At 42.9% G+C, this 134,000-nt stretch overlaps 1 protein-coding gene and 1 pseudogene across 2 annotated transcripts; one reads left to right on the top strand and one right to left on the bottom strand.

Moving 5' to 3' along the window:
- Nucleotides 1-22,743: 22,743 nt before the first annotated feature.
- LOC311136051 (glycerophosphodiester phosphodiesterase domain-containing protein 5-like) lies at nt 22,744-33,942 on the top strand (annotated as a pseudogene). Its single transcript has 15 exons — nt 22,744-22,926; nt 24,698-24,801; nt 25,382-25,475; nt 25,587-25,646; nt 25,985-26,083; nt 26,186-26,279; nt 26,700-26,845; nt 28,689-28,771; nt 29,136-29,286; nt 29,685-29,909; nt 30,551-30,708; nt 30,801-30,948; nt 31,304-31,386; nt 31,600-31,679; nt 33,870-33,942. The product of its transcript is annotated as a glycerophosphodiester phosphodiesterase domain-containing protein 5-like (transcript).
- Nucleotides 33,943-45,712: 11,770 nt separating this feature from the next.
- On the bottom strand, nt 45,713-108,654 carry LOC311135578 (unconventional myosin-VIIa-like; the record flags this gene model as incomplete). Its single annotated transcript, XM_084169588.1, has 47 exons — nt 45,713-45,805; nt 47,858-47,977; nt 48,056-48,139; nt 48,592-48,708; nt 51,803-51,988; nt 53,708-53,814; nt 54,343-54,430; nt 55,283-55,396; nt 55,602-55,707; nt 56,090-56,245; nt 56,375-56,528; nt 56,916-57,100; nt 57,171-57,295; nt 57,649-57,842; nt 58,121-58,290; nt 58,603-58,729; nt 58,884-59,001; nt 59,374-59,544; nt 61,480-61,707; nt 61,920-62,093; nt 64,680-64,799; nt 65,005-65,131; nt 67,776-67,903; nt 69,858-69,956; nt 79,546-79,716; nt 84,518-84,724; nt 87,627-87,746; nt 88,043-88,240; nt 88,592-88,810; nt 89,064-89,148; nt 89,488-89,582; nt 91,331-91,423; nt 91,674-91,832; nt 92,045-92,182; nt 93,764-93,805; nt 94,290-94,396; nt 94,762-94,897; nt 95,456-95,666; nt 96,087-96,229; nt 96,408-96,527; nt 96,659-96,735; nt 100,109-100,262; nt 104,422-104,535; nt 104,686-104,828; nt 106,856-106,977; nt 107,156-107,340; nt 108,544-108,654. The coding sequence occupies 47 exons, from the start codon at nt 108,652-108,654 to the stop codon at nt 45,713-45,715; spliced, it is 6,441 nt and encodes a 2,146-aa protein (XP_084025714.1).
- Between the last annotated feature and the right edge of the window lie 25,346 nt (nt 108,655-134,000).

Below are 134,000 nucleotides of genomic sequence, written 5' to 3'. Positions count from 1 at the left end.
GCATGATCATTACACAGGTGCCCCTTGTGCTGGGGACAATAAAAGGCCACTCTACTGCAGTTTTGTCACACAACACAATGCCACAGATGTCTCAAGTTTTGAGGGCGCGTGCAATTGGCATGCTGACTGCAGGAATGTCCACCAGAGCTGTTGCCAGAGAATAGAATGTTAATTTGTCTACCATAAGCCACCTCCAACGTCGTTTTAGAGAATTTGGCAGTATGTCCAACTGGTTTCACAACCGCAGACCACGTGTTACCCACCAGCCCAGGACCTCCTCTTCCGGCTTCTTCACCTGTGGGATCATCTGAGACCAGCCACCCGGACAGTTGATGAAACTGAGGAATATATCTGTCTGTAATAAAGCCCTTTTGTGGGGAAAAACTCATTCTGATTGGCTGGGTCTGGCTCCCCAGTGGGTGGGCCTATGCCCTCCCAGGTCCATCCATGGCTGCACCCCTTCCCACTCATGTGAAATTCATATATTAGGGCTAATTAATTTATTTCAATTGGCTGATTTCCTTATATGAATTGTAACTCAGTAAAATCGTTGAAATTGTTGCATGTTGCATTCATATTTTTGTTCAGTATAAATAATGGCTACTTCTCAGAAAGTATTAAACTGTCCAGAGGAGTAAAACAAGGTTGTCCACTGTCGGCATATCTAGTTATCATGGCCATCGAAATGTTAGCTATTACAATCAGATCCAACAATAATATAGAGGGGGAGAAATCCAGGGCTTAAAAACAAAGGTGTCATTGTACGCTGACGATTCAAATGTCCTCTTAAATCCACAATCTGGATCCCTGCACAGCCTCATAGAGGCTTTAGATAATTTTTCTAACTTCTCTGGATTACAACCAAACTATGATAAGTGTACCATATTACGTAATGGATCGCTAAAAAACTTTTACATTACCATGAAGTTTACCAATAAAATGGTCTGAAGGTGAAGTGGACATACTCGCTATTCATATCCCTAAATAAATAAATTAACTTACTACAACAAATTTTAACAGAAAGTTAGCAAATATAGATAAGATCTTGCTAGCATGGAAAGGTAAATACCTGTCTATTTGTGAAAAATCACCCTGAGTATTATTTTATCATGTCCCAGTTTACCTATTTACTTATGGCCCTGCCTACGCCGAACGATTTGTCTTTTAAATGATCTGAGCAAAAAATATTTAACTTTATTTGGAACGGTAGGCCAGACAAAATAAAACGTGCTTATTTATATAATGAATATGAGTTGGGGGGTTAAAATGGTTCAATACTAAAGCGTTAAACCTTGCACTAAAAGCATCAGTCATACAAAAGTTATACTTAAACCCGAACTGGTTCTCCAGTAAATTCGTAAGAATGGCTCACCCCTTGATGTAATTCATAAAAACAGACTTCAACTTACTCAATTTAAGTAAGTTTAGAATGACAAACAGTAGGCACAATCAATACTGATGCCCCTTCCCTTGGAATCATTGGTAACCCAGTACCGGCAACTCAATTACAGTACTTTTGAGTGCCCATTCATAGACCTGCATACAATATAAGTGTGTGAATCTATTTAATAAACCATATGGAAGTTGATCTAAATTGTCCAGATTACAACCTTTCACTTTCAGTTAATTGAAAAAATATATATATTACAACAAATAATATGGTTAAATTTAAATATACTAATTGATTTTAAAAAAAACACATTAAAAAAAAGAATTATCTTTGTTAATGATATTATACATAGGAAAGTTGGAGTTATGTCATATGTGCAGTTAACAAACATATATGGAAATGTTTGCGCTATCCAAAATTACAACCAATTGATTGCAGCATTACCGCAAAAATGGCAAGTGGAAGGGGAGAAGGTAGGGAACTTGTATGTCTGCCCTTTAATAAAGACCAAAATTGCCCCCCCCCCCTCCCAAAATGTTCATAAATAAAACAATATACAGTGGGGAGAACAAGTATTTGATACACTGCCGATTTTGCAGGTTTTCCTACTTACAAAGCATGTAGAGGTCTGTAATTTTTATCAAAGGTACACTTCAACTGTGAGAGACGGAATCTAAAACAAAAATCCAGAAAATCACATTGTATGATTTTTAAGTAATTAATTTGCATTTTATTGCATGACATAAGTATTTGATACATCAGAAAAGCAGAACTTAATATTTGGTACAGAAACCTTTGTTTGCAATTACAGAGATCATACGTTTCCTGTAGTTCTTGACCAGGTTTGCACACACTGCAGCAGGGATTTTGGCCCACTCCTCCATACAGACCTTCTCCAGATCCTTCAGGTTTCGGGGCTGTTGCTGGGCAATACGGACTTTCAGCTCCCTCCAAAGATTTTCTATTGGGTTCAGGTCTGGAGACTGGCTAGGCCACTCCAGGACCTTGAGATGCTTCTTACGGAGCCACTCCTTAGTTGCCCTGGCTGTGTGTTTCGGGTCGTTGTCATGCTGGAAGACCCAGCCACGACCCATCTTCAATGCTCTTACTGAGGGAAGGAGGTTGTTGGCCAAGATCTCGCGATACATGGCCCCATCCATCCTCCCCTCAATATGGTGCAGTCGTCCTGTCCCCTTTGCAGAAAAGCATCCCCAAAGAATGATGTTTCCACCTCCATTCTTCACGGTTGGGATGGTGTTCTTGGGGTTGTACTCATCCTTCTTCTTCCTCCAAACACGGCGAGTGGAGTTTAGACCAAAAAGCTCTATTTTTGTCTCATCAGACCACATGACCTTCTCCCATTCCTCCTCTGGATCATCCAGATGGTCATTGGCAAACTTCAAACGGGCCTGGACATGCGCTGGCTTGAGCAGGGGGACCTTGCGTGCGCTGCAGGATTTTAAAACATGACGGCGTAGTGTGTTACTAATGATTTTCTTTGAGACTGTGGTCCCAGCTCTCTTCAGGTCATTGACCAGGTCCTGCCGTGTAGTTCTGGGCTGATCCCTCACCTTCCTCATGATCATTGATGCCCCACGAGGTGAGATCTTGCATGGAGTTCCAGACCGAGGGTGATTGACCGTCATCTTGAACTTCTTCCATTTTCTAATAATTGCGCCAACAGTTGTTGCCTTCTCATCAAGCTGCTTGCCTATTGTCCTTTAGCCCATCCCAGCCTTGTGTAGGTCTACAATTTCATCCCTGATGTCCTTACACAGCTCTCTGGTCTTGGCCATTGTGGAGAGGTTGGAGTCTGTTTGATTGAGTGTGTGGACAGGTGTCTTTTATACAGGTAACGAGTTCAAACAGGTGCAGTTAACACAGGTAATGAGTGGAGACCAGGAGGGCTTCTTAAAGAAAAACTAACAGGTCTGTGAGAGCCGGAATTCTTACTGGTTGGTAGGTGATCAAATACTTATGTCATGCAATAAAATGCAAATTAATTATTTAAAAATCATACAATGTGATTTTCTTGATTTTTGTTTTAGATTCCGTCTCTCACAGTTGAAGTGTACCTATGATAAAAATTACAGACCACTACATGCTTTGTAAGTAGGAAAACCTGCAAAATCGGCAGTGTATCAAATACTTGTTCTCCCCACTGTATATCAGTTTTACTTGAGGACCAAAATGTTGTCCACGGCGCCATACAGGTTGCAAAATAGTTGGGAAGAGATTTTTCGATTTGCCGATTCTGTGGCACATGGTTTATGAACTGATACGAAAACTTGATTCAAAACTTAAAGTTTTTCAATTTAAATTATTATACAAAATTCTTGCCACAAACAGAATGTTATGTATATGGGGCATACAACCATCTCAGCTCTGCAGATTTTGCTACGAAGAGACAGAATCATTAGATCACTTATTTTGGTATTGCCCCTATGTAGCTTGTTTCTAGTCACAGGTTCAGGAATGGCTGAAAAATCCCAACATTTATCTAAAATTAACCCTACAAATAACACTGTTCGGAGATCTGGAAAACCATAGTCAATCAATCAACAATATAATAATACTTTTAGTAAAAATATTTATCTTTAACGTACAATCTGTAGATACTATGTGATTAGACAGGTTCAGGCGGTTTACGGAGATAGGTGGGATGGACTGAGCGTAGCTGAGGAGTGGGTTTAAAAGCTTATGTTCTATAATAGTTATGACTGGAAACACGATATATAATGTATAAGTACTATCTATCTAGATGTAATGTATATCAAAATATCAAATTACTTTATTCTTGCTATGTAACTACTGTAAAACAAAAAGTACAAAAAAGAAGAAAGGTGCCATGTAAAATGTGTGTAGAATGCACAGTACATGTAACAACAAAAGAAAAAGCTGTAAAAACAAAGTTTATTTTTGTCCTCCAAATACATAAATATATAAAACTATAAAATAACAAAAAATAAAGCACTTGTTTTCATTGCAAAACATTTTGCTACGGTGTGCACTAATGAATACGACCCTGGACTATCATCCTATTCTGCAGGCTCTCAGTGATAGGAATCTCTGCTGTTGTGAGGCATGGCTAAATTGATCAGCTCTCTGTTCGGAAGCACTGTTGTACTTTATCCGGACTGGATGTAATCATAAAATGAATAATGAACAGATAAGGTCATCTTGTCAGTGTCTCTTCCAATGCTTTGTCCTTAGATACCATTTGATTGCAAACTCAGTACCTCATCATGACTTATTTGACTTGCAGATGGCATACCTCTCTATTTGTATAGTATCTTGCTGAGGGGCACAATAGCTCAATTTACAACTGAATTTACAACAGGAAAACTTGGATGCGCACAAACTCACACAGAGGGTTACATTTTGCACGAGCAAATGCCAGTGAGCAGTGAGCTAAATAATCGTAACATTTCAAAAAGACAGGAAGGGATATTATCCAATGGGAGTTCCAAATACTGCAACTCACAATTGCTGTTTAATAAACTCTTGTTAAATAAGTGCCTCCAAATAACACACATTGTTGAAGAAAAGTTTCAAATTAGATCACGCTGCAGATTATATCGGAGTTGTATAGTATTTTTTGCACATATCTGTGCTCGTTTTGCGTGACGAAAACGTTGCCCCTAATCTACTGTGTGCATTAACACAAACACACTAATCAATATCTCCCCTCACTGTTTTCTCGTTAACATCGCTGAATTGAAAACACAGGATGCTTTCCAAACAGCACCCTATGCCCTATATATTGCACTACTATTGACTAGGCCTTATAGTGCTCTGGGTATGGGCCCTGGTCAAAAGTAGTTAACTATATAGTGAATAGGGTACCATTTGGGACGTAACAAAGATTTGGTTGCACAACTGTTTCTGCCTAGCAGCATTAGTCAAAAGGGTATTATGATCCAATGTTTGTTAATGAGCTTGTGGTTACAATAAAGATAGCTCATTATCCTAAAGGTACTGTGACCTTTAACCTATACTGCACATATGGACCCCCATGACACATACACAAGCAACAAACTCTAAACAAACAACACATTTGCAAAAGTCTAGGATGAAAATAGTATCAATATCTTAATGTAATTCATAAAAACAGAGTTCAACTTACTCAATTGAAATAAGTTTAGTATGACAAACAGTAGGCACAATCAATACTGATGCCCCTTCCCTTGGAATCATTGGTAACCCAGTACCGGCAACTCAATGACAGTACTTTTGAGTGCCCATACATAGACCTGCATACAATATAAGTGTGTGAATCTATTTAATAAACCATATGGAAGTTCATTACATCTAAACTGACCATATGGCTCTTCAGAGAGCATGGGTGGGCACTGGGCAGTACATTGTTGTTATTGTGTTAGGCCATGGCAACTCATTAAGGCAAATAGGGACAATCACAGCTTTGAGTTGCTGTGTTTCAGCGGATTACTTTGTGTTTATTTTAAGTTTTTCAATCAGGTGACCACAGCCTGTGAGTCTGTGCTAAGATGCTTTCTCTTGAGTGTACGACACAAGTGCAGGTGAGGTGACATAGCCTCTGTTATGAAACTAGCATTGTGCTCAATTATTGACTGAAACACAATGACCAGTCAGCTTCTGCAATTGGACATGATATTGCCTATTATCCCATGTCCAAGAACAAAGGCAGCATTTCATTATAACCTGTATTATATCACACTTTGGATTTGCTGTGATTTGTACATTGATTATGACTTGTGGTCCTCTGTAGCTCAGCTGGTAGAGCACGGCGCTTGTAACGCCAAGGTAGTGGGTTCGATCCCCGGGACCACCCATACACAAAAATGTATGCACGCATGACTGTAAGTCACTTTGGATAAAAGTGTCTGCTAAATGGCTTATTATTACTTGTATTATGGAACTTCTATCAGGTATACTATTCTTAATTATACTGTTTCTCTGCATCCAGGTGTTGGTATAGTGTGCTGTTGTGGATCAAATGGAGTAGGGAGAAGTTGCCCCTAGACGCTGATCTTGGGTCAGTGTCAAGATGGCGCCGACAGACATGGCAGCTCTGCTTCCAGCTCCTAAGCAACTTTGCTGTATTTTTTTTTTGTGTGTGTTATTTCTTACATTATTAGCATTTTCCCCACTAACGGAGCGGATAAAATGGGCCATGTAAATGGGACAAGTGCCTGCTGGTGTCACACAGGTCTTACTGGGTTACCTCTGGAGCAGCTTCAAACAACTTCAAACGCACTTCATATACTTCAAACACTAGCAGAGAACAGACAGATTTCCAACAGGGTTTTCCCTGAGACATGGCAGTAGACTCCTATGGCACTGTCTAAAATGACATATTTCATGGTTAGAGTCTTAATAAACCACTGTTGGCTACATAACTATGTAGCCTTCTAATGGATCCAGGTCAGCTAGATAGGACACCGTAAATAACAATGATTGGCTAACCAACAATAAGCCATATACATTGGGCGTACAAAACATTAGGAACACCTGCTCTTACCATGAATAGACTGACCAGGTGAATCCAGGTGAAAGCTATGATCGCTTATTGATGTCACTTGTTAAATCCACTTCAATCAGTGTAGAAGGAGAGGAGACAGGTTAAAGAAGGATTTTAAGCCTAGAGACAATAGAGCCCCACAGTGGAGGTGTCATAATACCCATAAAACCGAGCGGTCAAACAGGGAAATGGTTCCAATTGTTTTTCCACCATACATTTTTCCCATAGGGCCGTGCTTTGTGTAGGCTTACCCTGGCATGACATTTTGATAACCATGTAAATCTCTCTCGGACAAGGTGACTTTTATCAACATATTTGGCTTTATTTACTCTCAGATTCGAAAATACTTATTAGCATTAAAGTAGACATCATGCAAGACTACAAATCCCTGCAAGCTCTTGCACTTAATCTCTAGCTGACACCTTTGCTAAAAGGTATTGTGTCAATTTAAAACTTGCACAAGACAGTTCACAGAATTGTCAATTTAAAGACATTTTATTCTTTACTAAATTTAAATAATTAATCCAGAGATTTACATTTTAGCAGACACTTGATATTACGTATTTTATACAGGATTAGTTAATATTTGATATTGTGAGCTGCATAGGATTTGGAGGATGAGGACATTCCATGTATTTATTTCTGTCACTGGTGGGTGCCAGAAGGTATGCGTGCCAAGATAGCTGGGGGCCACTGGTGCTAATCTTAGAGGGAGTACGTGATGGAATATCCTGACTAGGGTGCTACACGATACCATAAAGGGTGATACTATTGTGGTGAGGAGTAACACTCAATAATGGTTGGCAACTGTTGGATAGAATTAGCTTGCAAAGCAGTATATAAACTGAGATATTTTGTATGCCTTTCATTCAGATAACAAGGGGCAACTAACATGCCCTTCGTTATGCTGAATCCGGTACCGTAATATTAAATACTTTGCATCAACTCTCCATGTAAGTGTTTAAGTATCTTCTTGCATACTGAATTACTTGATGCCAGAGAAACTCATCATAACAACACTCTTATCCAGAGCAACTTACAGTAGTGAGTCCATACTTCTTTGTACTGGTTCCCTATGGGAATCAAACCCACAACCCTGGCATTGCAAGTGCTATGGTCTACCAACTTAGCCCCGGAGCGGATCAAATGGGCCATGCACATGGAACAGGGGACTGATTCTTACCTTTGCCTCGATTTGGCAGTCTCGTCCAGATCATCATGGCATTTGTAGTTCTTGATGATAGCCACATTAGCAGATAATTAGCATTTTATTTGTTGGGGGTAAATACAAGCGAATATATTGAGAAAAGTCACATTGTCTTAGAGAGATTTGCACGGTTATCAAAACGTCACGCCAGGGTAAGCCTACACGAAACACAGCCCTTATTTTAAGTGTTTCTAAAATCCCCTATGGGAAAAATGAATGGTGGAAAAATGATTGGAACCATTTCCCTGTTTGACCACTAGGTTTTTGGGGTATTATGACTCATACTGTAGTACTCTACTGTGACATGGATTGTGTATGTGTGCCATTCAGAGGATGAATGGGCAAGACACAAGATTTAAGTGCCTAGAGTCCATTCCCCGACGAATTGAGGCTGTTCCGAGGGCAGAATGGGGTGCAACTCAATATTAGGAAGGTGTTCCTAATGTTTTGTACACTCAGTGTATGTTAAATTTGCAATTGTATTTTGCTGAACTTCTAACAGAGTGTGCATGTTTGTCAGCAAGTCAGCATGTGTTTGCATGCTTTATTCATGCCCAAATCCATTTAACTGATTGATTTTACATGTACATCCAGGCTCTGTCGCAGCCGGCCCCGACCGGGAGACTCATGGGCAGCGCACAATTGGCCTAGCGTTGTCCAGGGTAGGGGAGGGAATGGCCGGCAGGGATGTAGCTCAGTTGATAGAGCATGGCGTTTGCAACGCCAGGGTTGTGGGTTCGATTCCCACGGGGGACCAGTATGAAAAAATAAAAATAAAAATGTATTCACTAACTGTAAGTCGCTCTGGATAAGAGCGTCTGCTAAATGACTAAAATGTAAATACACACACACACACACACACATACACACACACAAACACACACCATCTAAATCTTTGTTTGGTGGAGAGGTTAATTAATTGATGGCCTTGTCGGGTCCTTACTTCAGGCCTGTCCCTCACTCCCATGGATGGAGCTCTCTTCATTATTCTGTTGGGGTAATATAATGGAATAGAATATAACTTTACTTGCCTTTGAAATGGAAGGAGCTTTACTCATGTCACTACTCTTGAGGTGAGCATAGAATATAACTTTTCCTCTTGTCACTAGCCTCTTGGTATGATAGAATATACACTGCTCAAAAAAATAAAGGGAACACTTAAACAACACATCCTAGATCTGAATGAATGAAATAATCTTATTAAATAATTTTTTCTTTACATAGTTGAATGTGCTGACAACAAAATCACACAAAAATTATCAATGGAAATCAAATGTATCAACCCATGGAGGTCTGGATTTGGAGTCACCCTCAAATTAAAGTGGAAAACCACACTACAGGCTGATCCAACTTTGATGTAATGTCCTTAAAACAAGTCAAAATGAGGCTCAGTAGTGTGTGTGGCCTCCACGTGCCTGTATGACCTCCCTACAACACCTGGCCATGCTCCTGATGAGGTGGCGGATGGTCTCCTGAGGGATCTCCTCCCAGACCTGGACTAAAGCATCCGCCAACTCCTGGACAGTCTGTGGTGCAACGTGGCGTTGGTGGATGGAGCGAGACATGATGTCCCAGATGTGCTCAATTGGATTCAGGTCTGGGGAACGGGCGGGCCAGTCCATAGCATCAATGCCTTCTTCTTGCAGGAACTGCTGACACACTCCAGCCACATGAGGTCTAGCATTGTCTTGCATTAGGAGGAACCCAGGGCCAACCGCACCAGCATATGGTCTCACAAGGGGTCTGAGGATCTCATCTCGGTACCTAATGGCAGTCAGGCTACCTCTGGCGAGCACATGGAGGGCTGTGCGGCCCCCCAAAGAAATGCCACCCCACACCATGACTGACCCACCGCCAAACCGGTCATGCTGGAGGATGTTGCAGGCAGCAGAACGTTCTCCACGGCATCTCCAGACTCTGTCACGTCTGTCACATGTGCTCAGTGTGAACCTGCTTTCATCTGTGAAGAGCACAGGGCGCCAGTGGCGAATTTGCCAATCTTGGTGTTCTCTGGCAAATGCCAAACGTCCTGCACGGTGTTGGGCTGTAAGCACAACCCCCACCTGTGGACGTCGGGCCCTCATACCACCCTCATGGCGTCTGTTTCTGACCGTTTGAGCAGACACATGCACATTTGTGGCCTGCTGGTGGTCATTTTGCAGGGCTCTGGCAGTGCTCCTCCTGCTCCTCCTTGCACAAAGGCGGAGGTAGCGGTCCTGCTGCTGGGTTGTTGCCCTCCTACGGCCTCCTCCACGTCTCCTGATGTACTGGCCTGTCTCCTGGTAGCGCCTCCATGCTCTGGACACTACGCTGACAGACACAGCAAACCTTCTAGCCACAGCTCGCATTGATGTGCCATCCTGGATGAGCTGCACTACCTGAGCCACTTGTGTGGGTTGTAGACTCCGTCTCATGCTACCACTAGAGTGAAAGCTAATTGCCTATAATTTCCACCTGTTGTCTAATCCATTTGCACAACAGCATGTGAAATTTATTGTCAATCAGTGTTGCTTCCTAAGTGGACAGTTTGATTTCACAGAAGTGTGATTGACTTGGAGTTACATTGTGTTGTTTAAGTGTTCCCTTTATTTTTTTGAGCAGTGTAATATAACTTTATTTGCCCTCATAATGTGGGCCTGAAGCAACAACAAAAAAATGCAATTGCTCTCAGCCTGGCAGTGGTCTTATAGGTTTTTATTGATGTGTTCATATCAACTCATCAAATCATGGGATGATGGCTACTCAAACTGTCTTGTAAGAGTTGATCAAACACATTGTTACTATTTCAGTGCGGTCACGACTTGGCCTCTGTGCAGCACACAACCGTTGAGAGTTGAGACACAAATATTTCTCAATAGTCTTCCCAATGTCTGTGACCTTTGTCATGGTACATACAGTACAGTGGGAGAGGTTCCGTTCCTTGTTCTTGGCCCATATTCATCAAGCGTCTCAAAGTAGGAGTGCTGATCTCTAATCAGTTTTGCCTTAATAGATCATAATGAATCAGATTATTATGGACAGGGAGGGCCTGATCCTAGATCAGCACTCCTACTCTTAGACGCTTGAAAAATATGGGCCCTGTACTGTAATCAGGGTTGTCGTCATGCCCATTATCCACTTGTTTGATAAAAATATAGATAATGTTATTTTTATTTTTTTACACATTATTAAAATACACTGAGTGTACAAAACATTAAGGACACCTTAACATGCCCTCAGAACAGCTTCAATTTTTGGGGCATGGACTCTACAAGGTGTCAACAGCGTTCCACAGGGATGCTGGCCCATGTTGACTCCAATGCTTCCCACAGTTGTGGCAAGTTGGCTGGATGTCCTTTAGATGGTGGACCATTCTTGATACAGTGTGAAAAACCCAGCCGCGTTGCAGTTCTTGACACAAACCGGTGCACCTGGCACCTACTACCATACCCCATTCAAAGGCACTTAAATATTTTGTCTTGCCCATTCACCCTCTGAATGGCAGATATACACAATCCATGTCTCAATTGTCTCAAGGCTTAAAATAACTGTCTCCTCCCCTTCATCTACACTGATTGAAGTGGATTTAACAAGTGACATCAATAAGGGATCATACATTTCATCTGGATTCACCTGGTCAGTCTATGTCATGAAAAGAGCAGGTGTCATTAATGTTTTGTAAACTCAGCGTATATCCACTTTAACTATGTATCCACCAGGGTTTGGCTCAATTCAGTATTTTTGTCCATTAAAATAACATCAAATTGATCAGAAATACAGTGTAGACATTGTTAATGTTGTAAATGACTATTGTAGCTGGAAACGGCTGATTTTTTATGGAATATCTACATAGGCGTACAGAGGCCCATTATCAGCAACCATCAGTCCTGTGTTCCAATGGCACGTTGTGTTTGCTAATCCAAGTTTATCATTTTTAAAGGCTAATTGATCATTAGAAATCCCTTTTGCAATTATGTTAGCACAGCTGAAAACTGTTGTGCTGATTAAAGAAGCAATAAAACTGGCCTTCTTGAGACTAGCGCCTCACAGGTCCTCAACTGGCAGCTTCATTAAATAGTACCTGCAAAACAACAGTCTCAACGTCAACAGTGAAGAAGCGACTCCGGGATGCTGACCTTCTAGGCAGAGTTGCAAAGAAAAAGCCATATCTCAGACAGGCCAATAAAAAGAAAAGAGTAAGATGGGCAGTCTGCGATATGGCTTTTTCTTTGCAACTCTGCCTAGAAGGTCAGAATTCCGGAGTCGCCTCTTCACTGTTGACGTTGAGACTGGTGTTTTGTGGGTACTATTTAATGAAGCTGCCAGTTGAGGACCTGTGAGGCGCCTGTTTCTCAAACTAGACACTCTAATGTATTTGTCCTCTTGCTCAGTTGTGCACCGGGGCCTCCCACTCCTCTTTCTATTCTGGTTACAGCCAGTTTGCGCTGTTCTGTGAAGGGAGTAGTACACAGCGTTGTACGAGATCTTCAGTTACTGGGCAATTTCTCTCATGGATTTGCCTTCATTTTTCAGAACAATAATAGACTGATGAGTTTCAGAAGAAAGTTTTTGTTTCTGGCCACTTTGAGCCTGTAATCGAACCCACAATTGCTGATGCTCCAGATACTCAACTAGTCTCAAGAAGGCCAGTTTTATTGCTTCTTTAATCAGCACAACCGTTTTCAGCTGTGCTAACATCATTGCAAAAGGGTTTTCTAATGATAAATTAGCCTTTTAAAATGATAAACTTGGATTAGCAAACACAAAGTGCCACTGGAACACAGGACTGATGGTTGCTGATAATGGGCCTCTGTACGCCTATGTAGATATTCCATTAAAATAGCCATTTACAACATTAACAATGTCTACACTGTATTTCTGATCAATTTGATGTTAATTTAATGGACAAAATTTTTATTTTATTTAAAAAACAAGGACATTTCTAAGTGACCCCAAACTTTTGAACGGTAGTGGATATTCGTATAGACTACCCCTAATATAGAATATAAGAGGCATTTGAATTTCACTGAATTCAATTGTATTTCCTTTCATTCAAATTCAAATTGTAATTCTGTATCCTGTTTACTACCTCAATTCAAATTAAATTCAAATTCAAGAATTTGAATTCATGAGGCGTTCTCAATTTAATTCTGAATTGAGCCCAACCCTGGTGTCCACTGAACGAACTAGGTCCATGACACCTCTGACTCTAATCTTCAACTCATATCTCACTATTGGCATAGCTGCCATCACCATTATTGCCAATCTTTATTAAACATGCCCAGCATATGCTTTTCAATGGAGAAATCGGTTTTTATATTAGGGACTATAATCTCGGATTATCTGGGTAATCCGCCCAGTAAATGGCATCTTTCAAAGCATGGATCTCTTTATATTTTCATGTATCTTTCATTTGATTTAAAATATGTACCTCAAATGTATACTGAACAAAAATATAAACGCAACATGTAAAGTGTTGGTCCCATGTTTCATGAGTTGAAATAAAAGATCCCAGAAATGTTTCATACGCACAAATATCGTATTTCTCTCAAATTTTGTGCACAAATTTGTTTACATCCCTGTTAGTGAGCATTCCTCCTTTGCCAAGATAATACATCCACCTGACAGGTGTGGCATATCAAGAAGCGGATTAAACAGCATGATATTTACACAGGTGCACCTTGTACTGGGGACAATAAAAGGCCACTCTAAAATGAGCAGTTTTGTCACACAACACATTGCCACAGATGTCTCAAGTTTTGAGGGAGCGTGCAATTGGCATGCTGACTGCAGGACTGTCCACCAGAGCTGTTGCAATATAATTTAATGTTAATTTCTCTACCATAAGCCACCTCCAACTTTGTTTTAGAGAATTTGGCAGTACAGTGGGGAGAACAAGTATTTGATACACTGCCAATTTTGCAGATTTTCCTACTTACAAAGCATGTAGAGGTCTGTCATTTTTATCATAGGTACACTTCAACTGTGAGAGACGGAATCTAAAACAAAAATCCAGAAAATCACATTGTATGATTTTTAAGTAATTAATTTGCATTTTATTGCATGACATAAGTATTTGATACATCAGAAAAGCAGAACTTAATATTTGGTACAGAAACCTTTGTTTGCAATTACAGAGATCATACGTTTCCTGTAGGTCTTGACCAGGTTTGCACACACTGCAGCAGGGATTTTGGCCCACTCCTCCATACATAACTTCTCCAGCTCCTTCAGGTTTCGGGGCTGTCGCTGGGCAATACGGACTTTCAGCTCCCTCCAAAGATTTTCTATTGGGTTCAGGTCTGGAGACTGGCTAGACCACTCCAGGACCTTGAGATGCTTCTTACGGAGCCACTCCTTAGTTGCCCTGGCTGTGTGTTTCGGGTCGTTGTCATGCTGGAAGACCCAGCCACGACCCATCTTCAATGCTCTTACTGAGGGAAGGAGGTTGTTGGCCAAGATCTCGCGATACATGGCCCCATCCATCCTCCCCTCAATACGGTGCAGTTGTCCTGTCCCCTTTGCAGAAAAGCATCCCCAAAGAATGATGTTTCCACCTCCATGCTTCATGGTTGGGATGGTGTTCTTGGGGTTGTACTCATCCTTCTTCTTCCTCCAAACACGGCGAGTGGGAGTTTAAACCAAAAAGCTCTATTTTTGTCTCATCAGACCACATGACCTTCTCCCATTCCTCCTCTGGATCATCCAGATGGTCATTGGCAAACTTCTGACGGGCCTGGACATGCGCTGGCTTGAGCAGGGGGACCTTGCGTGCGCTGCAGGATTTTAATCCATGACGGCATAGTGTGTTACTAATGGTTTTCTTTGAGACTGTGGTCCCAGCTCTCTTCAGGTCATTGACCAGGTCCTGCCGTGTAGTTCTGGGCTGATCCCTCACCTTCCTCATGATCATTGATGCCCCACGAGGTGAGATCTTGCATGGAGCCCCAGACCGAGGGTGATTGACCTCCATCTTGAACTTCTTCAATTTTCTAATAATTGCGCCAACAGTTGTTGCCTTCTCACCAAGCTGCTTGCCTATTGTCCTGTAGCCCATCCCAGCCTTGTGCAGGTCTACAATTTTATCCCTGATGTCCTTACGCAGCTCTCTGGTCTTGGCCATTGTGGAGAGGTTGGAGTCTGTTTGATTGAGTGTGTGGACAGGTGTCTTTTATACAGGTAACGAGTTCAAACAGGTGCAGTTAATACAGGTAATGAGTGGAGAACAGGAGGGCTTCTTAAAGAAAAACTAACAGGTCTGTGAGAGCCGGAATTCTTCCTGGTTGGTAGGTGATCAAATACTTATGTCATGCAATAAAATGCAAATTAATTACTTAAAAATCATACAATGTGATTTTCTGGATTTTTGTTTTAGATTCCGTCTCTCACAGTTGAAGTGTACCTATGATAAGAATTACAGACCTCTACATGCTTTGTCAGTAGGAAAACCTGCAAAATCGGCAGTGTATCAAATACTTGTTCTCCCCACTGTATGTCCAACTGGCCTCACAACCGCAGACCACGTGTATGGCGTCGTATAGGCGAGCGGTTTGCTGATGTCAACATTGTGAACAGAGTGCCCCATGGTGGTGGTGGGGTTATGGCATGGGCAGGCTTAAGCTACGGACAACAAACACAATTGCATTTTATCAATGACAATTTCAATGCACAGAAATACCGTGACAAGATCCCGAGGCCCATTTCTTTTAAGGTATCTGTGACCAACAGATGCATATCTGTATTCCCAGTCATGTGAAATCCATCGATTAGTGTCTAATTTATTTATTTCAATTGACTGATTTCCACATATGAACTGTAGCTCAGTAAAATCGTCAAAATTGTTGCATGTTGCGTTTATATTATTGTTCAGTATATAAGGGGTTAGTGAGAATATACAGGACTTTTTGTTCAAGAGGTGTCCTGTCAATAAAATAGAAATTGAAAGCAGCGGGCCTATATAAATAAATACTGTATAATAATTGGATCATACACCTGTAGGCCTAAGGGCTGGATTCAATCTGTATTGCTGAAACGTTACAGATTGCGGATCGAAATGTAAAGGTAATTTCTGATTGAGCCGACATATTTAGCATTTACCATGAATGCAGTATCAGCTAACGCAGCAACATTGCCTTTAAATTTCAATCACGCTTTAACGCTGAACTTCAGCCATACATATTGAATCCAGCCCTAAAACGTAGGTGTAATAATGTTAGTTTGTTTCAGTAGACATGCTTTGTCTATAGTATAACGAACCTTGCCTAGGTAGGCCAGCTTTGATTCAAATGATCAAAGTTTGATGATTAGTTGATTATTTGAATCAGCTGTGTAGTGCTAGGGCAAAAACCAAAACGTGCACCCCTTGGGGTCCCGAGGACCGAGTTTGGGAAACTCTGGGTTAACCCTTGTAACAGGCCTGCTAGGCAAGGTTAGTTACACTATCCACTCCCTGTTTGAGCAGTGGGGTCTGCCTATGGGGGAGACCTGCAAGGGGGGTTATACTGTCATTAGCAGAAATTGCTACAATTTCATGGTTTAGTTTATTTTGTAAATTAGCCTATTGTTCTGAATTCATAGTGGCCAAGAAACAAAGAGACCCAGGGAAAGCTGCTTTTGGAATGGTGTGTGTCCACCTTTTCCCCTAATGTTACAGAGTTTGTAATACTCCTTAGGGCCCCTTATTTTGAAAGTTGATTATGCCACACAGAAAAGCTGTAACTTTGCAGCTGTAACCCTTATGTAAGACAAGACTGAAAAGCTCGATTACAATTTCATTCCCTAACTCCACCTCCCCAATACACGCTTGAATGCACTCACACACTCCACCTGCATAACACACGATTTTTCATACGAAATATATTCAACTGATATTGAGACTCGCATTATTGTCCGTAATTAAGAGTCTATAATACTCCACACACTGTCAAGTGATAGGAGTACAGATTCGGGAAATTGCAACATTGTATCCAACATCCGTCATTGTATCCATCATTATTCATCATCGAAGGACAGTGAGCGGGAAGGTCCAGAAGAAAGGAATAGCCTACGACTGTACACGAAAGAATATCTCCAATGGCAACAGTTGGCAGTCGATGTCTATGAGACATAACAGGGTATCCTTTACGTGGTCGCGGTGTGCGTTCATTAACCGGGAAGAGGAACTGCAGCTTCCCCGGGAGTGACAATCAAGCCAAGGACTTCAAACGAATCCTTTGCTGAGGTAGGCTATTTAAACGAATAAAATATCGGATAAAGGATTTAGATAGGGAATAATATGCATGTGTGTCATTTATGAGCATTGAATATAACCTATAGACATTCATAACATATGAACTTCAGTCTAATAGGATACACGCTGTTATCTCTGGCTCGTTCCCTGAACAGTCAGTGTCCAATTCGTCAATATGTTAGAGGATTTCCGATTTCCTGCAAGACTTAGCGTATTATACGTTCTTTTTACAGGGATTTGAACAGCTGTCCATGTAGACTATCTTACTGTATCAAGTAAACATTATTGTTCACCGAGGAAAAATCCGCGCCATAGGGCAGGCTATACATTGGCTATACATAGGGGTTGTTGTGTTACATACAGCCTGAATTTAAAATGGATTAAATGTAGATGTTTTTGTCACTGGCCCACACATAATACCCCATTCGAAATGTTTGCAAATTAATAAAGAAATGAAAAGCTGAAATGTAGCCTATTCAACCCCTTTGTTATGGCAAGCCTAAATAAGTTCAGAAGTAAAAATGTGCTTAACAAGTCACACGGTGTGCAATAATAGTGTTTAACATTATTTTTGAATGACTAACTTATCTACTAGAAAATCTATGGCAAGACCCAAAAATGGTTGACTAGCAATGATCAACAACCAATTTGACAGAGATTGAAGATTTTTTTTATTTTGTACTTTTTACCCAATGTTCACCCCAATTGATAGTTACAGTCTTGTCCCATCACTGCAACTCCCATATGGATTCGGGAGAGGCAAAGGTCGAGAGCCATGCATCCTCCGAAACACAACCCTACCAAGCCGCACTGCTTGCTTAACATGGAAGCCAGCCACACCAATGTGTCTGAGGAAACACCGTACAGCTGGCGACCAAAGTCAGCATGCACATGCCCGGCCTGCCACAAGGAGTCGCTAGAGCGCGATGGGACAAGGACATCCCGGCCGGCCAAACCCTCCCCTAACCCCTGGGCCAATTGTGCACCACCTCATGGGTCTCCCGGTCGCAACACAGCCTGGGATCGAACCCGGGTCTGTAGTGACACCTCAAGCACTGCGATGAAGTGACTTAAACCGCTGCGCCACAATAATAGTTTGCAAATGTTGCACAATTTAGTTGTGGAGAGCTCTTGGAGACTTACCCAGAAAGACTCACAGTTGTAACGCCTGCCAAAGGTGATTCTACAAAGTATTGACTCAGGGGTGTGAATACTTATGTAAATGAGATATTCCTGTATATAACTTTCAATACATTTTCAATAAAAATCCATTGAATCCATTTTGCATTCAGGCTGTACCACAACAAAATGTGGAATAAGTCAAGGGGTATGAATACTTTCTGAAGGCACTGTACATCAAGGCGGCTGCAGCCTACAGGCTAAGAGCATAGAAAATGTTCTGTAATTTTCATCGTAGTGTATAATGTCATTGGTTGTCAGATAATGATCACCTTAAGTAGTCGCTTACCAGCTGCAGAGGCAATCCGAAGCGTGCAAACATTGTTCTGAGACACTCTATAGTCTGAGCTGAGGTGGAGGAGTCAGTGCAAAACACCTCTGGCTATTTGGAATGGGCATCAACTATAACCAGAAACATGTGCTTTTCAAAGGGGCCGGCGTAGTCCACATTAATTCTCTGCCATGGCTCTGTGGGCCATTCCCATGGGTGGACTGGGGCAGGAGCAGGCATGTGAAGGGTTTCCAAACATCCGCTACAGTTCTTCGCCATGTTTTCTATCTGATCCAGACCGGGCCACCAGAAGTGGCTCCTTGCGAGCAGCTTCATTTTGACAATTCCAACATGCCCTTCATGTAGTTGCTGCAAAACCTGATGTTGGCATTTCTGGGGTATCATGACTCTCATTCCCCACATCAAACATCCTTGGTACGGTGTAATTTCATTTCTCTGCTGGAAATACGGTGTCAGCTCCTTTCTACCTGTAGCTGGCCATCCTGACATGGTGTAGGTGTATACTTTTGACAATGTCACATCTTTCCTTGTCTCCTGTTTGATAACTGTGCTTGTGACAGGTAGTGCCTCGAGCTGAGAGGTATGGAAAATATCCACTGCATCCACACTCCTTTGTCTTTCTCTTGTACAGGGCAGTCTGGATAATCCATCTGCATTTGTGTGGAGGGACGACGGCTTAAACTCAATGTCATACATATGACCGGCAAGGAACAAGGCGTATCGCTGTAACCTTGCCGCTGTCATTGCCGGAATGCCTTTCTTTGGACTGAAAATGGAAAGCCACGGCTGGTGATCCGTAACCAGTGTGAAACGCTTGCCATATAGGTATGCATGGAATTTCTTGACGCCCCACACTAGCGCCAGTGCTTCTTTGTCGATTTGTGAAATAATTCTTCACTGCGTCATTAAAGTTTGTGACGCAAAGGCCACTGGCCTCTCTGACCCATCTTTCAGTGTGTGTGAAAGGACGGTGCCTAAGCCATATGGGGACTCATCACAAGCCAACTTCACTGGCAGTTCGGGGTCGTAATGCATCAGGACCTGATCAGATGTGATGAGCCGTTTTACCTCAAGAAACGCATTTTCACACTGTGCTGCCAACTGCCATGTCATATTCTTTTCCAGGAGCAGATTGAGAGACTGGAGTACTGCTGAAAGGTTTGGGGGGAATCTTCTGTAGTAATTGATCAGTCCAGTGAAAGATCTCACTTCTGTCACATTTTGCGGTCGTGGTGCCTTTACCACTGCATCGATTTTGTCCTGTGTTTTGTGTAATCCATTGCGGTCGATTTCATGTCCACAGAAGACAATATTGTCTTTGAAGAACGCACACTTCTGTAAGTTTGCCTGTAGTCCATACTCTTTCAGTCTTCTCATGACCTCTTCCAGGTTAGCCAGGTGCTCTTTGTCTGTGCATCATGTTATGATCATGTCATCCAGGATACACTGGGTTCCTGGGATTCCTTGCAAAACCTGGTCAATAGTTTGTTGCCAAATGGCTGGGGCCGACGCAATGCCAAAAACCAGGCAGTTATACCTGTATAGACCTTTGTGTGTGTTTATTGTCAGGTACTGTTTGGAGCTCTCTTCAACCGGTAGCTGCAGGTAAGCCTGTTTCAGGTCGATTTTACTGAAGTGTTTCCCACCAGCTAGTGCAGCAAAGATGTCATCCAGACGTGGCAGGGGGTATTGGTCCACATGCAACATTGAATTCACAGTTACCTTGAAGTCCCCACACATTCTAACAGACCCATCTTTCTTTACAATAGGAACAATGGGTGTGGCCCATTCGCTTCTGTCCACTTTCGTCAGGATCCCTGTATCCTGCAAGTGATCGATTTCCACTTCCACCTTTGGTCTCAGGGAGTATGGAAAAAATCTGGCTTTACCCCTTTTTCGTGATATCCAATTGGTAGTTACAGTCTTGTCCCAACACTGCAACTCCTGTACGAACTCAGGAAAGGCGAAGGTCGAGAGCCATGCGTCCTCCGAAAAACACGATCCTGCCAAGCCGCACTGCTTCTTGACACACTGCCCGCTTAACCCAGCCGCACCAATGTGTCGGAGAAAACACCGTACAACTGGCGACCGAAGTCAGCATGCATGCATGCCGGCCGGCCAAACCCTCCCCTAACCCGGATGACATTGGGCCAATTGTTCATCTGCCTCATGGGTCTCTCGGTCGGCTGCGGTCACAGCCTGGGATCGAACCCGGGTCTGTAGTGAAGCCTCAAGCACTGCGATGCAGTGCCTTAGACCGCTGCGCCACTCGGGAGGCCCCATCCAGCTCCATTTTGAGGGGTTTGCCTTCGATTTCTGGTGTCACCCATATTATGCTACTGCTGGGAGAAGTCACTGTGTTTAACTCCATTGTACCAATGAATTATTCATCTGAATCACTGCCACTGTTCTCTGCTAGTGCATTCACAGACCCTTTCATTTTCCAATTTTTCCTGCTGTGACTGTATTTTGGTCTGCATTCTCTTTGAATGTGCCCCCTTCTATTGCATTTGTGACAAATTTCGTCTTTGAAATGGCAGTCCTCTGCTCTGTGACAATCTCTGTCACGCCTGTTGCATTTCTTGGTCGGCTGCGTGAACTAGTGCAGGGATGTTTGTGTTAGAAGGTCGGTATTTATTTTACTTTGCAACTCAATTGCATCTTTGGTTGCGATTTCCATAGCTACAGCAATTTCAACAGCCTTTGCAAAAGTGATATCTGATTCTGTGAGCAAACGTTTCTGAATGTGTTCATGTTTCAGTCCACAAACAAATCTATCCCTTAACGTGTCATTAAGGTTCTCTCCAAACTGGCAATGCTCAGACAGTTTCTTCAACTCTGCTACATATGTACTAACACCCTCCCCCTCATTCTGGTCTCTCTTGTGGAAACGAAAACATTCCGCGATGAGGAGTGGTTTAGGTGATAGGTGATTTTGCAATATCTCCACAATCTCTGTGAATGTTTTATTGGAGGGCTTCAGAGGGGCAGTCAGATCTCTTAGCAAACTGTACGTTTTTGGGCCAATCAATCTCAACAACGCTGGTACTCTCTTGTTATCAGTAATGTTGTTTGCAATGAAGTACTGTTCCAGTCCTTCAATGTAAGTTGCCCAGTTTTCTTGCGTGTCATCAAACACATCTATTTTCCCAATGCTAGCCATTCTCTTTACCTCCGGCTCCGCGGGTCTTTGATCTGCCGCCTCGTTCTCGTCAGCACTCCCCTCGTCGTCACTGCTTGCTAGCTGCGCTACAGGGTCAAAATCGTCCCCTTTTTCTACAAGCTCCATCTGCATTCGTGATGCACACTGTAGGTAATCTTCCTCGTCACCATTGTAGTGTCTTAGCTCTTATTACTAATTGATATAATCAGAAAGACTCCGAATACAAGGAAGTGAACTGGAGCTTCACATTTACTAAGCTAGTTAGTACAAGAATAACATAGGGCAAAACTGTGCATGATCAAGGGCGCTCCGTTCTTAAAGGGGACATCAGTAATTAACAGAACATAGCAGTCACCATCCCAAACTGAAGCATTGTGAAAATGAAGATGTGTGTCAGAATGGGACTTGTCCTTTACCTAGCCTGTTTATCACCTACCTAGTATGGTTTTATGATTCATTATCTAGGCCTACAGCAATTGTGAAGTGTTTGGGGGCCAGGGTTAAGTTTAGACTTAACTTCCTTTTACATATTGTCCTTCTCCACTATCTCTACCTTTGTGATGAAGTTAGGCAATAGTTCCAACCGGGACTTGAACCTGGGACCTAGTGAAATCCGAACCCCTTGACAAGACCTCTATGTGGGCTTGGGTTAAGGTCGCTACAATATTAACACTATTTCTCCCATTACTCTCTCCCTTCCCATTCCAAGCTCCTTACGCTCCTCTCATCATTCACTTCTTCCACCTCTTCCTCCTCTCTCTCTCTGGTGTGTGATCAGTGATGGTGCTGTGTGTGTGAGCCATGGGCCCCTCTCCGACCACCCTGTCCAAGCTCAAGCTGGGGAAGCTGCGTGTGGTGCGCCGGCGGCTGCTACAGCGCTACGAGCACCAGCCCTATGTCTCATGCCTGGCCGGCCTCTACGGCTGTCAATGGAGACGCTACCAGAGGACCCGCGCCACACCGGGAGACTGCTGCTGCAGCAAGGTTAGAGAAGTCAGGGACTGTGATTTTACAGGATGTTTTTACAACCCTGATGGAGCAGAGGCTATACTCACACACACACACTACTACAATGTACTCTCTCTGTGCACACTCTCTGTGCACACCCAATCTCACAACGTGAGTCAAACACACACTCTCTTTCTCTCCCTCACTCTGTCAATATCCCTCTCTAGCATTGCTTACATAATTTGTACTGCCACGGTTTTACAATCATTGTTAAGCCAATAAGGAGCTTTTTCCTCGCATTCCTCCCTCTCTTCAGAGTTCAAAGGGCACGCCGTCAACTGTATGGAAAGCATTCTAGGGTATAAATGCATACAGAGAATTCGGAAAGTATTCAGACCCCTTTCCTTTTTCCACATTTTGTTACGTTACAGCCTTATTCTAAAATGGATTAAAAAAATAAAAATCCTCATCAATCTACACACAATACCCCATAATGACAAAGCGAAATGTTGGCTGATTTATAAAAAATACAAAACAGAAATACCTTATTTACATAAGTATTCAGACCCTTTGCTATGAAACTCGAAATTGAGCTCCCATTGATCATCCTTGAGATGTTTCTACAACTTGATTGAAGTCCACCTGTGGTAAATTCAATTGATTGGACATGATTTGGCAAGGTACACTCCTGTCTATATACGGTCCCACAGTTGACAGTGCATGTCAGAGTAAAAGCCATGAGGTCAAAGGAATTGTCCGTAGAGCTCCGAGACAGGATTGTGTCGAGGCTCAGATCTGGGGAAGGGTACCAAAAAATGTCTGCAGCATTGAAGGTCCCCAAAAACACAGTGGCCTCCACGAGTCTTCCTAGAGCTGGCCGCCCGGCCAAACTGAGCAATCGGGGGAGAAGGGCCTTGGTCAGGGACGTGACCAAGAACCCAATGGTCACTCTGACAGAACTCCAGAGTTCCATCTCTGCAGCACTCCACCAATCAGGCCTTTATGGTAGAGTGGCCAGAAGGAAGCCACTCCTCTGTAAAATGACAGCCCGCTTGGAGTTTGACAAAAGGCACCTAAAGACTCTCAGACCATGAAAAACAAGATTCTCTGGTGTGATGAAACTAGGATTGAACTCTTTGGCCTGAATGCCAAGCATCACGTCTTGAGGAAACCTGTGGGGGTGTTTTTCAGTGGCAGGGACTGGGAGACTAGTCAGGATTGAAGCAAAGATGAACGGAGCAAAGTACAGAGAGATCCTTGATGAAAACCTGCTCCAGAGCGCTCAGGACCTCAGACTGGGGCGAAGGTTCACCTTCCAACAGGACAACGACCCCAAGCACACAGCCAAGACAACGCAGTAGTGGCTTCGGGACAAGTCTCTGAATGTCCTTGAGTGGCCCAGCCAGAGCCCGGACTTGAGCCCGATCGAACATCTCTGGAAGGACCTGAAAATAGCTGTGCAGCAACGCTCCCCATCCAACCTGACAGCGCCTGAGAGGATGTGCAGAGAAGAATTGGAGAATCTCCCCAAATACAGGTGTGCCAAGCTTGTAGTGTCATACACAAGAAGACCCGAGGCTGTAATTGCTGCCAAAGGTGCTTCAACAAAGTACTGAGTAAAGGGTCTGAATACTTATGTAAATGTAATATTTCTGTTTTTGCTTTGTCATTATGGAGTATTGTATGTAGGTTGATGAGGAAAAAAAACAATTTAAGTCAAGGGGTCTGAATACTTTCCGAAGGCTGTATATGGGCTATGAATTTGATATGAAGTCTGTGGGACTTATTGTGTTTCTCTATCCTGCAGTTGGAGTGTGTCAGCTTTGCTCTCCTCATCTTGACGTTCTGTCTCACGCTGGTCTTCCTCTACTTCTGGAGTGAAGCTCAGAATGACTACAATGATTTTGACTGGTAGGTCTGCTAGTATATCAAATCAAATCACATTTTATTTGTCACATGCGCCGAATACAACAGGTGTAGACCTTACCGTGAAATTCTTACTTACAAGCCCTTAACCAACAATGCAGTTCAAGAAAGAGTTAAGAAAATATTTACTAAATAAACTAAAGTAAAACAACATTTTAAGAAATACAAAATAACACAATAAAATAACAATAACGAGGCTATATACAGGGGGTACCGGTACCGAGTCAATGTTATGGGGTACAGGTTAGTCAAGTATATATTCGTAATGTAATGTATACACACATCAAAGTACTTTATGAACAAGCATGCAATTATATAATGACTCAAGCGCACACACATACATTATACACACACACACAAACAACATTACCTCATACTGTATAGTCACAAATAGTGTCTCTGGTGCTGACTGTTCACTGTCTAACTGCTGCACTCTCTGCTTTCTTTCTGTGTCTCCTGCTCTCTCACTCACTCTCTCCCTCTTGTGTGACACACACACACATCCTCTCTCTCAACTCTCGACATCCTCTCACTCTTGCTTTCTTCCCCTTTTCTCTCTTTCCAGGTTTAACTTTGGGATCCTGGGTTTCTGGTTCCCCTGGTCTGTTGTGTTGCTGGTCATCGCTGCCGCCTTTTTCAGCTACGTCACTCTGCTGCTGGTGAGGGGTGTATTTGTGTGTTTTTTTGTTTGTTTGAGGGGTAGGGGGCATGGGGCTTCACTGGGGGGGAGTGATCTGTCTGAAATGAGGTGTGTGTGTTTTGAGTTGTAGCTGTTGGCTGTGTGTCTGCTGTCAGAGGGACAGAAGCTGTACCTACACTGGGGCCACAAGGTAACGTCCGCACTCCTTTCAACTTCCTCTCTGCCTACTTCTCTACCTCCTCATGTGACCTATACATCTCTTTGTCTCTCCCAGACATTATCTTTGTCCTTATGGCCCATAAGCTGGACAATCATCCATCCATTCTTCTGTGACTAGATGAAATTAATGATTTGACCTAGAAGAAATTGCTGACTGCCTGGTAGAAGAAAAGACTCAAGTTAAAATAAATGCTGAAGATTTATGGATAGATCCTGAAAAAATAAGTTAGGTGAATGAAGTGCTCAGTAGTGTGAATAGAGTATGGTGCTAATGGTTGTCTGTTGTCCTAACTCTGGGTGTGTTGCCAGATTGGTATCCTGGTGACTCTAGCCTTCTCCATTGTGGCCACAGCAGTGCTGTCTGACCTATGGAGCAAAGAGTGGACCACTCTCCTCCTCTCTTTCCAGGTGGGGCCTCCCTTTTTTCCTTCTTTCGTCTATATAGTCATCCCTATCTCTTTATTCTCTGTCTTTCCCTCACCTTCTGCAATTTGTTTATGTTTTGAATAGGTGACGGCGCCATATTTACACATGGGAGGAGTCTTGCTGATGAGTCTGCTGTCCTGGCCAATAGCCTTGCATTTCTTCTGCATCAATAAGAAAGGTGAGACTTTGAGTAGCTGGGGCTTGTTTGAGCAGCTGTATAAATAATATGCAAATTACAGAGTAGAATTAGGCAAATACTGACGTCATACCCATGGCAAGGACGGAAACTTCAGGGAGGTTTTCTATCTCAATCAGAGGAGGCTGGTGGGAGGAGCTATAGGAGGACGGGCTCATTGTAATGGCTGGAATGGATTCAATGGCATGGTACCTGTAGCTCCTCCCACCAGCCTCCGCTGATCTCAAACGTATAATATGTCTGCATATAGTCAATACAGCGGTAGATATTCATGTTTTGTTTAATTTGAATTATTTGTTTTACAAAATGTGTATTATGGTGTAATGTCTTTGGTCTTAAGGAAATGAATCAACCAGAAATGGATATCTGTATCCCTTAATGAACAGTGTGTGTGTGTTCCAGTTGGGCGGACGCTCATCATAGGGCTGTACCTGGCGGTGCTGTGTGCCCTCTACCTGGTTCCCCTGGGCTTGTACTCACCCTGCCTCAAAAAAGAGTGTGCTCTGGGCCCCGCTCCAGCCCTCATCGGGCACAGAGGGGCACCCATGGTGGGTAGGCCTGACTAGCATAGTATACAACATGTACAGGGGGAGCTAGCATGCTAGCAGGCCAAGGGCTAGTAGGCCTAAGGCTCTAGGTAATACCACACAGTAGTATGGACAGTAAGGGCAAGTTAGCATCCGTGTTAAAACTACAAAGGCTAACATACTAACAAGCGGCCATGTTGAATGTGGATATGACCATATCAGGAAGTGACCGGGGCATGATGACGTCAAATGGACGGCCATTTTAGGTGAAGATATTCAATGACATCTTGGCCCATAGAAAGCAATGAGGAGAGATTTTACCTCATTGCCTTAACATAAAACTACACTGAACTATGCCAAAGGGCAGACTGTGTGAATTATGTAACATGGGATTACAGAAGGAGGCAATCCTGACAAAGACACTTCTTAAGGAAGCATACTGTCCTACCAAGCAAAAGAGCAGTAACTGCACATTTGGTCAATAAATGAGTTATTTACATTTTATAGACATTAAATACATGCTTTATTTACATTTACATTTTAGTCATTTAGCAGACGCTCTTATCCAGAGCGACTTACAATTAGTGAGTGCATACATTTTCATACTGGCCCCCCGTGGGAAACGAACCCACAACCCTGGCGTTGCAAGCGCCATGCTCTACCAACTGAGCTACAGGGGACAAATATCCTGCCTCCATTGTGTTGTATTATGGAGAAAATGGGGGGTCATGTTTGCAGTAACTGCAAAAAGTTAAAGTGAAACCAAGGAAAAAGGCAGTAACTGGCATCCCTCACGTCAGTTACTGTCTTTTACCTTGGTTTCACTGAGCTTTGGGCTGCAGTGTCTACGGTAAACCTTGGTATTATTTATTGTTCTTTGCTGATATAAGTATCAAACTATATGACACTGACAGCCACAGACAAATAAATATACTAACACAAGTTTGTATGAGAAAAAAAATCGTAATGGAAATGGGTGTACCAAGCAAGAAGGCAGTAACTGCCATCTAGGGTCAAAGGTCATGTCAGAGGTCAGGGTCAATATGAATAAAAAATAACCTCATAGTAAGACAACAGATAACCACAGCTCCAATGATCTGCCTACAATTCATTTGGCTGGACAATAGAAAAACGTTGAAGTCATTTCTCTCAGTTTCACTCTGAGCAGTTACTGCTCTTTTGCTTAGTAGGTCAGAATAGCAGCCTATAACATGTATACAGATCAAATACACACATGGACCCTAACAAAGTCCACTTACATGTTCAGTGACACACTAACACAGGGTTGGGGAAGTCCAGGGAATGCTTGTCCATTCAGGAAAGGTCCAGTAATGAGATGTAGTGGAGGACAGGAGTTTACAGAGCACCTTCTCAACCTGCCCTCCTAGAAACAACTCAAGCACAAGCAGGAATGGGGGTCTGTTACCCAGCAGGTGGAGCCTGTGATTGGCTGGCCTTGGTCAGCTGACTGAGTTCCCTTGCAAACTGGTCCCTAACACATAGGTGTGAAGTGCCCTATGCCACTGAACAATAGTCAGGCTGAGGCGGGGGATGGTAGCCTACCTCATCAGTAAAAAGCTACAAAGTTTGTGTCTCTCCCAGGGCCCCAGGGTTAAGGAGGGAGGGTTTTAAACAGTAGTAGTAGTAGCAGTAGTAGTAGTAGTAGTAGAAGAAGTGTGGTGGTTAGATTAAAAAAAAGCGTTGCCAGTATAAGTAAAAACGTTTGGGCTGTGTTATTAGCCATCGTGAGACGCGCTAGTTTGCTGAACTGATCTTTATGCCTGCTATTTATCACCCGTGCTGGTAGCACCTCTCTGTTTAGGGTAACTGTATGTTAAAATTATTTGTATGTGTGAAATCCCAGCTTGCTCCAGAGAACACACTCATGTCCTTTAAGAAGGCAGTGGAGGCTGGAGGGGAAGGTCTGGAGACTGACGTCACCATCAGGTCAGTGGTGGTTGTCCACCCTCCTCACACCCTGTCCATCTTGTGTACCTAAGCATGTACCAACATTAGTCTATCTCACCAGTCGTGGGTATTATGAAACAAGCTTGCTATGCAAGGTTAGCCCAACATAGCTGGTGAGCTCATATCATCAACAAGCCATTGGCATCAGGTTCTTTCCCATGCTAGTCCTGGGCATTTTTATTGGAGTAAAACATTTACTGAAGGAGACTTTGACATACCTGAATAAATTATAGATGGATTGATAAAGTACCTGGCTCTCTTTGACTGGGTTATCGTGCTGCACTTCAGTCAACTCCATAATCATCAACTCAGTAACTACCATGTCCTCCTCTCGTTGCTGTAGCTACGACGGGGTGCCCTTCCTGATGCACGACCACACCCTGAGGAGGACTACCAACGTGCATAAGGTGTTCCCCAACCGGACGGACGCCCCTGCGGCCATGTTCACCTGGGGGGAGCTGGAGACCCTCAACGCCGGGGCCTGGTTCCTCTATGTGAGTCACCAACCGCCGCTGCGGTAGTACCTCTGGAAGACTTAGGGTCACGTAAAATAAGCCTAGTCTTGAACTGCTTTTTAATAAAGATCATGATCATTTTGCTTCATGGACATGGTATGATGGGAAACCAGGGCATGTTTGTCTCCAATGGAAGTAGTTACGACAACATAATAAGATGATGGATAGAGAAGATAGACATTTTGTCACTACACCAAAGTACTATCGATGGGGGTTGGGAGGTTATCAATTGCTCAACTCCAATTGCACAACTACCGACTTTATAGAATACAATGTGATATTACATTGTCCCCTGCATTGCGCCATGCAATATGATTTGCCATTATGCCAAAGCATTCCGTATACTGACTGTCCCTCTCCCCCTGGTGGTTCTGCAGCGCGACCCGTTCGGCACGGCCTGGTCTCTGGGTGCCGAGGACAGGGTGCAGGCACAGAACCAGTCCGTGTGCTCCCTCAGGGACTTCCTGGAGCTGGCGGCCCAGAGGGGCAAACAGGTGATCTTTGACCTCTACCGGCCCCCTCGGGGCCACCCCTACAGGGACACCTGGATCACACACACCCTTGAGTTCATCCAGAACGAGTCCTCCATCCACTCACACCAGGTGAGGGCACTGAGGGACGATGTTATAAAGAGGAGTAGGGTGAAATTGCCCCTAGACGCTGATCTCAGTTTTGCATTTTCCTCACTAATGGTTAAGGTTAGGATTGGGGGATGGGAAGCAGATCCTAGATCTGCAACTAGGGGAAACTTCTTCACTTTGTGTCTGTGTTAGGGCCCCTCACGGGTCCAAAAAGTTGGACCCGTTCCGAAATGGACCTGGGGCTTTCCCATCTGGACCCGAAATGCATAAATAAATGTTGACAATATAGAGACCCGTTCCATACGGCCCCGAGGACAACTAGAACCATTCCGTATAGACTTTTATATAACTTTTGCCCCACACGGAGGCTCTATGACTGTAGCCTATTGCCTCTTTGATGACTTATGATTGGCCAATAACAACAACAAGCTACAAGCTCCACTCTCGTGAAAAGCAAAGAGCAGTAGCATAAATTATACAATTTCTCTCTCTCTCGCTCTACTGCAGCAGTCGCGTTTGGACAAGTCAGTTAAAATTACACCTACCCGAGACCTGTGACAATCGGGTCCCGGATCGGGTCTCAGGTATTCGGGTACAGGTGGATCCGTAAAGACCTCTAGTCTGTGTGTGTGTGTCTCTGTGTGAATGCGTGTGTGTGTCAGGTGCTGTGGCTGCCGCCAGACCTGCGGAGCCTGGTCCAGGAGATGGACCCTGACCTCCAGCAGACCTCAGGGTCACGGGGTCCAGTGGAGGAGCTGCAGCAGAACCACATCGTCCAACTCAACCTGCACTACAGCTCCATGTCTACAGAGATGATCAGGTGTGTCTGTGTTTGTTTGTGTGTGTGTCTGTGCGTTAAGTGGGTATGTGTTTGTTCATTATCTGTCTGTGTGTTTGTGATGCTTCCCCCAGTGAGTATGCAGCGGCTAACATCAGCACCAACCTGTATGTGATCAGCCAGCCGTGGCTCTACTCTCTGGCCTGGTGCGCCGGGGCTCAGTCTGTCACCACCAATGCCCCACAGCTCCTCAACAAACTCACCAGACCCCTCTTCCTCATGGTGAGAACAACAACAACCCGGGACAAATACTTCTGCATCCCAATAATCTCTCTTTTCACAGGAAGTGTGCACTTGTTCACTACTCTCCACAAATGTAAAAACATTGTATTTGGTGTAGGCATGAGCTAGAGAGAGTTTCCATCATACAGGTATTTATTTTTTCCAGTCATTTTCTTTCAAATCCATGAAGGGAAGTGAACAAGTGCACACTTTGGGAGAAAGGACCGATTATTAGGATACAGGGCCCAAATGCAGCCTATATCCTATCTTCCTTGAAGTATCACAGATCTAAAATTGGTTGGATTGGTGAAGGTAATACACCTAGAGACAATGGTTGTCTGTCTTTCTCTCTCAGACTCCAGATGAGTACAATCTAATGTGGGTCCTCACCGACGTGGTGTCCTTCATCCTAATCCTCATCATCTTCATCTTCCACTGGTGAGTGAGCCCACTAGAATACAGAGAACGAGGGTCGTCGTAAGTTGCCTTTTAATATGCCTACATAAAAAACGTAGATTGGTTATGTGAGTGAAATTGAAGCTTCGGATGAAGGTCAGTCTGTTTTGGATTTAACGGTGATGTCACTTCCTGTAGTGTCCCTTCCTGTCGTGTCACTGCTTGTAGCGATGACTGTAACTGTGTTGGTGACAGGTGGCGAGAACGAGGCTTGGCTTTCTGTTCGGGCAGCAAACCCACACTAGAACACGCCACCTACAGCAAGTTCAGGACAGGTGAGTTAGAGGGTGTTGGTAGGAGTTACCCAGTCTCTGCTCCATGGCTAGCTTTGGTAACATATGAGATACATGTACAGTGGGGAAAAAAAGTATTTAGTCAGCCACCAATTGTGCAAGTTCTCCCACTTAAAAAGATGAGAGAGGCCTGTAATTTTCATCATAGGTACACGTCAACTATGACAGACAAAATGAGAAAAAAAAATCCAGAAAATCACATTGTAGGATTTTTAATGAATTTATTTGCAAATTATGGTGGAAAATAAGTATTTGGTCAATAACAAAAGTTTCTCAATACTTTGTTATATACCCTTTGTTGGCAATGACACAGGTCAAACGTTTTCTGTAAGTCTTCACAAGGTTTTCACACACTGTTGCTGGTATTTTGGCCCATTCCTCCATGCAGATCTTCTCTAGAGCAGTGATGTTTTGGGGTTGTCGCTGGGTAACACGGACTTTCAACTCCCTCCAAAGATTTTCTATGGGGTTGAGATCTGGAGACTGGCTAGGCCACTCCAGGACCTTGAAATGGTTCTTACGAAGCCACTCCTTCGTTGCCCGGGCGGTGTGTTTGGGATCATTGTCATGCTGAAAGACCCAGCCACGTTTCATCTTCAATGCCCTTGCTGATGGAAGGAGGTTTTCACTCAAAATCTCATGATACATGGCCCCATTCATTCTTTCCTTTACACGGATCAGTCGTCCTGGTCCCTTTGCAAAAAAACAGCCCCAAAGCATGATGTTTCCACCCACATGCTTCACAGTAGGTATGGTGTTCTTTGGATGCAACTCAGCATTCTTTGTCCTCCAAACACGACAAGTTGAGTTTTTACCAAAAAGTTCTATTTTGGTTTCATCTGACCATATGACATTCTCCCAATCCTCTTCTGGATCATCCAAATGCACTCTAGCAAACTTCAGACGGGCCTGGACATGTACTGGCTTAAGCAGGGGGACACGTCTGGCACTGCAGGATTTGAGTCCCTGGCGGCGTAGTGTGTTACTGATGGTAGGCTTTGTTACTTTGGTCCGAGCTCTCTGCAGGTCATTCACTAGGTCCCCCCGTGTGGTTCTGGGATTTTTGCTCACCGTTCTTGTGATCATTTTGACCCCACAGGGTGAGATCTTGCGTGGAGCCCCAGATCGAGGGAGATTATCAGTGGTCTTGTATGTCTTCCATTTCCCAATAATTGCTCCCACAGTTGATTTCTTCAAACCAAGCTGCTTACCTATCGCAGATTCAGTCTTCCCAGCCTGGTGCAGGTCTACAATTTTGTTTCTGGTGTCCTTTGACAGCTCTTTGGTCTTGGCCATAGTGGAGTTTGGAGTGTGACTGTTTGAGGTTGTGGACAGGTGTCTTTTATACTGATAACAAGTTCAAACAGGTGCCATTAATACAGGTAACAAGTGGAGGACAGAGGAGCCTCTTAAAGAAGAAGTTACAGGTCTGTGAGAGCCAGAAATACTTATTTTCCACCATAATTTGCAAATAAATTAATTAAAAATCCTACAATGTGATTTTCGGGATTTTTATTCTCATTTTGTCTGTCATAGTTGACGTGTACCTATGATGAAAATTACAGGCCTCTCTCATCTTTTTAAGTGGGAGAGCTTGCACAATTGGTGGCTGACTAAATACTTTTTTCCCCCACTGTACACATGCACGCACTAACCTATATAGCAGGGATCATCAATTAGATTCAGCGGCTGGCTGATTTTTTCTTGAATGGATGGTCAGGGTGCCGGAACATAATTACAAATAATATGTAGACTGGGCTTCTTGCGGTCAATTTGCAAACAGATATCATATTTGACTAACTAAAATAATTTCAAACCTTGCTTACGTTTGTATACAATCACATAGCATATATCTCTCTATTATGCATTGGAATACCTTGGAACAGATTTCCAAAATTCAAATCACTTGGAGTCTTTTATGTCCATCAATAAAAATAAATAAATTACTATTATTATTTTTGCTCAGAAAACTTGGGGGGACAAATAAAAATCACTTGCGGGTCAAATTCCGCTCGTGGGCCGCCAGTTGGGGAACCCTGCTATATAGGCTTAGAAAAGAGATTGGTTGAAATTAAAAAGACAATGTATTAAATATATTACTTAATTAATCATTATTACATATGTATGAATGATAAGGACCTTTGTCAACCCCTAACCTCATCCCCCTGACAGAGATGAGTGATGTGTGGTCCGTCTCCAGTGTCAACATCCTGGGAGAGCCTGCTGGAAGCCCACTAGCCACTGAGCTTAACCTGGCAGCCGTCTCAGAGCACTGAGAACCAACCAACCAATCTCCTCTGTGAGACTCAGTTCAAACAAACCATTCCTTCCCTCACTCTCACCCTCAACCTGGCAACTCACCAGGACCCAACCTGGTAACCCGGAGCTCAACCTGGCAACCCCCTGTAACTTTTAGTGAGAATGAGAAATAGTTCATTGAGCTGAAAGTGGCGCTGATGTTGATGTGTCACTTGCAGAAATGATTTAATTGGATAGAAATGAATCCGTAAATCCCAGATTAAAGCCCAGACCATAACCAACTCTTCACAGACACCCTCTGATGCTGGGAAGCGATTACTACACTATTGAACCAGATATTCTCAATTTATTTTGAGTTCAGTTCCTTTCCATTTCAGCAGCCACTGCAGTGTTGAGTTATGTGAATCACAAACGCTTTACCTTTTCCTTAGTATGTGAGAGTAGTGGCCGATAAGATGTGTGTATATGACCAGACTGAAGTTCAATTAGTATGGGTTTGTTTTCTTTCTAATACTTATGCTTTGCTTGATTGAGCTTTCCTGGCGTAAGGGGACTAATGAAGTAGTCACAAAAGTACAAACAAAGTATCGCAAAGAAAAATGAAACTATTAGAACCCAGGTTTGAATAAAACTCTATCCCAGGTTGGGTTGCAAAGCTACAGGTAATTTCCAAAGTTACTGGTCGATAAGATGTGTGTATATGACCAGACTGAAGTTCAATTAGAATCTTCAGTAATTTTGGTAATTAACAGAAAATATATTGCAATCTATCGTAACTTTGGTAATTTATTCTTGAATAACTTTAAAAATATATAATATTGTCCATGAGTTTCTAGTAGATATACCCTATGTTCAAGAACAAATTGCCTAATTAATGAAAAAAGCATCTAATCAACAAATGCATTATTTTCAATGAACTCTGCAACTCTTCCAACTATTGACTTTTCTTGACAACTGCCACCAGTTTGACGCCAAAACATTGGCAACAAATACATATTGACATAGTACAATAAATAAAAGGATATTATGCTTACCCCCACATATTAACCAACTCAGTGGCCTTGTTGTTAGAGTGTCCGCCCTGAGATTGAAAGGTTGTGAGTTCAATCCCTGGCTGAGTCATACCAAAGACTGTGAAAATGGGATCTGATGAATCTCTGCACTCAGCATTAAGGAAATATAATCGGGGTTAAGGCCCTGCGATAAACTTGCATCCTGTCTAGGGGATTTACAGTGCCTTGCAAAAGTATTCATCCCCCATGGTGTTTTTCCTATTTTGTTGCATTACAACCTGTAATTTAAAATGATTTTTATTTGGATTTCATGTAATGGGCATACACAAAATAGTCCAAATTGGTGAAGTGAAAAAAATTAAAAATAAAGTCCATCTGTGTGCAATCTAAGTGTCACATGATCTCAGTATATATACACCTGTTCTGAAAGGCCCCAGAGTCTGCAACACCACTAAGCAAGGGGCACCACCAAGCAAGTGGCACCATGAAGACCAAAGAGCTCTCCAAACAGGGCAGGGACAAAGTCGTGGAGAAGTACAGATCAGGGTTGGGTTATAAAAAAATATCTGAAACTTCCCACGGAGCACCATTAAAACCATTATAATTTTTTTTTAAAGAATATGGCACCACAACAAACCTGCCAAGAGAGGGCCGCCCACCAAAACTAACGGACCAGGTAAGGAGGGCATTAATCAGAGCGGCAACAAAAAGACCTAAGATAACCCTGAAGGAGCTGCAAAGCTCCACAGCGGAGACTGGAGTATCTGTCCATAGGACCACATTAAGCCGTACACTCCACAGAGCTGGGCTTTACGGAAGAGTGGCCAGAAAAAAGACATTGCTTTAAGAAAAGAATAAGCAAACATGTTTGGTGTTCACCAAAAGGCATGTGGGAGACTCCCCAAACATATGGAAGAAGGTACTCTGGTCAGATGAGACTAAAATTGAGCTTTTTGGCCATCAAGGAAAACGCTATGTCTTGCGCAAACCCAACACCTCTCATCACCCTGAGAACACCATCCCCACAGTGAAGCATGGTGGTTGCAGCATCATGCTGTGGGGATGTTTTTCATCGGCAGGGACTGGGAAACTGGTCAGAATTGAAGGAATGATGGATGGCTCTAAATACAGGGAAATGCTTGAGGGAAACCTGTTTCAGTCTTCCAGAGATTTGAGACTGGGAAGGAGATTCATCTTCCAGCAGGACAATGACCCTAAGCATACTGCTAAAGCAACACTCAATTGGTTTAAGGGGAAACATTTAAATGTCTTGGAATAGGGGGGGTGAATAGTTTCGCACCAAAAAATATTTTGCATCTTCAAAGTGGTAGGCATGTTGTGTAAATCAAATTATACAAAAAAACAATTTTAATTCCAGGTTGTAAGGCAACACAATAGGAAAAATGACAAGGAGGGTGAATACTTTCGCTAGCCACTGTACTTGTACATCAAGCTGCCTCACGCTACAGGACATAGGCTCCTGCCCTATGAGCTGTTCTGGCTTGCCAAGGCTCCTTACCACATATTCACTAAATTAAATGGTTTATATTTAGGATTATAATCTTATTTAATCTTGTCATATATTTTACATGTGATAAGGCCACACAGAGGGCCAGAGATAATTTCAGACACCTGAAGTACCCAAAAGGGCCACTTAATGTATTGTGATCGATTACATACAATCCTTGAATGATACCAATTCTGGTAGTTTACTGGTAAACTTAAAAAGTTTCCAGTAATATACCCTCCCTTTGCAACTCTAATCCTAGGGTTAGGTAATAGAAGACTGAGGCAGGTTTTACTTTAATTTTTTTCATATTTATTTTGATCCTGAAAAACTCCCCAGTCTCAGCTGCTGCCACCTCTGTGATGTGTTGTATTGGATTTGACCCAAACCTGATGTTTTATTGAATGTGTTTGATTGATTGTAGTCAACGTTTATAGGCACATCACTTTTTTGAGCATAAGGCAGCGTAATGAGGTGACACCCATAGAACATATTTATTTATTTATTTTAGTTTTCTTTTTTTTAGGGAGTAGATCAGCTTTAATATTGCAGATAGATTGTAACTTCCATCAATGTAATTGTCTGCATCACTTCCAATCCCCCATATGTTTTTTTTTCTCGCAAATATATATACATACATACATACATACATACACACATCCTTAAAAAAAATATATTTCCCTTTATTACTTTCCAACCCCACCACCCCTTCCCTAATTGGAGTAAACTAGTGAACAACAATGCTTAGGGCTCTACTTCCAGCTTATACATGCTATATACATTTTATGGACAGTCAATTTTACAATAATTATATTTTGTTTTTACTCCTGAACTTCCTCTACCCTCAACCTCTCCGATCATTTTCATGATGTCCATCCGGTTTGCTTCTATATGCCATATCTTTCTAACTGTGCTCTTTCACAAAAGCTCTCAATCTATAACTGATAGATTAATTATTAATGACTAATTATTACACCCTGAAACTGTGTATAATGTGTTAGAAATGTGTGAGTGTAGGACCAGTAAAGGCTATGGCATTGAGCCACTATTTAGCAATGTGAGTAAGAGTTAGGCCAGACAACAAAGACAACTGAGAAACTAAGATAAAGAGGCCTCCCAATTTAGGGAGGGGAGAAACTGTTATGAAAACATGGTGCAGAATATTGTGAGAATGGCAATAACTGAGTAAAGCAGGGAGTAGGATATGTGTGTGTGTGTGTGTGTATGTATGTGTGTATGCATGTGTGTATATGTGTGTGAACTGAAAGTCAGTAGAGCAGTTTTAGAGTGGAAAACTACAGCCCGCCTACAGAGGAAAGGGATTTATTTTTGTATGACGTATGAGTATAAAAGATGGACTCTGAAATTGTGATGGCAGAATTCTCAATGAATAAATATCTCTGACTATGCAGACCGGGACTCTGGCCGTTACTTAAATCCCAAAAGACTTACAACCTTTTGGGAGACGCACAGAGACACTAAAATAGTTTGTTAAATAATTCACATAACAATAACCTAAATACTTATTATGGACACAGTATGCTTTACATTATTAGTTATCTTGTTGTTATTAGTTGTTGTTAGTTGTTATTAGTCCCATCCTTCAACTTCATTTAACACCATCCATATTGGATTTCTATTTGCCATATATTATTCAACTGTACTGTTATGTTTTACAAAAGTTCTGAACCTTTCTATTCTCATTGTTTCTACAGATTGTAAATTGAAAATATATTTTTTTGCTAAAAGTATTATTATATTATTGATTGATTGACTATGACTTTTCAGATCACCCAGTAATGCTATCTGCAAGGTTAGTTCCAGGTAAATATTGCAATCCTTTAGCCATTCCTGGACCTGTGTCCAAAAACAAGCTACAAATGGACAGAACCAAAACAAATGATCTAATGATTCTGTCTCTTCACAGCAAAATCTGCAGAGCTGGGAGGATTGTATCCCCCATATAAATAACATTCTATTGGTAGCAAGAATTTTATATAATAATTTAAATTGTAAGATTCTAATTTTTTAATCCGGTGTCGTTTTGCGTGTCAGTTCATAAACACTATGCCATGGGATCGGTACGTCAAAGATCTCTTCCCAACTATTTTGCAATCTATATGGGACGGCTGTCAATCCTTTGGTCCTTAAGTGAAACTGATATACTTTTTTATTTATCACAGTTTTCCTTAATCAATTATGTTCTTTAATGCAAGGCCGACAGACAAGTTCCTTACTTTCTCCCCCTTCCACTTTCCTCTTCCACTTTTGTGGTAAGGCTGCAATTATTTGGTTGTAATTTTGGGTAGAGCAGACATTTCCATATGTTTTTGTTAGCTGCATGTGCGACATAACTCCACCAGTCCTACCGATGATATCATTTACGAAGATTATACCTTTTTTAAACATTCTGTCAAAAAATAAAGGTTTTTTGTCAATTAGTATATTTGAATTTAACCACAATATTTGTTGCATTATTTGTTCTGTCGTTTCTGGAGGATTACATTGAAATTGCAACCAACTTTCTATGGCTTGTTTTAGAAAAAGTGACATTTGGGAGATTATTTCCTTTTCAAATAACTGAAAGTGAGAGGTTGTAATCTGAATAAAGGGAAAAAGGCCTTTCTTGAACATTGGGTGAGACAATCTTACTAATTTGCTTGAGAACCAGTTCGGATTTAAGTATAACTTTTGTATGACTGAAGCTTTTAGTGATAGGTCTAATGCTTTAATCATTTCTGTCCTCCGAATTCATATTCATTATATAAATATGCTCTTTTAATTTTGTCTGGCTTGCCGTTCCAAATAAAATTGAATATTTTTTTCTCATATAATTAAAAAAACTGTTCGCTAGGCGTAGGCAAGACCATAAGCAAATAGGTAAACTGGGATAATACTAAAGAGTTAATCAGGGTGATTTTTCCACAAATTGACAGGTATTTTCCTTTCCATGGTAGTAAGATCTTATCTATTTTTGCTAACTTTCTATTAAAATTTATTGAAGTGAGATCATTTATTTCCTTTGGGATATGTATTCCGAGTATATCCACATCACCATCAGACCATTTTATTGGTAAACTACATGGTAATGTAAATTTTTTATTTTTTAGTGATCCAATACGTGATATAGTACATTTGTCATAATTTGGTTGTAATCCAGAGAGGTTAGAAAATGTATCTAGATCCTCTATGAGGCTGTGGAGGGATTCTAGTTGTGGATTTAAAAGAAAACATGAGTCATCAGCGTACAATGACACATTTGTTTTTAAGCCCTGTATTTCTAATCCTCTGATATTATTATTGGATCTGATTTTAATAGCTAACATCTCGATGGCCACAATAAATAGATATGCCGATAGTGGACAACCTTGTTTCACTCCTCTTGACAGTTTAAAACTTTCAGAGAAATAGCCATTATTTACTATTTTACACCTAGGGTTACTATACATGATTTTGACCCATTTTATAAGAGATTCTCCAAAATTGAAATGCTCCAGGCATTTATATATAAACCCCAGTCGAACTTTATCAAATGCCTTTTCGAAGTCTGCTATGAATAGCAGGCCTGGTTTCCCATATTTTCCATAGTGTTCTATTGTTTCCAATACTTGCCTTATATTATCTCCAATGTATCTTCCATGTAAAAAACCTGTCTGATTAGAATGAATAATATCCGACAATACCTTTTTAATTCTATGCGCTATACATTTTGCTAGGATTTTTGCATCACAACACTGAAGTGTAAGGGGCCTCCAATTTTGTAAATGGACTGGATCTTTATATTTTCCACTTGTATCCTGTTTCAGTAATAATGAGATCAGACCTTCTTCTTGAGTGTCAGATAATCTACCATTTACATAGGAGTGGTTAAAACATACTAATAACGGTCCTCTTAGTATATCAAAAAAGGTTTGGTATACCTCGACTGGTATGCCATCCAACCTTGGAGTTTTCCCGGACTTAAAGTCTTTAATTGCATCCAGAAGTTCCTCCTCTGTAATTTCACCTTCACATGAGTCTTTCTGTGTGGCTGTTAATTTGACATTATCAATAGAAAAAAAATCTCTACAATTAGCTTCAGTTAGAGGAGATGGAGGCGACTGAAAAGAAAACATATGCTTAAAGTACTTTGTTTCTTCCTTCAAAATATCATTTGGTGAATTATGGGTGACTCCGTCAATTGTAACCAGTTTCATTAACTTCTTTTTGGTAGCATTCCTATGTTGAAGATTAAAAAAGAATTGTGTGCACTTTTCCCCATATTCCATCCAGTTTGCTTTATTTTTATAATATATTACACTTGATCTTTCTTGAATAAGTTTCTCCATTTCTTTTTGTTTTTCCTCTAATTTATTCTGAGCCTCTATGTTACAGTTTTTATTGCCATCTATCTGTTCTGTTAGACTTTCTATTTCCTTTCTTAGTATAAACTCTTTTGACCTAAATTGCTTTTGTTTTCGAGATGAGTACTGAATTGCATGGCCTCTAAAGGCACATTTAAAGGTGTCCAATACAATAAGGGGATTCACTGTACCTATGTTATGTTGGAAAAAGTCAGTTATAAATTCCTTTGTTCTAATTATAAATAAATTATCATCCAATAGGCTTTGATTAAATTTCCAATATCCTAGCCCACGTGGAAATTCAGTAAGAGTAATGTATATGCCTATTATATGATGGTCCGACCGCATTCTGTCCCCTATCAACACTTTTTTTTACTTTTGGTGCCAACGAGAATGAGATAAGAAAGAAGTCAAGACGACTAGCTTGATTCAATCTCCGCCATGTATATCTCACTAGATCAGTATATTTAAGCCTCCATATATCTACTAGTTTACATTTTACATTTACATTTTAGTCATTTAGCAGACGCTCTTATCCAGAGCGACTTACAGGAGCAATTAGGGTTAAGTGCCTTGCTCAAGGGCACATTTACGTCATTTAGCAGACGCTCTTATCCAGAGCGACTACAAATTGGTGCATTCACCCTATAGCCAGTGGGATAACCACTTTACAATTATACTTTTTTTTTTTTTTTGGGGGGGGGTTCTAATGTATCCATGACATTCACAATTTCCTTAAGAGCATGTGGGTGATTGTTTGTGGTGTGATATCCTTTACAGTCCATTGAGCTATTTAAAACAGTATTATAATCCCCCACCATAATAATATTGTCTTGAGTTGCTTGCAGGCTTGATAATTTATTCTATATATTGTCAAAGAATTGTGGATCATCATTATTTGGTCCGTAAAGGTTAATGAGCCATATCTGTTTATGGTCCAATAACATATTTAAAATAATCCATCTACCTTGCGTATCTATTTGGACAATTTGCACATTCGGATCGAAATGACTATTAATTAATATCATCACCCCTTTTGAATTTCTTTGCCCATGGGAGAAGTATATCCCCCCCCCCCCCCCCATTCTTTTTCCCACGCTACTTCATCTCGAATTGTTGAATGAGTTTCCTGTATACAATAGATATTATATTCCTTCTCTTTGAGCCATGTAAATATTGTTCTTCTTTTGTTATTATCAGCTAAGCCATTACAATTATAACTGGCTATACTTATTTCACCATACACCATAATGAGATACAAGTTTCAAGTCTATTTATCATTATATATGTTTGTAAATTTACCAATAAAAAATAGCGTAATGATTGAGTGTCCATATAGCTGTACCGTGATATTTGCATTGCTACGGAGTAACTCTTCAATTGTTCTCCACTAATTCCCCCGCTAAAGCCCCTCCCCATCCCAAGTTGAGCCGTCATCCCAGTGATCAGCATCCTATCCACGTCCCTCCGTATCCCTCCCACGTCCCTCCGTATCCCTAAGGCCCCAAGAGGCCAGGACCCATCCATCGGAAACAGCACACAGTGCCACCCACAAAACAGAAGCAGATTAACCGCCAAAAGCATTTCCAATGCTTTCACCTCTCTCTCTATATATATCTATATAACAATTTTTTTAAAATTATGCATATCCTATTTTCCATCATTATCAATTAATATGCGTAATAATGTCGGCAGTTCACGCGTAGGATTCTAACATATAACCCGGATTGCCATTGTATTACATTTAATTCATTGACAAGCAATTATTATCCTGGCAAATAATTCCCGTGGTCCATTCCATACCCTCCCCCCCAACATCCCCACCCCCCCACAACAGATGCCAGACAAGCACACACGCACATACTCACATACTCCAACACACTCAACCCCCCTCCTCCACAATCCACCATAAAATCAGATACTCAACGGCTGTTATATCCCAGAGCCCAACTCGAGAAATAACTTGATTTACGAGTGCACATACAGTTAAAGCTGATTGAGAAAGCATGCAGATTGAGCAGAAATTGATAACAATGTGAGATTTGATTAATCTACTTAATCTATGTCAAGTCCTAGGTGATGGAGATCAGATCCACCCTCTTCACCTGAGACACAAACACTCTGATCCCCTGTTGTAACCATTTTCCCAAGCATCTCCATGCGGTCAGACCTTTGATTATTTTGTGCCACCTGGGCCACAATGATAAACCCCCTCTCTGATTGTCCGAGTGTGACCCCCTCCCCATGGGTTACTGCAGCCAGTGTTGCCAGCACTGCCACTACCTGGGTGGGCGTACCCCACCGGAATCCCCACCGGCTAGGTAAAAGGTCGTCAAGGTTCTCATTAGCAGCTTTGAGAATTTCCTTGTATATTATGCTCTCCCATCAGGGGGCTCTGGCTTTGTAGGACCAACCCTGCCAGGCAGGCTCAGAATCTTGAGGGGGCGGTGCTGCTCAAGTAGGTCTCTGACTGCATTTATTTCTCTGTTTAGGCTGCTTATTCACAGCAGGTCCATAAAAGAGATGGGAACTTCTCTTTGGTGTATGGGTCGCTCAGGTGGGTGTCCAGGTTATAGGGTTAGGGATCTTTCCATCATGATAGGACAATGAAAAATTAGATTAGATGTATACTATATTTAAAAATGTATATCCCTCATCTACACAAAATTGAAAGCTCTCTCTCACTACCCCTGCTCATAGACCCCCGGTCGGCTCTGGGATATGCAACCATTTCCCCTCTCACTCACTTAACGCCGCACCTTTTCAAACACAAAAATGCACACCACATAGTTGACTATTGCAGAGGACTATTGCAATAAACTACATAAGATCATTATCCATTATTGCCTGTTTTTAGAATTTTAAATACTTTTTGGGAGTGTTTGAAATTGGGATCCTTTGCGCCGGACAAGGGCATTTCCAGGCATAGAGCCGACATGGAAATGAATAGTATTGAAAGTATTTAGAAAATTCCAAAACAAATATTTTCCTGAGAAAATCCCCCTAAATGTCAATTTTTGGCTAAAATAATGCAACAAAATCAATTTTTTCAACTATAAAAATAAAGTTTCCCTGCCGGACAAGGATTGTCCCAACTGTCAAGAATCCCTGAGCTAATTTCCTGCTATTTTACACATTTTGCCATGAGGCTGAGAAAGATATTTGCAATTTTAAAGCTACATTGAACAAAAATATCAATGCAACATAAAAAGTGTTGGTCCCATGTTTCATGAGTTGAAATAAAAAAAAATCCCAGATATATTCCACTCACACAAAAAGCTTATTTCTCTCAGATTTTAAGGAGTATTTCTGTCTGTAATAAAGCCTTTTTGTGGGAAAAACTCATTCTGATTGGCTGAGCGTGGCTCCCCAGTGGGTGGGCCTGGCTGCCAAGTGGGTGTGCCTAGCCCTCCCAGGCCCACCTATGGATGCACCCCTGCCCAGTCATGTGAAATCCATAGATTAGGGCCTAATTTATTTATTTCAATTCACTTATTTCCTTTTTCAGTATGAACTGTAACTCAGCAAAATCTTTTAAATTGTTGCATGTTGCATTTATATCTTTGTTCAGTATAATTTCCTGTAATTCAAAAAAAGATTTTCATGGCTTATACAATAATATTCTTATTTTTTAGCTCGTGGGGATGTGTGCGATGCCTGTGGGGGTGATATCCTGCTTACAGACATCAACAATAACTTAACTTTAATATGCCAAAACAGGCACCTTTAAGAGCCAATAATGGCAGTCTTGACACATTTGTTGTTGATTTCTGTACGTAGATGATACTGTATTTTGTAATTTAACGGAGTTCACCTTTAAACTTAAAATTCATTGATTGATCCACAATTTTAAAAAGCCAAGTCATATGAAACAATTTATTTACAGAATACATTTGATTCAATTATTAATTCATTAGGCAAATAGCTAAATATGTGCTCGTTAGAAATATCACATTATTAAATATTGTCAACTTTCCACTAAAGGTTTTTACAGTGATGTGGTATACACACTGTAAGCAAAGTCCTAGAGCCAGCTAATGTCTAGAGGTAAATCTGACTGTACTCATAAAATGTACTAATAACACTGATTGGGTATGAATTGATATTGAAATAAACTATTTAGCCTGCATGTGATAATGATAAGGAATAATGTTGAATTAAACTCTAAACCAAAATATAATAGTGATTACACATGAGATATACAGTATGGACAAGCCTTAGTTGTATAGGTTTAGGCCCAATATTTATAAATCACAAAATTGGACCAAAAACATTTTTGCGTAAAAACATTTTATAAACAAAGCTCCTGATTAGTTGCCATGTAACAAGTTGTACTTGTTGGTTGTGCATTTGGGTATAGGTCAAATAAAGGCAATCGGTGATTGTTAAGACAGGATCCAAGCTATAAACCAACATCTGACAATCAGTCAAATTATGGTCATGGCCAAAACATCAATCAAAAATGTAAATCGTCACATTTCCTACTGACAATAAAAAAAGAGAATTCTAGTCGCAATGCCGCTATCGTCCCTCCATCCCCTTAACCAATGATCTATGTACATTTCTTTAACACAATAGTGGTGGAGATGCATTATATTCATCGAATGTCTCAGACATTGCAGTCAGACGTTGTAGCAACGTTGTACCTGTAGTTCTGAGATGAGAAGTATCTGTAGAATAGACTCAAAGACCAGAGATTCTCCTGCATTTCCCACTCTCTTTGATCCACATTTTTGGGAGAAAATCAGTCAAGTGCATCTGTGTGTGTGTGCATGTTTTTGATTTGGCATGTTATGGAGGAAGGGTTGTATGTATCCTTCTATGTTTTAATGAGACAGTGTAATAGCCCTCGAGGCCTACTACACTCAACAGCGGGATCAATTACTTTCCAGATCACTTGATGTTGCCACGGGAACCGCTCTGTTTAGTCATGGTGGTCAGCATCTGGCTGATGTAAGAGGTCAGGAGGTCGTCCATCTTGTAGCCCTGTGGTCACAAAGACAAACCAGTTCAAAGGTACATTAATGTTTTGCCATATTTCATGGTAGCCTATGAATCAGACCTGTGTTCAAATAGTAGTATCTGTCAAATACTTTTACATGCACTTGATTGAGCTTGCCTGGCGCAATGGAGCCAACAGAATAGTCCCAAAAGTGAAAACCTGCTCAACTGTCACTCCAAGCCGGCTCTCAAAACAAGACACTGTATCAAGAACAAAATCAAACGAGCTAAAACGAGCCACCAGATGGCAGTTTCTTGTCATTGTTGTTAGCTATCTGGCCATCCAGAACCCCAACAACACAGAGCCTTCTAACCCTTTGAGGTGTGCGTATCGTTTCACGACGTTGTCAGCTAACCTGTCTATACAGTGCATTCGGAAAGTATTCAGACTCCTTGACTTTTTCCACATTTTGTTATGTTACAGCCTTATTCAATTTTTTTTATGCTCATCAATCTGCACACAATACCCCATAATGACAAAGCAAAAACAGGTTTTTAGAAATTGCTGCTAATGTTTTACAAATGGAAATATTACATTTACATAAGTATTCAGACCCTTTACTCAGTACTTTGTTGAAGCACCTTTGGCAGCGTTTACAGCTTAGAGTCTTTTTGGTTATGACGATACAAGCTTGGCACACCTGTATTTGGGGAGTTTCTCTCATTCTTCTCTGCAGATCCTGTCAAGCTCTGTCAGGTTGGATGGGGAGCGTCGCTGCACAGCTATTTTCAGGTCTCTCCAGAGATGTTCGATTGGGTTCAAGTCCGGGCTCTGGCTGGGCCACTCAAGGACATTCAGAGACTTGTCCCGAAGCCACTCCTGCGTTGTCTTGGCTGTGTGCTTAGATTCGTTGTCCTGTTGGAAGGTGAAACTTCGCCCCAGTCTGAGGTCCTGAGTGCTCTGGAGCATGTTTTCATCAAGGATCTCTCTGTACTTTGCTCCGTTCATCTTTCCCTTGATCATGACCTTGATCTAGTCTCCCAGTCCCTGCCGATGAAAAACATCCACACAGCATGACGCTGACACCATGCTTCACTGTAGGGATGGTGCCAGATTTTCTCCAGACGTGCCGCTTGGCATTCAGGCCAAAGAGTTCAATCTTGGTTTCATCAGACCAGAGAATCTTGTTTCTCATGGTCAGAGTCCTTTAGGTGCCTTTTGGCAATCTCCAAGCAGGCTGTTATGTGCCTTTTACTGAGGAGTTGCTTCCATCTGGCCACTCTACGATAAATGCTATGAGTGCTGCAGAGATGGTTGTCCTTCTGGAAGGTTCTCCCATTTCAACAGAGGAACTCTGGAGCTCTGTCAGAGTGACCATCGGGTTCTTGGTCACCTCCCTGACCAAGGCCCTTCTCCCCAATTGCTCAGTTTGGCTGGGCGGCCAGCTCTAGGAAGAGTCTTGGTGGTTCCAAACTTCTTCCATTTAAGAATGATGGAGGCCACTGTGTTCTTGGGGACCTTCAATGCTGCAGATATTTTTTGGTATCCTTCCCCAGATCTGTGCCACAACACAATCATGTCTCGGAGCTCTACTGAGAATTCCTTCGACCTCATGGCTTGGTTTTTGCTCTGACATGCACTGTCAACTGTGGGACCTTATATAGACAGGAGTGTGCCTTTCCAAATCATGTCCAATCAATAGAATTTACCACAGGTGGACTCCAATCAAGTTGTAGAAACATCTCAAGGATGATCAATAGAAACAGGATGCACCTGAGCTCAATTTCGAGTGTCACAGCAAAGGGTCTGAATACTGTTTTCTGTTTTGATTTTTAATAAATTTGCAAAAAATTCTAAAAACCTTTTTCACTTTTTCACTTTGTCATTATGATTATTGATGCGATTTTTTATTTATTTTTAGACTAAGGGTGTAACATAACATGTTCTGAATACTTTCCAAATGCACTGTATGTGTAGAGTGTGAGGAATCTTTCTAAAATAGGCTACCCCTAAATACTGTATACCAACACTGCCTGAGAGCCATTGACATCTCATGTGATGTCATATTGTGAGTGTTGAAATGTCCAGTAGCTCACCAGTGAGGTCTCACACAGCAGCTTGGTGCCTCGGACCAGGTTGCCGATGGTGATGTGGAAGTAGGTGTTTCCACTGCTCCAGTTGGAGATCTTAGTGAACGGGTGTGTCGTTAAGATGTCCTGTTCAGGTGGGAATTGGAGAAATACTTGTTTAGCACACACACACATACACAACTTCCATGACACACACACACTCACCTTTGACTTGGGGTCGATCAGGCTGACACCATGTTTGTTTATTGCTATCAAGAGGGTCTCTGGGAAGTTTGGATCAGTGGTTTGCTGTTGAATAGGAGAACATCCATTAAGTTGTAATTGGTATCTTATAAACCTATAACGAACAAATTGAGTTTGTGAACTATTTTTTATTAATCATATAGATAAATACTGTGATTGAGGCAGACATTAGGCAGATGTATAGACTGACAGAGATAATAAATAAATAAAACAACAATACATCAAAAGAAAGTAGCAAGGAATTCACAGCAACTCTCTAACCAGGTCAATGATAATAGTCCATGACCTGAGATTGAGTTGAGTGTTCTGAACATTGATCAAGAAAAGTTATTTGAACATTGGAACAAAAACCTCCTAAAGTACCAAACAGCACTCAAATGGCCACGGTAACTCTAATGCACTAATAACCCAACAAACAATTATCATTCTGCCCCAGTTCTGCACAATAACATGAATTCATACAGAAATCCATACAGCATTCCTATAGAAATCTTTACCTTGACTTCAAAGAAGGCCGAGCCAAATGTAGGCCACTTGAAGATGACTTTGAGGAATGAGAGCTTGGCCTCCTCTCGAGTCTTCCCCGACTGCTTGTTGAACAACGCCACTATAGACTGTGAGACAGAAAATCAAGCAGCAGAGAGTGTGACCAAATATGATTTAAACCCTGGTTTCTTATGCACTACAAGCCTGTGAACTGACCTAAAGCTTAGACACTCATTTGAGGAGCTAGCGCAAGTCTTCAGGTCTCAGGCAAGGTTACTCATCACGCAAGCGTAGTACACTGAACTACTGTACCTCTGCTAAATTAGCACAAAATCCTTGCTCAGCCAATGTAATTAGCATGTCGTTATACATTTGTGATGACACAATAACTAGGATCCATGGACCCCTTACAAAAATGAATTTGTTGCGGCAAACTTCCCGTAAGTTTGCGGCAAATTTGCTGCAAACTAAATAGTGTGCCACAAAATCAAGTTTAAATTTTATTAGTCATATGTACAGGATAGAAATGATATACACTGTTGAACCAAATGCAGGTTCCTTCTCAACAATAAGAAATAATACAAGATAAGAATATGAACATAAAGTAAATGGCTCAGTAGAATAGAATAAACATTTTAGCATAAGTATGATACAGGAAGGCACAATTATAGTCCAATATTTACATGTGTTTTGGGGAAGGGAGAATTGGGGGGCAAGTGTTTAAATTGTGCAGTATTTAGCTATCATAATACGAGTCTGGTAGCAGAAGTTGTGATGTGTGTGTACCATGAATGTATATATGGGTGGGTGTGTGCATGAGTGAGTGCATGTGTGCTAAGGTGCGGAGAATCAGAGCAGGTGGTCAATCCAGTTCAGTGTTCAGCAGTCTGATGGCTTGAAGATAGAAACTATCTCTGAGCCTGTTGGTATCAGACCTCATGCTCTGATACTGGTGTGTGGGCTCCTTGATGATGCTGCGGGCCTTTCTCAGGCACTGTTTTGAGTAGATGTCCTGGATGGGTGGGAGCACTATTCCAGTGATGTACTGGGCCGTCTTCACCACCCACTGGAGGGCCTTGCGGTACTGGCACCAGAATGCAAGTTCACCTACCTCCTCCGTACAGGCTGACACGTCATTATTGGTTATCAGGCCTACAACCATGGTGTCGTCAGCAAACTTGATGATGCAGTTGTGGGTGAACAGGAAGTACAGCAGAGGGCTGAGGACACACCCCTGGTGGGTCCCTGTGTTAAGAGTCAGTGTGGAGCAGGTGTTGTTGCCAATCCTCACAGCCTGTGGTCTGCCCGTCAGGAAGTCCAGGATCCAGTTGCAGAGGGTGTTGTCCAGACCCAGGGCTCTGAGCTTGGTGTCGAGCTTGGAGGGAACAATATTGTTTAATGCTGAACTGTAGTCAATGAACAGAATTCTCACATAGGTGTTCCTCTTGTCCAGATGTGTTATTGGCCGTGTGAATAGCAATGGAAAAGGCATATTTTGTTGATTTGTTGGAGCGGTAGGCAAATTGGAGTGCGTCCAGTGTGCCTGGCATGCTGGCCTTGATGTGGGCCAAGGCCAGCCTATCGAAGTACTTCATGATGACTGGGGTGAGTGAGACGGGGCAATATTCATTTTGGTATGTCACCTTGTTTTTCTTGGGCACTGGGACGATGGTGGTCTCCTTGAAGCAGGTGGGGACTACAGCCTGGAACAGGGACAGGTTGAAGATGACCGAGAAGACGCCCACCAGCTGCTCAGCAGACACTCTGAGGACGCGGCCAGGGATGCCATCTAGGCCGGCGGCTTTGTGTCTATTCACCCTTTTGAGAGTCAGCCTTGGCGAGCGAAAGCACCTGGACGTCCGGAGCAGCGAGAGTCTTCCTGGATGGCTCGGTATTGTATGCCTCGAAACGAGCATAAAATGTGTTAAGCTCGTCTGGGAGCTATAAATGTTGCCAGAAATGTTGCAAATGTTTGTCACTAGTGGTGAATCTGCCATAATAATAATACTTATTGCCACTAGTGGCAAACAGTTCACCAGACCCCAGCAAAAATCTGATTTTCTTTTCACTACTTTCATTTATCTGCATGTCCAGTCCTTATATTTAGCCTCACAATTAAGTGTTTTAACATTTTATTTTCAGGACAACCAGGGCTACAAGTAGAACACAAAAACATAAGGTCCGCCAAGCAAAAACCTGATAAAAATGAATTTATAAGAATTCAGTAAGTACAGAAATTGTTTGCTCAGCGGGAAATTAATATCCAACTAGTTAGTGACAACTGTGTAGAGTTTGGAGTTTGTGACAGCAACTATGTGAGGTTATTACAGTATTATAGGCACTATGATCGTCTATGTAGAAGAACTCCTTACATTCTAACTACTCGTGTGACTTATGAGCATCATAGAGACAGCATTACATGTTCGTGAGAGTCTCAGCTTTTCATAAATGAGCTCAAACCATTCAGACTTTAAAGACGTTTTTGTGAGAAGAACCGTCCCCAGGCACCTTCCGGATCCACCCTCACAAACACCACTCTAGCTCAAACACACAATGTTTAAATGGGGTTAGAAGTCCAAAACGCACTTGCGAGTTAAACATCCTAAGGTCAACATCCCCATAGTGTTCACATTTCTCTCATGTAAATGTTGTAACTACATAAAAATATTAAATAAACAATTTATTTAGCATGCTGATGATTTCAAGTTGTATTGGATTTATTTTTATCTGATAAGAAATGGAATACATGTTGTTTAGTGTATTTTGAACATTTAGTATGTTTAGTTTAGTTCTCTGTTTGAAGCACGTTCATTTAAAATTATGTGATGTTGATACAACATTTCAATGTTGTTAATACATAAAGTAACCAAAAACCTGATCTAATTTCCATATTCATAATCAGTAGAATGTTCACCACAAGTTTCCTAGAATTGTTTGCCAGAAGTTCACAAGTTTGCCACAAAAGCAATTTGCATGTGAAAATATGAGCTTGCTGCAGATTTGCGGCAAATTGGCCAAATATTTGCCAGAACTGTTTGCCAGAAGACTGTTTCTTCGGTAAGGGTTTCACAAAGAATGGGATCTACATTCAGGTTCCCCCTCTTATTCTTTATAACCTAAAATACAAAACTGATCCTAGATCAGCACTCCTATAGTTTTTCTCGGTCAGGTCACGCGGTCCAGATAAACTAGTCCTATAGGAATTCTGATTTTACGACTCACCCGTTTCCAGTCGTCAGGCGAGAGGTGTCTGATCTGGTCCTGAGGGATCAGCTCCTTCAGCATCTTGGGAATGTTGGGAAACTGGGATTTGTCCTCCTCGAACTTCACCCTGTAGATCAGCGCTCCCAGCTTGAAAACCTCTTCCCGGGAACACTTGTGGTAACCACGGAGATACTTGGGAAGCTCCTGAAGAGAGAGCAGTGAGGAGGGTCAATACACTTAAGACAAATATGCAGACAGTCAAGCACACACAAGCATGTAATTTACTATTTATATTTTTGACTTTACTATTTATATTTTTAACTACTTTTACTTCACTACATTCCTAAAGAAAATAATGTACTTTTTACTCCATACATTTTCCATGACATCCAAAATTACCCGTTACATTTTGAATGCTTAGCAGGACAGGAAAATGGTCCAATTCACACACTTATCAAGAGAACATCCCTGGTCATCCCTACTGCCTCTGATCTGGCAGACTCACTAAACACACATGCTTCGTTTGTAAATGATGTCTGAGTGTTGGAGTGTGACCCTGACAATCAGTAAATAAAATAAAAACAAGAAAATGGTGCTGTCTGGTTTGCTTAATATAAGGAATTTGAAATAATTAATACTTTTGATACTTAAGTATACACTACCAGTCAAAAGTTTGGACACACCTACTCATTCAAGGATTTTTCTTTATTTTTACAACCTTTTACATTGTAGAATAATAGTGAAGACATCAAAACTATTAAATAACACATATTGAATCATGTAGTAACCAAAAAAGGCAAGAACAGCTCAAATAAGCAAAGAGGAATGACAGTCCATCATTACTTTAAGACATGAAGGTCAGTCAATATGGAAAATGTCAAGAACTTTGAAAGTTTCTTCAAGTGCAATCGCAAAAACCATCAAGCACTATGATGAAACTGGCTCTCATGAGGACCGCCACAGGAATGGAAGACCCAGAGTTACCTCTGCTGCAGAGGATAAGTTCATTAGAGTTGCCTGCCTCAGAAATTGCAGCCCAAATAAATGCTTCACAGAGTTCAAGTAACAGACACATCTCAACATCAACTGCTCAGAGGGGACTGTGTGAATCAGGCCTTCATGGTCGAATTGCTGCAAAGAAACCACTACTAAAGGGACACTAATAATAAGAAGAGACCTGCTTGGACCAAGAAACACGAGCAATGGACATTAGACCGGTGGAAATTTGTCCTTTGGTCTGGAGTCCAAATTTGAGATTTTTGGTTCCAACCGCCGTGTCTTTGTGAGACGCGGTGTGGGTGAACGGATGATCTCCGCATGTGTAGTTCCCACCATAAAGCATGGAGGAGGAGGTGTTATGGTGTGGGGGTGCTTTGCTGGTGACACTGTCTGTGATTTATTTAGAATTCAAGGCACACTTAACCAGCATGGCTACCACAGCATTCTGCAGCGATACGCCATCCCATCTGGTTTGGGCTTAGTGGGACTATCATTTGTTTTTCAACAGGACAATGACCCAACACACCTCCAGGCTGTGTAAGGGCTATTTTACCAAGAAGGAGAGTGATGGAGTGCTGCATCAGATGACCTGGCCTCCACAATCCCCGACCTCAACCCAATTGAGATGGTTTGGGATGAGTCGGACGGCAGAGAGAAGGAAAAGCAGCCAACAAGTGCTCAGCATATGTGGGAACTCCATTCAAGACTGTTGGAAAAGCATTCCAGGTGAAGCTGGTTGAGAGAATGCCAAGCGTGTGCAAAGCTGTCATCAAGGCAAAGGGTGGCTATTTGAAGAATCTCAAATATATAATTCATTTATTTTTATCATTTTAATGACGTCTTTATTATAAGGTCAATAAAAATACAGACCTGAATGTCATGGCGTAATTCGCACTCTGCACACACACACGCACGCACACACACCTGGTTGTAGTGAAAGATGGAGTCGGCCATGGAGTCTTTCCCTGGCATGGTATTGGTCCATAGTTTCTTCATGAAGAACACCTGATAGCTCAGTGAAGGCACTACACCTGCAGATTGACGATAGAGAGAGATTCAGGACATACTTCTCATATTAATACATCTACATAGATGGCAAGTTCCCCAACCCAAGCTTAACCTTCACCTATCATTAACCCTTGCCACAACCACAACGTGTTGACATGACACACCATGTTTGATGAAATGTTTATGTGGCCCAACCCTGAAGGCCGCACTGGGTGCTGAAAGTTGGATCATCAATGAATCCTTAGGATTAATAGGGTGGTTGACTTTCTTTCTTGTGGACCTAGCAAATGTCAGATGCCTATGGAAAAGTTGAAAGGAGACTTCTTTAAGAGACTTTAGAGAACTCATATTTTGATCAGAATGACAAAGATCTAAGATTAGATATGGTTGTTTCTCTTAGAAAAGCCCCCCCAAAAAAAATGTTTTGTTGAATAAAGCTAATTTTTGTCTTGGAGAATTAAAGGTGATAAAGAACAGATCTAATCTTGGATAATCTTCATATGGGTAACCTTTCTACTGAATCTAGGGTCCTTTACAGTTAACGTCTTTACCGTCCTTTGCGGGTCTAGCTTTTTTGATCCAGTCGGTCAGATGCCTTACAAAGTCAAAGAAGAAATCCCCCTCAGGCACACTGATGACCTGGAAACAACCAGCAAAGGTCAAAGGTCAAACACAAATATTGATACAGTTTATCTAGAATCATTTGAATCACCCTCACATTCCGACAGTAGTGAAATCTTACAAAAATAACATAAATTGGTGTAAACTCCTAGTGGAGGTATAGAGAAGTATATCATCTTTCAAAACAGCCCAGTTTTGAATTATTAAGATCTGCGACTCATACTGTAATATTTTGTATATAATTTGGATAAATATTATGAAATTATATATATTATTTGGGTGTATTTTTGTATGTTATTAGAACACAATCTTGTACTGATCCAGAGGGCAAACTTTTGCATGGGTCATAATGACGTAATTTCTGGTTGTAAATGGTTCTTGTTTACAACCAGCTTACAAACAGGATTCATCAAGAAGTCAGGGAAAGATGTCATATTTTGGTTGTTATCTGGTCATATAAGCAGATTACAACCAGGTAAATACGTAATGTTTAAAAAAACATAATTTTACAACCAGTATACACCCTGACCGCAAAGTAAAAAAACATGTCCTAATGATGTCATTGCAACCAGTTTTTCTCGCTGGGGAGGCTTAGCAGTAAAAGGGGAAACAGCCGCACTGTTCACCCCAGCGCCTTGGCTATTGTTTTTGTTTTGTTGATGAAATGGAGGAGAGGAGCATCCAGCATCATGGTAAAAAAAAGTCGCAGTGCATATTCTGCTGTTCTATCACACCTTCAATGATGTCCGAGGGAAAGAAACTGTTCTTTGTTTGAAGTAATTTCTTTGTTGTTGTAATATCGCAAACGGACGTGGCAGTTTCACCACTGTGGATTTCAGATTTAATATCGGTCATATCCTAGTATTGTACCTTGTCAGTGATCTTGACAAACAGGCTGAAGCCCTCAGAGGACTTGAGGAGCAGTCTGCCTGAGATGTTCAGAGAGAACTCTTTGGATTTAGTGCTCGACTCCACCTCGAAAGCCTGAAAAAAAGAAAAACACAATTTACACAATTTGCAATGAAAGTGACCACACAATACGTTCCAGGTTAGAATAAGTCAGCATGTGTGTTGTATTTGTCTCTGTTACCCAGCAAACACACAACATTGTCTCAATGTTGACTTCACGTTTTGGGCCTCATTGTGCCATTGCAACTTTGTAACAACATTGATGAGGTTGACCTCTCACCTCGTCTGTGTCATCGGGGAAGAACACTTTGTGAAAGATCTGCGTGGTCTTGTGCTGGATGGCTTCCACCTCCACCAGGTGAGGCGGGTACTTCCTGGATCCATTACTGTATTAGTAAGGAGAGAGCATTATGTGTACAGAGCATTATGGGTACTGTAGTACATCATGCTACAATTACTGTTCACCCAGAGGAAGACAAGAGAAAGACAAAGGAAGGAATATGAGTAAGAAGGCATGGATCTTGAGTGGCTCTCGAGTTAGGAGACAAATCCTTACTTGAGATCCACACACAACTCAAATGTTTTTCGTAAATCTTGCATGGATCTCAAATTAGGATTTGTCCCTTATTGCCTAAATACGTCAACATTTTTCTCCTCTATTTACTCAATAAATAAATAAAAAACTTTTGCCTAAATGGTTGAACCTGTAATGTGTGTACATGTCGAAACACTTAAAGTAAATATACTTTACAAGCGGGTAAGATATACCGTAAGGCCTTCTGGAGTCTCTGCATGCAGTCAGGGGCGAGGGGGTGGTGCTTCTTAGCCTGGAGGAACTTCTGGACGTGGGGTAGCAGAATGTTACTGGGGGGGAACAGACCTGTACAGAGCCACAGCAGCTCCCAGCCCTTCTCTTCACTGTACCTGCACAGCCACACACACAGGCACGCAGGCAGGCAGGCAGACACACCACAGCCACACACATACATACACACCATGGTCAATCCCCATATGACCACAACTTGTGTGTGTAGATTGCAGAGTCAGACATACTTGATGTGGTTCTCGGTGAGCTGTTTGAGGATCTGACAGTAGATCTCGTCTTTGAGTGGCTCTGCCTTCAGCGCTCCCTCAAAGATCTGGTCGGTCAGCTCGTTGACCGAACGCGCTCGCTTGGATGGGTAGTCACCCATATACTTCATCAGGGGTGCAGGGGAGCGATCAAGGACCATGACCAAACATTGACCACAATACCACACACGCTAAACACAGACATAAAACTATGATGCATTACTACATAATGTACATTATACCATGACCTGTTGAGGTTTGCGTCACATTTAAAGGGATAGTTCACCCAAATTACACATTGGTTTCCTTACCCAGTAAGCAGTCTATGGACAAGGTTAGACAGCAATCCAGCTTTGGTTTTGTTTACCTGGCCACTGTCTCCAAATGCTAACTGTTTAGCATTTTTGTCCAAAAAACAATGCACGTCAATTATGTCAAATCATCCCAGTGTTTAAAATTGATTGTGTAGCTCAATAAAGTTACTTTAAGATGATTTGGACATGAAGCATAAAGTATTCGATACACAATGGCTGCAGGGCAGTAAGGATATCAATGAAGGCCAGTTGGGCCTCCTGGGAGAGCTCCTCATGGGCCAGCACCTTCTTCAGCAGAGGCTGTTTGAGGGGCTCCCTGGTGCAACACCACAGACGCTCCTTCCCCCGGCCCTTAGGGATCATTACCCTGATCAGAGTGCTCTTAGGAGGGGGTCTAGAGGGGGGAGGAGAATAGTGAGTGTGTAATAGGAAGTGAGTGAGAGTGTGAGTGTGCATGTGACTACCTGAAGTAGTCGTAGGAGAACTCCTCTAGGGTGTAAGGCTTGACCTTGTCCTCACTCTCAGCCAGGGCCATCTGGGACAGGTTGATGGACTCTCTTCTCTGGTCTGGAGTCATAGTCACCAGAGCCTAGCAGAGAGAGAGAGGAGGGAGAGAGAGAGGATGGAAGGGTGCAAAAAAGAGAGGAAGAGTGAGATGGAGAAAAAAGGGACGAGAGATGGAGAGGGGAGGGAGCAGAAGAAAGAGAGAGGTGGAGAGGGAAAGAAAGATGCAGACAGACAAAAAAAAACTTTAGTAAAAGAGAAACTACAGAATAAGAACTGTAAAGACCGTATGGAGCTTGGCAATGCCTGAGGTCATAATCACTACAATGTCATATTGTGGTATAAATTCCCCAAGTTTCCATAGATTTTCAAAATGACCCATGAGCATAGTTTCTAAAAGTTCCTGGAACTTGCAACCCTAGTCATGAGGTCACTCACCACGATGTCATACTGCGGCCGGGTGACGGTGGGCAGGACGTAGACGCAGTCGGCCGGGAAGTCCCCCTGCTGCTTGGTCTTGTCGTTGACCCCATGGGCCCACCCCGAGGTCATGACCTGCTCGCCGCAGTGCTCGTCCAATAGGATCAGGTCGCCCTTGGAGAAACTGAGGAAGGTGGAGTCCTCGCCGCCCGCTACGGGAACACAACATTCAATTCAATGGAAATTCCATTCAATTAACTTTATTGTCCCCTGTGAGGGAAAGTCATGTGTGGTGGTGTTGAAAAACATGCCACTGTACAAGAAAACACCAACAAGACCACAGTCATTCACCATACTTTCCCTTGCTGGCTTTGAAAAACATTACCTGTTCTTAAAAAGTGATTCCAATGTTGCTCAATGTGCATTGCCCCCGTGTAATAAACCAAATAAGATAAAGTAAATAACGTACAGGCGCTAGTAGGTTACTTACAGGGGTTGGGGCAGTCCAGCAGCGCCACCACAAACTTTGACCTCTTCCTGAGGCCTTCCAGGAAGGTCACAATAAGGTCACGGATGTCCTCTGCATTGTTTGAGGTGAACGTATACTCGTCTCCTTTGATGGTGGCCAGCGAGAAGCTCTGGCCCTGGAGCTTACCCCCTCTGTAACGGGAAATGATTCATACAATATCAAAACAATGTTACAGATTATAATATTATTTTATATATTTTTTTTTCATCTTTCCATATTTCCATATTTCATTTTGTTGTATAAAAGCACATGCTTATTCTAATTCAGTTGCTTTGTATATTACAACTGAAGAATACATATTTTTGTATCATTTCAATGACATCATTATAATAACATGATATCAATGAAAAGTAGTAACAACCAAGTGAATGAAAACATATCTAATTATCATTGACGAATAATGACTACAGACTATTGGGAGACAGGAATAGTAGCAGCATTACCTGCTACTGGACACAGCAGTAATCTCTGGGAAAGAGAGTTCCAAAAGGACCTGCTCCTGCTCATCCACAAAGTAGACCCCGGTCCAGTTCACTGCCACAATGACGTCATTCTTAGGCAGGCTAGGTCCTGAGGGGTTCAAAGGTTACTTAGAGGTCATTTCAACCTACAATTAGTCATATCATCATGGATACGATACAGGTCTTTCTCAGAAATATAATTAGTGTTACATCCCTTGTATTACATTGGCCAAAACTCCCATAAATATCAACAGTGGACTTACCTGAAAATTTGAAGGCCTCGTAGAAGCGGGAGAAGAGTAAAGGCCACCTGAAACGAGAAAAGTCAACCACGTCCTCTTTCACCTTCTGAGGGTCCAACCTCTTCTGGGTGTAGACTCCCTGAGGCAGAGGAGGGGTTAGAGAGACTGTTTGAGAACTGGGTGTGTGAGCGTATGTACTGTTCATAGGACAATATAGTCAAGTTGTAGTGGTAAAAACAAAGGTGGGTAAACACTGAACGCCGATTGAGATGACGGGCGGCGATTAACAAATGTTCATTCAGAAAACAGTAATTTGGCGTAGTAGATGCTTAAACGCTATTCATTAAAGAATAAGCAGTGGAAACAGTGCTTACGTGTGTTTACCCTACCGCTACATCCCTGAATATAGTGACAAATAGTTCAAAGGACAAATCCTGTTGTAAGAGCACGAGAAACAGATTTTGGGTCCGAAAGTGAAGGGCTCTGAAACCGATCCTTGGGGGACACCTACCTTTCTGTGGGCAGAGACAACTAGCTGGGCCCACTTGTCAGTTGTCTTGGCGGAGCTGATTTCACGGTCAGGGATGTAGGAGGGGATGAGTTTGAGGAGGCGCTCTTGGAGGATCTCGGAGCCATATTCTACGTAGTACTGCTGAGATGCCAGCTCCGCCAGATCCTCGTCCTGAGCGAGAGAGAGCGGGATGGGAGAGAGATGGAGAGAGAGGGAGATTGAGAGAGGGTGAGTGGATAGATGGAGTGAGAGATAAGGGGAAGCTTTAACACTTTCATATTTTACAAAAAAACATCAGGCATGAATGTGCATTCACATATACGCTGAACAAAAATATTTAAAGATAACATGGAACAATTTCTAAGATTTTACTGAGTTACAGTTCATATAAGGAAATGAGTCAATTGAAATAAATTCATTAGGCCCTAATCTATGGATTTCACATGACTGGGAATATAGAAATGCGTCTGCTGGTCACAGATACATAAATAAAAAGGAAGGGGTGTAGATCAGAAAACCAGTCAGTATCTGGTGTGACCACAATTTGCAGCACAACACATGTCCTTCGTAGAGTTGATCAGGCTGCTGATTGTGGCCTGTGGAATGTTGTCTCACTCCTCTTCAATGGCTGTGCGAAGTTGCTGGATATTGGTGGGACTGGAACACGCTGTCCTACACGTCGATCCAGAGCATCCCAAACGTGCTCAATGGTTGACATGTCTGGTGAGTATGCAGGCCAGTATGGAAGAACTGGGACATTTTCAGCTTCCAGGAGTTGTGTACAGACCCTTGCGACATGGGGCTGTGCATTATCATGCTGAAATATGAGGTGATGGCGGCGGATGAATGGCACGACAATGGGCCTCAGGATCTTTTGCATTCAAATTGCCATCAATAAAATGCAATTGTGTTTGTTGTCCGTAGCTTTATGCCTGCCCATACCATAACCCCACTGCAACCATGGGGCACTCTGTTCACAATGTTGACATCAGCAAACCGCTCGCCTACACGACACCATGCACGCGATCTGCCATCTGCCCAGTACAGTTGAAACTGGAATTAATCCGTGAAGAGCACACTTCTCCAGCGTACCAGTAGCCATCGAAGGTGAGCATTTGCCCACTAAAGTCAGTTACGACGCCGAACTGCCGTCAGGTCAAGACCCTGGTGAGGACGACGAGCATGCAGATGAGCTTCCCTGAGACGGTTTCTGACAGTCTGTGCAGACATTCTTTGGTTGTGCAAGCCCACAGTTTCATCAGCCGTCCAGATGGCTGGTCTCGGATGATCCCGCAGGTGAAGAAGCCAGATGTGGAGGTCCTGGGCTGGCGTGGTTACATGTGGTCTGTGGTGGTGAGGCCGGTTGGACGTACTGCCAAATTCTCTAAAACGTTGGAGGTGGCTTATGGTAGAGAAATGAATATTCAATTATCCTGCAGTCAGCATGCCAATTGCACACTCCCTCAAAACTTGAGACATCTGTGGCATTGTGTTGTGTTACAAAACGGAACATTTTAGAGTGGCCTTTTATTGTCCCCAGCACAATAATAATAATAATAATAATAATAGTAATAATAATAATATGCCATTTAGCAGACGCTTTTATCCAAAGCGACTTACAGTCATGTGCGCATACATTTTTACGTGTGGGTGGTCCTGGGGATCGAACCCACTACCCTGGCGTTACAAGCGCCATGCTCTACCAATTGAGCTACAGAGGACCACACCTCAAGGTGCACCTGTGTAATGATCATGCTGTTTAATCAGCTTTTTGATATGCCACACCTGTCAGGTGGATGGATTATCTTGGCAAAGGAGAAATGCTCACATACAAATGTGTGCACAAAATTAAGGGAAATAAGCTTTTTGTGCCTGTGGAACATTTCTAGGATCTTTTATTTCAGCTCATAAAACATGGGACCAACCCTTTACATGTTGCGTTTATACTTTTGTTCAATGTACATCAGTATTAAATAAATATCACATAAAAACGCCATCTCACATCATTCATCAACCTAGAAGAGAGAGAGGGAGAGTGGAAATTCCCCAAATGTGCTCTCTCACCTCCCTCCTCATACAGGCCTTCATCCCTCTGCCTCCACTCACCCTCTCGCAGCGGTACTCGCCAAACTTCACTCCCCGGACGGTCTGCTGGTAGATGAGGTTGGTGGCCACGCTGTCATCGCCAGGATTGTGCCAGGGTGTGAAGATCTCCTTCCTGAAGAAAAGGCGCCAGGGAGCATTCCTCTCCTGGGCGCCCTGCTCCTTGGCATACTGCTCGCACTGCGACACGGCGTCCATCACATGGTCGCTGCCGCTGCCCAATGAGGATACCTGGGGGGAGAGAGGGGGAAGAATGGACATTCAACATTGTTAATAGTTGTGGGTTCGATAGCTTCTCAAACAAGTTTGTGAGACTGTATGTGTGAGTGACTTAGTGAGTAAGTGAGAGTGAGTGAGTGTGTCCCTGCTTGCATACATGCGTGTGTGTACACATCTACACATTTCTCTCGCTCAGATGAAGCGAGTGAGGTCCAGTCCAGTACCTTGTCAAACAGGGCGATATAGAGGGAGAAACCGAAGCGGTCTTGGAGGCTGATCTTGTCCGCCAGGGAATTACACAGCTCGCTGGCTGTGGTGGCTGAGTCGGTCAGCAGGGTCTTAGTGGTGCCATCCATGAAGGTCACCGGCAACATGATGGGCTTCTTCGACTTAGTGGCCTGAGAGGGGGAGGGGATAATTTTTTATTTAAAAAAAAGGCTACACTTGAATGTCTAAAACCAGATAGTAAGTATGTAATAATTACCTACAGTGAGGGAAAAAAGTATTTGATCCCCTGCTGATTTGGTACGTTTGCCCACTGACAAAGAAATTATCAGTCTATAATTTTAATGGTAGGTTTATTTGAACAGTGAGAGACAGAATAACAACAAAAAAATCCAGAAAAACGCATGTCAAAAATGTTATAAATTGATTTGCATTTTAATGAGGGAAAATAAGTATTTGACCCCTCTGCAAAACATGACTTAGTACTTGGTGGCAAAACCCTTGTTGGCAATCACAGAGGTCAGACTTTTCTTGTAGTTGGCCACCAGGTTTGCAAACATCTCAGGAGGGATTTTGTCCCACTCCTCTTTGCAGATCTTCTCCAAGTCATTAAGGTTTTGAGGCTGACGTTTGGCAACTCGAACCTTCAGCTCCCTCCACAGATTTTCTATGGGATTAAGGTCTGGAGACTGGCTAGGCCACTCCAGGACCTTAATGAGCTTCTTCTTGAGCCACTCCTTTGTTGCCTTGGCCGTGTGTTTTGGGTCATTGTCATGCTGGAATACCCATCCACGACCCATTTTAAATGCCCTGGCTGAGGGAAGGAGGATCTCACCCAAGATTTGACGGTACATGGCCCCGTCCATCGTCCCTTTGATGCGGTGAAGTTGTCCTGTCCCCTTAGCAGAAAAACACCCCCAAAGCATAATGTTTCCACCTCCATGTTTGACGGTGGGGATGGTGTTCTTGGGGTCATAGGCAGCATTCCTCCTCCTCCAAACACGGCGAGTTGAGTTGATGCCAAAGAGCTCCATTTTGGTCTCATCTGACCACAACACTTTCACAGGGTTCTCCTCTGAATCATTCAGATGTTCAGACGGGCATGTATATGTGCTTTCTTGAGCAGGGGGACCTTGCGGGCGCTGCAGGATTTCAGTCCTTCACGGTGTAGTGTGTTACTAATTGTTTTCTTGGTGACTATGGTCCCAGCTGCCTTGAGATCATTGACAAGATCCTCCCGTATAGTTCTGGGCTGATTCCTCACCGTTCTCATGATCATTGCAACTCCACGACGTGAGATCTTGCATGGAGCCCCAGGCCGAGGGAGATTGACAGTTATTTTGTGTTTCTTCCATTTGCGAATAATCGCACCAACTGTTGTCACCTTCTCACCAAGCTGCTTGGCGATGGTCTTGTAGCCCATTCCAGCCTTGTGTAGGTCTGCAATCTTGTCCCTGATATCCTTGGAGAGCTCTTTGGTCTTGGCCATGGTGGAGAGTTTGGAATCTGATTGATTGATTGCTTCTGTGGACAGTTGTCTTTTATACAGGTAACAAACTGAGATTAGGAGCACTCCCTTTAAGAGTGTGCTCCTAATCTCAGCTCGTTACCTGTATAAAAGACACCTGGGAGCCAGAAATCTTTCTGATTGAGAGGGGGTCAAATACTTATTTCCCTCATTAAAATGCAAATCAATTTATAACATTTTTGACAAGCGTTTTTCTGGATTTTTTTGTTGTTATTCTGTCTCTCACTGTTAAAATAAACCTACCATTAAAATTATAGACTGATCATTTCTTTGTCAGTGGGCAAACGTACAAAATCAGCAGGGGATCAAATACTTTTTTCCCTCACTGTATATACAGTTGCGGCAAGAAATATGGGCGCCTTTGCACTTTTCTTAAATAATTCTCTATTTCTTCTAAATTAGGTTTAAATTGATATTAGATTTTCAACATTGCAGAACCAATGTTTTTTTTTTTTTTTTTAGGTTGTGGGTCTTCCAGCAGCACATCAAAAAGCACCCAGGAATGGTTCAAGAAGCAATGCCGGACTGTTCTGGAGTGACCAGCGAAGAGTCCAGATCTGAATCACATCCAAAACCAATGGAGATATCTGAAAACAGCAGTTGGTGGAGGGCACCCCTCAAAAATTGAAGAATTAGAGCAGTTTGCTGCTGAAAAGTCGCCGTTTGTCAGCAGTTATCTTGGCCAAAGGCTGTGCAACCAGGTCCTACCTCCGGGGTGCCAATAATTTTGTCCATGCCATTTGTCTTTATTTTCTAAATTAAAATGGTAAACTTAAGCTACACATTTTTTATTGCTTCTGCAATGTAGAAAATCCAATAACAAGGTGTGGTGACCAAGAGTTGAATTTAAATTTCAACACATTTTTGAAGAAATAGCGAATCATTTAAGTGCAAGGGTGCCAATGTATTTGGCAGCAACTGTATCTTGTAATAACTGCATTTTTTCTGGCCTGCAAATACATTTTGATGAACAAATCAGTCCAAACCCAAAAAAACTTGCGCCCTCCACCCTAAGCCATTATCATGGGCTGCTAATGCAAGTCTTTAGGTCTCAGACAAATTTACTCATCATCATAGCAGTAGAAAGCAGAGTATGATGGTAGAGGAATAATGGCAGACACGCAAGTGGGAAGAAGTTGCCCCTAGACACTGATTTCAGTTTAGCATTTTCCACCTAATAATACGGTTTAGAACTGCCACCATGGTTCACTGATACTAGATCTGTGCATACCTGCAGCTCGAGCCAAGATGGTGGCTGGGTCCTGGTGCAGTTCACAAAGGTCCTCCTCAACCTCTCCTCGCAGTATGGAGCGTAGCCCGGCGGACCACTGATCATGAACGTACGCAAATACTGAAGGAGAGAGAGGAAGTGTGTGTGTGTGTGGGGGGGTGTTAACACCAATGAGACATTCTGGGGCACATTCAGTGGATCCACTTCGAATTCAACAGGACTAGGCCCAGACAAATGAGGGGTGTCTGTGTGTGTGTTCGCATACATGTATGCACTCATGTGTGTATATGCTGTGTGTGTGTTATCAAAAATACGAGGGTCTTACTTTGACAAACTTCTCAGAGGGAGCGAAGCAGCCAGCGCAGAGGGAGAGCAGGATCCAGCCACGTGCATGGCTACTCTTATATGGGTTCTGGGTCAGCTGCTTGCAGATCTGACAGTAGATCTCATCCCTGGTAATGGACACAACAGCCAGCCAATCACAGCCACCGTCAGATCACGAGCAGCGAAAACAAGCCAATCTCAAGTCAGAACCAGGAAAAAAATGTATGATGGTTAGATGTCCCCATATTCAAACTAGCATACCACTTAGAATACATGTTCAAATTATTTTTTGTGACAGGTGAAAACAATTACATTTACGTAATTTAGCAGATGCTCTTATCCAGAGCGACTTACAATTAGTGCATTCATCTTAAAATACTGTAGCTAGGTGAGACAATAACATATGACAAATGTAGTAGTCTGAGATACTAGCAAAAAACTCAGTGGGAGTTATTTAAGATACTGTACTCTTCAAAGAGGTAGGGTTTCAGACATTTTCGGAAGATGGGCAGGGACTCCGCTGTCCTGACGCTGTCCTGACTATTGGGGTAGCTGCCTTCCTGTAGGGGTGGGAGGGCCAAGATACCAGAGGTGGCAGAACGGAGTGCTCGGGCTGGGGTGTAGGGTTTGAGCATAGCCTGAAGGTAGGGAGGGGCAGTTCCCTTGTTGCTCCGTAGGCAAGCACCAGGGTCTTGAAGATGATGTGAGCTTCGACTCAAAGCCAGTGGAGTGTGCGGAGGAGCCGGGTGACACGGGAGAACTTTGGAAGGTTGAACAACAGGTGGGCTGCAGCGTTCTGGATAAATTGCAGCGGTTTGATGGCACAAGCGGGGAGCCAACAGAGAGTTGTAGTAGTCTAGACAGGAGATGACAAGTGCATGGATTAGGACCTGCGCCGCTTCCTGTGTGAGGAAAGGTCGTACTCTACGGATGTTGTAGAGCATGAACCTGCAGGAGCGAGTAAAAAATCTAATCACATTTTATTGGCCACATGCGCCGAATACAACAGGTGCAGACATTACAGTGAAATGCTTACTTACAGCCCTTAACCAACAGATGAAATTAATTTTTTATAAAAAAGTAAAATAAAACAACAAAAAAGTGTTGAGAAAAAAAGAGCAGAAGTAAAATATAATAACAGTAGGGAGGCTATATATACAGGGGGGTACTGGTGCAGAGTCAATGTGCGGGGGCACCGGCTAGTTGAGGTAGTTGAAGTAATATGTACATGTGGGTAGAGTTAAAGTCACTATGCATAAATAATTAACAGAGTAGCAGCAGCGTAAAAAGATGGGGTGGGGGGGCAGTGCAAATAGTCCGGGTAGCCATGATTAGCTGTTCAGGAGTCTTATGGCTTGGGGGTAGAAGCTGTTGAGAAGTCTTTTGGACCTAGACTTGGCACTCCGGTACCGCTTGCCATGCGGTAGCAGAGAGAACAGTCTATGACTAGGGTGGCTGGAGTCTTTGACAATTTTGAGGGCCTTCCTCTGACACCGCCTGGTATAGAGGTCCTGGATGGCAGGAAGCTTGGCCCCAGTGATGTACTGGGCCGTACGCACTACCCTCTGTAGTGCCTTGCGGTCGGAGGCCGAACAGTTGCCATACCAGGCGGTGATGCAACCAGTCAGGATGCTCTTGATGGTGCAGCTGTATAATTTTTGGAGGATCTGAGGACCCATGCCAAATCTTTTCAGTCTCCTGAGGGGGAATAGGCTTTGTCGTGCCCTCTTCACGACTGTCTTGGTGTGTTTGGACCATGATAGTTCGTTGGTGATGTGGACACCAAGGAACTTGAAGCTCTCAACCTGTTCCACTACAGCCCTGTTGATGAGAATGGGGGCGTGCTCAGTCCTCTTTTTTTTCAAGTAGTCCACAATCATCTCCTTTGTCTTGGTCACGTTGAGGGAGAGGTTGTTGTCCTGGCACCACACGGCCAGGTCTCTGACCTCCTCCCTATAGGCTGTCTCATCGTTGTCAGTGATCAGGCCTACCACTGTTGTGTCGTCGGCAAACTTAATGATGGTGTTGGAGTCGTGCCTGGCCATGCAGTCATGGGTGAACAGGGAGTACAGGAGGGGACTAAGCACGCACCCCTGAGGGGCCCCCGTGTTGAGGATCAGTGTGGCAGATGTGTTGATACCTACCCTTACACACCTGGGGGCAGCCTGTCAGGAAGTCCAGGATCCAGTTGCAGAGGGAGGTGTTTAGTCCCAGGATCCTTAGCTTAGTGATGAGCTTTGAGGGCACTATGGTGTTGAATGCTGAGCTGTAGTCAATTAATAGCATTCTCACGTAGGTGTTCCTCTTGTCCAGGTGGGAAAGGGCAGTGTGGAGTGCAATAGAGATTGCATCATCTGTGGATATGTTGGGGCGGTATGCAAATTGGAGTGGGTCTAGGGTTTCTGGGAAAACGGTGTTGATGTGAGCCATGACCAGCTATTCAAAGCACTTCATGGCTACAGACGTCAGTGCTACGGGTATCTGCTTTGATGTTTGCAGAGAATGACATGGTGTTGTCCAGGGTCACGGCAAGAGGCACTGTGGAGTTGTCAACTGTGATGGAGAGGTCTCGGAGCGGACAGGCCTTCCCCGGGAGGAAGAGCAGCTCCGTTTTGTTGAGGTTGCGCTTAAGGTGGTGGGCCAACATCCAAGCAATATGGTGGAAGCTTAGATCATCAATGAAGGAGGGGAGGCATGGAGAGAACAGATTAAGAAAGTCAAGAAAAATACTTCAGAGTAATTGGTAGAATAAGTCAAAGGGTCGTAGGTCACCTGAGGGCGGGCCTTAGGATGCCGTTGCCGATGATGAAGTGCAGCTTCTCCAGGTTGGAGGTGGGCCGGTCCTCCAGCATGCTGTTTCCCCGTAGGCTGTAATCGCCGTCCGTCAAATGCCGGGTCACCTATAGGGGAGAAGAGGAGGCGGGGCCAACAGGGAACAGACATGTCATTAGTGATTACTTCCATTCAGTCAGTTGGATATTGGTATTGGTAAATGCTGAGTTGGCAACGGGGGGTTCCCACAGATGCTGAACAATCCCATAACCAATCAGAGTACCCATATAATCTGTCAAATATTAACATGGGCATATCCATAAGCAGTAACAAGAATGTTGGTCCAACCCACTATTTTGGGGATTGTGTGGCTCAGTTGGTAAGAGCATGGTGCTGCTAACTGGCATATACAGTTGAAGTCGGAAGTTTACATACACCTTAGCCAAATACATTTAAACTCAGTTTTTCACAATTCCTGACATTTAATCCAAGTAGGATCACCACTTTATTTTAAGAATGTGAAATGTCAGAAAAATAGTAGAGAGAATGATTTATTTCAGCTTTTATTTCTTTCATCACATTCCCAGTGGGTCAGAAGTTTACGTACACTCAATTAGTATTTGGTGGCATTGCCTTTAAATTGTTTAACTTGGGTCAAATGTTTTGGGTAGCCTTCCACAAGCTTCCCACAATAAGTTGGGTGAATTTTGGCCCATTCCTACTGACAGAGCTGGTGTAACTGAGTCAGGTTTGTAGGCCTCCTTGCTCGCACACGCCTTTTCAGTTCTGCCCACAAATGTTCTATAGGATTGAGGTCAGGGCTTTGTGATGGCCACTCCAATACCTTGACTTTGTTGTCCTTAAGCCATTTTGCCACAACTTTGGAAGTATGCTTGGGGTCATTGTCCATTTGGAAGACCCATTTGCGACCAAGCTTTAACTTCCTGACTGATGTCTTGAGATGTTGCTTCAATATATCCACATCATTTTCCTTCCACATGATGCCATCTATTTTGTGAAATGCACCAGTCCCTCCTGCAGCAAAGCACCCCCACAGCATGATGCTGCCACCTCCGTACTTCACGGTTGGGATGGTGTTCTTCGGCTTGAAAGCATCCCCCCTTTTCTTCCAAACATAACAATGGTCATTATGGCCAAACAGTTCTATTTTTGTTGCATCAGACCAGAGGACATTTCTCCAAAAAGTATGATCTTTGTCCCCATGTGCTGTTGCAAACCGTAGTCTGGCTTTTTTATGGCGGTTTTGGAGCAGTGGCTTCTTCCTTGCCGAGTGGCCTTTCAGGTTATGTCGATATAGGACTCGTTTTACTGGGGATATATATACTTTTGTACCTTTTTCCTCCAGCATCTTCACAAGGTCCTTTGCTGTTGTTCTGGGATTGATTTGCACTTTTCGCACCAAAGTACGTTCATCTCTAGGAGACAGAACGAGTCTCCATCCTGAGCGGTATGACGGCTGCGTGGTCCCATGGTGTTCATACTTGCGTACTATTGTTTGTACAGAAGAACGTGGTACCTTCAGGCGTTTGGAAATTGCTCCCAAGGATGAACCAGACTTGTGGAGGTGTACAATGTTTTTTCTGAGGTCTTGGCTGATTTCTTTTGATTTTCCCATGATGTCAAGCAAAGAGGCACTGAGTTTGAAGGTAGGTCTTGAGATACATCCACAGGTACACCTCCAATTGACTCAAATGATGTCAATTAGCCTATCAGAAGCTTCTAAAGCCATGACATCATTTTCTGTAATATTCCAAGCTGTTTAAAGGCACAGTCAACTTAGTGTATGTAAACTTCTGACCCACTGGAATTGTGATACAGTGAATTATAAGTGAAATAATCTGTCTGTAAATAATTGTTGGAAAAATTACTTGTGTCATACACAAAGTAGATGTCCTAACCAACTTGCCAAAACTATAGTTGGTTAACAAGAATTTTGTGGAGTGGTTGATAAACGAGTTTTAATGACTCCAACCTAAGTGTATGTAAACTTCCGACTTCAACTGTATTATCATTATTATTTTTATACTATTATTATTATGAAAGCTATAATGAGACACAAACCTCCTCAGTGATCTTGGACTTCCTCTTCAGGGTGAGAGAGACCAGCTTGTGTCTCACACTGTTCTTCTTTTGCCCACCACCACCTTCAATTGAGCTGTTCTGTAAGAGGGAGGGAGAGAGGGTAGTTGAGCTTTATGTTGTCTGTCTGTCTGTCTGTCTGTCTGTCTGTGTGTGTGTGTGTGTGTGTGTGTGTGTGTGTGTGTGTGTGTGTGTGTGTGTGTGTGTGTGTGTGTGTGTGTGTCTGTGTGTGTGTGTGTGTGTGTGTGTGTGTGTGTGTGTGTGTGTGTGTGTGTGTGTGTGTGTGTGTGTGTGTGTGTGTGTGTGTGTGTGTGTGTGTGTGTGTGTGTGTGTGTGTGTGTGTGTGTGTGTGTGTGTGTGTGTGTGTGTGTGTGTGTGTGTCCTGGATAGCATACACAAAAAATCTACCCATTCTACCAACACCCACCTTCTCATCTCCTTAAAGTGCGACTGCACTTCCTGATTTTGCCTCGTTTTTCATCAATGCTCATTAAGAAATGCTAGCGGCCATGACTGAAGGCAAACAAGAGTTGTCTTGGGGGTGTGGTTTAATGTGGGTGCTTCTTGGGTGTGTATTTGCCATTACAATTACAACAAAGAAGTGCAGTAGTGAGTACAGCGAGGTAATCTAAGCTAGTTTTGCTATGGAGAGAACAAAGTTTTGAAGTTGAGGGCTTCTCCCCTCCTGACTGACACGCCATCTCAAGATGGTCAGCTAATTCAGTTCTATGTGTAGGCTAAAGCCTGACCTTGTGTTTAGCCAAACTGACAGCAGCTAGCTAGCATAGCTTGTTGATAGCTGCAGCTGGCTATCATATTTAGCTGATATTTCTCTGCCAAATCTGTTATGGCAAGATAGCAAGAGCCAGTGTCTGGATCCCACATAGTCTGTTTTCAAAAGGAGAAGTTGGTTTTCAAGGGCAGTTGACCTTTAACTGCTCCCTTAGGCCAGGGTTTCTCAATCCTGGTCCTGGGGACCCAAAGGGGTGCACAGTTTTATTTTTGCCCTAGCACTAACACATTCCAATAATGATTCCAGTAATCAAAGGCTTGATAAGTTGATTAGTTGAATTAGATGTCTGAGTGCTAGGGCAAAACAAAAATTTACACCCCTTTGGATCCCTAGGACCAGGGTTGCACAAGAGTTGGGAAAGGACTTGTGCATGACTGCACAAGAGAAAGGGTTTCTGAAGTTGAGTATTATTTTCAGGTGCTCCGTGTGGCAGTGAGCTCAAGTCATTTCAGTGACACGTGACTTCCGTCTCGCTTCCGCATTGTCTCCGTGCTGCTCTGCTGTTTGTTGCTACTTGGCTACCTGCCAAACTATTTCACGTTTTACTTTTAATAAACGTTTAATCAATCTCTGTGTTCAACAAATTTACCAACTTTTTAGTTCTGTCCTCACTCATCTTTTTTCGTTAAACTTTTTCACCCCGGACGTTTATCCCGAGACAGAAGAGTCATTTTCCTGTGCGTTTTAGCTGCCAACTTTACGTTATTTTCCGTTTTTCCATCGCAACTTTTTTCCCTTATTCAACTTTTTCACTCCGGACGCTTTATCTGGACATGGCTCATCAACATCTTCAACAGCCGAAGCTAAGTAGTAACATTAACATGATGTCTTTTAATTGCAGTCGCTGTACTCATAATATACAGGAGAATTCTCGCCTTACGGCGAGAATAGCTGTGCTACAAGCCCAGCTTCAGACGCAATCGTTAGGCAAGAGTATTATCAGTGTAGGAAAGGAAGAAACAGCGTCTGTGCCACCAGTAAGTACAGACAGTAACGTTAGTATAACTCCCCCCGCACAGTCCCTGCAGCCGGACAACTTTCTCATGGCTTCTGGAGGGAAATACTGTTGGAATGCTCAACCGGTGTCGCTCATTCAGCCGACAGAAACCTTCAACCGGTTTTCCCCATTATGTAGCGAGTCGGAGTCTGAGTCTGAGTCTTCTCTAGTCTCTACTCCTCCCGTTACGGGGTCTGAGACGCCGAAGGCTCCCACCATTAGCTCTGACAAATTGAAAACCCTAGTCATTGGCGACTCCATTACCCGCAGTATTAGACTTAAAACGAATCACCCAGCGATCATACACTGTTTACCAGGGGGCAGGGCTACCGACGTTAAGGCTAATCTAAAGATGGTGCTGGCTAAAGCTAAAACTGGCGAGTGTAGAGAGTATAGAGATATTGTTATCCACGTCGGCACCAACGATGTTAGGATGAAACAGTCAGAGGTCACCAAGTGCAACATAGCTTCAGCGTGTAAATCAGCTAGAAAGATGTGTCGGCATCGAGTAATTGTCTCTGGCCCCCTCCCAGTTAGGGGAAGTGACGAGCTCTACAGCAGAGTCTCAGCACTTAATCGCTGGTTGAAAACTGTTTTCTGCCCCTCCCAAAAGATAACATTTGTGGATAATTGGCCCTCTTTCTGGGACTCACCCACAAACAGGATCAAGCCTGACCTGCTGAGGAGTGACGGACTCCATCCTAGCTGGAGGGGTGCTCTCCTCTTATCTACCAACATAGATAGGGCTCTAACTCCTTTAGCCCCACAGTGAAATAGGGTGCAGGCCAGGCAGCAGGCTGTTAGCCAACCTGCCAGCTTAGTGGAGTCTGCCAATAGCATAGTCAGTGTAGTCAGCTCAGCCATACCCATTGAGACTGTGTCTGTGCCTCGACCTAGGTTGGGCAAAACTAAACATGGTGGTGTTCACCCTAGCAATCTTATTAGGATAAAGACCTCCTCCATTCCTGCCATTATTGAAAGAGATCGTGATACCTCACATCTCAAAATAGGGTTACTTAATGTTAGATCCCTCACTTCAAAGGCAGTCATAGTCAATGAACTAATCACTGATCATAATCTTGATGTGATTGGCCTGACTGAAACATGGCTTAAGCCTGATGAATTTGCTGTGTTAAATGAGGCCTCACCTCCTGGTTACACTAGTGACCATATTCCCCGTGCATCCCGCAAAGGCGGAGGTGTTGCTAACATTTACGATAGCAAATTTCAATTTACAAAAAAAAAAATGACGTTTTCATCTTTCGAGCTTCTAGTCATGAAATCTATGCAGCCTACTCAATCACTTTTTATAGCTACTGTTTACAGGCCTCCTGGGCCATATACAGCGTTCCTCTCTGAGTTTCCTGAATTCCTATCAGACCTTGTAGTCATAGCAGATCATATTCTAATTTTTGGTGATTTTAATATTCACATGGAGAAGTCCACAGACCCACTCCAAAAGTCCTTCGGAGCCATTATCGACTCAGTGGGTTTTGTCCAACATGTCTCTGGACCTACTCACTGCCACAGTCATACTCTGGACCTAGTTTTGTCCCATGGAATAAATGTTGTAGATCTTAATGTTTTTCCACAAAATCCTGGACTATCGGACCACCATTTTATTACGTTTGCAATCGCAACAAATAATCTGCTCAGACCCCAACCAAGGAGCATCAAAAGTCGTGCTATAAATTCTCAGACAACACAAAAATTCATTGATGCCCTTCCAGACTCCTTCTGCCTACCCAAGGACGTCAGAGGACAAAAATCAGTTAACCACTTAACTGAGGAACTAAATTTAACCTTGCGCAATACCCTAGATGCAGTTGCACCCCTAAAAACGAAAAACATTTGTCATAAGAAACTAGCTCCCTGGTATACAGAAAATACCCGAGCTTTGAAGCAAGCTTCCAGGAAATTGGAACGGAAATGGCGCCACACCAAACTGGAAGTCTTCCGACTAGCTTGGAAAGACAGTACCGTGCAGTACCGAAGAGCCCTCACTGCTGCTCGATCATCCTACTTTTCCAAATTAATCGAGGAAAATAAGAACAATCCAAAATTTCTTTTTGATACTGTTGCAAAGCTAACTAAAAAGCAGCATTCCCCAAGAGAGGATGGTTTTCACTTCAGCAGTGATAAATTCATGAACTTCTTTGAGGAAAAGATCATGACCATTAGAAAGCAAATTACGGACTCCTCTTTGAATCTGCGTATTCCTCCAGGGCTTAGCTGTCCTGGATCTGCACAGCTCTGCGAGGGCCTGGGATCGGGAGAGACACTTAAGTGTTTTAATACTATATCTCTTGACACAATGATGAAAATAATCATGGCCTCTAAACCTTCAAGCTGCATACTGGATCCTATTCCTACTAAACTGCTGAAGGAGCTGCTTCCTGTGCTTGGCCCTCCTATGTTGAACATAATAAACAGCTCTCTATCCACCGGATGTGTACCAAACTCACTAAAAGTGGCAGTGATAAAGCCTCTCTTGAAAAAGCCAAACCTTGACCCGGAAAATATAAAAAACTATCGGCCTATATCGAATCTTCCATTCCTCTCAAAAATTTTAGAAAAAGCTGTTGCGCAGCAACTCACTGCCTTTCTGAAGACAAACAATGTATACGAAATGCTTCAGTCTGGTTTTAGACCCCATCATAGCACTGAGACTGCACTTGTGAAGGTGGTAAATGACCTTTTAATGGCGTCAGACCGAGGCTCTGCATCTGTCCTCGTGCTACTAGACCTTAGTGCTGCCTTTGACACCATCGATCACCACATTCTTTTGGAGAGACTGGAAACCCAAATTGGTCTACACGGACAAGTTCTGGCCTGGTTTAGATCCTACCTGTCGGAAAGATATCAGTTTGTCTCTGTGAATGGTCTGTCCTCCGACAAATCAACTGTACATTTCGGTGTTCCTCAAGGTTCCGTTTTAGGACCACTATTGTTTTCACTATATATTTTACCTCTTGGGGATGTTATTCGAAAACATAATGTTAACTTTCACTGCTATGCGGATGACACACAGCTGTACATTTCAATGAAGCATGGTGAAGCCCCAAAATTGCCCTCGCTAGAAGCCTGTGTTTCAGACATAAGGAAGTGGATGGCTGAAAACTTTTTACTTTTAAACTCGGACAAAACAGAGATGCTTGTTCTAGGTCCCAAGAAACAAAGAGATCTTCTGTTAAATCTGACAATTCATCTTGATGGTTGTAAAGTCGTCTCAAATAAAACTGTGAAGGACCTAGGCGTTACTCTTGACCCTGATCTCTCTTTTGACGAACATATCAAGACTGTTTCAAGGACAGCTTTTTTCCATCTACGTAACATTGCAAAAATCAGAAATTTTCTGTCCAAAAATGATGCAGAAAAATTAATCCATGCATTTGTTACTTCTAGATTAGACTACTGCAATGCTCTATTTTCCGGCTACCCGGATAAAGCACTAAATAAACTTCAGTTAGTGCTAAATACGGCTGCTAGAATCCTGACTAGAACCAAGAAATTTGATCATATTACTCCAGTGCTAGCTTCCCTACACTGGCTTCCTGTTAAGGCAAGGGCTGATTTCAAGGTTTTACTGTTAACCTATAAAGCGTTACATGGGCTTGCTCCTACCTATCTTTCCGAGTTGGTCCTGCCGTACATACCAATACGTACGCTACGGTCACAAGACGCAGGCCTCCTAATTGTCCCTAGAATTTCTAAGCAAACAGCGGGAGGCAGGGCTTTCTCCTATAGATCTCCATTTCTATGGAACAGTCTGCCTACCCATGTGAGAGACGCAGACTCGGTCTCAACCTTTAAGTCTTTACTGAAGACTTATCTCTTCAGTAGGTCATATGATTGAGTGTAGTCTGGCCCAGGAGTGTGAAGGTGAACGGAAAGGCTGGAGCAACGAACAGCCCTTGCTGTCTCTGCCGGGCCGGTTCCCCTCTCCACTGGGGTTCTCTGCCTCTAACCCTGTTGCAGGGGCTGAGTCACTGGCCTGCTGGTGCTCTTTCATGCCGTCCCTGGGAGGGGTGCGTCACTTGAGTGGGTTGAGTTACTGACGTGATCTTCCTGTCTGGGTTGGCGCCCCCCCCCCCTTGGTTTGTGCTGTGGTGGAGACCTCTGTGGGCTATACTCGGCCTTGTCTCAGGATTGTAAGTTGGTGGTTGGGGATATCCCTCTAGTGGTGCGGGGGCTGTGCTTTGGCGGAGTGGGTGGGGTTATATCCTTCCTGTTTGGCCCTGTCCGGGGGTTTCTTCGGATGGGGCCACAGTGTCTCCGGACCGCTCCTGTCTCAGCCTCCAGTATTTATGCTGCAGTAGTTTATGTGTCGGGGGGCTGGGGTTAGTTGGTTATACCTGGAGTACTTCTCCTGTCTTATCCAGTGTCCTGTGTGAATTTAAGTATGCTCTCTCTAATTCTCTCGTTCTCTCTTTCTCTCTGAGAACCTGAGCCCTAGGACCATACGTCAGGACTACCGGGCATGATGACACCCTGCTGCCCCCAGTCCGCCTGGCCTTGCTGCTATTCCAGTTTCAACTGTTCTGCCTGCGGCTACGAAACCCCTACCTGTCCCAGACCTGCTGTTTTCAACTCTAAATGATCGGCTATGAAAAGCCAACTGAGAGACCTGAGCCCTAGGACCATACGTCGGGACTACCGGCCGTGGTGACTCCTTGCTATCCCCAGTCCGCCTGGCCTTGCTGCTATTCCAGTTTAAACTGTTCTGCCTGCGGTTATGGAACCCCTACCTGTCCCAGACCTGCTGTTTTAAACTCTAATGATCGGCTATGAAAAGCCAACTGAGATTTATTCCTGATTATTATTTGACCATGCTTGTCACTTATGAACATTTTTGAACATCTTGGCATGGTTCTGTTATAATCTCCACCCGGCACAGCCAGAAGAGGACTGGCCACCCCTCATAGCCTGGTTCCTCTCTAGGTTTCTTCCTAGGTTTTGCCTTTCTAGGGAGTTTTTCCTAGCCACCGTGCTTCTACACCTGCATTACTAGCTGTTTGGGGTTTTAGGCTGGGTTTCTGTACAGCACTTCGAGATATTAGCTGATGTAAGAAGGGCTATATAAAATAAAATTGATTGATTGATTGAGGGTTGAAAAACACTGCCTTAAGCCTTATTTATACCTTGGGCAAGTACACAAAACAAGAACGCAATTAGCAACTCAACTACACTATTTTACTTGGCTAATTGCATTCTTATGTTGTGTATTTGTGTTAGGTATAACTTAGGCTTTAAACCCTTCCTATTATGTTCTCCCTCCAAACCACATCCCTTCCGGTCCCATTTTACATTGAATACCTCACAAGCAATGTTCCCTCTAAGCTGCCCTGAGACTGCTGCACAGCTCCCGGGACTGCCGGGCAGAAATATCAGCCCACAGAGAGAAGCACCAGATTGAACTTCACTCAACTTTCTAGAGCAGTGGTCACCAACCGGTCGATCTCCAAGGCATTCCTAGTCCATCGGCAAACATTTCTGTTAAAAAACAACGATAAAGCCTTGTGTTCCTATTTTTTTTATTCATCTCTGGCTGTTGACAGTAGATGCACCCGATTCAGCTGCCCTGCACGCCGGGTAGGCGAACGGTTTGAACCCTTTCATGTGTCTGAAGGTACAAACTCTGCCTTCCCGGCAGGCCCAGAGAGCAAATCAAGTGCACTATATGCTGCTGGCCAATCAGATTGCTCAAATTACCGTGTCTGCAGTAAGGACGCAGGCATAAAAAAAAGCTACAGAAAAGTTGATACTGTGAGATTTCAAAACGTTTAAAACAATAAATAGAGACTGTCAACGAATACAGCAAAGAGCTGCTGTTTTTATGAGGGAGTTCATGTTGAAGTTCTTACTCAGCACTGTCACTTACTCAGCACTGTCAACACTTTGTATTCAACACTTTTATAAGCCATAAAATGAGTGTTCTTCCTATTTCCACACAGCGCTACAACAAGCACTGCAGCACTAATGAATGAGTAGGAAAGTGTATCTATAGGCTTGCATTGTTGTTATTATTAGCGGCTTGGGTCTTTTTTAATATAGAGGAATATTTCACTCTGTTCATAGGAGTAACAACATGAATTTGTGCATGAGGCCGAAATAACGCGGTCCGACTTGGGTTTCGCCATCAGCTGGAAGGCGGTGTCCCTTTTTGGTCAGTGTCAGTGGAGGAAAGGGAGAGCGGAGGGATGATAAGAGGCGGACCCTCAGTCTGCTGCTCTCTCTCTCCGCTGAGACTGACCATCAGATGCAGGCACCATCAGCCCAGTAAAATACAAATAAAAAGCAAATTACTTAAATGTATGCTCACTCAGCTATGCTTCACAAGTAATACAACAACTAATCTATTACCGGTGTGATCATATAGCCTACCTCAAATTTTGAAATATATATATTTTTTAATGGCCTGAACAACAATGCATTGGCGGGGCAATTCAAGCAAAGCCAATATGCGGTGATAATGTATTGGGCCTATAGTTTACTGCACAAACGTCATTGCTACAGTACTGTTTTTAATTGGTTAATGTTGCCTAGGCATGTAAAAAAAAAAATCTGAGTGGTAGATCTAGGCTTGCATTTTGACTCAAGGTGATCTTGACTCAGAAAAGGTTGGTGACCACTGTTCTAGAGTTTTCCCTGTTAACACTATCAACTTTTCCCTTTGCTGTGGCAATTGTGATCGAATCAACGCAATACTTTCAATGCAACATACCGAAACAAAATGAACTATGCAAGAGACTTTGTTGTAGGCAGAACGCATCAGAGTAGGATTCTATTACATTGACACGCACTACTCAGCCCGTACTCTACAGAGACCGGTGCGGCATAAACAATCAGAGCTGCAGTAGGCCAATATACACATTTTGTTCATATACTTTGCTAGTTAGTGAGTTATTAGCCCAGTTATAGATCATTTGTAGTCAGTAATAGGGGAGTGATTGCTTCCTACAAGAACACAAAACATGTAAATTTGTAGACAAGGTAAAGAGCTTTTTTTTTGTCTTAAAGGGGCAGTGTTGTATTTTGAGACAGGCTTGAATAAGCTAAGTAGCCAATAGGCAGAGGGTAGCATAATTTGTCTGATTCTCTGTAATAATGGTATGGGAATAATAATGCATTTTATTTTGTAAAGTGGTTTCTTGCATCAAACAACACAAAAACATTTTCAGTCACCTCCTTGTCTGAAGGACAAGTGGATAAACAGGTTAATGTCAAGCCCTGCATGTTTTTTTCTCAAAAGTATCATGGAATGTAGGCCTATACTGAACACCACACATTGGCTGCTACTGTAGGCTGAATGATAGAACAGCTATTTCCATGTTAAAATGTTATGGGATGCATTTTCTCCATTGTTTTTGATGGTAGGCCACTCTGGTAGGCCTACATTATGATCGAATAGCCACAGTAGCCTACTTGACAACTCCTCAAACTGTATCTTAAAGCATATACAACCTCAGTGTTCACAGTAAATGCGCTGGAAGTTTGCGCTCAGCAGACCTAAAATTAGCTCAGTGACGGAAAGAAAATCACAAGCACCCTTTCACACTCCTCCCCCAACTCCTCAACACCATATTTTCTCATGTCCTCCCTTTCATCTCTTCTCTACCCACCCCACTCTCTCTCTCCTTTTCTCACTCATTTATCCTCCCTTAACCCCCACCCATACTCTCCCCACCAATATTCTATCCCCTCTCTCAACTATGTTTGGGGGAGTGGAAACTGATCCTGAATCTGTACCTAGGGGAGGCTTCACTTCGGAGTGCCCCCTCACCTCTCCCCCCACAGTCTGGAGCTCCTTCAGCTCTCTCTTGTAGGTCCTCATCTCTCCCCCCTTCTCCACCCACCCCCTCTTCACCCACCTCCCTCACCTCTCCTTCCACGGTCTGTAGCTCTCTCTTGTAGGTCATCTTGCTCAGTGTCTCGTAGATCTTGGTCATGACGGGGATCTTCTCCGAGCCATCACTGATGGCGATGTGGTACTTGGGTTCGGGCAGGTCCCCCATGAACCTCAGCACTGTGATCCACACCGCCAGCGCTGCCTGGGGGATGGGGGGATTGGGAGTGGTTTTAAAGGGATTGTTCGCCCAAATTGCGAAATTACAGTGCATTCGGAAAGTATTCAGACCACTTCCCTTTTTCCACATTTTGTTACGTTACAGCCTTATTCTAAAATGTAGTAAATTGATTTTTTCCTCATCAATCTACACACAATACCCCATAATAACAAAGTGAAAACTGTTTTTTAGAAATGTTAGCTAATTTATGAAAAATAAAAAACAGAAATACCTTATTTACATAAGTATTCAGACCCTTTGCTATGAGACTCGAAATTGATCTCAGGTGCATCCTGTTTCCATTGATCATCCCTGAGATGTTTCTACAACTTGATTGGAGTCCACCTGTGGTAAATTCAATAGATTGGATATGATTTGGAAAGGCACACACCTGTCTATATAAGGTCTCACAGTTGACAGTGCATGTCAGAGCAAAAACCAAGCCATGAGGTCGAAGGAATTGTCCGTAGAGCTCCGAGACAGGATTGTGTCGAGGCACAGATCTGGGGAAGGGTACCAAAACATTTCTGCAGCATTGAAGGTCCCCAAGAGCACAGTGGCCTCCATCATTCTTAAATGGAAGAAGTTTGGACCCACCAAGACTCTTCCTAGAGCTGGCCGCCCAGCCAAACTGAGCAATCGGGGGAGAAGGGCCTTGGTCAGGGAGGTGACCAAGAACCCGATGGTTACTCTGACATAGCTCCAGAGTTCCTCTGTGGAGATGGGAGAACCTTCCAGAAGGACAACCAGTCTGCAGCACTTCACCAATCAGGCCTTTATGGTAGAGTGGCCAGACTGAAGCCACTCCTCCGAAAAAGGCACATGACAGCCCGCTTGGAGTTTGCCAAAAGGCAACTAAAGGACTCTCAGACCATGAGATACAAGATTCTCTGGTCTGATGAAACCAAGATTGAACTCTTTGGCCTGAATGCCAAGAGTCACATCTGGAGGAAACCTGGCACAATCCCTACGGTGAAGCATGGTGGTGGCAGCATCATGCTGTGGGGATGTTTTTCAGCGGCAGGGACTGGGAGATTAGTCAGGATCGAGGGAAAGATGAACGGAGCAAAGTACATTTGACATTTTAGTAATTTAGCAGACGCTCTTATCCAGAGCGACTTACAGTTTAGTGAGTGCATACATTTCTTTTTTCTTATACTGGCCCCCCGTGGGAATCGAACCCACAACCCTGGCGTTGCAAACGCCATGCTCTACCAACTGAGCTACACGGGACTAGTACAGAGAGATCCTTGATGAAAACCTGCTCCAGAGCGCTCAGGACCTCAGACTGGAGCGAAGGTTCACCTTAAGCACACAGCCAAGACAACGCAGGAGTGGCTTCGGGACAAGTCTCTGAATGTCCTTGAGTGGCCCAGCCAGAGCCCGGACTTGAACCCAATCGAACATCTCTGGAGGGACCTGAAAATAGCTGTGCAGCGACGCTCCCCATCCAACCTGACAGAGCTTGACAGGATCTGCAGAGAAGAATGAGAGAAACTCCCCAAATACAGGTTTGCCATGCTTGTAGCGTCATACCCAAGAAGACTCAAGGCTGTAATCGCTGCCAAAGGTGCTTCAACAAAGTACTGAGTAAAGGGTCTGAATACTTATGAAAATGTGATATTTCAGTTTTTTTTATTTTTTTAATACATTTGCAGAAATGTCTAAAAACCTGTTTTTGCTTTGTCATTTTTGGGTATTGTGTGTAGATTGATGAGGACCTGTGAGGCGTCAGTTTCTCAAACTAGACACTAATGTATTTGTCCTTTTGCTCAGTTGTGCACCGGGGCCTCCCACTCCTCTTTCTATTCTGGTTAGAGACAGTTTGTGCTGTTCTGTGAAGGGAGTAGTACACAGCGTTGTACGAGATCTTCAGTTCTTTGGCAATTTCTCACATAGAATAGCCTTCATTTCTCAGAACAAGAATAGACAGACGAGTTTCAGAAGAAAGTTATTTGTTTCTGGCCATTTTGAGCCTGTAATAGAACCCACAATTGCTGATGCTCCAGATACTCAACTAGTCTCAACAAGGCCAGTTTTATTGCTTCTTTAATCAGCACAACAGTTTTCAGCTGTGCTAACATAATTGCAAAAGTATTTTCTAATGATCAATTAGCCTTTTAAAATGATCAACTTGGATTAGCAAACACAACGTGCCATTGGAACACAGGACTGGTTGCTGATAATGGGCCTCTGTACGCCTACGTAGATATTCCATTAATAATCAGCCGTTTCCAGCTACAATAGCCATTTACAACATGAACAATGTCTACACTGTATTTCTGATCAATTTGATGTTATTTTAATGGACAAAAAAAAAGATTTTCTTTCGAAAACAAGGACATTTCTAAGTGACCCCAAACTTTTGAACGGTCGTGTATATATACAGTACCAGTCAAAAGTTTGGACACACCTACTCATTCAAGGGTTGTCTTTATTCTTACTATTTTCTACATTGTAGAATATTAGTGAAGACATAAAAACTATGAAATAACACATATGGACATTCTACATGATTCCATATGTGTTATTTCGTAGTTTTGATGTCTTCACTATTATTCTACAATTTAGAAATTAGTAAAAGTAAAGAAAAACCCTGGAATGAGTAGGTGTGTCCAAACGTTTGACTGGTACTGTGTGTATATATATATATATATATATATATATATATATATATATAAAGATTAATACAAATTAAATAACTAAAATATAGTCGTTGCATAAGTATTCAGCTCCCTGAGTCAATACATGTTAGTAACACCTTAGGCATCGATAACATCTGTGAGTCTTCTTGGGTAAGTCTATAAGAGCTTTGCACACCTGGATGGTGCAATATTTGCCCATTATTCTTTTCAAAATTCTTCAAGCTCTGTCAAGATGTTGCTGATCATGGTTAGACACCAATTTTCAAGTCTTGCCATAGATTTTCTAGCAGATTTAAGTCAAAACTGTAAATTGGCCACATGGGAACATTCAACATGTTCTTGGTAAGCAACTCCAGTGTAGGTTTGGCCTTGTGTTGTAGGTTATTGTCCTGCTGAAAGGTGAATCTCTCTCCCACTCTCTGGTGTAAAGCAGACTGAATAATCACTTTAATAATGTTTACATATCTTGCATTACTCATCTCATATGTATATACTGTATTCTATAATATTATACTGTATCTTAGTCCATGCCGCTCTGTCATTGCTTGTCCATATATGTATATATTCTTAATTGCATTCCTTACTTAGATTTGTGTGTATTGGGTATATGTTGTGAAATTGTTAGATATTACTTGTTAGATATTACTCTACTGTCGGAGATAGAAGTACAAGCATTTCGCTACACCCGCAATAACATCTGCTAAACACGTGTATGTGACAAATACAATTTGATTTGAAGCAGGTTTTCCTCTACGATTTTGCCTGTGCTTAGCTCCATCCCTTTTCTTTTTATCCGTAAAAACTCCCCAGTATTTGCCGATGTCAAGCATAGCCATACCATGATGCAGCCACCACCAAGCTTGAAAATAAGGAGGCAGTTACTTAGTGATGTGTTCTGTTGGATTTGCCCCAAACATAAGGCTTTGCATTTAGGCCAAAAGTGTATTCCTTTGCTGTGTTTTTTTTGCAGCCTTACTTTAGACTTATTTTGTATTCTGTATATTTGTATTTTTGTTTTCACTCTGTCATTTAGGTAATTATTGTGGAGACACTACTGTAGGAGCCATTTTGGCCTGTTTATGTGTTGTGTATATGTTGTCTGTCAAGGGTTATTTTTACTTGTTTTGTACACTAGAGGGCACTATGTTGGGGTCATGGGTCACTGGTGACGTGTGTATATAGGTTGCACAGGTGACCAGGACGGGTTAGCACATGTGAGAGGAGAGCACATACAGTTCTTACCATTTCACAGATACAGCTTATAGAATGCATCTCTCTGCACCTTTTCTATAGGAATATGTGTTTTGGAGCTATTTATATTTTATATGCGCAATAAATGGGAACTTCATCCAAAAAGAGTAACGTTTGGAAAGCTGATTTTTGTGGACGTGTTAAGGACCTATGGACAGCTCTCTCCTGTGCCAGTGGTTTTTCATAGGGAATCGCCACTACAACTACAATGTTGTTGATCCATCCTCAGTTTTCTCCCATCACAGCCACTGAACTCTGTAGCCGTTTTAAAATGACCAATGGCCTCATGGTAACATCCAAGCATTTTCATTCCTGTCCTGTAGCTCAGTTCAGAATGACGACTGTCTCTTTGATGTGTCTGGGTGGTTTAATACAGGGGTTCCCAAACTTTTTCACTCGGGGCCCTCCTTCCAGCATTGAAGAACATACCACGTTAAATCTGTGTTTGAAATTCAATACTTGACTGAGTTGTTGTATGTATGAGGGACAGAGGAAGGTTTAGTCATTTAAAAAATCATGTCAACAGCTATTATTTCACACAGAGTGAGTCCATGTAACTTATTATTTGATTTGTTAAATTACATTTTACTCCTTGCCTCAACAAATGGGCTGAATACTTATGCAACGACTATATTTTAGTTATACATTTGTATTTATCTAAAAATGACATTACAGAGTACTTTGTGTAGATTGTTGACAAAAAAATGACAATTTAATCTATTTTAATCCCTCTTTGTATCACAAAGGGGAGGGGGGGGGGTAGCCTGAATGGGGTTAAGGTAATGTTGAGTGAGACACTCATGACTCAGGGCTCATGTGCAAAGCTGTAGGACCACAATGGTGAATATACACACAATGGGTCAAAGGTCAAAAGTCAGAGGTCAACTCACCAGCTGGTCACCCTCGTCCTCATGGAAGAGCAGAGGCTGCTTGAGCGTGCGCCGCACGTACGTGTGTGTGGTGGTGCCCTGGAAGTACGTGGTGGCGAACTTGGAGAACTTGTACTCCGACAGGTCCTCTTCCTCGTCGTCAGGCAGAGGGAGAGCCTCGTCTAAGTCGTCCTCCTCCCCCTCGGCCCGCAGAGCCACCTCCAGGTCCTACAACACACCCATGTAAACAGGCACAGAGACACAGAGGCATGGAGGCCTGCACAGAGGGAGGGATGCAGGCACGCAGAGAGGCACATGTGCACACACATACGTAGGTACACCAGTGGCATAGCGCAGTTTCACGGCTAATCAATAGCTAATCTCATGCTATTTTACACATTGTGCCATGAGGCGGACAGAAAATGTTGCTGTTTTAGAGGTCAGGGATACTTGAAAGATGGGACAATCTCAACATTTTCCACAAATATATGAACAAAATGTGAAATATATATTTTGATAGACCAAAGTATCAGCTATCATACCATGTAAAGGATCACCCTCCTAATTATTATTTAGTTAATCAAAAAGTGCAACTAACTCATTTCTGTCAACTCTCAGACACCATAAAAGGCATTTCATTTTTACAATTATTGTCCAACAATGTTTAAAGGCCAGTTCAGCTGGTAGAGCACGGCGCTTGTAACGCCAAGGTAGTGGGTTCGATCCCCGGGACCACCCATACACAAAAAAAAAATGTATGCACGCATGACTGTAAGTCGCTTTGGATAAAAGCGTCTGCTAAATGGCATATTATATTATATTATTATTAACGTATTTTTGTTTATAGCACTATTACGTGCTCTAGCATTTTGGCATGTTTTTCTAGATATTTTCTAGAAATACTTCAATTGTTTAAGCATATGTTGCAGAACAAAATATTTTTTCAGAATATTGACAACAAATGAATCAGTGACGGAGTTCACAAGCCACTGATGGAGTTGACTGATACTCTAGAAATAAAAGTTCAATACAAACTATAGAAAATGATTAATTTGAAAATCCCCAATAAAAACAAACTTTACAAACCATGAGTGATCTTGTTGCACTACATGTAATGAAGACATGAATTAGGGGACCTTGCTCATTCCTGATTAATTTAGGATTTGAGAGAAATCTAGTGGGGCCTTGTGGAGGCTGCGGGTGTGTGTGCTACGCCAGTGAGTGGAGGCAGGCAGACAGGCAGGTGCACCCACCCACACACACAGACATACAGTGGGGGAAAAAAGCATTTAGTCAGCCACCAATTGTGCAAGTTCTCCCACTTAAAAAGACGAGAGAGGCCTGTAATTTTCATCATATGTACACGTCAACTATGACAGACAAAATGAGAAAAAAAAATACTGAAAATCACATTGTAGGATTTTTAATGAATTTATTTGCAAATTATGGTGGAAAATAAGTATTTGGTCAATAACAAAAGTTTCTCAATACTTTGTTATATACCCTTTGTTGGCAATGACACAGGTCAAACATTTTCTGTAAGTCTTCACAAGGTTTTCACACACTGTTGCTGGTATTTTGGCCCATTCCTCCATGCAGATCTCCTCTAGAGCAGTGATGTTTTGGGGCTGTCGCTGGGCAACACGGACTTTCAACTCCCTCCAAAGATTTTATATGGGGTTGAGATCTGGAGACTGGCTAGGCCACTCCAGGACCTTGAAATGCTTCTTACGAAGCCACTCCTTCGTTGCCCGGGCGGTGTGTTTGGGATCATTGTCATGCTGAAAGACCCAGCCACGTTTCATCTTCAATGCCCTTGCTGATGGAAGGAGGTTTTCACTCAAAATCTCACAATACATGGCCCCATTCATTCTTTCCTTTACACGGATCAGTCGTCCTGGTCCCTTTGCAGAAAAACAGCCCCAAAGCATGATGTTTCCACCCCCATGCTTCACAGTAGGTATGGTGTTCTTTGGATGCAACTCAGCATTCTTTGTCCTCCAAACCCAACGAGTTGAGTTTTTACCAAAAAGTTATATTTTGGTTTCATCTGACCATATGACATTCTCCTAATCCTCTTCTGGATCATCCAAATGCACTCTAGCAAACTTCAGATGGGCCTGGACATGTACTGGCTTAAGCAGGATTTGAGTCCCTGGCGGCGTAGTGTGTTACTGATGGTAGGCTTTGTTACTTTGGTCCCAGCTCTCTGCAGGTCATTCACTAGGTCCCCCCGTGTGGTTCTGGGATTTTTGCTCACCGTTCTTGTGATCATTTTGACCCCACGGGGTGAGATCTTGTATGTCTTCCATTTCCTAATAATTGCTCCCACAGTTGATTTCTTCAAACCAAGCTGCTTACCTATTGCAGATTCAGTCTTCCCAGCCTGGTGCAGGTCTACAATTTTGTTTCTGGTGTCCTTTGACAGCTCTTTGGTCTTGGCCATAGTGGAGTTTGGAGTGTGACTGTTTGAGGTTGTGGACAGGTGTCTTTTATACTGATAACAAGTTCAAACAGGTGCCATTAATACAGGTAACGGGTGGAGGACAGAGGAGCCTCTTAAAGAAGAAGTTACTGGTCTGTGAGAGCCAGAAATCTTGCTTGTTTGTAGGTGACCAAATACTTATTTTCCACCATAATTTGCAAATAAATTCATTAAAAATCCTACAATGTGATTTTCTGGATTTTTTTCCCTCAATTTGTCTGTCATAGTTGACGTGTACCTATGATGAAAATTACAGGCCTCTCTCATATTTTTAAGTGGGAGAACTTGCACAATTGGTGGCTGACTAAATACTTTTTTCCCCCACTGTACATGAAGGCACACAGACACACACATCCTACATCTAAACCCATACCCCTTACATCTAAACCCATACCCCTTACATCTAAACTCATACCCCTTACATCTACACCCATACCCCTTACAGCTACACCCATACCCCTTACATCTACACCCATACCCCTTACATCTAAACCCATACCCCTTACATCTAAACCCATACCCCTTACATCTAAACCCATACCCCTTACATCTAAACCCATACCCCTTACATCTACACCCATACCCCTTGCACATACACCACTGTACCTAGACAGACAGTATCTACTGTCCTACCCCCAATCTCACCTCGAAGCCGGCCGGCCCCTGTCCCTCCAGGTTAGGCAGTGCCCCTGTGTTCCCCAGGAAGCCAAACATCTGGTCCACCATGTCTGAGTGGTCCACCGGCTGCTGCCTCTCCCGCTCCACCTGTTGGGTTGAGGTTTAGTTATAGACACAGAGTAAAAACAAAGGACAACATCAAACATATAACACAGGGTACTCTATGTGTAGCTTGGACAGCATAAACCGATCTGGGATCAGGCTATTGTATATGCAGGTGAGGAAGAGAAACCCAAAATGGGTAATACATTGATCATGTGAATAATAAAAACATAAGTCAACAGAGTATGATATGAATGTTTACCAGATAAACTAAAGACAAGATATTGGGTAGTAGTAAGTTAAGATTTGCCCCTAAGTAAACAATTATGTGCTTTAGGAACCTGTTCCACCATCTCCTTCTTTCGTCGCGCCTCCTCCCGTGCCTCCATCTCCCTCTGCTCCTGCTGACGGGTCAGCTCAGCCAGGCGCTCCCGGTGACTCCTCTCAGCCTCGGCCCGTGCCCGCCGCACCGTCATCTGGTTCCTCAGACGTTCCTCCTCGACCAGACGCTGGCCCTCCGCCTCTTGACGCCGCCGGTGCTGAGAGAGGGGGGAGAGAGTTGTTTAATTACTTACACATTTTCATAAATGTTCTTAGATGTCAAAGTACAGTAGCAGGAAGTAAACACAGGTTACAAAACATTCAATAAATGGAAAAAGAAGCAGAAGCAAAAGGAGTATAGATAAAATAGCCTTCTTGAGTCGAAGTAGGCCACAAAGACCTAAATAAATGTGTGCGTTTTCAGTCACTGAGTTTCTGCTCAGTTATACTGTGGTTTATGCAGTATAAGATTTTCATTTTTCCCCTCCTGCCTTACTTTAGCCCTGTTGCCTTGCTGTGTGTCTATCTCTGTGTGTATGCATATGCGTATGAGTAGTGTAGCATCTTACCTCTGCCCTGAGTCTCTGGGTAACCCTCCGTGCGATCATGCCCCGGGCGTATGCCTGGATGGTGATCACTGCATGCAGCTGCCGCCAAAAGGACCGCCTCACCATGAAACCACGGCAACGGGCCTGTATTTGAGTGATGCACGTCCTGGCCAATTGGTAGGTGACAAAGAGTTTTCTTGACCTATAGAGGGCTTGGAGGCGCAGGAAGCCGATCCTCATCTGGAGAGGAGACACCAACAAGACTCTCAAACACCAATATAAAATTCTAACAACATAACTACACCAATATAACACAACTATAACGTTATAGCAACATAACTACAACCCAAAGTTCAGTAACTGTGGGACGTTATTTTAAGGAACGTCCAATGAGGGACTAAATGTCATTCCTGCCCAGGGATACGTCCAAGTGAACCATCCAGAAAATGGACGGTTGTGAAATGTCAGTAATCATGGACATAGAGGAACTCACCGCACTGTAGTCCTTCCTGCACCGATAGCCGCGCCACGTCTTCTGAATGAGTGTCACTGACCTCCTCACCTTCAGGAAGTTAGTCCTGGAAAACACACAGGGGGAAGGAAGGAGGGGGGAGACAGGGGTGGGGAGAGGTGCATATGAAAACCTATTATATAATTCTGTAGCTCTCAAACACAATATTTGTGCATTGAAATGTCCAGACAATTCAACGGTAGTATCTGAATTAGATCTATTAGGAAGAAAGTGAAAAAATTTCCCTAAGTACAATATGGATAAACGAATCTTAACTTGAAGAAGATCCTTCACCGAATCCCCTCTCCACAACCACCGCATGTCTCCTCTCCCCCTTCTCACCCTCCCTCCTCCCTCTTGCCCCTCCTCTTTCCTCTCCCCCTGTCTCTATCCCCTCCTTCCTCACCTCTCCTTCATTCCTCTTACAGCCTTTTGGATGAGGATGACCTTGTCAGTGATGGCCTTGTCCCTGTCTATCTCCAGCTGCATGTCATGGTGGTCCTGAGACGGAGAGGGAGCGGGAGAGACAGAGTAGAGAAAGAGAGAGATAGCATTGTTTATTTTATCATAATATGTGTAATAATGTAGGTGAAAATATGATAATATACAGTGAGGGAAAAAAGTATTTGATCCCCTGCTGATTTTGTACGTTTGCCCGCTGACAAAGAAATGATCAGTCTATAATTTTAATGGTAGGTTTATTTGAACAGTGAGAGACAGGATAACAACAACAAAATCCAGAAAAACGCATGTCAAAAATGTTATTAATTGATTTGCATTTTAATGAGGGAAATATGTATTTGATCCCCTCTCAATCAGAAAGATTTCTGGCTCCCAGGTGTCTTTTATACAGGTAACAAGCTGAGATTAGGAGCACACTCTTAAAGGGAGTGCTCCTAATCTCAGTTTGTTACCTGTATAAAAGACACCTGTCCACAGAAGCAATCAATCAATCAGATTCCAAACTCTCCACCATGGCCAAGACCAAACAGCTCTCCAAGGATGTCAGGGACAAGATTGTAGACCTACACAAGGCTGGAATGGGCTACAAGACCATCGCCAAGCAGCTTGGTGAGAAGGTGACAACAGTTGGTGCGATTATTCGCAAATGGAAGAAACACAAAAGAACTGTCAATCTCCCTCGGCCTGGGACTCCATGCAAGATCTCACCAAGTGGAGTTGCAATGATCATGAGAACGGTGAGGAATCAGCCCAGAACTACACGGGAGGATCTTGTCAATGATTTCAAGGCAGCTGGGACCATAGTCACCAAGAAAACAATTGGTAACACACTACGCCGTGAAGGACTGAAATCCTGCAGCTCCCGCAAGGTCCCCCTGCTCAAGAAAGCACATATACATGCCTGTCTGAAGTTTGCCAATGAACATCTGAATGATTCAGAGGAGAACTGGGTGAAAGTCTTGTGGTCAGATGAGACCAAAATGGAGCTCTTTGGCATCAACTCAACTCGCCGTGTTTGGAGGAGGAGGAATGCTGCCTATGTCCCCAAGAACACCATCCCCACCTTCAAACATGGAGGTGGAAACATTATGCTTTGGGGGTGTTTTTCTGCTAAGGTGGACAGGACAACTTCACCGCATCAAAGGGACGATGGACGGGGCCATGTACCGTCAAATCTTGGGTGAGAACCTCCTTCCCTCAGCCAGGGCATTGAAAATGGGTCGTGGATGGGTATTCCAGCATGACAATGACCCAAAACACACGGCCAAGGCAACGAAGGAGTGGCTCAAGAAGAAGCACATTAAGGTCCTGGAGTGGCCTAGCCAGTCTCCAGACCTTAATCCCATAGAAAATCTGTGGAGGGAGCTGAAGGTTCGAGTTGCCAAATGTCAGCCTCGAAACCTTAATGACTTGGAGAAGATCTGCAAAGAGGAGTTGGACAAAATCCCTCCTGAGATGTGTGCAAACCTGGTGGCCAACTACAAGAAACGTCTGACCTCTGTGATTGCCAACAAGGGTTTTGCCACCAAGTACTAAGTCATGTTTTGCAGAGGGGTCAAATACTTATTTCCCTCATTAAAATGCAAATCAATTGATAACATTTTTTACATGCGTTTTTCTGGATTTTTTGGTTGTTATTCTGTCTCTCAATGTTCAAATAAACCTACCATTAAAATGATAGACTGGTCATGTCTTTGTCAGTGGGCAAACTTACAAAATCAGCAGGGGATCAAATACTTTTTTCCCTCACTGTACATGTCGATTTGTAATCTATGAAATCTAGTCGCCTTAAGAAAGATCTTGGTCTTCCCAATCTCCCAGTCGTCATCTCGTCCAAGAACAGCCTCCACTATATTCTCACACGTCCCTCTCAGGTCCTCCTATGAGAAAACACCAGGGAATGAATGACTCCTCTCTGAACTAATAGCCATCCTGAAGTAGAGTAACAGAACATAGTAATATAATCGAAAGTGACAGCAGGGTTGTCTTCATTAGGACAGAAAACAGATGTTCTAAAACATTTTGGAACAGAAAACAAGCTTTTCTTATTGGACAAGTCCAGGAGGCTCTCCTTGTTTCAGTCAATTTCTTTTGTTTGGTGCCTAATGAACAGGGCCCAACTCTGCTAACCTGTCTGTTGGCAGGTTTGACTCCGGGCATGAGGACACGGTAACGATCTACGAACTCTCCGAAGGTGTATCTGATGGAGTAACCGGCACGTCTGATACGAATGGTCTCCATCATCCCAGAGTACCTCAGCTGACGCACACACAGCTCCCTGTCAAACAGCTAGATGGACAGACACACAGACAGAGTTAACAAAGTGAACAGCTGTAAGGGAAAGGTAAACGAACATCGTGACACACACAGGCACGCATGCAATCACCAACACAATCACACGCACACACACAGGCATGCCCACACACACCACACGCAAATACCCCGCCCCCCACACATACACACACTCTTTTATGCTAGTGTGTTCCTCAGGTTGGACTCACCATGGGTTTCTTGAGCTCGTTGGGTTTGATGCAGCGGACAAAGAAAGGCTGACATACATTGAGGGTTCTCATGAGAAGCTCCAGAGAACGCTTGAACTGGCTACTCAGAGTAGGGGATCGCTTCCTGGTCTCCACACCCTGGCAACACACACACAGAGCAATGTATTTTTCATTTTAACAACCTGACCCTGACACTTTGTTTGGTTATCTGAGGGATGGGGCTGGGAAAATTCAACCACTCTAAGATTCATAGGCAGAGCTATGGATGCAAGGACTGACATTTATAAGTTATATTCTTCAAGAATCAATATGTATACCACAAATTGAAATGACAATTGAACAACAGGGAATGCTACAGATTGTGCCTTTAAATGTATGTGTAAACCAGGGTTATTCAACCGGTGGTCCGCAGAGGTACTGCATGGGGTCCACAGAAAAAAACACAAAATATTTCTATGAATATTGCTAGCAACAACAGAATAAACACATTTTGAATGACATACCTACAGGAGAAAAGAGGAGAATATCTTCTTTCTAATGATGCCAACTTTCTTTTTCAACCTTCTAATATTGAGCAAATTACACTCATTGGAGCCAATTACACTCACTGGAGTATAGGCTACCAGTGTGGCAAGTGCTGCTGGCTGCTGTTACATTTTTTGACTTGCACATACATTTTTGACAACACATGCTAACCTTTTTAACCAGATAAACAGCTGCTCTTAGCGAAAATGTGTTTGGAGTTACCTTTCTAGCTAGTAGGCTATGCTAGAGTTTACACTTCCTCAAAATAATGAAAAACTATCTACCAAATCTATTCATTTTAAAATGTTGATTACTTCTCCTTGACATTATCTGATAAGACAAGACATGCACATTTAGTTTTTTGCTAACATATCATGGGGGTCCCTGGGTTGCCGGTTTGTCTGGGAGAGGGTCACTGGGCAAGAAAATGTTGAAGACCCCTGGTGTAAACTCTAAACACAACTCTAAATCACAGTGTTTCTCAAATAGTGGGTTGTGACCCCCTGGTGGGTTGTGGCCAGTTCCTGCTAGGTCGCAGTGACAAATGACGTGGTCACAGATTAAAAATATTTGAGAATCACTGTTTTAATATTAGTACCACTGGGATGAAGACTGAAAAGAAAGAGGGACAGAAAGGTTTGAGTTCCACAGAGAATGGAAGGATTTTTTTTTTTGGAGAAACACAAGATACACAAGGTTTGGTGGCAGCAGTGAGATCTGGGTTTTACTCAGTGATGTGTATAAATCCTGGATGACTGACAGGGTGTGCAGCCATCTTGGTACTCCTCCATTGTAAAAAAAGATTTTGGAAGCTAGATAATTGCATTTATTAATGTCTACATTCATTTTTGACACTTATTCTATTCTATACTTTTAAATTATAAGCGAGTTAAACATAAAAAAAAAAAATACATATATAAACATTTTCCTTAAAGTATTTTTTTTAGAGAGTACTAATGTTACTGTCCCCACTACAACAACAAAAAATACTTAAATACATGTTATTTTGTCCTTAAACATTTAATTGAAATGCTGTATAATTCCATTCGTTCCTATGGAGGACTGCTCCTATTGGGGAGTGCCAATATGGCCGACCAGTGGCGTCAAAGCCTCTCTATGGCCAATACATAACATCAGCAATCCAGGGTTTATGTACAAAATTGTTTTACCACAGAAGGAATGGCCGTTGTTTACCTTCGGAGAAGGAGTGGTGGGCGGCAGATAGCCACACAGAAACTGGGGTCAGACAGAACAAGAGAACACAACAAGAGAAAGAGAACGACAGAGGACGATTAAGAGATGAAGATAGGGGAGTGGTGGTATTAGCCATGCCTAATGCTAAGGGAAAGAAGAATAGTAGCAATAGTAAAGAAAAGTAAGAATTGAGAGTGATCGCTTGATGACATCATCACTTGGAGACAGGAAACTTCTGACTATAGGTCACAAAAGATGTCATAACCATAGAAAAATAAGTGGGTACACTTTTAAAATGGCCACCGGTCCACCCATTACAGACCTGTTGACTTAAATGGGGAGGCACTTTCTAGTTATTCTATTTATATAGTCTAAAGCTTCTCTGGAATTCCACCATCATGACCTACTCTAAGCTTTTCTCCCTTTTGCTTCGTGGACACAGCCTGGTGGAGTGAGTAGGGAAAATACATTCAAGGTGTCATCATAATATCATCACTATGTGACCACCAGACACGTCCTCTCTCACCATGGCGACGTCAGCCTGGAAGATCTGCTTGATGAACTTGTTCTTGGAGGAGTGGACCAGCTGGATAATGTCAGTGTGGAGGCTGTCACGATTCTTCTCCAGGAAGCCTGAAACACACAGGAGTCAGCCATGTCCAATTCCAAACCAACCTCTAGGCATGGCCTCTTCACTATGCACTTGTGGAGATATGATAGGTGTAAATACGTTTATCAGAGGGCAAGGTGGAGTCATTACCACATTGCTTACACATGGCATATCCTCTCTGATCTTCACAAGTGCCTAGGGTGTAGTGGCTAGGGGTTGATTTGACATCGAGCATATGAACAACTAATAGACTCAATACTTTGTCTTCTGACCATGAACCTACCTATAGAATCCAACCAAGTCCTACTACATGGAGCATCAGGGACTTCATTATGTGATTGCAATGAATTGGGTTGAGTGTGAAGCTAATGCCTTAGAATAGGCCTACCTCTGGTCTCGTAGTGGACCACCCCAGCAAAGTGCTGGATGCCAAACTGTGTTTCGTAGGTGTGCTTAGGGGGATGGTAGTTGGTGTTGAGTTTGTGCTGGGAGTTGAGTTTATACAGCATGGTGGAGTCTGTTCCCTGAGAGACACAAACAGAGAAAAAATATTTAGGCTGCTTCTGAAATTATACCCTATTCACTATATGGTCCTCTGTAGCTCAGTTGGTAGAGCATGGCGCTTGCAACATCCGGATAGTGGGTTCAATTCCCAGGACCCGTACGTAAATGGTATGCATGCATGATTGTAAGTTACTTTGGATGAAAGCAGCTGCTAAATGGCATATACTATGTTATTATTATAAAGGGGGCATAGGATTAGGGTGCTATTTCGGACGCACCCTTCAAGTTTGTGACCACAAACGAATAGAAATCAATAGCATTTTATTTACTCACTCAGGGGCAAAGGCATAGTCAGGTTACAATTGTAAAAAATTAGTGCGCCGTGGTATTGGTATGCAATACCGGGCTCCTCTCGGCATGTCTCTTAGATAATTTGCCACAAAACACGGTACCTCGGTACAGAGTTTTAAATAACAAACTTTTTAATGCCTCCAACTGTCCATCCCCTCTTACAATACCTAAACACAATATGCATATTGATTTACATAAAATGGTAAGTTGCCATATTGGTACTGTACCTTGGGGAACTTGCTCTCCTCGTCTATGAGAGATATGATGTTCATAGGTTTATTGGCAATCATGTCAAGGGCGTCCTGGTTGTCAGTGAACTCGATGTGCTGCCAGTTGATGTCCTCTAGGTTGTACTCCTCCTGCTCCAGCTTGAACACATGCCTCACAAAGAACTGTTGCAGGTTCTCATTGGCAAAGTTGATGCACAGCTGTTCAAAGCTTCAGGGAAGAAGAAACATAGTCGGTCACTCAACAGCCAATCAATTTAGGGGTGTGCGTGTCCTCACTTTGATAGTAAAACGTATCCGTGTGTGTGTGTGGTTATTTGTGTGTGTGTCTGTGATTCCCGCTGGCAAAATTGATGCACAGCTGCTCAAATCTACAGGGAAGGAACGTAGCGAGAGCCAGTCCCTGGACAGCCAATCGAGTATAAAGCCATGCAGTGAGCATGTCAACCGCACAAATCAACAAAAGAGGCTGTCACTATTGTCTGACTTTAGTCAGGCACATACCATTGTCATCCAATTTTCCAATAGAGAATTCCAATAGGGAATTCATTACAATTATGTCATGGCATGCTCCATATACAACGTACCCTAAATGGAAAAAAAAGCTTTTAGACTTTTGAATTTGAACCACCTGTTGACTGTGAAGTTCTCGAAGCCGAAGATATCGAGCAGGCCAATGGACCTCCTTATGATCTTACTCTCACAGGATGGAGGTCTGAAGATGGCCACGTTGATCTTGTCCACAATCCACACAAACAGCCTCCCATAGATACCCTGCGACAGGAGGGACAACGTTCATTTACACTGTGTCGTAGATGCTCTTGGAGGAACAGCTTTCATTAGACAGAAAGGAACTTTGACCTTCTGTGAGGGATCCGATTTAGGAGTGTGTGTCCTCACTTTGATAATAAAAGGTGTCCGTGTTCACACGCATGCGTGTCAGGGTCCTGACCTTGACAAAGGCGTCCCTGACGTCCAGGCCCTGTTCCATGCTGAGGGGGGTGGACACACTCTCGCCCCGGGTGATCAGGGTACGAGTGGTCAGACATGACATCACGTCCTTAGGGTCCACCTCAACAACAACAACAACATACTGTAGTAGAGTACAACAACAACACAATACACAAACACCATACACAGTGACGCAGTCTAAAGTACAAGCCCAACATAGAGATCATGTACAGGTAAGACAGTACTACCCACCTCCATCAGAGATGCAGCAGTGGACAGGTCTGGAGATCGCACCACCACGCAGGCATCCAGGTTGTCATAGCAACGGGCTGTTGGAGTGTATGTGTTTTAAAGGGGGATAAAAGGGGGAAAGCAAGTCAATTAGCCAATTGAGTTAGCAAAGTCATTTAGCCAAGTGAATATATAACTTCTAACTCAATAGTTAACTTGTAGTCAGGTGCCAGTTTAGTAAGACTATCCCACGGTAAACCTCTAGCAAAATTCACTAAGTAAGAACAAGACAGGGCTTAACAACTAACACAAACATTCAGATGATTCTTTGGATTCACTGCTCTAGATAGCGCAGTGTCTATCTATGTCAGGGATGGGCAACTGGCGGCCCGCAGGCGCCCTCAGATCCATAAAAAAAAACAATAATCAGTCGGGGTCTCATCTTAGAATAGACAAGGTGCAATTTCATCATGTTCAACATTTTCTCTACACCCCATGGTAAAATGTGTAGAATTGCAGGAAATTAGATGTAAAACAGTAAAAATTCCTCTCTGCCCCATGGCAAAATTAATAGAATTGCCTGAAATTCGTTATAAAATTGCGAAATCTTATCTCCGCCACATGGCAAAATGTGTAGAATTGAACTAAATTTACTCTAAAACGTAAAAGATTTCTCTCCACTGTCAAGAGGGGTATGCACATGTGGGTACGCAGACCAATGAGTTCAGATTTTTTGTGGCTCCCACCCCATCAAAGGCCCTTCCCTGATCTATGTAGTGTGTGTTCATGCCAGTGTTGGTTCCTCAGCGGTAATTTCACCTCACTGTTTGCTGCTCCAACAAGTAATCATCAATAACACTTTTAATAATATATATTTTTTTATCACTTGTGGGCAGGGCTCCAAATCAACATTTTTTATTGGTAGCACTGGCGCTCCCAACTTAAAAAGGTTAGGACCACCACATTACATTTATGAGCACAAGAAAATTAGATTTTTGGAATTCATTGTGATACAGCCTATATTGGGCCTATATGAATTCTAGCTACTTCTGAAGCACATGTTGTGCCCTAGAACCTAATATGTAATACTATAAACACATTAGCTTATTATAAAAGTTAAAATGTTGGTATGAACACCTATTATTGAAATTACAGTTATTACAATTAAGTCATTTGTGGATTTATTAGATTTCTACATTGTGTAAAAGCACTATTTTCCTATTGAGATGCATTACATTTAAAATTCTACACTGTCTCTTTAAAAACGTCAGGTTTGTGATGACAACATGCAAGAGGTCTGTCATTCATTCATTCATTGCTATGATCATTGATCACCTGATTTTTTTCATAGTTGCACAGTGCTCCCAAAATAAAACTCCTGGTCTCACAGCAAAATATTTTGTCGCACTTTGGTGCTTCTACCACTCTAAATTTCAAGCCTCTGCCTCTAACCCTAGGAAGCCCTTTGCCACCTTCTCCTCCCTGCTGAATCCCCCTCCTCCCCCCCCTGCCTCATCCCTCTCTGTGGACGACTTTGTCAACCATTTTGAAAAGAAGGTTGACGACATCCGATCCTCATTTATTAAGTCAAATGACACCGCTGGTCCTGCTCACACTGCCCTAACCTATACTTTGACTTCTTTCTCCCCTCTCTCTCCAGATGAAATCTTGCGACTTGTGACGGCTGGCCGCCCAACAACCTGCCCGCTTGACCCTATCCCCTCCTCTATTCTCCAGACCATTTCCGGAGACCTTCTCCCTTACCTCACCTCGCTCATCAACTCATTCTTGACCGCTGGCCATGTCCCTTCCGTCTTCAAGAAAGCGAGAGTTGCACCCCTCCTCAAAAAACCTACACTCGATCCCTCCGATGTCAACAACTACAGACCAGTATCCCTTCTTTCTTTTCTCTCCAAAACTCTTGAGCGTGCCGTCTCTAGCCAACTCTCCTGCCATCTCTCTCAGAATTACCTTCTTGATCCAAACCAGTCAGGTTTCAAGACTGGTCATTCAACTGAGACTGCTCTTCTCTGTGTCACGGAGGCTCTCCGCACTGCTAAAGCTAACTCTCTCTCCTCTGCTCTTATCCTTCTAGACCTATCCGCTGCCTTTGATACTGTGAACCATCAGATCCTCCTCTCCACCCTCTCCGAGTTGGGCATTTCCGGCGCTGCTCACTCTTGGATTGCGTCCTACCTGACAGGTCGCTCCTACCAGGTGGCGTGGCGAGAATCTGTCTCCGCACCACGTGCTCTCACCACTGGTGTCCCCCAAGGCTCAGTTCTAGGCCCTCTCCTATTCTCTCTATAAACCAATTCACTTGGCTCTGTCATATCCTCACATGGTCTCTCCTATCATTGCTACGCAGACGACACACAAGTAATTTTGTGTGATAACCAGGTGGCGAATCGCATATCTGCATGTCTGGCAGACATATCAGTGTGGATGTCGGATCACCACCTCAAGCTGAACCTCGGCAAGACAGAGCTGCTCTTCCTCCCGGGGAAGGACTGCCCGCTCCATGATCTCGCCATCACGGTTGACAACTCCATTGTGTCCTCCTCCCAGAGTGCAAAGAACCTTGGCGTGACCCTGGACAACACCCTGTCGTTCTCCGCTAACATCAAAGCGGTGACCCGATCCTGCAGGTTCATGCTCTACAACATTCGCAGAGTACGACCCTACCTTTCACAGAAAGCGGCACAGGTCCTAATCCAGGCACTTGTCATCTCCTGTCTGGATTACTGCAACTCGCTGTTGGCTGGGCTCCCTGCCTGTGCCATTAAACCCCTTCAATTTATCCAGAACGCTGCAGCCCGTCTGGTGTTCAACCTTCCCAAGTTCTCTCATGTCACCCCGCTCCTCAGCACACTCCACTGGCTTCCAGTTGAGGCTCGCATCTACTACAAGACCATGGTGCTTGCCTACGGAGCTGTGAGGGGAACGGCACCTCCGTACCTTCAGGCTCTGATCAGTCCCTACACCCAAACGAGGGCACTACGTTCATCCACCTCTGGCCTGCTAGATCCCCTACATCTACGGAAGCACAGTTCCTGCTCAGCCCAGTCAAAGCTATTCGCTTCTCTGGCACCCCAATGGTAGAATAAGCTCCCCCACGATGGCAGGACAGCGGAGTCACTGACCACCTTCCGGAGACACTTGAAACCCTACCTCTTTAAGGAATACCTGGAATAGTATAAAAGTAATCCTTCTTCCCCCACCCCCCATAAAAAAAATAAAAGTGGTTGTCCCACTTGCTATCATAAGTTGAATGCACCAATTTGTAAGTCGCTCTGGATAAGAGCGTCTGCTAAATGATGTAAATGTAAATGTAATGCTTGTGGGAGCACAGTGCATGAACATAGCCTTTTTCCCCTACAGTTGATCTTCTTTGCCTAGCTCCTGTGCCAAGTTGAAAGTCATTGTATTGTGTGTCAACACTCTCTTTCCAAAATGGCCACCTCTGCTCACCCTCGTAGCGCAAGTTGCCCATGTGTAGGATGGCCGCCAGTAGTTTGGAGATCTCCCAGTTCTCTATCTCTGTGAACATCAGCACCTTCATGGCCAACAGGATGCTGGAGTACTCCTTCAGGTCGTCACGGCTGTTACACTTTGTACAGTTCCCCTGGAGAGGGACACACACATATGCATAGGTTTACATACAGTATACGCTGGGAGCTATACACACGCACAAGGACGGAAGGATGCACGTAGGACTGTTGCGGTGACCATTTAACCGCCACACCAGCAGTCATGCATCATGACCGCAGTAAAATTCCACATGACCGTTGAGTCACGTAATCTCCTCTTATGCACTCTGGACATGCTTGGCAGTACCCAACTCGCTAACGACCATCAGGTCGCTAAAGGCCTGGTATTCAGGGCTCTATAGTCCCTCTAACCACTTTGACATCATTGCAAATGCAATCAAAAATCACATCAAAAATTATCATCAAAACAGTATTGTACTTTTAAAACTCACCTCACTGTGATGATCAATTTGAAGAAAGAAGTTCAACAGCAGGTTGAAACTGAGTGGAAATCATGGTCGTTGTGGATGTTGTTTCAAAGCCTAACACAATGAAATTCAAAACCCCCATACGCATATTAGAGCTTATGCATAGGCCTATATAATGTATGAGCCCAAGGCTGAAAAAACCCCAGAATTAAAATAATGATTGTGTAGTTATTATACAATACATAGCCTACCACATTCTACGCATTGCAGACATTTTTAAAACTGATTTAAGATGCCAGTTTGCATTGTTCTGTGAAGGGAGTAGTACACAGCGTTGTACGAGATCTTCATTTTCTTGTCAATTTCTCACATAGAATATCCTTCATTTCTCAGAACAAGAATAGACTGACGAGTTTCAGAAGAAAGTTATTTGTTTCTGGCCATTTTGAGCCTGTAATCGAACCCACAATTGCTGATGCTCCAGATACTCAACTAGTCTCAAGAAGGCCAGTTTTATTGCTTCTTTAATCAGCACAACAGTTTTCAGCTGTGCTAACATAATTGCAAAAGGGTTTTCTAATGATCAATTAGCCTTATAAAATGATCAACTTGGAGTAGCAAACACAACGTGCCATTGGAACACAGGACTGATGGTTGCTGATAATGGGCCTCTGTACGCCTAAGTAGATATTCCATTAAAAATCAGCCGTTTCCAGCTACAATAGCCATTTACAACATTAACAATGTCTACACTGTATTTCTGATCAATTTGATGTTATTTTTATGGACAAAAAAATTGCTTTTCTTTCTAAAACAAGGACATTTCTAAGTGACCCCAAACTTTTGAACGGTAGTGTATGTTTTGATTTCTAAGACATTCTGAAGGTTTGTATCATTCACAACTAAAGTTGCCAAATAACTCTAGATTTAGCATATAGGACCTGTTTCAAATGATCACTTCTATGCTCAACATAGCCGCTTCATATGCGCACTCGCTCCAGAATGAGAAAAATATCCTTTCTATTTTATTCAGTTAAGTTCAATTATATTCTTCTTACAATAAAATCATATAATATAAAATAATTACACAGTACTTATAAGCAAGCATATCTTGTCTGCTAAATGAACAAGTCTACAGCCTATGGCATGACGCATAGCCAGATAACATACAGTAGGCCAACTCATATTGTTCTTCTGAAATACATTTTCTTCATATCATAATGTTCCTTTAGACCTGCCTAAAATAAATAATGGATTGATTGTGATGGTGTATATTAAATTGATTTATCAGACTTGTTTAAATGTAGATGTTCCAAAGGCTTGCATCAGCAGCTTGCATGCGGCTTGTACGCGTGGAGGCCTGGAGATGCTAAACATGATTATGTTAATTAACAGTCAATTACCGTGAGACCAGCAATCTTTTGCATGACAATAACCGGCTGACAAAATGCCATGACCACCACAGCTCTAGGTGCACGCACACTTGTGCACACACACAGTGTATACAAATATACCCTGGGAGTGCACACAGGACCTCTATACCAGGCGGTGTCAGAGGAAGGCCCTAAAAATTGTCAAAGACTCCAGCCACCCAAGTCATAGATTGTTCTCTCTGCTACTGCACGGCAAACGGTACCTGAGGGCTAATTCTGGGACCAAAAGGCTCCTGAATAGCTTCTACCCTCAAGCCATTAGACTGCTAAATAGTTAACCGGACTATCTACATTGACCTTTTTTGCTCTATGCACACAATGGACTCTACCCACACACTCACACATACTTACACTGACACTCCAACACATACACACAGGCACACATTTGCTGCTGCTACTGTTGATTATCTATCCTGTTGCCTAGTCGCTTTACGCCTACCTATATGTACATACAGTGGGGAAAAAAAGTATTTAGTCAGCCACCAATTGTGCAAGTTCTCCCACTTAAAAAGATGAGAGAGGTCTGTAATTTTCATCATAGGTACACGTCAACTATGACAGACAAAATTAGAAAAAGAAATCCAGAAAATCACATTGTAGGATTTTTTATGAATTTATTTGCAAATTATGGTGGAAAATAAGTATTTGGTCAATAACAAAAGTTTCTCAATACTTTGTTATATACCCTTTGTTGGCAATGACACAGGTCAAACGTTTTCTGTAAGTCTTCACAAGGTTTTCACACACTGTTGCTGGTATTTTGGCCCATTCCTCCATGCAGATCTCCTCTAGAGCAGTGATGTGTTGGGACTGTCGCTGGGCAACACGGACTTTCAACTCCCTCCAAAGATTTTCTATGGGGTTGAGATCTGGAGACTGGCTAGGCCACTCCAGGACCTTGAAATACTTCTTACGAAGCCACTCCTTCGTTGCCCGGGCAGTGTGTTTGGGATCATTGTCATGCTGAAAGACCCAGCCATGTTTCATCTTCAATGCCCTTGCTGATGGAAGGAGGTTTTCACTCAAAATCTCACGATACATGGCCCCATTCATTCTTTCCTTTACACGGATCAGTCATCCTGGTCCCTTTGCAGAAAAACAGCCCCAAAGCATGATGTTTCCACCCCCATGCTTCACAGTAGGTATGGTGTTCTTTGGATGCAACTCAGCATTCTTTGTCCTCCAAACACGACGAGTTGAGTTTTTACCAAAAAGTTATATTTTGGTTTCATCTGACCATATGACATTCTCCCAATCCTCTTCTGGATCATCCAAATGCACTCTAGCAAACTTCAGACGGGCCTGGACATGTACTGGCTTAAGCAGGGGGACACGTCTGGCACTGCAGGATTTGAGTCCCTGGCGGCGTAGTGTGTTACTGATGGTAGGCTTTGTTACTTTGGTCCCAGCTCTCTGCAGGTCATTCACTAGGTCCCCCCGTGTGGTTCTGGGATTTTTGCTCACCGTTCTTGTGATCATTTTGACCCCACGGGGTGAGATCTTGCGTGGAGCCCCAGATCGAGGGAGATTATCAGTGGTCTTGTATGTCTTCCATATCCTAATAATTGCTCCCACAGTTGATTTCTTCAAACCAAGCTGCTTACCTATTGCAAATTCAATCTTCCCAGCCTGGTGCAGGTCTACAATTTTGTTTCTGGTGTCCTTTGACAGCTCTTTGGTCTTGGCCATAGTGGAGTTTGGAGTGTGACTGTTTGAGGTTATGTACAGGTGTCTTTTATACTGATAACAAGTTCAAACAGGTGCCATTAATACAGGTAACGAGTGGAGGACAGAGGAGCCTCTTAAAGAAGAAGTTACAGGTCTGTGAGAGCCAGAAATCTTGCTTGTTTGTAGGTGACCAAATGCTTATTTTCCACCATAATTTGCAAATAAATACATTAAAAATCCTACAATGTGATTTTCTGGATTCTTTTTTCTCAATTTGTCTGTCATAGTTGACGTGTACCTATGATGAAAATTACAGGCCTCTCTCATCTTTTTAAGTGGGAGAACTTGCACAATTGGTGGCTGACTAAATACTTTTTTTCCCCACTGTACCTACCTCAATTTCCAGGTACCCCTGCACATCGACCTGGTACTGGTACCCCATGTATATAGCCAAGCTATCATTGCTCATTGTGTATTTATTACTCATGTTACAATTTGTTTTCTATTATTATATACCATTTTATTGTAGTCTGCATTGTTGGGAATGGCCCGTAAGTAAGCATTTCATTGTTAGTCTACACCTGTTGTATACAAAGCATGTGACAATTAAAATTTGATTTCACACACACACACACACACACACACAAAGATGCAAGTGCTCACGCGCACACACACTCACGCACGCACATAGCACACGCATGCACGCACACACACACACTACTCACCATGGTGAGGTAGGAGTAGTCAGTGGCGAGGCCCAGGCCAAGCTTGTTCTTCAGCTCTGGGGCCATGCCCCGCAGCATACAGTAGAATATGTGGTAGTTCCTCTCATCTGCAGCCTGGGGGGAGAGTAACAGCAGGATCATGTTCATTTGGTACAACATTTAATGAAACTGCCCAAATGGGAATCTGTCTGCGAACTTGAGACGTCTCCATTATGTACTGTTCTATTCTGGCCCCTGTATATCCCCTCCCCCCTGGACCCTTACCTGTCTGCAGACTCGGGACTTCTCCAGAAGGTACTGTTCTATCTTGGCCCCCTCGATGGCCCCGCTCTTGTTAAAGTGGATGTCGATGTACTTCCCAAAGCGACTAGAGTTGTCATTCCGAATAGTCTTAGCATTCCCGAACGCTGCATAGATTAAAGAATAAAGCTCTGAGTTAGCGTAATAGATGCAGTTCAGTGAACCATTCTCGCGTGATAAATAACCTTGCCTGAGATCTGAAGACTTGTGTTGGCACCCCGAGCGAATGCCTAGGGCTTAAGCTCACAGGGCTAACAGTATTGTGGCATGCAGTATACCCGGGTTTGGAACCCTGGTCAGTCACATTAGCTAAGAGAGAGATAGACAGGATGTATACTATAGGGCTTTGCATCCTTTGCCAGTCCACATGTAGAGTACACAGATGGAAACTTTAGAAGGTGCAAATGAGGCATTAGACATGGATAAGAGGCCCAGTTGTCGTGTTAATTCTGGGTCACACCAGGTGTCATAGAAAGGTGAATTGATGCCCTGCATGGCTTAAGCTGTACACCAAACTGTCGGATCACTACTCAGAGGAAGGCCCTCAAAATTGTCAAAGACTCCAGCCACCCTAGTCATAGACTGTTCTCTCTGCTACCGCACGGCAAGCGGTACCGGAGTGCCAAGTCTAGGTCCAAAAGACTTCTCAACAGCTTCTACCCCCAAGCCATAAGACTCCTGAACAGCTAATCATGGCTACCCGGACTATTTGCACTGCCCCCCCCCACCCCATCCTTTTACGCTGCTGCTACTCTGTTAATTATTTATGCATAGTCACTTTAACTCTACCCACATGTACATATTACTTCAACTACCTCAACTAGCCGGTGCCCCCGCACATTGACTCTGCACCGGTACCCCCCTGTATATATAGCCTCCCTACTGTTATTATATTTTACTTCTGCTCTTTTTTTCTCAACACTTTTTTTGTTAAAAATAAATGCACTGTTGGTTAAGGGCTGTAAGTAAGCATTTCACTGTAATGTCTGCACCTGTTGTATTCGGCGCATGTGGCCAATACATTTGATTTGATTTGATTTGATTCATGGTCTGGAAGCTGTTTACTTCACCCCTGTACTAGTTCCAGGGGAAAGCGCGCAAGTCATACATCTGTCTAGCTGTCTTTCAAGGACTCTTTGAAGAATGCATTCCAAGTTCAGCTTTTCCTACTGTTAAGTGGAGTGGAACTGGAGAACCCAAGAGCAGACTCAGACGAGGAGATGGGATGACGTAACCAAGGTATTTATTGAAACAGTGGGGAAGATGGAGTGCAGGTCAGGGGAAACTGCTGGAAACCAGTGCGGAGGCTGAGGCTGGAGCGAGGGGGGTTGAGACAGGGTAAGCAGGTCCGGAGGGGAAACCCAGGGAGTAGTAGAGTGGGGGATCCAGGACAGAGTAGCAGGATGACGAGACGTGGGACTGGAGACAGAGACCAGAGTCAGAGCGGGCAGAACTGTAGCGGAGAGGAAAACAGCATCAGGCAAGGAAAACAGGCACAACAGGATAACAGGATCTGAATAGTAACACATGGCTAGAACCGTAGACTGACTGACAGGGGTTACAATCTAGCAGTGTGGAAGTGGCAGGACTGAGTATTTGTAGAGGTCTTGATTATGGAACAGGTTGCAGCTGGTGGGGATCTACTCTGACTCCAGCACACCTGCCTCCGCCCACACAATCACACAAACACACACAGAGAGAGAGAGAGAGGGAGAGGGAGAGAGGCGGCAGGTCAAGGAGACACAGAATGAGCAGTAGAGGGCGTTGCAGGAGCAGATGTGACACCTACACAGCTTCTGTGATTCTAGCCTCGTTAAAAATCATAAACAAACCCCAAAACTGCACCTGAGGCAGCTTGGAGTGAGTGTCTCTCTACATTCTACACAACACCACATTTGGCAGAGACAGACAGCAAGCACCCTAGCTATGAAATATCAGTGTTGAGTGGATGTAGTTAGTCTCATAGAATTCAATAGAACACTAGAATGGACATTGGCATCCAGGAAACATAACTACAAGATAGCAATCTTGGACTGTTTTTTCTTCTTCTCTCAATTAGACTGGTTTGGAATTTGACCAAGATGGCTGTCATTAATAGCCCATTCTAGTGTCTCATCTCTATGTTGAGTCTGACCTTCCAGTATGGGGTTGGCCTCCAGGACCTGTTGCTCTATCCAGGAGTGTTGTCCACTGATGGCTGCCAGGAACTGCAGGATCAACTTGGTGCTCTCTGTCTTACCGGCCCCAGACTCACCACTGAGGAACACAGGAGGAGATACAATATTTTTCTGTACAGATGCAGACAAGCAGACAGACAGGCGGACACCCATGCAGGCGCACACACGCACACGCACACACACAGAAACTCAAACACATGTACATTTAAATAGAGAAACACAATGCACACACACACACACCAATACAATACACTAACCTGATGATGCAGCACTGGTCCTTGTTGTTCCTCTGCATGTTGAAGTAGCAGTTGTCTGCGATGGCAAAGATGTGAGGTGGCATCTCCCCGATCTTCTTATTGGTGTACAGGCGGATCTGGTCTGGCGTGTAGATGGGCAGCAGCTGGTAAGGGTTTACTGCCACCAGAATTGACCCCGTGTAAGTCTGCAGGCAGAGGTCAAAGTCAAAAGATGAAATGGTCAAGGGTCATGCCAAGATCAGGGCAACAATGTCATCTGTGAGGATTTAGTGATAGCTTGATTTATCAACAGCGATACCAAGATTTGTCGCTTTCTTTCACTGTGATTAGGGTAGTCACTAGGCTTGTGATCACTGAGATTATGTGTTGTAAGCCTGATGAAAACTGATCATTTAAATTAGAGCTACAAAATGATTGGAAGTTCAAGTTCATGAACTGAATTTAGGCTGAAAATCACCTTATTGTGCATAATCTAGACATAATAATCAGTCATAATAGCCCATGATTTGTTGCACCTCCAAGCCCAGGCCAAAGCTGTGGTGTGTTCTAAAGGCCCTAAAGGCTCATGTGTGTTGAACATTTACGCTTCGGTGGTGAAAGCACACTTAACAAACTGGATCTAAGGTTAAGCCTGAAGCAGAGGCCAGCCTTCAGCCTAGCAGAGATTATAGCCATTCATTCAGTGACCGCGAAGAAAAGGAAAGTAGCAGAAGTGCTAGCATTAATGTCATGGGCTAGCATGGGCTAGCTTGTTAGCATGTTGCTTGTTCACAGATTATTTATTTTTTTGCTTGCTTCTGTAGTTTGTACTCACCCTTCCTCCACAATTTGTCTATACAGAGAAATAGGGAGGGAGATGAAGAGGAAGAGTGAGAGGAAAGAACCATAAAAAATAAACTGCCACAAGTTGATGAGGGACCAACTGGGACACACACACAGGGGCTGGCTCTCAATACTCTATAACAGCTTCCTTAACCCCCAGTACCACATATGTCACAATGGACTGGACATGTTTCCATCATGTGTCCTGCCAGAACAGTGATACTGGAGGAAAGGACATGTGGAGAGGAAACTGTTTCAAACTATTGAGACTTAGCCAGGCAGGTAAGATAAGGAACCAGTGGGGGGGTTGTGGCCAGGGGAAAAACATAACCAATATGCCAGCATAACCATATAAGAAAGTAAGTCAAATAACCACACAGACAAATCCTATAACAGTCCATCATACATCAACAACATGAGCTACACATCACTAAACAAGGTCACTAGGTTTTATAGAATACGTTCTAAACCACACTTCCTTGTTATTTGAAGGACTCATACAATATAAAATGATGGTCCTGTAGTGGTACCAAAGGCGAGCAGACAGTGTTGCAGGGGTGACTCACATAGATGACACGCTCGTTGTAGCGGATGAGCAGGTTGCGCAGGATCCCGGCCTCGTTGAGGTCCCCCAGACGGATCATGTCCTCCACCCCGTGGATGGAGGTGGGATGCATGGGCTTAATGTTGGTGGCATTCTGGGGCAAGATCCAGTGCTCCTGATGGGGGAACAGTTACAGTCACAGCCATTGAGGAACTATGGTGTCATAGGCTGCTGTGTGTCCATGTCGGTTTGTTAGATTAAGTAAAGGCCCTGTTTGAATCCTTCCTTCCTTGAAGTAATCAATGATATAACATCTCTTGGTGTAAGCAAGCTTTCCATGGCATTACTTTCAATTATGTCATGTAATAATGATTACTTAAAGGAAAGGAGGAATGGGAGATGCATTTCAGGAGTATTCGAACAGGGCCAAAGTCTTGTTTCGTCAACGTCGCGTCAATGTTTTGTCAAAGTATTGTCACCGTCTTGTAATGTCTTGTCAATGTCTTGTCAATGTCTCATTTTGTGTGGACTTACCCTCCCCTCGTCGTCCAGCACCTGGATCTGTCCCGAGTCACAGAGCTTGACCAAGGCTCCCACCGGGACATCGAACTCCCGGCCCGTCTTAAGGTCCAACCAGACATAGTCCCCCTGGAACGCAACCACAAACACAACCAGTGTTGAATACATTACATTTGCCATTCCAATATGTTACGAACATGATTTCAATATATTGTCCATTAGGGGTGGGCCTAGCTCTGGTCCAGGATGTGATTTTTGTGTTGTTTTTTTGCCGCACATTACGCCAAAGGTGGTTTGAAATGCATTTTAAATTTGCAAGAATATGGACCTGTCGTCAATTTCAAACCACCTTTGTTCAAATTTTCTGAAGTACAGACTTTATGAGAATGTGATTACATTACAATGCGACACAATAGTAATATAATAAAATCTACTAGTAACATCTCACTCTGCCAACAGACTCAAAAGTCTGTTCTAAGGTCACGTTAATTAGTGGAGCAATATCACACTTAATGCACCTCATAATCCCTCCTGACACAATATTATTTTTCCTACATCAAAGTTATTTTCTGTGCACTTCCTAAAATAACCAAATCTGTAAAGATTAGAAGATCAATCCAAATAAAATAAAATAATAAAGAAGGTTGGCTAATTTGAAGTCTGCCAGTCCGTCCAATAAGGGAAATTAGGTTGATGTAGGCTTAGCCTCGTCCAACTGCGGACTTTATAGGAAATGATGTAACTTATCACTTGTTGCTAGGAGGAGGTGAAGCTGTTTCGAGAAGGTTTGAATATTTTGAAAATGCATCCTTCCCTCCTTGTTATAATATAATATGCCATTTAGCAGACACTTTTATCCAAAGCGACTTACAGTCATGCGTGCATACATTTTTAGGTATGGGTGGTACCGGGGATCAAACCCACTACCCTGGCATTACAAGCGCCATACTCTACCAATTGAGCTACATCACTTGTTATCACTCTAAATTATGATTGGTGAAAGCAAGGCCTATGCCACTTTACAAACCTCCCATGCCAAATCAGTGATTACTCCAATGTTTGGGAGGCAAAGTAAACAGATAAACAAAATCTTATAAGAGGGCTAGGGGGAGCAGCCTACTGTAAATCCCTGCTGTCAATCAAGGTGAGATTAGGAAATCAGCCCCAATCAGAGAATGGGCTTGGTCATATCTTAGTGTTAAGCTGCCATGTTGTTTTTATTGTCCCCCACGATGGAATCGAGGGGGGGACTGTGGATCTGTCTCCGTACCTCAGACAGCACTGGCCTGATTTGAACTAAACTTGGGTGAATGATGTGTCTTGCCATAGAGATCCGTCAATTACAAAATTACCCTGATTGTCCCAAGGCGGGAGCTATAGTAATGAACTGAAATGTGTTAGTCACATGCGATATCTCAATTGGGCCAAGGGGGCATTCGTGGGGGATGACATGTTTACTGTTGTTTTGTTTTAACACGCTGGACACACACTGACCGCACTGTCATTCCATCTCTCACAAACCACCAAACCACATGTTGACCCAATGAACCGGACAACAACAACACATTTAGTACCGAATCAATCAAAGAAAGCACCATTAATTTTCCAGAATAAGTCAAAAATATTAGTTTTGCTCTACACCAAAACATGTTTATGTTCTTATTGAGTAGAGTTTCTTTTCATTGAGTAAATTAAACCAAATGTGCATTGCTATAAGAATGATTTTGACTCCCCAAAACCCAGTTACCAGCTTTGCTAGAAAAAGATGTTGTTAGCACTAAAAAACATCAGATATTGCATTGCAAAACCAAACTGAGGTGAAACGTCCATGTCACTATCCCTCCGTCTAGACAACACAAATGTCTTGCTGAGGGCATGAGATGCATGATTCATGGCTAGGCTCTTGACATTGAGGTAGCCGACTCCTTAAAGAGATAGTTCAGAGATTTGACATATTTTAATATTTGTTTCCTTATCTTGAAAGCCGTCTATGGACGAGACGTGACTGCAATCCACACTCTATTTTTGTCAAACTAGCCACACCAAACAAAATTTTTTATCGATTAACTATCCCTTTAAAAACCTGGATAAAGTGATATTTAAAGTCCCACAAAGCCTGTCTGACTAATGATGGGAGACTGAGGGTGCCTGTTATCTCATGCTATGTCTGGCATTTTAATGTGTTTTAATGTGGCCTCTGGTGGGCCAGCTGATAACACACCATAGCCCCTATTCTTTTAGCATGTGAATTGAGTCTCACCTAAAAAGGTTGTCCACAGGGTGTGTGTGTGTGTGTGTGTGTGTGTGTGTGAGTGTGAGTGTGAGTGTGTATGTTTGAGAGGGAGAACGAGTGAGAAATAAGGTATTCTACTCTGTACCTGTTGCAGAATGACCATGGTTCAGCTTCCGGTTAATTCCAGGACATTAGAAGTCACCATGTGAGGCTCCTGGAATAGAAAAAAAGTCATTCTAGACATGCATATCAGACCTACAGTACATATATGCACACTTAGAAACTGGCCCAGCGGGGATTTGAACTACCACTGCTGGGGGGCATATGCAGTCCATAGGCAGTTGTGTTGACCACTAGACCAACCTCTGGCACAGTCTTACTAATGGTAAACATTCACCACAGGGGTTCTCTCTATACTGTGGTTCTCATGGGACCGATGGCTTGAAGGTGAGTCTATTGTCCTGTGGTGACTGGTGGACCAGACCCCACACTGTCTGGGCCTAGAGGAATACCACTTTAATCAATTGGAATTAATGTGTATTAAACGATAAACCTTTCTGCCCACGGAGACCGAGGGTACACACATATGCTTGTTGTCAGACCCTCCATCACATTGCAAGATTAAAGACATTACTGTACATAAATCAAAATGTCCCCAAAGCAGTTGTCATTGGAAGTAATGTGTAGTATGGCTATGTCTGAAATGGCATGGCACCATATTCCCGATATATAGTGAATTACTGACAGCCATAGTCATTGAGGTAGTGCACTAAATAGGGAATAGGGTGCCATTTCAGGCTATGACTTCTGCAGATGTCTTCAGGACTGATCATCCATTGCACAGGGGCGTTTTGACCTGTGCTCTGGTCCGATTCACTTCCCTTCTCTTAAATGTGCACTCATTCACTCCTTATTAGGGATTTAAAAGCATTTCAAACAACGGGTGGTTTGGAATTCCCATTGTTAGTCTATCCTGCCCATGATACACTAGACAACATACACATGGCCACATTCATAAAAAGTGCCATTACTTACATCGTTACCTAGCAACACACTACTACTACTACTTTTACAGATCCACTGTCTCATCTGCCCAGCCATGCAATTCATAAACTTGATCTCCACTGTAAAAAGCATCTAGACATTATACATTTACATTTTAGCAGACGCTCTTATCCAGAGTGACTTACAGTTAGTGAGTGAATACATTATTTTTTTATTTTTCATACTGGACCCCGTGGGAATCGAACCCACAACCCTGGCGTTGCAAACACCATGCTCTACCAACTGAGCTACATCCCTGCCGGCCATTCCCTCCCCTACCCTGGGCCAATTGTGCGCCGCCCCATGGGTCTCCCGGTCGCGGCCGGCTACGACAGAGCCTGGATTCGAACCAGGATCTCTAGTGGCACAGCTAGCACTGCGATGCAGTGCCTTAGACCATTGCGCCACACTCTGACATGTGCAACATTGTTGCAATATTGACATTCAATATTCTTTGTGTCCCATAATAATGAACGTATCAGGAGTCAGGACGAGACAGACAGGCAGGCAGTTTTTCTCAGCCAGTCGAAATCATGAATCAGCATCAGTTTTACAATATATACAAAGAAATGTCAATAGAAAAAAACAGGTAAAATGAAATGAAGCTAGTTTGCTGTCTTTCCAGCTTCAGTCTGGCGTGATTGTGTTAGCTGTGTAGTTGGCTAGCTAGCAAAGGGGGAAGAGCCTCCATAGCAACCATTCTTGTTTGTTATAGCAACCTGCAAAGTTCTGGAACGATCAACCAGCGCATGGGTAGTTTTGCTTTACATGGCAGTCAATACAAATAGAACTAACGACCATAGAACATCTAAAATTGCACTTGACAACCAGTGGTTGAAGGTAGCATCACGATTTGTACCAAAATATATGGAGGGTTTGGGAAAGAATCTTGCTTTTAAATGCTGGTAACCCGTTGTATAAAAGCAATAATACACACGAGTCCATGTGTTATGATATTTTTATCATGGCTGTGGTGGTCTACGCCACTTGGCTTCGCCTCATGTCTATGACCAAGTCACAGCCATGATAAAAATGTCATAACACATGGCCTTTCATGTATTATTGTTTAAAGGTGCTACACATCGGATTTCTTTGAATTTTTGCATTGTAATTTCAGAAAATGTCCATAATATATCTGCAGTAATAGTGGAATGATAGTGTTTCACAGTATTACTTACACAAAAGTGTTGTGATTGGCTGTGATATTCGCCTATTGATTTCTCCCTCCGGAGTGGCATCTGTTTTCAAAATGGGAAAGCTGTTCTTACTTTGTGGCTGTGTTATCTAGTGGAAATCGCTCTGCAATTTCCTGGTTTCTAAAATTCTACACTGTTCGCTCAATTTCAGTTTCTGTGAGAAAACTAAATCACTGTGAAACATATTTTCAGAAGAAAAAATATTGTTTTTACAGTTGTTTGTAGGCTAAATACTATGGGCTCGAGGGTGTTTCCACCATATATCTTACACCTGTGACCTTTAAATACATGAGGGAGAGTGAACAAGTGCACGTCATGGAGATGGGGAGAGAATCGGAACGAAAGCCAGTTCCCTGATCTCACACACACCGCCAAACAAACATACACTATCATTGTAATCCACAAGTAAACTGTCTAATGAAATTAGGCTCTGGCTGAGAAAGCCAGATCAGGCAGCTATTATTTCAGATCTCCATGACTACAGCTAGTAGTCTGAATGAAAAGACCCCCTCTCTCTTTGATCCCAGTGAGCATAACTCTGACCTGTCACCTGACTAACACACACACACAACAAAGACGCTGACTAACCTTTCAAATACCCTAGTAGTACGGACTTCCTCCAATTGTGGTTATTACGGTTAACAAAGAAGGAATGACGCACCCACTAAGAAATAATTAACAAAACCGCCAATCTGCATGTAGTGGATTGTCCACAAAGGGATACATTTCAAACAATCACAATATAAAACCCGTCCTTCACTATATAGTCAATGCAAATAGTTACAAATAAATAAGAGTCAGCAGAATGCAAGTGTTTACTTTAATATTCAATGTAGAGACACATTAGCCTGGTCCTAATGTGCATTGATTGGCATGACAAGTACAAACAGATCTGGGACCAGGCTAGAGACACATCAACACCCAAAAGGCTCATGATTAAAGGAGACAGAGTGAGATGACTGTATTTGGCTGTCAGACAGTACAGAAGCTTTGGGCCAGTATTTATAAAGCTTCTCAGAGTAGGAGTGCCTATCTAGGATCTTTCCATATGATATTATTCATTATTATATAAAATGCTAAACTGATCTTAGATCAGCACTTTTACTCTGAGATGCTTTGTGGATACGGGCCCTGATCCTAGATCATGACTCCTACTCTGAGACGCTTCAACTTTGGACCCTGGGCATTCTGGTCATGTGATTTCCAGTGTCAGTTGCTGCTGTTAAGGAAACCAGGGTGGTGTCTATCTATGTATCTCATAATGCAACCCCCCTTCAAAATACATTAAAACATTTACATTAAAGATACATAAAGTATGTGTGTCTAAAATTGCATTGAAGCAACTGTGCCATTAGGCACCATTCATATACTTGGAATTACCATGACCTGTACAGGTATGGGAAACGCTAAAGAAGTCTATACAGGTACTTATATACAAGAATGTCTCATCTTGTTCTTGTGTAATACCAGTGCAAATAATCGTCCTCATACAGGGCACCATTTCATTGGACATCTTCACACTTTATATTAGTGTCGCAGTAGCAGCTGGGTTAAGCGCAGCGTCATGCCTTAGCCATGTGGCTCAGCTGGTCATGTAGTCAGGTGAGCGAGGGCAGGAGGAAAAGAGGGGAGGAGGGGAGGAAACGAGGAGGGGGTAAGAAGTCTAGAGGTTGGGGGAGGGTCAGGCCTTTAAGGGATTAATCAGATTCCTGGGGCTAATCTCGGTGCTTATACAAACTATCATTTAATATTGATTGCTGAATCATATCCTGCCTAACGGCAGCCCCTCATTTGGCTGCCTCGGGATCAAGCCTTATTTATATGTATATGTATGGTAGCCATTTTGGCTCCATAGCCATCTACAGTGGGCACAGGGGGCATGGTCTGGGTTCATTTCAGTACCTAGCTCCTTTCCCTAGGCTCTACCCTTTTTAGTTTCTACAGAATGTGAAGGATTTCCTCAAGACGTGACGCTTGGCATTCAGGCCAAAGAGTTCAATCTTGGTTTCATCAGACCAGAGAATCTTGTTTCTCATGGTCTGAGTCCTTTAGGTGCCTTTTGGCAAACTCCAAGCGGGCTGTCATGTGCCTTTTACTGAGGAGTGGCCACTCTACCATAAAGGCCTGATTGGTGGAGTGCTGCGGAGATGGTTGTCCTTCTGGAAGTTTCTCCCATTTCCACAGAGGAACTCTGGAACTCTCTCAGAGTGACCATCAGGTTCTTGGTCACCTCCCTGACCAAGGCCCTTCTCCCACGATTGCTCAGTTTGGCTGGGCGGCCAGCTCTAGGAAGAGTCTTGATGGTTCCAAAGTTCTTCCATTTAAGAATGAAGGAGGCTACTGTGTTCTTGGGGACCTTGATTGCTGCAGACGTTTTTTAGTACCATCCCCCAGATCTGTGCCTCAACACAATCCTGTCTCGAAGCTCTACGGACAATTCCTTCGACCTCATGGCTTGATTTTTGCTTTGACATGCACTGTCAACTGTGGGACCTTATATAGACAGGTGTGTGCCTTTCCAAATCATGTCCAATCAATTGAATTTACCACAGCTGGACTCCAGTCAAGTTGTAGAAACATCTCAAGGACGATCAATGTAAACAGGATGCACCAGAGCTCAATTTGGAGTCTCATAGGAAAGGGTCTGAATACTTATGTAAATAAGGTATTTTCAGTTTTTTGTTTAGATTTCAAACAATCTGTTTTCACTTTGTCATTTTTGGGTATTGTGTGTAGATTTGAGGTTTTTTATGTATTTAATCCATTTTAGAATAAGGCTGTAATGTAACAAAATGTGGAAAAAGTCAAGGGGTCTGAATACTTTCCGAATGCACTGTATCTGTAAGGTCCCTCAGTCAAGCAGGGAATTTCAAACATGGATTCAACCACAAAGACCAGGGAGGCTTTCCGATGCCTCGCAAAGGGCACCTATTGGTAGGTGTAAAAAAATAAAAAAAATAAAAATGGAATATCCCTTTAGCATGGTGAAGTTACTAATTACTCTTTGGATGGTGTATCAATACACCCAGTCACTATAAAGATACAGGTGTCCTTCCTTACTCAGTTGCCGGAGAGGAAGGAAACTGCTCAGGGATTTCACCATGAGGCCAATGGTGACTTTAAAACAGTTACAGAGCTTAATGGCTGTGATAGGAGAAAAATGAGGATGGATCAACAACATTGTAGTTACTCCACAATACTAACCTAAATGACAGAGTGAAAAGAAGGAAGCCTGTATAGAATACAAATATTCCAAAACATGCATCCTGTTTGCAATAAGGCACTAAAGTAAAACATTTAAAAAATGTGGCAAATAAATTAACTTTATATCCTAAATACAAAGCGTTATGTTTGAGGCAAATACAACACATCACTGAGTAACATTCTTCATATTTTCAAGCATGGTGGTGGCTGCATCATGTTATGGGTATGCTTGTCATCGGCAAGGACTGGGGAGCTTTTTAGGATAAAAAGAAACGGAATAAAGCTTAGCACAGGCAAAACCCTAAAGGAAAACCTGGTTCAGTCTGCTTTCCAACAGACACTGGGAGACTAATTTCCGTTTCAGCAGGACAATAACCTAATACACAAGGCCAAATATACACTGGAGTTGCTTACCAAGACCACATTGAATGTTCCTGAGTGGTCTAGTTACAGTTTTACTTAAATCGACTTGATAATCTATGGAAAGACTTGAAAATGGCTGTCTAGCAATGATCAACAACCAACTTGACAGAGCTTGAATAATTTTAAAACAAATAATATTGTACAATCCAGGTGTGCAAAGCTCTTAGAGACTTACCCAGAAAGACTGACAGCTGTAATCGTTGTCAAAGGTTATTCTAACATGTATTGACTCAGGGGTGTGAATACTTATTTCTGTATTTTATTTTTAATACATTTGCAAACATTTCTAGAAACATGTTTTCACTTTTTCGTTGTGGGGTATTGTGTGAGAGAGAAAAAATTGAGTTAATCCATTTTGAATTCAGGCTGTAACACAACAGAATGTGGAATAATTCAAGGGGTATGAATACTTTCTGAAGACACTGTACAGTGGGGTCTGAAATTGGATGGTGGACCATTCTTGATACACACGGTAAACAGTCGAGTGTGAAAATACCAGCAGCGTTGCAGTTCATGACACACTCAAACCGGTGCGCCTGGCATCTACTACCATACCCCATTCAAAGAAACTTAAATACTTTGTCTTGCCCATTCAACCTCTGAATGGTACACATACACAATCCAATTGTCTCAAGGCTTGAAAATCCTTCTTTAACCTGTCTCCTCTCCTTCATCTACACTGATTGAAGTGGAGTTAACATGTGACATCAATAAGGGATCATAGCTTTCACCTGGATTCACCTGGTCAGTCAATGTCATAGAAAGAGCAGGTGTTCTGTATGTTTTGTATACTCAGTGTATACCATGTGGCCTCTAAATTAAAGTAGCATTTTGGAGCACAACACACTCTCAGATTAGCTGTTGAGCCTTCTGGCATTAGAGAGATTCCACACTTTAGCCCTAGAGTATGTACTGTATGGGTGTTTGTTTGTGTGTGTGTGTGTGTGTCCAATCTATGTATGCACAGCAATAGGAAGAAGAGGAGCAGATGTTTCAGGTTTAACTCAACCCCTACCTACCTAGCCCATTCATAGATGCTAACTACCTTTAGCGCCTATTGATGAAAGTATCTTCTTCCCAGGGGGCTTTTGTTAAGAGGCCGGACATTTGCTCTAAACGTTAACACGCATCGCTTGCATATCATCAAGAAATCATTTTCTAAAAGCAAAAGGTTAAATTACTGCACACCTTTATAGGGTTAGGGTTAGTGTTCGCACACGGCCATATCTCAATGTTACAGCGCTTGTTTTATGAAAGACAGACGGAAGACAGAAGCGACCACCTGTGCTAATTAGCTATCTAGTGTGCTCCAAACACCTGTGTGTAAGCATAACTGGGGAGGAGGTGTAGTTCGTCAACTGGAGGCACACCCAGTGTATGGATCTGTGCAAATCTGCTACAGCAAGCGTTTATTTTTTTGAAAGACTCATTCTCGCTGATATGAAAGATAAGGGCAATATGTTTAGAAAACCGTATCATAATCAATGGTTATTGACGTTTCTAAACGTTAAAACATAGCGTCGGGATTGTAGTTCACTTGGAGCCAAGCGTGGGCGAAGCTAACTGCTGAAAACTCTAGGGAGAAGGCAGAATGTCACCTAGGGTTTCTGAGATCTACCCCCTACCCAGAAGGCATATTTATGAACATGAAGAACCCTGGAAAGATGTCATAGTTTGGTTATAACCTTGGTGGTTTTGTCAACTGTTAATGATTAAAAGCGTAATTCTTATGATTGTTAACACAATCCTTCCTCAACAAGTTTAGGACCAAGATGGTACGTGACTGTGACTTTGAAACAACTCGGCTAGCTCGTTCTCATGTCCATACAGATACAGCAGCTTCACTGAACAATGTAGGCTTACTCAATGAAGCCATTTCAACTGGATCTGAACTACATCTCAGTTTGGTAAGTAGTCTTCCAGTTCTCTGATAGGAAGAATCTTCTACCGAAATAGTCACTATGACCCAGGAACAGAGGAGGCCGGTGCAGGGTCATATTCATTAGTGCACACCGTAGCAAAACGTTTACAACTGAAAAAGAAAACAAGAGTTTTGGCCCGTTTACTTCTGTTTGGTTCCTAGTAAATACGACCCAGTTAGGAAGGGGAGAATTGTCTGAGCTGTTATTCCATCTCACCAACAACACTCACCATGACCCAGGAAGTAAACACACAGACGGTGACCTGAGAGGCTTTGAGGAGTCATGTAGGCCGACTAATATTGAATCCAAAACCAGCATCTTTGTTGACAATATCAAGACCAGACCATAAAATACTTCCAAGCACCCTGTTAACATCAATGGCCGAAGTCCTCCTTAAAAAACGACACGCACACGGAAATCTAGAACTTTGATACCTTAAACGCCAACTTCAAACGCCTTTTCACTTTCTCATTCTCACTCACAATCCTACCAGTTTATACGTTACTAGGGTCATTTAATCATATTTTACAAACTTGATTTAATCAAAAAAGTACAAACACATGTTCTGGCAACACACACACACACCCTCCCACCCACCACACACACACGCACAGAAAGAGTCATGTTATGTTTCTCTAAGTGAGAGTATAAATGGTCCCCTTTGAGGCATGGCACGGAGGGAGCATGCAGTGGGCTTGAGCTGGCTGTGAGCAAAGAGCAAGCCGTAAGAGGATTTTGGGTAACTAATGCTTGAGGAAAGGCGCCAACACTGTGCCCTGGGACAGCTAAGCCCTGAGCCCTGACTGCTTTATGTCATTTACTTCCTTACTTACCACTCAAGACACTCCGGTTCCTCTTTCCTTGTCCCTCTCTTCCACTCTGGTAAGTTCAGGTAACAGCCAGGTAGCAGATGAATCAATGGAAAGAAGCAGGGTGACCAAAAGAAAAGCTCTCTTCAAATCTTTCCGCAGTCTCTGTCTCTGTTTGTCCTCTCTCACTCTGTCACATGCTCTCCCCCTTCTCTTCTTCTTCTCTCTGAGGTACCTGTTGCTGTCTGGTAGAAGAGTGACTACAACCCCTCTCTCGCTCATTCAGTCGGCCCGCTGATCTCTATTAGCAGGGAGGCGGGCTTCATGCGCCACACAGGCACAGTGACCAGCCGCTCGGAAGGGAGGAGGGGGAAGGAGGGGAGAAGAGGAGGAGGATGGGGACTGAAAGGTCATGGGGTGGCAGGTGGTGCCAGACTGGTCAGGGTTGCTACAGACAGGGCTAGTCACTTGGCTGCTTAGACACAGGCAGCAGGGCTAGATGCTAGATACATATCTGCTCTCCTCCGCCCAATCACTTCCTCCATCCTGCACATATTGTCCCACAAAACACATTGTACTGTAATATATAGTGCCTTCAGAAAGTATTCATACCCTTTGACTTTATTACACATGTTTTGCTGTGTTACAGCCTGAATTCATAATTGATTAAATATAATTTCTCTCACTCATCTACACACAATACCCCATAATGACAAAGTGAAAACATGTTTTTAGACATGTCTGAATATTTTTGGTAATGAAATACAGAAATGTCATTTAAATACAGTACCAGTCAAAAGATTGGACACACCTACTCATGCAAGGGTTTTTCTTTATTTTTAAAATTTTTTACATTGTAGAATAATAGTGAAGACATCAAAACTATGAAAGAACACATATGGAATCATGTAGTAACCAAATAAGTGTTAAACAAATCAAAATATATTTTATATTTGAGATTCTTCAAATTGCCACCCTTTGCCTTGATGACAGCTTTGCACACTCTTGGCATTCTCTCAACCAGCTTCACCTAGAATGCTTTTCCAACAGTCTTGAAGGAGTTCCCACATATGCTGAGCACTTGTTGCCTGCTTTTCCTTCACTCTGCCGTCCGACTCATCCCAAACCATCTTAATTGGGTTGAGGTCGGGGAATGTGGAGGCCAGTTCATCTGATGCAGCACTTCATCACTCTCCTTCTTGGTAAAATAGCCCTTACACAGCCTGGAGGTGTGTTGGGTCATTGTCCTGTTAAAAACAAATGATAGTCCCACTAAACCCAAACCAGATGGGATGGCGTATCGATGCAGAATGCTGTGGTAGCCATGCTGGTTAAGTGTGCCTTGAATTCTAAATAAATCACAGACAGTGTCACCAGCAAAGCACCCCCACACCATAACACCTCCTCCTCCATGCTTTACGGTGGGAACTACACATGCGGAGATCATCCATTCACCCACACCGCGTCTCACAAAGACACGGCGGTTGGAACCCAACATTTCAAATTTGGACTCCAGACCAAAGGACACATTTCCACCGGTCTAATGTCCATTGCTCGTGTTTCTTGGCCCAAGCAGGTCTCTTCTTATTATTGGTGTCCTTTAGTAGTGGTTTCTTTGCAGCAATTAGACCAAGAAAGCCTGATTCACACAGTCCCCTCTGAACAGTTGATGTTAAGATGTGTCTGTTACTTGAACTGTGTGAAGCATTTATTTGGGCTGCAATTTCTGAGGCTGGTAACTCTAATGAACTTATCCTCTGCAGCAGAGGTAACTCTGGGTCTTCCATTCCTGTGGCGGTCCTCATGAGAGGCAGTTTCATCATAGCGCTTGATGGTTTTTGCAACTGCACTTGAAGAAACGTTCAAAGTTCTTGAAATGTTCCGTATTGATTGACCTTCATGTCTTAAAGTAATGATGGACTGTTGTTTCTCTTTACTTATTTGAGCTGTTCTTGCCATAATATGGACTTGGTCTTTTACCAAATAGGGCTATCTTCTGTATACCCCCCTACCTTGTCACAACATAACTGATTGGCTCAAACGCATTAAGAAGGAAAGAAATTCCACAAATTAACTTTTAAGAAGGCACACCTGTTAATTGAAATGCATTCTAGGTGAGTACCTCATGAAGCTGGTTGAGAGAATGCCAAGAGTGTGCAAAGCTGTCATCAAGGCAAAGGGTGGCTACTTTGAAGAATTTCAAATATAAAATATATTTTGATTCGTTTAACCCTTTTTTGTTACTACATGATTCCATATGTGTTATTTCATAGTTTTGATGTCTTCCCTATTATTCTACAATGTAAAGAAATGTACAAATAAAGGAAAACCCTTGAATGAGTAGGTGTGTCCAAACTTTTGACTGGTAGTGTATATAATGAGGCTGAAACGTAACAAAATGTGGAAAAAGGTGAAGGGGTCTGAATACTTTTCGAATGCACTGATATATCTGGGGAAGGGTATAACAATTTCTAGAGTGTTAAAAGTTTCCAAGAGAACAGTGGTCTCCATCATTGGGAAATTGAAAAAATATGGAACTACCCAGACTCTTCCTAGAGCTGGCCGTCCAACCAAACTGAGCAACCGGGCAAGAAGGACCTTGGTCAGGAAGGTGACCAAGAACCCAATGACCACTCTGACAGAACTACAGAGTGCCTTAGCTGAGATGGGAGAACCTGCCAGAAGGACCACAGTCTCTACAGCACGTCACCATTCTGGGCTTTATGGGAGAGTGGCCAGATGGAAGCCACTCCTGAGAAAAAGGAGATTGCAAAAAGGCACATGAAAGACTCTGAGCATAAGGCAATGGTCTGATGAGACACAAATGTTACTCTTTGGCCTGAATGCAAAGCGCTATGTCAGGAGAAAACCAGGCACAGCTCATCACCAGTCTACCAGTCTTACCGTGAAGCATGGTAGTGGCAGCATCATGCTATGGGGATGCTTTACAGCAGCAGGGACTGGAAGAATGGTAAGGTTAGTGAGAACAATGAATGGAGCCAAATACAGGCAAATCCTTGATGAGGACCTGCTTCAGAGTTTAAATGACAGACTGGAGGGCGAAGATTTACGTTCCAGCAGGACAATGACCCCAAGCATACAGCAAAAGCAACGCTGGAATGGCTTCAGAACAAGAATGTAAAAGTCCTTGAGTGGCCCAGCCAAAGACCAGACTTGAATCCCATTTTAAATCTGTGTAAAGACCTGAAGATTGCTGTTCACTGCCGCTCACCATCTAACTTAACAGATCTTGAGAAAATCTGCAAAGGAAGAATATCCCCAAATCCAGATCTGCAAAGCTGATACAGACATCAAAGCTGTAATCGCAGCCAAAGGTGCTTCTATATATATTCACCATAATCAGAACAGCGCCGGAAGAAGATGGCTGCCGTTTTACAGCCCTCTAACCAATTGTACTATTATGTGTGTTTTTCCGCGTTATTTGTAATTTATTTTGTACATAATGTTTCTGCCATCGTCTCTTATAACCAAAGAGAGCTTCTGGATATCAGGACAGCGATTACTCACCTCGCGTTGGACGAACACTTTTTCTTCAACGAGGCGTTCGCGAAGGATATTCTACAGACTCCCGACAAGGCCCAGATCCCCGTCATTCGCGTGAGGAAGAGACGGAGATATCGTGGACGCAGATCCGGGTGCCTTGTAAGGATCCGACGGCGAACGAGTAAACTGCCTCTCCCATCAATCCTATTAGCCAACGTTCAAGCTTTGGAGAATAAAATGGACGATTTAAGATTACGGTTATCCTACCAACGGGACATTAAAAACTGTAATATCTTATGTTTCACGGAGTCGTGGCTGAACGACGACAATGATAACATTCAGCTAGCAGGCTATACGCTACATCGGCAGGACAGAACGGCAGACTCGGGTAAGACGAGGGGTGGCGGTCTCTGTATATTTGTAAACAACAGCTGGTGCACAAAATCAAATACTAAGGAAGTCTCAAGGTTTTGCTCGCCTGAGGTAGAGTATTTTATGATAAGCTGTAGACCACACTATTTACCAAGAGAGTTTTCATCTATATTTTTCATAGCTGTCTATTTACCACCACAAACCAATGCTGGCATTAAGATTGCACTGAATGAGTTGTACAAGGCCATTAATCAACAGGAAAACGCTCATCCAGATGCATCCGCTCCTAGTAGCAGGGGACTTTAATGCAGGGAAACTTAAATCCGTTCTACCTAATTTCTACCAGCATGTTAAATGTGCAACCAGAGGGGAAAAAACTCTAGACCACCTTTACTCCACACACAGAGACGCATACAAAGCTCTCCCTCGCCCTCCATTTGGCAAATCTGACCATAACTCTATCCTCCTGATTCCTGCTTATAAGCAAAAACTGAAGCAGGAAGCACCAGTGATTCGGCTAATAAAAAAGTGGTCAGATGACGCAGATGCTAAGCTACAGGACTGTTTTGCTAGCACAGACTGGAACATGTTCCGGGATTCTTCAGACAGCATTGAGGAGTACACCACATCAGTCACTGGCTTCATCAATAAGTGCATCGATGATGTCGTCCCCACAGTGACCGTACGTACATACCCCAACCAGAAGCCATGGATTACAGGAAACATCCGCACTGAGCTAAAGGGTAGAGCTGCCGCTTTCAAGGAACGGGACTCTAACCCGGACGCTTATAAGAAATCCCGCTATGACCTCCGACGAACCATCAAACAGGCAAAGAGTCAATACAGGTCTAAGATTGAATCATACTACACTGGCTCTGACGCTCGTCGGATGTGGCAGGGCTTGAAAACTATTACAGACTACAAAGGGAAGCACAGCCGCGAGCTGCCCAGTGACACAAGCCTACCAGACGAGCTAAACCACTTCTATGCTCGCTTCGAGGCAAGCAACACTGAAGCATGCATGAGAGCACCAGCTGTTCCGGACGACTATGTGATCACGCTCTCCGTAGCCGATGTGAGTAAGACTTTTAAGCAGGTCAACATTCACAAGGCCGCAGGGCCAGACGGATTACCAGGACGTGTACTCCGAGCATGTGCTGACCAACTGGCAAGTGTCTTCACTGACATTTTCAACATGTCCCTGACTGAGTCTGTAATACCAACATGTTTCAAGCAGACCACCATAGTCCCCGTGCCCAAGAACTCTAAGATAACCTGCCTAAATGACTACCGACCCGTGGCACTGACGTCTGTAGCCATGAAGTGCTTTGAAAGACTGGTCATGGCTCACATCAACAGCATAATCCCAGAAACCCTAGACCCACTCCAATTTGCATACCGCCCCAACAGATCCACAGATGATGCAATCTCTATCGCACTCCACACTGCCCTTTCCCACCTGGACAAGAGGAACACCTACGTGAGAATGCTATTCATTGACTACAGCTCAGCATTCAACACCATAGTGCCCTCAAAGCTCATCACTAAGCTAAGGATCCTGGGACTAAACACCTCCCTCTGCAACTGGATCCTGGACTTCCTGACGGGCCGCCCCCAGGTGGTAAGGGTAGGTAACAACACATCTGCCACACTGATCCTCAACACGGGGGCCCCTCAGGGGTGCGTGCTCAGTCCCCTCCTGTACTCTCTGTTCACCCATGACTGCATGGCCAGGCACGACTCCAACACCATCATTAAGTTTGCCGACGACACAACAGTGGTAGGCCTGATCACCGACAACGATGAGACAGCCTATAGGGAGGAGGTCAGAGATCTGGCCGTGTGGTGCCAGGACAACAACCTCTCCCTCAACGTGACCAAGACAAAGGAGATGATTGTGGACTACAGGAAAAAAAAGAGGACTGAGCACGCCCCCATTCTCATCGACGGGGCTGTAGTGGAACAGGTTGAGAGCTTCAAGTTCCTTGGTGTCCACATCACCAACGAACTATCATGGTCCAAACACACCAAGACAGTCGTGAAGAGGGCACGACAAAGCCTATTCCCCCTCAGGAGACTAAAAAGATTTGGCATGGGTCCTCAGATCCTCAAAAAATTCTACAGCTGCACCATCGAGAGCATCCTGACTGGTTGCATCACCGCCTGGTATGGCAACTGCTTGGCCTCTGACCGCAAGGCACTACAGAGGGTAGTGCGTACGGCCCAGTACATCACAGGGGCAAAGCTCCCTGCCATCCAGGACCTCTATACCAGGCGGTGTCAGAGGAAGGCCCTCAAAATTGTCAAAGACTCCAGTCACCCTAGTCATAGACTGTTCTCTCTGCTACCGCACGGCAAGCGGTACCGGAGTGCCAAGTCTAGGTCCAAAAGACTTCTCAACAGCTTCTACCCCCAAGCCATAAGACTCCTGAACAGCTAATCATGGCTACCCGGACTATTTGCACTGCCCCCCCACCCCATACTTTTTACGCTGCTGCTACTCTGTTAAGTATTTATGCATAGTCACTTTAACTCTACCCACATGTACATATTACCTCAACTACCTCAACTAGCCGGTGCCCCCGCACATTGACTATGCAACGGTACCCCCCTGTATATATAGCCTCCCTACTGTCACTTTATTCTATTGTATATATAGCCTCCCTACTGTCACTTTATTTTTACTTCTGCTCTTTTTTTCTCAACACTTTTTTGTTGTTGTTTTATTCTTACTTTTTTGTTTAAAATAAATGCACTGTTGGTTAAGGGCTGTAAGTAAGCATTTCACTGTAATGTCTGCACCTGTTGTATTCGGCGCATGTGACCAATAAAATTTGATTTGATTTGATTTTCTACAAATTATTGACTCAGGGGTGTGAATACTTACGTAAATTAGATATTTCTGTATTTCATTTCCAATAAACATGTTTTCACTTTGTCATTATGGGGTATTGTGCGAAGATGGGTTAGAAAAAAATCTATTTAATCCATTTTGAATTCAGACTGTGAAATGTGGAATAAATCAAGGGGTATGAATACTTTTTGAAGACACGTTATAGTTGGGTCTGAAATAAAAAATGAACAAGGGTGTCAATAATTTCGTACCTCACTATGTATAAGGAGAAGAAGGAGGGTTAACACAGTTGTGTAATTCCACCTGGCTCATGAATAGGGTGGGTTTGGGGACTATGTGTATGTGCCAGTTGATAATGCCATGTGAAGACTGAGGGTCTTGTTTTTTTAAACTACTAACTGTATAACGAGACAGACGTGACTACACCAAGGTTGGATTCTATTTACTTCCTGAATTGACTGGAATTGAAATGGAATTGCCCCAACCCTGGACCACACATTGGCGGCCATTTCTGACAGATCAAATTGAAAAGTAATAAGGTTTCATCTTTTATTTGAAAGTCATGCCACAAGTTGACATAAAATACAAAATGAAAATAAATTATTTTAACTATAAAATAACCACAGTGTAACCGAGAATCAAATCGAACAAACGTGCACGCTAACAAAAAAAGACAACGTAAGAACACATAGATAAGCATACAGTACATAATATACAGCCTTCTGATATCTAGCTATCAGTAAACATATCAGCGTTATGCGTAGAGAACACAAGGTTAATTGGATATATAAAATTAACAAGAGTATAAAATATTTATAATAAAAGATAGGCTACTCGTTATAAAGACCTTAGTATCTTCTATAAGTGTCACCATGCAGTATATTCCAGTCTCAAGTTAATAAACATCCGCAGAAAAGTACAAGAGAATCACAAGCTCATTCGTCGAACGCATCAGACTCCATTTTGGAAAACATGGCCACCACAGAAGGTGTCTCATGACTTGGCAAATTTGAATGAGCAATGTCATTAAATCTACATAATGCTATCGTAAAGATGACGTAATGCCTAGCATAACCATGTATGAAGTTTCATGACCAATGTCCTTTAAAGTTCACATGCAGCAGTATGCAGGCTAATGAGCTCAAGGTAGCTCCGAGGCTAGCTAAACCTACATAATCATTGCACCATGTTGACGTATGTGTTCAACTGAAACATAGGAAGTACTGTTTGGCCATTACACAGGCTTTAATAAAAACACAAATTCCAAATAAATCGTAAACACAATACAAAGACTCTCTGCAATCACTTATTTTCGGTATTCCTCTTTTCTTCGTTTTTTGCTTTAAAATTTAACTGGATAAGTATCTGTCTGACAAGTACTCTTGCGGAACATTGCATTAAATGTCTCTCAACTATTACACGCTCTTGCGTCTGAAATGTCAGGAATATATTGTAATGACCATGGACTTGTTAAGCACAGTACAATTCCTCCCAACTGGGATATCCCTATTGTAATAGTGGATAGGGTGTTTGTCTTTAGGCAAGGCAACTGGAGTTCACAGCCCACTACAGACTTAGCACAACTTCCACGTTTATCACACTGATGTCAGACGTGGGATAGTGCTTGTGGCTTTCAAAAGTGTGTCCTGTAAGACGCAGGGCTTGAGATAGTGAAGCACGGGGAAATGCTTTCTGAAACGGAGGGAGTAATGATGAAAGTAAGGGTGTAATGGTCCTATCCTTGAAAGGTGCCTAACGATTTCTTCCAATGGGGATATCCTTATTGGGATAGGGTGTTTGTGTTAAGACCAGGCGACTGGGGTTCGCGGCCCACAAGGGACTTTGTGCTACTTCCTTGTTCTTCACCATATATCTACATCTGTCACAATAGGAGTCCTGCAGTAGTGGACAAACACTTTGGTTGCTGCCACTTTTCATATACAGTACATACTGTTTAGGATGCTGAATTCAAATGTTCAGAATCTGTAAAATACATGCAAGTATGCAACATCAGCCTACAATATATGAAAGTAGTAACACTGTTTACAATACTTTGAATAAAAATATAATATCTTTGAAAATCAAACTGTGCGAGCTGATTTGAAGTAATTTGCTTCACGCGTTGGTGTTATTTGTTTGATATAAAACTGGCCAAAGTTCTGAACATTCTTATCGTTTTGTGTCCTTAAAACATTTGGCATGGGCCATCAGAAAATATATACAGAGCCAGAAAAACAATACAACGATACTAACCAATCAGATCACTGAATTGACACTCCGCTCACCAAGGGTAAACCAATCGTACCTTGAGTAAGTGATGCTTCTGGCAAATGACAAGAATGTGCAATGTTAATGCAATGAGATCACAACCAGCATACATTTTTGACAAAGACACAAAAAAAAGGCTTGACAATTCCCACAATGTTTAACTAGCTACTGTACGTCCACCAGAGTGGCAAACAAAGCTAATTTACAGAATAACTCTAACCAACAAAACACAGTACACTGCAGTACAATGGTATTTTCCTCCTGTCTGTTTTGGCACCGATGTGGCACATACTTTTCTTAAGTTAAAAAGATGGTCTACCCCATGTGATACAACCCCTTGGTCCTGGGGACTACAGTGGTTCAGATATGGTCAGAACAGGAGCTGCAAGACAGCCAACAGCTACTATACATTTACATTTTACAATTTAGTCATTTAGCAGACGCTCTTATCCAGAGCGAATTACAGTTAGTGAGTGCATACATAATTTTATTATTTTTCATACTTGCCCTCCGTGGGAATCGAACCCACAACCCTGGTGTTGCAAACGCCATGCTTTACCAACTGAGCTACATCCCTGCCGGCTATTCCCTCCCCTACCCTGGACGACGCTGGGCCAATTGTGGACCGCCCCATGGGTCTCCCGGTCGCGGCCGGCTACGACAGAGCCTGGATTCGAACCAGGATCTCTAGTGGCACAGCTAGCACTGCAATAGCTAATGACAAGGACTTGGGCAAACTACCTAACTGAAGACATTGTTTGTCTGTGGGGGTCACAACAAGGTTGTGAAACTTAGTTGTATAAATAACCAAATGTGGCTGCTGCTGCCAACCTGCCAGCCTGCCCACCACTTGTGGCCCTGGTCAGAGTAGAGCCGAGCACCAGTCTGGCTGAATGGGCACACATTGCCACATCCTGGCAACAGCCAACCAGCCAACCAACCAATCCCCTTATTGACAGGAGGACCTCTTCTTCCCTTGGCATGAAACATTAATCTGCTTGGCATGACGTATTTTAACCCTGCGACACCTGCATCCGCTCTATGGCACTCTATTGCCTTTACCTCAACCTCTACCATGACCCTACTCTCCACAGCATTATGCTCTCTGTAACACTTTACTTAGAGGCTATACAGAACGTTGGCTTCTGGGGGTGATCTTGAGCCAAAAGGGGTCCACTTAGTTATACCTGTCATAAGCATGCATTGTTTGTTATCATATCAGAATGATCCTGACTAAATTACAGCCATTAAGAGTAACTTGAACATTTCCTTCATAAAGACAAAACATCAAGGTTCATTCAGTTAAGTTTCAGTTTGTTTTCAGACGATTTACTATTTTTTATTTACTTTGAGTTTTATAAACTCATTTCCATTTCGTTTTATATTATTTCGTTTCCATAAATTTGTTTGTGTTAGGGACAGAAAGTAGCATTATGTATGCACGGCAGGCCTTTAGTTTGGATTTTTTGGGGGATGTCACTTCTTGACATTGGGGGGCAATAATACATAAGGTGATGGGTCAGGTCATAGGTTTGGTTAGGTTTAAATTATAAATCAATCTTAATGTGACTTGGATTTAAAAGGATAATTTCAATGGCTTTACACTCATGCTCGGATTTTATCCCTGTTAGCTACTGATAGCTAGTGATACACAAGCTAGGCCTATTTGAAACAGCGCCATTTACTGGCAGCATTCACCCGCCAGATTCAGAAGCTCGAAAACCCCATTAGCAAAAAAAGTAACTAAACATAATTTGATGTTTTTTATTTTATTTTAGTTCGTTTTGCAGTCAAAGATAATAGTTTCAGTATACACTATATATACAAAAGTATGTGGACACCTCTTCAAATGAGTGGTTCGGCTATTTCAGAAAGACCCGTTGCTGACAGGTGTATAAAATCGAGCACACAGCCATGCAATCTCCATAGACAAACTTTGGCAGTAGAATCGCCTTTCTGAAGAGCTCAGTGACTTTCAACGTGGCACTGTCATAGGATGCCACTTTTCCAATAAGTCAGTTCATCAAATTTCTGCCCTGCTAGAGCTGCCCCGGTCAACTGTGAGTGCTGTTATTTTGAAGTGGAAACGTCTAGGAGCAACAACGGCTCAGCCGCGAAATGGTAGGCCACACATGCTCACAGAACGGGACCGGCAAGTGCTGAAGCACGTAAAAATCGTCTGTCCTCGGTTGCAACACTCACTACCGAGTTCCAAACTGCCTCTGGAAGCAACGTCAGCACAATAACTGTTAGTCGGGAGCTTCACAAAATGTGTTTCCATGGTCGAGCAGCCGCACACAAGCCTAAGATGCGCAATGCCAAGCGTCGGCTGGAGTGGTGTAAAGCTCGCCACCATTAGACTCTGGAGCAGTGGAAACGCGTTCTCTGGAGTGATGAATCACGCTTCACCATCTGGCAGTCCAACGGACTAATATGGGTTTGGCGGATGCCAGGAGAACGCTACCTGCCTGAATGCATAGTGCCAACTGTAACATTTGGTGGAGGAGGAATAATGGTCTGGCTAGGCCCCTTAGTTCCAGTGACCACACTTTTGGTTGTGTAGTTTTAGTTTTTCTAATGTTTTTCTTAATTATTTTATTTCAGTTAACTAAATAGTTTTTCCAATTTTAGTTTTTATTTTAGTTTCAGTTTTAGTTACTGTATGTTACTTGCATAACATATTGCCTTATAACAAGACATTAGTTTGAAGTTGAGGAAGTTTCGGCTTGCAAAGCAGCTCTGCTAATATCGGCAACGCTGTTTACATTAATGAATTTGGACGATGATTATGCTAACTCCTGGCAGATTCTGTCACTATGGGCCTTCAGACACAACTCAAGGTAAGGGTAATTTGACACAAATATAGATTTTGCATGAACTATCCCTTTAAGATTTTTGTTTAACAACTAGTTTAGTCTCTGCCTTAGTCTGCAACTCAACACAATAGAAGGCGTTTTCGTCATTTGAAGCTACGAATGATAGTCAATACTAAAAACATACTGTCATGAATGGTGGATGTCACTGATCAGTACCTTTAAAGTGACCATTTTAAACCTCTTGATATGATTCTGATATGATGTGCAATAGTGTAAACATGCTGAACCTTAAACACTACCATTTGTTTCCCAAACAGAAGATGGAAAGAATAAAGAAATATAGAATAGTAACAATAGAAGAACAATACATATCATGGACATAGAATTAAAAACGATCTATGAAAGACACATTAATTAATTAAATACATTAATAAATATACAAACAAATGTGACAATACAATAAATAAATCAATTACAATAAATGCCATTGTTGTTCAAGTAATGCAAAAAAAAAGGTGTTGAAACAAGTAAAAGGGATTGATGGTTCGATAAAGAGAGAGCGAGAGATTAGTCGGTCGATGCTCTCTGCACTACATTCAAAAAATAAATGTCTCCGGAATGATTCTCAACGTACGTGAGATCCGCCGTTGTATCTCGACGCATCCACTCGACGACGCTGTACATAGACAATACTGTCAGATCCTACTCTAGAAAAGTCTCTGCAATCATATTGCACTTTAGAAAAGATACTCGACATGACAACATAGTGTTTGGGGCTTGTATCTCTTTTTTCTCCAACGCTTGCCACTGTCAGAGACTGAGATAAATACCATGTGGAAAGCAGGTCAAAAGAGAAAGCGCAACATGATCTACGTGAGAAGAGATGCTAAAGATGTTGGGGTTATGGGGACTGTACCAGTGATGGTTCTGTATGATGTGATAGTCTCTGTCTTGGCAAGACAAAAACCCACACTTTTCACACCACCATTTCAAATAGTTAAAAATTATGCTAATCCAAAATGTGTTCCTGTCGGGAATAGTGGTATCGAGTCACAACCGAGTCAGAGCCAGGAACAAGGCTATGGCACATGTTGTTTTTGGCAGGAGTTGACTGACAGATTTCCTGCTGCTTCTCTCCATCCTTCACGCTCTCTTCTTCCGCTCATCCCTCCATCCAGCCATGCCCGTGTCAGAGCTAGGCGAGGTGCATGGTGTTCAAAGGCGCAGGCATAACACACGTACGAATGCATGCACACACACACACACACAGAGGGACAACAGCTGCTGTCTCTCGGGTCACATGATTCAGGTCAATTGACAGGAGTCCCATGACTCCGGAAGCGTCAGGCAGTGGCGCTGCCGTAGAGATGACCGACTGACGTAGCACAGTGGCGACTGGCGCCGGCAAAAGAGAGAGTAGGGAGGGCCTGTTCCGTATTTGGTCCCGTAAAGCACTTGATTATGGCAGGCGGAGCTCCACAGTCACTCCACTGGGGCATATCAAAAGCGCCGGTTGCTAAGCTAAGAGTGTGTTTGTGTGTAAAGGGGGATGGGTCGTGTGCAATGCAGGCAGATTCCTTTTTAGCCATGCTAAACTCGATATTGTCCATGGCAACCTGTAGAAGCGTAGGGGAGCGTAGTCCAAGGGGATGGGAGTGGGAGGAGGAAAGATGTGATGGAGGGGGGAGGAGGCAAGGCTACACACAGTATACCACCCAATACAACGACCCCCCTCCCACCTGACATATGGCTGGTCACAGGCTCCTAAAGAGACCCACTCAGCCTTAAGGCGATGTATAGCCCTTAGAGATGCTTGTAGATGCATGAGGAGTGCAGGGGCATGTTAAAAGTGTGTGTGTGTGTGTGTGGGAGAGTTGAAGGCATGTAGAGAGAGTAGTCTTGCCTACTACTTACTAAAACTATATACATACTGTGTACTAATCATACTTCATACTATTTAGAACATACTGTTTAGTATACTGTATGTATGCAGTAAGCTACAAATATCAACATACCAGGCTCACCCATACTGAGAATGCGTCATCTAATGCACAATTGCATTGTTTCCCGCCATTCATTCATTTTGGTATCTCATTATCAGCAGATTATAAGCTGTTGTCACACCCACGTGGGTCTGAAAATACGCTTATCTTCCTCAATAGTGTGCAGCGAATTCCACTAGATGTAAAGATGAAATGAGTATGACATCCTGGCATTTAAAGCAAACTAAATGTTCAATATTTCACATACTATAAAACTTTATATTTTCGCATACCCAATCAGCCTACTATTTGGAACTCAGACACGGCCTGTGT

This window comes from Coregonus lavaretus (genome assembly GCF_964263955.1).
Source record: "Coregonus lavaretus genome assembly, chromosome: 10".
Classification (NCBI taxonomy): Eukaryota; Metazoa; Chordata; class Actinopteri; order Salmoniformes; family Salmonidae; genus Coregonus; species Coregonus lavaretus.
This window is presented reverse-complemented; position numbering and strand designations above follow the sequence as displayed.